Source organism: Cyanistes caeruleus, chromosome 14, assembly GCF_971803275.1.
Source record: "Cyanistes caeruleus chromosome 14, bCyaCae1.hap1.1, whole genome shotgun sequence".
Taxonomy (NCBI): domain Eukaryota; kingdom Metazoa; phylum Chordata; class Aves; order Passeriformes; family Paridae; genus Cyanistes; species Cyanistes caeruleus.
The window spans coordinates 608,559-749,936 of NC_141714.1; the positions used below are offsets into that span (position 1 = coordinate 608,559).

Genomic DNA, 141,378 nt, shown 5'->3' on the forward strand with positions numbered 1-141,378 from the left:
ACATCCATCTCTTCCTCTCCAGTATCCTCTCCGTCCACTTCCATGGCTTCTTCTCTATCAGTCTGTGTATCGACGTCCGTCTCCTCCTCTCGGTCTGTGCCAGCCTGCAGAGGTAGCAAAATTTCCCAGCCTGTCCCACAGAGCTCCAGCCCAGCCAGGCAGCTGCGGGGTGTCCGCCTCCGTGGAATAGTACCATACCTCTTTTGGAACAAATGCAGACATCCTGCAGGGATGGAGAGCAAAATCCAAGCGATGGGGAGCTTTGGGGACTGCTGGGGGAATCAGGGAGCAGGTGGCAACAAGGTGACAGGGGTAGGCTTGGAGCAGGGTGAATGAAGAGCCTGCTGGCACAAGGAGCCAAGGGTTGTGTTGTGGCCGTTGCTGGATGCTGGAAGTTCTAGCTGGAGCGTGCACTGTGACATCACCGCCAGGAGTTCAGGCCCAGGCTGAAGTGGACAACGGAGACCGTAGAATGAATGATGGAATCCCTGGGTGCTTGGGCTTGGAAGGGACCCTAAAGACCATCTTGTTCCAAGCGGAGCGATCTTCCCCTAGAACAGGTTGCTCAGAGCCCCGCTCCCAGCTGGCCTTGGATGTTGCCAAGGATGGAGCATCCCCAGCCTCTGTGCACAGCCTGGGCCAGTGCCCCAGCAGCCGGAGTGGAAAAGAGCAGCGTCATTAGATCCAACTTCAAGCTCACTCCTGCAGTTGAAAGGCTTCTCCTCTCTGTGCCCATCTTTCCTAGAGCTGCAGGGAGGCCTCGCCAGCCCCCTTCTCTTTCCAGGCTGAGCATCCCCAGCCCCACACGGACAGCAGTCCGATGCATGGCAGTCAAGGCTAAAGGGTAGCAAATGGCTACATCAGGAAGTGAGAGATGGAAGCTTTTGGAGATGGAAGCTTTACCTCTAAATGTAGAAAAGAAAGAAAAGTGGAGGGGGAAATGGTGGGACTCTGGATCTGTTCTAACTGGCGAGGATTTTCTTTTCTTCTTTTCTGTCGTGCTAACCCAAGTTTTGTTGTTTGAAAGGAGGTTTAGCAAAATATCCATCGTCTTCTCCATTGCTGAAACACTGAACAACACCTGGGCAGGCTGAGGATGCAGAGCAAAACCTGCAAATATCTACTGCTGATCGTGATCCTGGGGAATGCAGCTAAAGCCAGCCAAAAGCAATTTCTGGAAAGTCAAGCCTGCTTTACGTTTTCTGGAGTTTGCTTGTGCCAACTTCACCAGTCATTTCTAAAAAAGGAAAAGAAACTCCAAGCAAAACAGAGAAAAACACAAAGAAACCAACCCAAAGAAACCAATCAAACAAACAGATAAAACACCCCCAATCAAACCAAAGGCAATGAGAAGTTAGGACTAGTTGTAAGGATATCACAGCAGGCGAATGGCTGCTTCCTACTTGGATCACCATCCAAAGCCACCTAGAACAACTTCTCCAAAACATATCCAACAGGACAAATGGAAAAAGTGATCCATGGCAGCTCTGCATTGTGGTGAAGGATGAGCATGCAGTGGTACAGATTGCCCACCCTCCAGGCTGCTGTTTGCTCTGCTGAAAGACTCTTGCAGGACTGTGGCCCCTCTCCATGCAATGGAAATCATTGCCACAGCTCTCAGTTGAGGCACTGGCATTTCCAGAGCCAGATTCAGGCACAATCCTACTGCCTGCTGAGCATCTGGGAAAGGTGCTGAGCATCTTCAGGCCTAGAAGCACAAAAGAGCTCAGGCTCTCCCCGAACTGGGTTTTCAGGGCAGCTTTCCATATCTCTGCAAGATTTCTTCATCCCTCAACACGTCTGACTTTATTATGTCCAACGATGCATTTGGGTTTCTTCCGTCCTCTTGTGTGCCCGTGGGTAACCTTCCACGTGGATGAAGGAGATTGTGTACAGGACAATTGATTGCGGCATTGCCATTTGGCTTCACTGTCACTCAGTTGAACACGGTCCTTATCTAAGAAGGACTTCCAAGAAATGGGTAGGAGTTTTGGCTGTGAGAGGAGCAGAAAGCACATTTTCTACAGCAAATTGCTAGCTGATGCACTTTCCTCCCTGCCAAAATAGTGATTGCCATTCATCTTCCTGGGAAGAATGCAAAGACCCATTCAGAGATGCCAGGTTCAGCTGGCCTGTGGCTTTGTGTACCTCATTTCACATGTCCAGTTTCAAGGGCCACTAAAAGAGGCTCATGTTTGCCTTGCTACCCACAAGTGCTGTAGGTATTTCCAGGAGAAGAGGGAAAACATCGCTGTCCTGTGGTGTGGTAGAAATGCCACCACAACTGTGATTGTGTGAGCAAAGCCAGCCAGTGCTTTTTGGGGCAGCAGCAGCAGCTGAGAGTGTGGCAGAGCGGTTTTGATACTCTTTTTAGAGTCCTGCAAACATTGTTCCCGAAACAACCCACAGCTTTGCAAATGTGCCCGAAGAAAATGCAAAGAGAACTGGGGTGTGAAAATCAAAGACTGTTTATCTGTAGAAGAAAAGGAACAAGAATGAACTACACCACATATTTACACTGTAAGAATATTGGTAACAACAACAACAACAACAACAACAACAACAAACTATAGAACCTATTTACCTGAGAACAGCTCTAACAAAACTCTATGAAACGTATTTACAGACAACTTAAACAAACTCTAAAACCTCTATCCTGAACACAACAACTGTAAAACGTATGTACAGCAGGGTGGCATCTGTGTCTGTGATGTCCCTAAGTCCTGGAAGAAAAACAAGTAGCACGGTCAGTGCAGTCAGGCACGGAAGGGTGTTCCATGTGCTGCCGGGCTGGGACACTGGCCCAGTGGGACTCTGCTGCCAGAAGGGAGCCTGGCTGGGGGCTGTGGCCCAGGCACTGGAACAGGACTTGTGTGGCCCACAGCAAGCCCAGGCCAGGCCAGGGATAGCCAGCAGAATCCAGTGCATGGGCTAGCGTGTCCCTGAGCAAGAAGTGCCCAGCCCGGCCCCAGGCTGGCAGCAGGGGCCCCACTCTGCCTGTGGGGAGCACCTGCCTGTTCTGCTGCTGGCATCGGTCTTCATCCCAAGACCATGTCTTCCTCCTTGTCTTTTAGATCAATATCCATCTCTTCAATATAATCTTTCGTTTCCACCTCCATCTCTTCCTCTGTCTCGTACATATCCACATCCATCTCTTCCTCTCCAGTATCCTCTCCGTCCACTTCCATGGCTTCTTCTCTATCAGTCTGTGTATCGACGTCCGTCTCCTCCTCTCCGTCTGTGCCAGCCTGCAGAGGTAGCAAAATTTCCCAGCCTGTCCCACAGAGCTCCAGCCCAGCCAGGCAGCTGCGGGGTGTCCGCCTCCGTGGAATAGTACCATACCTCTTTTGGAACAAATGCAGACATCCTGCAGGGATGGAGAGCAAAATCCAAGCGATGGGGAGCTTTGGGGACTGCTGGGGGAATCAGGGAGCAGGTGGCAACAAGGTGACAGGGGTAGGCTTGGAGCAGGGTGAATGAAGAGCGTGCTGGCACAAGGAGCCAAGGGTTGTGTTGTGGCCGTTGCTGGATGCTGGAAGTTCTAGCTGGAGCGTGCACTGTGACATCACCGCCAGGAGTTCAGGCCCAGGCTGAAGTGGACAACGGAGACCGTAGAATGAATGATGGAATCCCTGGGTGCTTGGGCTTGGAAGGGACCCTAAAGACCATCTTGTTCCAAGCGGAGCGATCTTCGCCCAGAAGAGGTTGCTCAGAGCCCCGCTCCAGCTGGCCTTGGATGTTGCCAAGGATGGAGCATCCCCAGCCTCTGTGCACAGCCTGGGCCAGTGGCCCAGCAGCCGGAGTGGAAAAGAGCAGCTTCATTAGATCCAACTTCAAGCTCACTCCTGCAGTTGAAAGGCTTCTCCTCTCTGTGCCCATCTTTCCTAGAGCTGCAGGGAGGCCTCGCCAGCCCCCTTCTCTTTCCAGGCTGAGCATCCCCAGCCCCACACCGACAGCAGTCCGATGCATGGCAGTCAAGGCTAAAGGGTAGCAAATGGCTACATCAGGAAGTGAGAGATGGAAGCTTTTGGAGATGGAAGCTTTACCTCTAAATGTAGAAAAGAAAGAAAAGTGGAGGGGGAAATGGTGGGACTCTGGATCTGTTCTAACTGGCGAGGATTTTCTTTTCTTCTTTTCTGTCGTGCTAACCCAAGTTTTGTTGTTTGAAAGGAGGTTTAGCAAAATATCCATCGTCTTCTCCATTGCTGAAACACTGAACAACACCTGGGCAGGCTGAGGATGCAGAGCAAAACCTGCAAATATCTACTGCTGATCGTGATCCTGGGGAATGCAGCTAAAGCCAGCCAAAAGCAATTTCTGGAAAGTCAAGCCTGCTTTACGTTTTCTGGAGTTTGCTTGTGCCAACTTCACCAGTCATTTCTAAAAAAGGAAAAGAAACTCCAAGCAAAACAGAGAAAAACACAAAGAAACCAACCCAAAGAAACCAATCAAACAAACAGATAAAACACCCCCAATCAAACCAAAGGCAATGAGAAGTTAGGACTAGTTGTAAGGATATCACAGCAGGCGAATGGCTGCTTCCTACTTGGATCACCATCCAAAGCCACCTAGAACAACTTCTCCAAAACATATCCAACAGGACAAATGGAAAAAGTGATCCATGGCAGCTCTGCATTGTGGTGAAGGATGAGCATGCAGTGGTACAGATTGCCCACCCTCCAGGCTGCTGTTTGCTCTGCTGAAAGACTCTTGCAGGACTGTGGCCCCTCTCCATGCAATGGAAATCATTGCCACAGCTCTCAGTTGAGGCACTGGCATTTCCAGAGCCAGATTCAGGCACAATCCTACTGCCTGCTGAGCATCTGGGAAAGGTGCTGAGCATCTTCAGGCCTACAAGCACAAAAGAGCTCAGGCTCTCCCCGAACTGGGTTTTCAGGGCAGCTTTCCATATCTCTGCAAGATTTCTTCATCCCTCAACACGTCTGACTTTATTATGTCCAACGATGCATTTGGGTTTCTTCCGTCCTCTTGTGTGCCCGTGGGTAACCTTCCACGTGGATGAAGGAGATTGTGTACAGGACAATTGATTGCGGCATTGCCATTTGGCTTCACTGTCACTCAGTTGAACACGGTCCTTATCTAAGAAGGACTTCCAAGAAATGGGTAGGAGTTTTGGCTGTGAGAGGAGCAGAAAGCACATTTTCTACAGCAAATTGCTAGCTGATGCACTTTCCTCCCTGCCAAAATAGTGATTGCCATTCATCTTCCTGGGAAGAATGTAAAGACCCATTCAGAGATGCCAGGTTCAGCTGGCCTGTGGCTTTGTGTACCTCATTTCACATGTCCAGTTTCAAGGGCCACTAAAAGAGGCTCATGTTTGCCTTGCTACCCACAAGTGCTGTAGGTATTTCCAGGAGAAGAGGGAAAACATCGCTGTCCTGTGGTGTGGTAGAAATGCCACCACAACTGTGATTGTGTGAGCAAAGCCAGCCAGTGCTTTTTGGGGCAGCAGCAGCAGCTGAGAGTGTGGCAGAGCGGTTTTGATACTCTTTTTAGAGTCCTGCAAACATTGTTCCCGAAACAACCCACAGCTTTGCAAATGTGCCCGAAGAAAATGCAAAGAGAACTGGGGTGTGAAAATCAAAGACTGTTTATCTGTAGAAGAAAAGGAACAAGAATGAACTACACCACATATTTACACTGTAAGAATATTGGTAACAACAACAACAACAACAACAACAACAACAAACTATAGAACCTATTTACCTGAGAACAGCTCTAACAAAACTCTATGAAACGTATTTACAGACAACTTAAACAAACTCTAAAACCTCTATCCTGAACACAACAACTGTAAAACGTATGTACAGCAGGGTGGCATCTGTGTCTGTGATGTCCCTAAGTCCTGGAAGAAAAACAAGTAGCACGGTCAGTGCAGTCAGGCACGGAAGGGTGTTCCATGTGCTGCCGGGCTGGGACACTGGCCCAGTGGGACTCTGCTGCCAGAAGGGAGCCTGGCTGGGGGCTGTGGCCCAGGCACTGGAACAGGACTTGTGTGGCCCACAGCAAGCCCAGGCCAGGCCAGGGATGGCCAGCAGAATCCAGTGCATGGGCTAGCGTGTCCCTGAGCAAGAAGTGCCCAGCCCGGCCCCAGGCTGGCAGCAGGGGCCCCACTCTGCCTGTGGGGAGCACCTGCCTGTTCTGCTGCTGGCATCGGTCTTCATCCCAAGACCATGTCTTCCTCCTTGTCTTTTAGATCAATATCCATCTCTTCAATATAATCTTTCGTTTCCACCTCCATCTCTTCCTCTGTCTCGTACATATCCACATCCATCTCTTCCTCTCCAGTATCCTCTCCGTCCACTTCCATGGCTTCTTCTCTATCAGTCTGTGTATCGACGTCCGTCTCCTCCTCTCGGTCTGTGCCAGCCTGCAGAGGTAGCAAAATTTCCCAGCCTGTCCCACAGAGCTCCAGCCCAGCCAGGCAGCTGCGGGGTGTCCGCCTCCGTGGAATAGTACCATACCTCTTTTGGAACAAATGCAGACATCCTGCAGGGATGGAGAGCAAAATCCAAGCGATGGGGAGCTTTGGGGACTGCTGGGGGAATCAGGGAGCAGGTGGCAACAAGGTGACAGGGGTAGGCTTAGAGCAGGGTGAATGAAGAGCGTGCTGGCACAAGGAGCCAAGGGTTGTGTTGTGGCCGTTGCTGGATGCTGGAAGTTCTAGCTGGAGCGTGCACTGTGACATCACCGCCAGGAGTTCAGGCCCAGGCTGAAGTGGACAACGGAGACCGTAGAATGAATGATGGAATCCCTGGGTGCTTGGGCTTGGAAGGGACCCTAAAGACCATCTTGTTCCAAGCGGAGCGATCTTCCCCTAGAATAGGTTGCTCAGAGCCCCGCTCCCAGCTGGCCTTGGATGTTGCCAAGGATGGAGCATCCCCAGCCTCTGTGCACAGCCTGGGCCAGTGGCCCAGCAGCCGGAGTGGAAAAGAGCAGCTTCATTAGATCCAACTTCAAGCTCACTCCTGCAGTTGAAAGGCTTCTCCTCTCTGTGCCCATCTTTCCTAGAGCTGCAGGGAGGCCTCGCCAGCCCCCTTCTCTTTCTAGGCTGAGCATCCCCAGCCCCACACGGACAGCAGTCCGATGCGTGGCAGTCAAGGCTAAAGGGTAGCAAATGGCTACATCAGGAAGTGAGAGATGGAAGCTTTTGGAGATGGAAGCTTTACCTCTAAATGTAGAAAAGAAAGAGAAGTGGAGGGGGAAATGGTGGGACTCTGGATCTGTTCTAACTGGCGAGGATTTTCTTTTCTTCTTTTCTGTCGTGCTAACCCAAGTTTTGTTGTTTGAAAGGAGGTTTAGCAAAATATCCATCGTCTTCTCCATTGCTGAAACACTGAACAACACCTGGGCAGGCTGAGGATGCAGAGCAAAACCTGCAAATATCTACTGCTGATCGTGATCCTGGGGAATGCAGCTAAAGCCAGCCAAAAGCAATTTCTGGAAAGTCAAGCCTGCTTTACGTTTTCTGGAGTTTGCTTGTGCCAACTTCACCAGTCATTTCTAAAAAAGGAAAAGAAACTCCAAGCAAAACAGAGAAAAACACAAAGAAACCAACCCAAAGAAACCAATCAAACAAACAGATAAAACACCCCCAATCAAACCAAAGGCAATGAGAAGTTAGGACTAGTTGTAAGGATATCACAGCAGGCGAATGGCTACTTCCTACTTGGATCACCATCCAAAGCCACCTAGAACAACTTCTCCAAAACATATCCAACAGGAGAAATGGAAAAAGTGATCCATGGCAGCTCTGCATTGTGGTGAAGGATGAGCATGCAGTGGTACAGATTGCCCACCCTCCAGGCTGCTGTTTGCTCTGCTGAAAGACTCTTGCAGGACTGTGGCCCCTCTCCATGCAATGGAAATCATTGCCACAGCTCTCAGTTGAGGCACTGGCATTTCCAGAGCCAGATTCAGGCACAATCCTACTGCCTGCTGAGCCTCTGGGAAAGGTGCTGAGCATCTTCAGGCCTAGAAGCACAAAAGAGCTCAGGCTCTCCCCGAACTGGGTTTTCAGGGCAGCTTTCCATATCTCTGCAAGATTTCTTCATCCCTCAACACGTCTGACTTTATTATGTCCAACGATGCATTTGGGTTTCTTCCGTCCTCTTGTGTGCCCGTGGGTAACCTTCCACGTGGATGAAGGAGATTGTGTACAGGACAATTGATTGCGGCATTGCCATTTGGCTTCACTGTCACTCAGTTGAACACGGTCCTTATCTAAGAAGGACTTCCAAGAAATGGGTAGGAGTTTTGGCTGTGAGAGGAGCAGAAAGCACATTTTCTACAGCAAATTGCTAGCTGATGCACTTTCCTCCCTGCCAAAATAGTGATTGCCATTCATCTTCCTGGGAAGAATGTAAAGACCCATTCAGAGATGCCAGGTTCAGCTGGCCTGTGGCTTTGTGTACCTCATTTCACATGTCCAGTTTCAAGGGCCACTAAAAGAGGCTCATGTTTGCCTTGCTACCCACAAGTGCTGTAGGTATTTCCAGGAGAAGAGGGAAAACATCGCTGTCCTGTGGTGTGGTAGAAATGCCACCACAACTGTGATTGTGTGAGCAAAGCCAGCCAGTGCTTTTTGGGGCAGCAGCAGCAGCTGAGAGTGTGGCAGCGCGGTTTTGATACTCTTTTTAGAGTCCTGCAAACATTGTTCCCGAAACAACCCACAGCTTTGCAAATGTGCCCGAAGAAAATGCAAAGAGAACTGGGGTGTGAAAATCAAAGACTGTTTATCTGTAGAAGAAAAGGAACAAGAATGAACTACACCACATATTTACACTGTAAGAATATTGGTAACAACAACAATAACAACAACAACAACAACAACAAACTATAGAACCTATTTACCTGAGAACAGCTCTAACAAAACTCTATGAAACGTATTTACAGACAACTTAAACAAACTCTAAAACCTCTATCCTGAACACAACAACTGTAAAACGTATGTACAGCAGGGTGGCATCTGTGTCTGTGATGTCCCTAAGTCCTGGAAGAAAAACAAGTAGCACGGTCAGTGCAGTCAGGCACGGAAGGGTGTTCCATGTGCTGCCGGGCTGGGACACTGGCCCAGTGGGACTCTGCTGCCAGAAAAGAGCCTGGCTGGGGGCTGTGGCCCAGGCACTGGAACAGGACTTGTGTGGCCCACAGCAAGCCCAGGCCAGGCCAGGGATGGCCAGCAGAATCCAGTGCATGGGCTAGCGTGTCCCTGAGCAAGAAGTGCCCAGCCCGGCCCCAGGCTGGCAGCAGGGGCCCCACTCTGCCTGTGGGGAGCACCTGCCTGTTCTGCTGCTGGCATCGGTCTTCATCCCAAGACCATGTCTTCCTCCTTGTCTTTTAGATCAATATCCATCTCTTCAATAGAATCTTTCATTTCCACCTCCATCTCTTCCTCTGTCTCGTACATATCCACATCCATCTCTTCCTCTCCAGTATCCTCTCCGTCCACTTCCATGGCTTCTTCTCTATCAGTCTGTGTATCGACGTCCGTCTCCTCCTCTCCGTCTGTGCCAGCCTGCAGAGGAAGCAAAATTTCCCAGCCTGTCCCACAGAGCTCCAGCCCAGCCAGGCAGCTGCGGGGTGTCCGCCTCCGTGGAATAGTACCATACCTCTTTTGGAACAAATGCAGACATCCTGCAGGGATGGAGAGCAAAATCCAAGCGATGGGGAGCTTTGGGGACTGCTGGGGGAATCAGGGAGCAGGTGGCAACAAGGTGACAGGGGTAGGCTTGGAGCAGGGTGAATGAAGAGCCTGCTGGCACAAGGAGCCAAGGGTTGTGTTGTGGCCGTTGCTGGATGCTGGAAGTTCTAGCTGGAGCGTGCACTGTGACATCACCACCAGGAGTTCAGGCCCAGGCTGAAGTGGACAACGGAGACCGTAGAATGAATGATGGAATCCCTGGGGGCTTGGGCTTGGAAGGGACCCTAAAGACCATCTTGTTCCAAGCGGAGCGATCTTCCCCTAGAACAGGTTGCTCAGAGCCCCGCTCCCAGCTGGCCTTGGATGTTGCCAAGGATGGAGCATCCCCAGCCTCTGTGCACAGCCTGGGCCAGTGCCCCAGCAGCCGGAGTGGAAAAGAGCAGCGTCATTAGATCCAACTTCAAGCTCACTCCTGCAGTTGAAAGGCTTCTCCTCTCTGTGCCCATCTTTCCTAGAGCTGCAGGGAGGCCTCGCCAGCCCCCTTCTCTTTCCAGGCTGAGCATCCCCAGCCCCACACGGACAGCAGTCCGATGCGTGGCAGTCAAGGCTAAAGGGTAGCAAATGGCTACATCAGAAAGTGAGAGATGGAAGCTTTTGGAGATGGAAGCTTTACCTCTAAATGTAGAAAAGAAAGAAAAGTGGAGGGGGAAATGGTGGGACTCTGGATCTGTTCTGACTGGCGAGGATTTTCTTTTCTTCTTTTCTGTCGTGCTAACCCAAGTTTTGTTGTTTGAAAGGAGGTTTAGCAAAATATCCATCGTCTTCTCCACTGCTGAAACACTGAACAACACCTGGGCAGGCTGAGGATGCAGAGCAAAACCTGCAAATATCTACTGCTGATCGTGATCCTGGGGAATGCAGCTAAAGCCAGCCAAAAGCAATTTCTGGAAAGTCAAGCCTGCTTTACGTTTTCTGGAGTTTGGTTGTGCCAACTTCACCAGTCATTTCTAAAAAAGGAAAAGAAACTCCAAGCAAAAGAGAGAAAAACACAAAGAAACCAACCCAAAGAAACCAATCAAACAAACAGATAAAACACCCCAATCAAACCAAAGGCAATGAGAAGTTAGGACTAGTTGTAAGGATATCACAGCAGGCGAATGGCTGCTTCCTACTTGGATCACCATCCAAAGCCACCTAGAACAACTTCTCCAAAACATATCCAACAGGAGAAATGGAAAAAGTGATCCATGGCAGCTCTGCATTGTGGTGAATGATGAGCATGCAGTGGTACAGATTGCCCACCCTCCAGGCTGCTGTTTGCTCTGCTGAAAGACTCTTGCAGGACTGTGGCCCCTCTCCATGCAATGGAAATCATTGCCACAGCTCTCAGTTGAGGCACTGGCATTTCCAGAGCCAGATTCAGGCACAATCCTACTGCCTGCTGAGCATCTGGGAAAGGTGCTGAGCATCTTCAGGCCTAGAAGCACAAAAGAGCTCAGGCTCTCCCCGAACTGGGTTTTCAGGGCAGCTTTCCATATCTCTGCAAGATTTCTTCATCCCTCAACACGTCTGACTTTATTATGTCCAACGATGCATTTGGGTTTCTTCCGTCCTCTTGTGTGCCCGTGGGTAACCTTCCACGTGGATGAAGGAGATTGTGTACAGGACAATTGATTGCGGCATTGCCATTTGGCTTCACTGTCACTCAGTTGAACACGGTCCTTATCTAAGAAGGACTTCCAAGAAATGGGTAGGAGTTTTGGCTGTGAGAGGAGCAGAAAGCACATTTTCTACAGCAAATTGCTAGCTGATGCACTTTCCTCCCTGCCAAAATAGTGATTGCCATTCATCTTCCTGGGAAGAATGTAAAGACCCATTCAGAGATGCCAGGTTCAGCTGGCCTGTGGCTTTGTGTACCTCATTTCACATGTCCAGTTTCAAGGGCCACTAAAAGAGGCTCATGTTTGCCTTGCTACCCACAAGTGCTGTAGGTATTTCCAGGAGAAGAGGGAAAACATCGCTGTCCTGTGGTGTGGTAGAAATGCCACCACAACTGTGATTGTGTGAGCAAAGCCAGCCAGTGCTTTTTGGGGCAGCAGCAGCAGCTGAGAGTGTGGCAGCGCGGTTTTGATACTCTTTTTAGAGTCCTGCAAACATTGTTCCCGAAACAACCCACAGCTTTGCAAATGTGCCCGAAGAAAATGCAAAGAGAACTGGGGTGTGAAAATCAAAGACTGTTTATCTGTAGAAGAAAAGGAACAAGAATGAACTACACCACATATTTACACTGTAAGAATATTGGTAACAACAACAATAACAACAACAACAACAACAACAAACTATAGAACCTATTTACCTGAGAACAGCTCTAACAAAACTCTATGAAACGTATTTACAGACAACTTAAACAAACTCTAAAACCTCTATCCTGAACACAACAACTGTAAAACGTATGTACAGCAGGGTGGCATCTGTGTCTGTGATGTCCCTAAGTCCTGGAAGAAAAACAAGTAGCACGGTCAGTGCAGTCAGGCACGGAAGGGTGTTCCATGTGCTGCCGGGCTGGGACACTGGCCCAGTGGGACTCTGCTGCCAGAAGGGAGCCTGGCTGGGGGCTGTGGCCCAGGCACTGGAACAGGACTTGTGTGGCCCACAGCAAGCCCAGGCCAGGCCAGGGATGGCCAGCAGAATCCAGTGCATGGGCTAGCGTGTCCCTGAGCAAGAAGTGCCCAGCCCGGCCCCAGGCTGGCAGCAGGGGCCCCACTCTGCCTGTGGGGAGCACCTGCCTGTTCTGCTGCTGGCATCGGTCTTCATCCCAAGACCATGTCTTCCTCCTTGTCTTTTAGATCAATATCCATCTCTTCAATAGAATCTTTCATTTCCACCTCCATCTCTTCCTCTGTCTCGTACATATCCACATCCATCTCTTCCTCTCCAGTATCCTCTCCGTCCACTTCCATGGCTTCTTCTCTATCAGTCTGTGTATCGACGTCCGTCTCCTCCTCTCCGTCTGTGCCAGCCTGCAGAGGTAGCAAAATTTCCCAGCCTGTCCCACAGAGCTCCAGCCCAGCCAGGCAGCTGCGGGGTGTCCGCCTCCGTGGAATAGTACCATACCTCTTTTGGAACAAATGCAGACATCCTGCAGGGATGGAGAGCAAAATCCAAGCGATGGGGAGCTTTGGGGACTGCTGGGGGAATCAGGGAGCAGGTGGCAACAAGGTGACAGGGGTAGGCTTGGAGCAGGGTGAATGAAGAGCCTGCTGGCACAAGGAGCCAAGGGTTGTGTTGTGGCCGTTGCTGGATGCTGGAAGTTCTAGCTGGAGCGTGCACTGTGACATCACCACCAGGAGTTCAGGCCCAGGCTGAAGTGGACAACGGAGACCGTAGAATGAATGATGGAATCCCTGGGGGCTTGGGCTTGGAAGGGACCCTAAAGACCATCTTGTTCCAAGCGGAGCGATCTTCCCCTAGAACAGGTTGCTCAGAGCCCCGCTCCCAGCTGGCCTTGGATGTTGCCAAGGATGGAGCATCCCCAGCCTCTGTGCACAGCCTGGGCCAGTGCCCCAGCAGCCGGAGTGGAAAAGAGCAGCGTCATTAGATCCAACTTCAAGCTCACTCCTGCAGTTGAAAGGCTTCTCCTCTCTGTGCCCATCTTTCCTAGAGCTGCAGGGAGGCCTCGCCAGCCCCCTTCTCTTTCCAGGCTGAGCATCCCCAGCCCCACACGGACAGCAGTCCGATGCGTGGCAGTCAAGGCTAAAGGGTAGCAAATGGCTACATCAGGAAGTGAGAGATGGAAGCTTTTGGAGATGGAAGCTTTACCTCTAAATGTAGAAAAGAAAGAAAAGTGGAGGGGGAAATGGTGGGACTCTGGATCTGTTCTAACTGGCGAGGATTTTCTTTTCTTCTTTTCTGTCGTGCTAACCCAAGTTTTGTTGTTTGAAAGGAGGTTTAGCAAAATATCCATCGTCTTCTCCATTGCTGAAACACTGAACAACACCTGGGCAGGCTGAGGATGCAGAGCAAAACCTGCAAATATCTACTGCTGATCGTGATCCTGGGGAATGCAGCTAAAGCCAGCCAAAAGCAATTTCTGGAAAGTCAAGCCTGCTTTACGTTTTCTGGAGTTTGCTTGTGCCAACTTCACCAGTCATTTCTAAAAAAGGAAAAGAAACTCCAAGCAAAACAGAGAAAAACACAAAGAAACCAACCCAAAGAAACCAATCAAACAAACAGATAAAACACCCCCAATCAAACCAAAGGCAATGAGAAGTTAGGACTAGTTGTAAGGATATCACAGCAGGCGAATGGCTGCTTCCTACTTGGATCACCATCCAAAGCCACCTAGAACAACTTCTCCAAAACATATCCAACAGGAGAAATGGAAAAAGTGATCCATGGCAGCTCTGCATTGTGGTGAATGATGAGCATGCAGTGGTACAGATTGCCCACCCTCCAGGCTGCTGTTTGCTCTGCTGAAAGACTCTTGCAGGACTGTGGCCCCTCTCCATGCAATGGAAATCATTGCCACAGCTCTCAGTTGAGGCACTGGCATTTCCAGAGCCAGATTCAGGCACAATCCTACTGCCTGCTGAGCATCTGGGAAAGGTGCTGAGCATCTTCAGGCCTAGAAGCACAAAAGAGCTCAGGCTCACCCCGAACTGGGTTTTCAGGGCAGCTTTCCATATCTCTACAAGATTTCTTCATCCCTCAACACGTCTGACTTTATTATGTCCAACGATGCATTTGGGTTTCTTCCGTCCTCTTGTGTGCCCGTGGGTAACCTTCCACGTGGATGAAGGAGATTGTGTACAGGACAATTGATTGCGGCATTGCCATTTGGCTTCACTGTCACTCAGTTGAACACGGTCCTTATCTAAGAAGGACTTCCAAGAAATGGGTAGGAGTTTTGGCTGTGAGAGGAGCAGAAAGCACATTTTCTACAGCAAATTGCTAGCTGATGCACTTTCCTCCCTGCCAAAATAGTGATTGCCATTCATCTTCCTGGGAAGAATGCAAAGACCCATTCAGAGATGCCAGGTTCAGCTGGCCTGTGGCTTTGTGTGCCTCATTTCACAGGTCCAATTTCAAGGGCCACTAAAAGAGGCTCATGTTTGCCTTGCTACCCACAAGTGCTGTAGGTATTTCCAGGAGAAGAGGGAAAACATCGCTGTCCTGTGGTGTGGTAGAAATGCCACCACAACTGTGATTGTGTGAGCAAAGCCAGCCAGTGCTTTTTGGGGCAGCAGCAGCAGCTGAGAGTGTGGCAGAGCGGTTTTGATACTCTTTTTAGAGTCCTGCAAACATTGTTCCCGAAACAACCCACAGCTTTGCAAATGTGCCCGAAGAAAATGCAAAGAGAACTGGGGTGTGAAAATCAAAGACTGTTTATCTGTAGAAGAAAAGGAACAAGAATGAACTACACCACATATTTACACTGTAAGAATATTGGTAACAACAACAACAACAACAACAACAACAACAAACTATAGAACCTATTTACCTGAGAACAGCTCTAACAAAACTCTATGAAACGTATTTACAGACAACTTAAACAAACTCTAAAACCTCTATCCTGAACACAACAACTGTAAAACGTATGTTCAGCAGGGTGGCATCTGTGTCTGTGATGTCCCTAAGTCCTGGAAGAAAAACAAGTAGCACGGTCAGTGCAGTCAGGCACGGAAGGGTGTTCCATGTGCTGCCGGGCTGGGACACTGGCCCAGTGGGACTCTGCTGCCAGAAGGGAGCCTGGCTGGGGGCTGTGGCACAGGCACTGGAACAGGACTTGTGTGGCCCACAGCAAGCCCAGGCCAGGCCAGGGATGGCCAGCAGAATCCAGTGCATGGGCTAGCGTGTCCCTGAGCAAGAAGTGCCCAGCCCGGCCCCAGGCTGGCAGCAGGGGCCCCACTCTGCCTGTGGGGAGCACCTGCCTGTTCTGCTGCTGGCATCGGTCTTCATCCCAAGACCATGTCTTCCTCCTTGTCTTTTAGATCAATATCCATCTCTTCAATAGAATCTTTCGTTTCCACCTCCATCTCTTCCTCTGTCTCGTACATATCCACATCCATCTCTTCCTCTCCAGTATCCTCTCCGTCCACTTCCATGGCTTCTTCTCTATCAGTCTGTGTATCGACGTCCGTCTCCTCCTCTCGGTCTGTGCCAGCCTGCAGAGGTAGCAAAATTTCCCAGCCTGTCCCACAGAGCTCCAGCCCAGCCAGGCAGCTGCGGGGTGTCCGCCTCCGTGGAATAGTACCATACCTCTTTTGGAACAAATGCAGACATCCTGCAGGGATGGAGAGCAAAATCCAAGCGATGGGGAGCTTTGGGGACTGCTGGGGGAATCAGGGAGCAGGTGGCAACAAGGTGACAGGGGTAGGCTTGGAGCAGGGTGAATGAAGAGCCTGCTGGCACAAGGAGCCAAGGGTTGTGTTGTGGCCGTTGCTGGATGCTGGAAGTTCTAGCTGGAGCGTGCACTGTGACATCACCGCCAGGAGTTCAGGCCCAGGCTGAAGTGGACAACGGAGACCGTAGAATGAATGATGGAATCCCTGGGTGCTTGGGCTTGGAAGGGACCCTAAAGACCATCTTGTTCCAAGCGGAGCGATCTTCCCCTAGAATAGGTTGCTCAGAGCCCCGCTCCCAGCTGGCCTTGGATGTTGCCAAGGATGGAGCATCCCCAGCCTCTGTGCACAGCCTGGGCCAGTGGCCCAGCAGCCGGAGTGGAAAAGAGCAGCTTCATTAGATCCAACTTTAAGCTCACTCCTGCAGTTGAAAGGCTTCTCCTCTCTGTGCCCATCTTTCCTAGAGCTGCAGGGAGGCCTCGCCAGCCCCCTTCTCTTTCTAGGCTGAGCATCCCCAGCCCCACACGGACAGCAGTCCGATGCGTGGCAGTCAAGGCTAAAGGGTAGCAAATGGCTACATCAGGAAGTGAGAGATGGAAGCTTTTGGAGATGGAAGCTTTACCTCTAAATGTAGAAAAGAAAGAGAAGTGGAGGGGGAAATGGTGGGACTCTGGATCTGTTCTAACTGGCGAGGATTTTCTTTTCTTCTTTTCTGTCGTGCTAACCCAAGTTTTGTTGTTTGAAAGGAGGTTTAGCAAAATATCCATCGTCTTCTCCATTGCTGAAACACTGAACAACACCTGGGCAGGCTGAGGATGCAGAGCAAAACCTGCAAATATCTACTGCTGATCGTGATCCTGGGGAATGCAGCTAAAGCCAGCCAAAAGCAATTTCTGGAAAGTCAAGCCTGCTTTACGTTTTCTGGAGTTTGCTTGTGCCAACTTCACCAGTCATTTCTAAAAAAGGAAAAGAAACTCCAAGCAAAACAGAGAAAAACACAAAGAAACCAACCCAAAGAAACCAATCAAACAAACAGATAAAACACCCCCAATCAAACCAAAGGCAATGAGAAGTTAGGACTAGTTGTAAGGATATCACAGCAGGCGAATGGCTGCTTCCTACTTGGATCACCATCCAAAGCCACCTAGAACAACTTCTCCAAAACATATCCAACAGGAGAAATGGAAAAAGTGATCCATGGCAGCTCTGCATTGTGGTGAAGGATGAGCATGCAGTGGTACAGATTGCCCACCCTCCAGGCTGCTGTTTGCTCTGCTGAAAGACTCTTGCAGGACTGTGGCCCCTCTCCATGCAATGGAAATCATTGCCACAGCTCTCAGTTGAGGCACTGGCATTTCCAGAGCCAGATTCAGGCACAATCCTACTGCCTGCTGAGCCTCTGGGAAAGGTGCTGAGCATCTTCAGGCCTAGAAGCACAAAAGAGCTCAGGCTCTCCCCGAACTGGGTTTTCAGGGCAGCTTTCCATATCTCTGCAAGATTTCTTCATCCCTCAACACGTCTGACTTTATTATGTCCAACGATGCATTTGGGTTTCTTCCGTCCTCTTGTGTGCCCGTGGGTAACCTTCCACGTGGATGAAGGAGATTGTGTACAGGACAATTGATTGCGGCATTGCCATTTGGCTTCACTGTCACTCAGTTGAACACGGTCCTTATCTAAGAAGGACTTCCAAGAAATGGGTAGGAGTTTTGGCTGTGAGAGGAGCAGAAAGCACATTTTCTACAGCAAATTGCTAGCTGATGCACTTTCCTCCCTGCCAAAATAGTGATTGCCATTCATCTTCCTGGGAAGAATGTAAAGACCCATTCAGAGATGCCAGGTTCAGCTGGCCTGTGGCTTTGTGTACCTCATTTCACATGTCCAGTTTCAAGGGCCACTAAAAGAGGCTCATGTTTGCCTTGCTACCCACAAGTGCTGTAGGTATTTCCAGGAGAAGAGGGAAAACATCGCTGTCCTGTGGTGTGGTAGAAATGCCACCACAACTGTGATTGTGTGAGCAAAGCCAGCCAGTGCTTTTTGGGGCAGCAGCAGCAGCTGAGAGTGTGGCAGCGCGGTTTTGATACTCTTTTTAGAGTCCTGCAAACATTGTTCCCGAAACAACCCACAGCTTTGCAAATGTGCCCGAAGAAAATGCAAAGAGAACTGGGGTGTGAAAATCAAAGACTGTTTATCTGTAGAAGAAAAGGAACAAGAATGAACTACACCACATATTTACACTGTAAGAATATTGGTAACAACAACAATAACAACAACAACAACAACAACAAACTATAGAACCTATTTACCTGAGAACAGCTCTAACAAAACTCTATGAAACGTATTTACAGACAACTTAAACAAACTCTAAAACCTCTATCCTGAACACAACAACTGTAAAACGTATGTACAGCAGGGTGGCATCTGTGTCTGTGATGTCCCTAAGTCCTGGAAGAAAAACAAGTAGCACGGTCAGTGCAGTCAGGCACGGAAGGGTGTTCCATGTGCTGCCGGGCTGGGACACTGGCCCAGTGGGACTCTGCTGCCAGAAGGGAGCCTGGCTGGGGGCTGTGGCCCAGGCACTGGAACAGGACTTGTGTGGCCCACAGCAAGCCCAGGCCAGGCCAGGGATGGCCAGCAGAATCCAGTGCATGGGCTAGCGTGTCCCTGAGCAAGAAGTGCCCAGCCCGGCCCCAGGCTGGCAGCAGGGGCCCCACTCTGCCTGTGGGGAGCACCTGCCTGTTCTGCTGCTGGCATCGGTCTTCATCCCAAGACCATGTCTTCCTCCTTGTCTTTTAGATCAATATCCATCTCTTCAATAGAATCTTTCATTTCCACCTCCATCTCTTCCTCTGTCTCGTACATATCCACATCCATCTCTTCCTCTCCAGTATCCTCTCCGTCCACTTCCATGGCTTCTTCTCTATCAGTCTGTGTATCGACGTCCGTCTCCTCCTCTCCGTCTGTGCCAGCCTGCAGAGGAAGCAAAATTTCCCAGCCTGTCCCACAGAGCTCCAGCCCAGCCAGGCAGCTGCGGGGTGTCCGCCTCCGTGGAATAGTACCATACCTCTTTTGGAACAAATGCAGACATCCTGCAGGGATGGAGAGCAAAATCCAAGCGATGGGGAGCTTTGGGGACTGCTGGGGGAATCAGGGAGCAGGTGGCAACAAGGTGACAGGGGTAGGCTTGGAGCAGGGTGAATGAAGAGCGTGCTGGCACAAGGAGCCAAGGGTTGTGTTGTGGCCGTTGCTGGATGCTGGAAGTTCTAGCTGGAGCGTGCACTGTGACATCACCGCCAGGAGTTCAGGCCCAGGCTGAAGTGGACAACGGAGACCGTAGAATGAATGACGGAATCCCTGGGTGCTTGGGCTTGGAAGGGACCCTAAAGACCATCTTGTTCCAAGCGGAGCAATCTTCGCCCAGAATAGGTTGCTCAGAGCCCCGCTCCCAGCTGGCCTTGGATGTTGCCAAGGATGGAGCATCCCCAGCCTCTGTGCACAGCCCGGGCCAGTGGCCCAGCAGCCGGAGTGGAAAAGAGCAGCTTCATTAGATCCAACTTCAAGCTCACTCCTGCAGTTGAAAGGCTTCTCCTCTCTGTGCCCATCTTTCCTAGAGCTGCAGGGAGGCCTCGCCAGCCCCCTTCTCTTTCCAGGCTGAGCATCCCCAGCCCCACACGGACAGCAGTCCGATGCGTGGCAGTCAAGGCTAAAGGGTAGCAAATGGCTACATCAGGAAGTGAGAGATGGAAGCTTTTGGAGATGGAAGCTTTACCTCTAAATGTAGAAAAGAAAGAAAAGTGGAGGGGGAAATGGTGGGACTCTGGATCTGTTCTGACTGGCGAGGATTTTCTTTTCTTTTCTGTCGTGCTAACCCAAGTTTTGTTGTTTGAAAGGAGGTTTAGCAAAATATCCATCGTCTTCTCCACTGCTGAAACACTGAACAACACCTGGGCAGGCTGAGGATGCAGAGCAAAACCTGCAAATATCTACTGCTGATCGTGATCCTGGGGAATGCAGCTAAAGCCAGCCAAAAGCAATTTCTGGAAAGTCAAGCCTGCTTTACGTTTTCTGGAGTTTGGTTGTGCCAACTTCACCAGTCATTTCTAAAAAAGGAAAAGAAACTCCAAGCAAAAGAGAGAAAAACACAAAGAAACCAACCCAAAGAAACCAATCAAACAAACAGATAAAACACCCCAATCAAACCAAAGGCAATGAGAAGTTAGGACTAGTTGTAAGGATATCACAGCAGGCGAATGGCTGCTTCCTACTTGGATCACCATCCAAAGCCACCTAGAACAACTTCTCCAAAACATATCCAACAGGAGAAATGGAAAAAGTGATCCATGGCAGCTCTGCATTGTGGTGAATGATGAGCATGCAGTGGTACAGATTGCCCACCCTCCAGGCTGCTGTTTGCTCTGCTGAAAGACTCTTGCAGGACTGTGGCCCCTCTCCATGCAATGGAAATCATTGCCACAGCTCTCAGTTGAGGCACTGGCATTTCCAGAGCCAGATTCAGGCACAATCCTACTGCCTGCTGAGCATCTGGGAAAGGTGCTGAGCATCTTCAGGCCTAGAAGCACAAAAGAGCTCAGGCTCTCCCCGAACTGGGTTTTCAGGGCAGCTTTCCATATCTCTGCAAGATTTCTTCATCCCTCAACACGTCTGACTTTATTATGTCCAACGATGCATTTGGGTTTCTTCCGTCCTCTTGTGTGCCCGTGGGTAACCTTCCACGTGGATGAAGGAGATTGTGTACAGGACAATTGATTGCGGCATTGCCATTTGGCTTCACTGTCACTCAGTTGAACACGGTCCTTATCTAAGAAGGACTTCCAAGAAATGGGTAGGAGTTTTGGCTGTGAGAGGAGCAGAAAGCACATTTTCTACAGCAAATTGCTAGCTGATGCACTTTCCTCCCTGCCAAAATAGTGATTGCCATTCATCTTCCTGGGAAGAATGTAAAGACCCATTCAGAGATGCCAGGTTCAGCTGGCCTGTGGCTTTGTGTACCTCATTTCACATGTCCAGTTTCAAGGGCCACTAAAAGAGGCTCATGTTTGCCTTGCTACCCACAAGTGCTGTAGGTATTTCCAGGAGAAGAGGGAAAACATCGCTGTCCTGTGGTGTGGTAGAAATGCCACCACAACTGTGATTGTGTGAGCAAAGCCAGCCAGTGCTTTTTGGGGCAGCAGCAGCAGCTGAGAGTGTGGCAGCGCGGTTTTGATACTCTTTTTAGAGTCCTGCAAACATTGTTCCCGAAACAACCCACAGCTTTGCAAATGTGCCCGAAGAAAATGCAAAGAGAACTGGGGTGTGAAAATCAAAGACTGTTTATCTGTAGAAGAAAAGGAACAAGAATGAACTACACCACATATTTACACTGTAAGAATATTGGTAACAACAACAATAACAACAACAACAACAACAACAAACTATAGAACCTATTTACCTGAGAACAGCTCTAACAAAACTCTATGAAACGTATTTACAGACAACTTAAACAAACTCTAAAACCTCTATCCTGAACACAACAACTGTAAAACGTATGTACAGCAGGGTGGCATCTGTGTCTGTGATGTCCCTAAGTCCTGGAAGAAAAACAAGTAGCACGGTCAGTGCAGTCAGGCACGGAAGGGTGTTCCATGTGCTGCCGGGCTGGGACACTGGCCCAGTGGGACTCTGCTGCCAGAAGGGAGCCTGGCTGGGGGCTGTGGCCCAGGCACTGGAACAGGACTTGTGTGGCCCACAGCAAGCCCAGGCCAGGCCAGGGATGGCCAGCAGAATCCAGTGCATGGGCTAGCGTGTCCCTGAGCAAGAAGTGCCCAGCCCGGCCCCAGGCTGGCAGCAGGGGCCCCACTCTGCCTGTGGGGAGCACCTGCCTGTTCTGCTGCTGGCATCGGTCTTCATCCCAAGACCATGTCTTCCTCCTTGTCTTTTAGATCAATATCCATCTCTTCAATATAATCTTTCGTTTCCACCTCCATCTCTTCCTCTGTCTCGTACATATCCACATCCATCTCTTCCTCTCCAGTATCCTCTCCGTCCACTTCCATGGCTTCTTCTCTATCAGTCTGTGTATCGACGTCCGTCTCCTCCTCTCGGTCTGTGCCAGCCTGCAGAGGAAGCAAAATTTCCCAGCCTGTCCCACAGAGCTCCAGCCCAGCCAGGCAGCTGCGGGGTGTCCGCCTCCGTGGAATAGTACCATACCTCTTTTGGAACAAATGCAGACATCCTGCAGGGATGGAGAGCAAAATCCAAGCGATGGGGAGCTTTGGGGACTGCTGGGGGAATCAGGGAGCAGGTGGCAACAAGGTGACAGGGGTAGGCTTGGAGCAGGGTGAATGAAGAGCCTGCTGGCACAAGGAGCCAAGGGTTGTGTTGTGGCCGTTGCTGGATGCTGGAAGTTCTAGCTGGAGCGTGCACTGTGACATCACCGCCAGGAGTTCAGGCCCAGGCTGAAGTGGACAACGGAGACCGTAGAATGAATGATGGAATCCCTGGGTGCTTGGGCTTGGAAGGGACCCTAAAGACCATCTTGTTCCAAGCGGAGCGATCTTCCCCTAGAATAGGTTGCTCAGAGCCCCGCTCCCAGCTGGCCTTGGATGTTGCCAAGGATGGAGCATCCCCAGCCTCTGTGCACAGCCTGGGCCAATGGCCCAGCAGCCGGAGTGGAAAAGAGCAGCTTCATTAGATCCAACTTCAAGCTCACTCCTGCAGTTGAAAGGCTTCTCCTCTCTGTGCCCATCTTTCCTAGAGCTGCAGGGAGGCCTCGCCAGCCCCCTTCTCTTTCTAGGCTGAGCATCCCCAGCCCCACACGGACAGCAGTCCGATGCGTGGCAGTCAAGGCTAAAGGGTAGCAAATGGCTACATCAGGAAGTGAGAGATGGAAGCTTTTGGAGATGGAAGCTTTACCTCTAAATGTAGAAAAGAAAGAGAAGTGGAGGGGGAAATGGTGGGACTCTGGATCTGTTCTAACTGGCGAGGATTTTCTTTTCTTCTTTTCTGTCGTGCTAACCCAAGTTTTGTTGTTTGAAAGGAGGTTTAGCAAAATATCCATCGTCTTCTCCATTGCTGAAACACTGAACAACACCTGGGCAGGCTGAGGATGCAGAGCAAAACCTGCAAATATCTACTGCTGATCGTGATCCTGGGGAATGCAGCTAAAGCCAGCCAAAAGCAATTTCTGGAAAGTCAAGCCTGCTTTACGTTTTCTGGAGTTTGCTTGTGCCAACTTCACCAGTCATTTCTAAAAAAGGAAAAGAAACTCCAAGCAAAAGAGAGAAAAACACAAAGAAACCAACCCAAAGAAACCAATCAAACAAACAGATAAAACACCCCCAATCAAACCAAAGGCAATGAGAAGTTAGGACTAGTTGTAAGGATATCACAGCAGGCGAATGGCTACTTCCTACTTGGATCACCATCCAAAGCCACCTAGAACAACTTCTCCAAAACATATCCAACAGGAGAAATGGAAAAAGTGATCCATGGCAGCTCTGCATTGTGGTGAAGGATGAGCATGCAGTGGTACAGATTGCCCACCCTCCAGGCTGCTGTTTGCTCTGCTGAAAGACTCTTGCAGGACTGTGGCCCCTCTCCATGCAATGGAAATCATTGCCACAGCTCTCAGTTGAGGCACTGGCATTTCCAGAGCCAGATTCAGGCACAATCCTACTGCCTGCTGAGCATCTGGGAAAGGTGCTGAGCATCTTCAGGCCTAGAAGCACAAAAGAGCTCAGGCTCTCCCCGAACTGGGTTTTCAGGGCAGCTTTCCATATCTCTGCAAGATTTCTTCATCCCTCAACACGTCTGACTTTATTATGTCCAACGATGCATTTGGGTTTCTTCCGTCCTCTTGTGTGCCCGTGGGTAACCTTCCACGTGGATGAAGGAGATTGTGTACAGGACAATTGATTGCGGCATTGCCATTTGGCTTCACTGTCACTCAGTTGAACACGGTCCTTATCTAAGAAGGACTTCCAAGAAATGGGTAGGAGTTTTGGCTGTGAGAGGAGCAGAAAGCACATTTTCTACAGCAAATTGCTAGCTGATGCACTTTCCTCCCTGCCAAAATAGTGATTGCCATTCATCTTCCTGGGAAGAATGTAAAGACCCATTCAGAGATGCCAGGTTCAGCTGGCCTGTGGCTTTTCTCATGTCCAGTTTCAAGGGCCACTAAAAGAGGCTCATGTTTGCCTTGCTACCCACAAGTGCTGTAGGTATTTCCAGGAGAAGAGGGAAAACATCGCTGTCCTGTGGTGTGGTAGAAATGCCACCACAACTGTGATTGTGTGAGCAAAGCCAGCCAGTGCTTTTTGGGGCAGCAGCAGCAGCTGAGAGTGTGGCAGCGCGGTTTTGATACTCTTTTTAGAGTCCTGCAAACATTGTTCCCGAAACAACCCACAGCTTTGCAAATGTGCCCGAAGAAAATGCAAAGAGAACTGGGGTGTGAAAATCAAAGACTGTTTATCTGTAGAAGAAAAGGAACAAGAATGAACTACACCACATATTTACACTGTAAGAATATTGGTAACAACAACAATAACAACAACAACAACAACAACAAACTATAGAACCTATTTACCTGAGAACAGCTCTAACAAAACTCTATGAAACGTATTTACAGACAACTTAAACAAACTCTAAAACCTCTATCCTGAACACAACAACTGTAAAACGTATGTACAGCAGGGTGGCATCTGTGTCTGTGATGTCCCTAAGTCCTGGAAGAAAAACAAGTAGCACGGTCAGTGCAGTCAGGCACGGAAGGGTGTTCCATGTGCTGCCGGGCTGGGACACTGGCCCAGTGGGACTCTGCTGCCAGAAGGGAGCCTGGCTGGGGGCTGTGGCCCAGGCACTGGAACAGGACTTGTGTGGCCCACAGCAAGCCCAGGCCAGGCCAGGGATGGCCAGCAGAATCCAGTGCATGGGCTAGCGTGTCCCTGAGCAAGAAGTGCCCAGCCCGGCCCCAGGCTGGCAGCAGGGGCCCCACTCTGCCTGTGGGGAGCACCTGCCTGTTCTGCTGCTGGCATCGGTCTTCATCCCAAGACCATGTCTTCCTCCTTGTCTTTTAGATCAATATCCATCTCTTCAATATAATCTTTCGTTTCCACCTCCATCTCTTCCTCTGTCTCGTACATATCCACATCCATCTCTTCCTCTCCAGTATCCTCTCCGTCCACTTCCATGGCTTCTTCTCTATCAGTCTGTGTATCGACGTCCGTCTCCTCCTCTCCGTCTGTGCCAGCCTGCAGAGGAAGCAAAATTTCCCAGCCTGTCCCACAGAGCTCCAGCCCAGCCAGGCAGCTGCGGGGTGTCCGCCTCCGTGGAATAGTACCATACCTCTTTTGGAACAAATGCAGACATCCTGCAGGGATGGAGAGCAAAATCCAAGCGATGGGGAGCTTTGGGGACTGCTGGGGGAATCAGGGAGCAGGTGGCAACAAGGTGACAGGGGTAGGCTTGGAGCAGGGTGAATGAAGAGCCTGCTGGCACAAGGAGCCAAGGGTTGTGTTGTGGCCGTTGCTGGATGCTGGAAGTTCTAGCTGGAGCGTGCACTGTGACATCACCGCCAGGAGTTCAGGCCCAGGCTGAAGTGGACAACGGAGACCGTAGAATGAATGATGGAATCCCTGGGGGCTTGGGCTTGGAAGGGACCCTAAAGACCATCTTGTTCCAAGCGGAGCGATCTTCCCCTAGAACAGGTTGCTCAGAGCCCCGCTCCCAGCTGGCCTTGGATGTTGCCAAGGATGGAGCATCCCCAGCCTCTGTGCACAGCCTGGGCCAGTGGCCCAGCAGCCGGAGTGGAAAAGAGCAGCTTCATTAGATCCAACTTCAAGCTCACTCCTGCAGTTGAAAGGCTTCTCCTCTCTGTGCCCATCTTTCCTAGAGCTGCAGGGAGGCCTCGCCAGCCCCCTTCTCTTTCCAGGCTGAGCATCCCCAGCCCCACACGGACAGCAGTCCGATGCGTGGCAGTCAAGGCTAAAGGGTAGCAAATGGCTACATCAGGAAGTGAGAGATGGAAGCTTTTGGAGATGGAAGCTTTACCTCTAAATGTAGAAAAGAAAGAGAAGTGGAGGGGGAAATGGTGGGACTCTGGATCTGTTCTAACTGGCGAGGATTTTCTTTTCTTCTTTTCTGTCGTGCTAACCCAAGTTTTGTTGTTTGAAAGGAGGTTTAGCAAAATATCCATCGTCTTCTCCATTGCTGAAACACTGAACAACACCTGGGCAGGCTGAGGATGCAGAGCAAAACCTGCAAATATCTACTGCTGATCGTGATCCTGGGGAATGCAGCTAAAGCCAGCCAAAAGCAATTTCTGGAAAGTCAAGCCTGCTTTACGTTTTCTGGAGTTTGCTTGTGCCAACTTCACCAGTCATTTCTAAAAAAGGAAAAGAAACTCCAAGCAAAACAGAGAAAAACACAAAGAAACCAACCCAAAGAAACCAATCAAACAAACAGATAAAACACCCCCAATCAAACCAAAGGCAATGAGAAGTTAGGACTAGTTGTAAGGATATCACAGCAGGCGAATGGCTGCTTCCTACTTGGATCACCATCCAAAGCCACCTAGAACAACTTCTCCAAAACATATCCAACAGGAGAAATGGAAAAAGTGATCCATGGCAGCTCTGCATTGTGGTGAAGGATGAGCATGCAGTGGTACAGATTGCCCACCCTCCAGGCTGCTGTTTGCTCTGCTGAAAGACTCTTGCAGGACTGTGGCCCCTCTCCATGCAATGGAAATCATTGCCACAGCTCTCAGTTGAGGCACTGGCATTTCCAGAGCCAGATTCAGGCACAATCCTACTGCCTGCTGAGCATCTGGGAAAGGTGCTGAGCATCTTCAGGCCTACAAGCACAAAAGAGCTCAGGCTCTCCCCGAACTGGGTTTTCAGGGCAGCTTTCCATATCTCTGCAAGATTTCTTCATCCCTCAACACGTCTGACTTTATTATGTCCAACGATGCATTTGGGTTTCTTCCGTCCTCTTGTGTGCCCGTGGGTAACCTTCCACGTGGATGAAGGAGATTGTGTACAGGACAATTGATTGCGGCATTGCCATTTGGCTTCACTGTCACTCAGTTGAACACGGTCCTTATCTAAGAAGGACTTCCAAGAAATGGGTAGGAGTTTTGGCTGTGAGAGGAGCAGAAAGCACATTTTCTACAGCAAATTGCTAGCTGATGCACTTTCCTCCCTGCCAAAATAGTGATTGCCATTCATCTTCCTGGGAAGAATGCAAAGACCCATTCAGAGATGCCAGGTTCAGCTGGCCTGTGGCTTTGTGTGCCTCATTTCACATGTCCAATTTCAAGGGCCACTAAAAGAGGCTCATGTTTGCCTTGCTACCCACAAGTGCTGTAGGTATTTCCAGGAGAAGAGGGAAAACATCGCTGTCCTGTGGTGTGGTAGAAATGCCACCACAACTGTGATTGTGTGAGCAAAGCCAGCCAGTGCTTTTTGGGGCAGCAGCAGCAGCTGAGAGTGTGGCAGCGCGGTTTTGATACTCTTTTTAGAGTCCTGCAAACATTGTTCCCGAAACAACCCACAGCTTTGCAAATGTGCCCGAAGAAAATGCAAAGAGAACTGGGGTGTGAAAATCAAAGACTGTTTATCTGTAGAAGAAAAGGAACAAGAATGAACTACACCACATATTTACACTGTAAGAATATTGGTAACAACAACAACAACAACAACAACAACAACAACAACAACAAACTATAGAACCTATTTACCTGAGAACAGCTCTAACAAAACTCTATGAAACGTATTTACAGACAACTTAAACAAACTCTAAAACCTCTATCCTGAACACAACAACTGTAAAACGTATGTACAGCAGGGTGGCATCTGTGTCTGTGATGTCCCTAAGTCCTGGAAGAAAAACAAGTAGCACGGTCAGTGCAGTCAGGCACGGAAGGGTGTTCCATGTGCTGCCGGGCTGGGACACTGGCCCAGTGGGACTCTGCTGCCAGAAGGGAGCCTGGCTGGGGGCTGTGGCCCAGGCACTGGAACAGGACTTGTGTGGCCCACAGCAAGCCCAGGCCAGGCCAGGGATGGCCAGCAGAATCCAGTGCATGGGCTAGCGTGTCCCTGAGCAAGAAGTGCCCAGCCCGGCCCCAGGCTGGCAGCAGGGGCCCCACTCTGCCTGTGGGGAGCACCTGCCTGTTCTGCTGCTGGCATCGGTCTTCATCCCAAGACCATGTCTTCCTCCTTGTCTTTTAGATCAATATCCATCTCTTCAATAGAATCTTTCGTTTCCACCTCCATCTCTTCCTCTGTCTCGTACATATCCACATCCATCTCTTCCTCTCCGGTATCCTCTCCGTCCACTTCCATGGCTTCTTCTCTATCAGTCTGTGTATCGACGTCCGTCTCCTCCTCTCCGTCTGTGCCAGCCTGCAGAGGTAGCAAAATTTCCCAGCCTGTCCCACAGAGCTCCAGCCCAGCCAGGCAGCTGCGGGGTGTCCGCCTCCGTGGAATAGTACCATACCTCTTTTGGAACAAATGCAGACATCCTGCAGGGATGGAGAGCAAAATCCAAGCGATGGGGAGCTTTGGGGACTGCTGGGGGAATCAGGGAGCAGGTGGCAACAAGGTGACAGGGGTAGGCTTGGAGCAGGGTGAATGAAGAGCGTGCTGGCACAAGGAGCCAAGGGTTGTGTTGTGGCCGTTGCTGGATGCTGGAAGTTCTAGCTGGAGCGTGCACTGTGACATCACCGCCAGGAGTTCAGGCCCAGGCTGAAGTGGACAACGGAGACCGTAGAATGAATGATGGAATCCCTGGGGGCTTGGGCTTGGAAGGGACCCTAAAGACCATCTTGTTCCAAGCGGAGCGATCTTCCCCTAGAACAGGTTGCTCAGAGCCCCGCTCCCAGCTGGCCTTGGATGTTGCCAAGGATGGAGCATCCCCAGCCTCTGTGCACAGCCTGGGCCAGTGCCCCAGCAGCCGGAGTGGAAAAGAGCAGCGTCATTAGATCCAACTTCAAGCTCACTCCTGCAGTTGAAAGGCTTCTCCTCTCTGTGCCCATCTTTCCTAGAGCTGCAGGGAGGCCTCGCCAGCCCCCTTCTCTTTCCAGGCTGAGCATCCCCAGCCCCACACGGACAGCAGTCCGATGCGTGGCAGTCAAGGCTAAAGGGTAGCAAATGGCTACATCAGGAAGTGAGAGATGGAAGCTTTTGGAGATGGAAGCTTTACCTCTAAATGTAGAAAAGAAAGAAAAGTGGAGGGGGAAATGGTGGGACTCTGGATCTGTTCTAACTGGCGAGGATTTTCTTTTCTTCTTTTCTGTCGTGCTAACCCAAGTTTTGTTGTTTGAAAGGAGGTTTAGCAAAATATCCATCGTCTTCTCCATTGCTGAAACACTGAACAACACCTGGGCAGGCTGAGGATGCAGAGCAAAACCTGCAAATATCTACTGCTGATCGTGATCCTGGGGAATGCAGCTAAAGCCAGCCAAAAGCAATTTCTGGAAAGTCAAGCCTGCTTTACGTTTTCTGGAGTTTGCTTGTGCCAACTTCACCAGTCATTTCTAAAAAAGGAAAAGAAACTCCAAGCAAAACAGAGAAAAACACAAAGAAACCAACCCAAAGAAACCAATCAAACAAACAGATAAAACACCCCCAATCAAACCAAAGGCAATGAGAAGTTAGGACTAGTTGTAAGGATATCACAGCAGGCGAATGGCTGCTTCCTACTTGGATCACCATCCAAAGCCACCTAGAACAACTTCTCCAAAACATATCCAACAGGAGAAATGGAAAAAGTGATCCATGGCAGCTCTGCATTGTGGTGAATGATGAGCATGCAGTGGTACAGATTGCCCACCCTCCAGGCTGCTGTTTGCTCTGCTGAAAGACTCTTGCAGGACTGTGGCCCCTCTCCATGCAATGGAAATCATTGCCACAGCTCTCAGTTGAGGCACTGGCATTTCCAGAGCCAGATTCAGGCACAATCCTACTGCCTGCTGAGCATCTGGGAAAGGTGCTGAGCATCTTCAGGCCTAGAAGCACAAAAGAGCTCAGGCTCTCCCCGAACTGGGTTTTCAGGGCAGCTTTCCATATCTCTGCAAGATTTCTTCATCCCTCAACACGTCTGACTTTATTATGTCCAACGATGCATTTGGGTTTCTTCCGTCCTCTTGTGTGCCCGTGGGTAACCTTCCACGTGGATGAAGGAGATTGTGTACAGGACAATTGATTGCGGCATTGCCATTTGGCTTCACTGTCACTCAGTTAACACGGTCCTTATCTAAGAAGGACTTCCAAGAAATGGGTAGGAGTTTTGGCTGTGAGAGGAGCAGAAAGCACATTTTCTACAGCAAATTGCTAGCTGATGCACTTTCCTCCCTGCCAAAATAGTGATTGCCATTCATCTTCCTGGGAAGAATGCAAAGACCCATTCAGAGATGCCAGGTTCAGCTGGCCTGTGGCTTTGTGTGCCTCATTTCACATGTCCAATTTCAAGGGCCACTAAAAGAGGCTCATGTTTGCCTTGCTACCCACAAGTGCTGTAGGTATTTCCAGGAGAAGAGGGAAAACATCGCTGTCCTGTGGTGTGGTAGAAATGCCACCACAACTGTGATTGTGTGAGCAAAGCCAGCCAGTGCTTTTTGGGGCAGCAGCAGCAGCTGAGAGTGTGGCAGAGCGGTTTTGATACTCTTTTTAGAGTCCTGCAAACATTGTTCCCGAAACAACCCACAGCTTTGCAAATGTGCCCGAAGAAAATGCAAAGAGAACTGGGGTGTGAAAATCAAAGACTGTTTATCTGTAGAAGAAAAGGAACAAGAATGAACTACACCACATATTTACACTGTAAGAATATTGGTAACAACAACAACAACAACAACAACAACAACAACAACAAACTATAGAACCTATTTACCTGAGAACAGCTCTAACAAAACTCTATGAAACGTATTTACAGACAACTTAAACAAACTCTAAAACCTCTATCCTGAACACAACAACTGTAAAACGTATGTACAGCAGGGTGGCATCTGTGTCTGTGATGTCCCTAAGTCCTGGAAGAAAAACAAGTAGCACGGTCAGTGCAGTCAGGCACGGAAGGGTGTTCCATGTGCTGCCGGGCTGGGACACTGGCCCAGTGGGACTCTGCTGCCAGAAGGGAGCCTGGCTGGGGGCTGTGGCCCAGGCACTGGAACAGGACTTGTGTGGCCCACAGCAAGCCCAGGCCAGGCCAGGGATGGCCAGCAGAATCCAGTGCATGGGCTAGCGTGTCCCTGAGCAAGAAGTGCCCAGCCCGGCCCCAGGCTGGCAGCAGGGGCCCCACTCTGCCTGTGGGGAGCACCTGCCTGTTCTGCTGCTGGCATCGGTCTTCATCCCAAGACCATGTCTTCCTCCTTGTCTTTTAGATCAATACCCATCTCTTCAATATAATCTTTCGTTTCCACCTCCATCTCTTCCTCTGTCTCGTACATATCCACATCCATCTCTTCCTCTCCAGTATCCTCTCCGTCCACTTCCATGGCTTCTTCTCTATCAGTCTGTGTATCGACGTCCGTCTCCTCCTCTCCGTCTGTGCCAGCCTGCAGAGGTAGCAAAATTTCCCAGCCTGTCCCACAGAGCTCCAGCCCAGCCAGGCAGCTGCGGGGTGTCCGCCTCCGTGGAATAGTACCATACCTCTTTTGGAACAAATGCAGACATCCTGCAGGGATGGAGAGCAAAATCCAAGCGATGGGGAGCTTTGGGGACTGCTGGGGGAATCAGGGAGCAGGTGGCAACAAGGTGACAGGGGTAGGCTTGGAGCAGGGTGAATGAAGAGCGTGCTGGCACAAGGAGCCAAGGGTTGTGTTGTGGCCGTTGCTGGATGCTGGAAGTTCTAGCTGGAGCGTGCACTGTGACATCACCGCCAGGAGTTCAGGCCCAGGCTGAAGTGGACAACGGAGACCGTAGAATGAATGACGGAATCCCTGGGTGCTTGGGCTTGGAAGGGACCCTAAAGACCATCTTGTTCCAAGCGGAGCAATCTTCGCCCAGAATAGGTTGCTCAGAGCCCCGCTCCCAGCTGGCCTTGGATGTTGCCAAGGATGGAGCATCCCCAGCCTCTGTGCACAGCCCGGGCCAGTGGCCCAGCAGCCGGAGTGGAAAAGAGCAGCTTCATTAGATCCAACTTCAAGCTCACTCCTGCAGTTGAAAGGCTTCTCCTCTCTGTGCCCATCTTTCCTAGAGCTGCAGGGAGGCCTCGCCAGCCCCCTTCTCTTTCCAGGCTGAGCATCCCCAGCCCCACACGGACAGCAGTCCGATGCGTGGCAGTCAAGGCTAAAGGGTAGCAAATGGCTACATCAGGAAGTGAGAGATGGAAGCTTTTGGAGATGGAAGCTTTACCTCTAAATGTAGAAAAGAAAGAAAAGTGGAGGGGGAAATGGTGGGACTCTGGATCTGTTCTGACTGGCGAGGATTTTCTTTTCTTCTTTTCTGTCGTGCTAACCCAAGTTTTGTTGTTTGAAAGGAGGTTTAGCAAAATATCCATCGTCTTCTCCATTGCTGAAACACTGAACAACACCTGGGCAGGCTGAGGATGCAGAGCAAAACCTGCAAATATCTACTGCTGATCGTGATCCTGGGGAATGCAGCTAAAGCCAGCCAAAAGCAATTTCTGGAAAGTCAAGCCTGCTTTACGTTTTCTGGAGTTTGCTTGTGCCAACTTCACCAGTCATTTCTAAAAAAGGAAAAGAAACTCCAAGCAAAACAGAGAAAAACACAAAGAAACCAACCCAAAGAAACCAATCAAACAAACAGATAAAACACCCCAATCAAACCAAAGGCAATGAGAAGTTAGGACTAGTTGTAAGGATATCACAGCAGGCGAATGGCTGCTTCCTACTTGGATCACCATCCAAAGCCACCTAGAACAACTTCTCCAAAACATATCCAACAGGAGAAATGGAAAAAGTGATCCATGGCAGCTCTGCATTGTGGTGAAGGATGAGCATGCAGTGGTACAGATTGCCCACCCTCCAGGCTGCTGTTTGCTCTGCTGAAAGACTCTTGCAGGACTGTGGCCCCTCTCCATGCAATGGAAATCATTGCCACAGCTCTCAGTTGAGGCACTGGCATTTCCAGAGCCAGATTCAGGCACAATCCTACTGCCTGCTGAGCATCTGGGAAAGGTGCTGAGCATCTTCAGGCCTAGAAGCACAAAAGAGCTCAGGCTCTCCCCGAACTGGGTTTTCAGGGCAGCTTTCCATATCTCTGCAAGATTTCTTCATCCCTCAACACGTCTGACTTTATTATGTCCAACGATGCATTTGGGTTTCTTCCGTCCTCTTGTGTGCCCGTGGGTAACCTTCCACGTGGATGAAGGAGATTGTGTACAGGACAATTGATTGCGGCATTGCCATTTGGCTTCACTGTCACTCAGTTGAACACGGTCCTTATCTAAGAAGGACTTCCAAGAAATGGGTAGGAGTTTTGGCTGTGAGAGGAGCAGAAAGCACATTTTCTACAGCAAATTGCTAGCTGATGCACTTTCCTCCCTGCCAAAATAGTGATTGCCATTCATCTTCCTGGGAAGAATGTAAAGACCCATTCAGAGATGCCAGGTTCAGCTGGCCTGTGGCTTTGTGTACCTCATTTCACATGTCCAGTTTCAAGGGCCACTAAAAGAGGCTCATGTTTGCCTTGCTACCCACAAGTGCTGTAGGTATTTCCAGGAGAAGAGGGAAAACATCGCTGTCCTGTGGTGTGGTAGAAATGCCACCACAACTGTGATTGTGTGAGCAAAGCCAGCCAGTGCTTTTTGGGGCAGCAGCAGCAGCTGAGAGTGTGGCAGCGCGGTTTTGATACTCTTTTTAGAGTCCTGCAAACATTGTTCCCGAAACAACCCACAGCTTTGCAAATGTGCCCGAAGAAAATGCAAAGAGAACTGGGGTGTGAAAATCAAAGACTGTTTATCTGTAGAAGAAAAGGAACAAGAATGAACTACACCACATATTTACACTGTAAGAATATTGGTAACAACAACAACAACAACAACAACAACAACAACAACAACAACAAACTATAGAACCTATTTACCTGAGAACAGCTCTAACAAAACTCTATGAAACGTATTTACAGACAACTTAAACAAACTCTAAAACCTCTATCCTGAACACAACAACTGTAAAACGTATGTACAGCAGGGTGGCATCTGTGTCTGTGATGTCCCTAAGTCCTGGAAGAAAAACAAGTAGCACGGTCAGTGCAGTCAGGCACGGAAGGGTGTTCCATGTGCTGCCGGGCTGGGACACTGGCCCAGTGGGACTCTGCTGCCAGAAGGGAGCCTGGCTGGGGGCTGTGGCCCAGGCACTGGAACAGGACTTGTGTGGCCCACAGCAAGCCCAGGCCAGGCCAGGGATGGCCAGCAGAATCCAGTGCATGGGCTAGCGTGTCCCTGAGCAAGAAGTGCCCAGCCCGGCCCCAGGCTGGCAGCAGGGGCCCCACTCTGCCTGTGGGGAGCACCTGCCTGTTCTGCTGCTGGCATCGGTCTTCATCCCAAGACCATGTCTTCCTCCTTGTCTTTTAGATCAATACCCATCTATTCAATATAATCTTTCGTTTCCACCTCCATCTCTTCCTCTGTCTCGTACATATCCACATCCATCTCTTCCTCTCCAGTATCCTCTCCGTCCACTTCCATGGCTTCTTCTCTATCAGTCTGTGTATCGACGTCCATCTCCTCCTCTCGGTCTGTGCCAGCCTGCAGAGGTAGCAAAATTTCCCAGCCTGTCCCACAGAGCTCCAGCCCAGCCAGGCAGCTGCGGGGTGTCCGCCTCCGTGGAATAGTAGCATACCTCTTTTGGAACAAATGCAGACATCCTGCAGGGATGGAGAGCAAAATCCAAGCGATGGGGAGCTTTGGGGACTGCTGGGGGAATCAGGGAGCAGGTGGCAACAAGGTGACAGGGGTAGGCTTGGAGCAGGGTGAATGAAGAGCCTGCTGGCACAAGGAGCCAAGGGTTGTGTTGTGGCCGTTGCTGGATGCTGGAAGTTCTAGCTGGAGCGTGCACTGTGACATCACCGCCAGGAGTTCAGGCCCAGGCTGAAGTGGACAACGGAGACCGTAGAATGAATGACGGAATCCCTGGGTGCTTGGGCTTGGAAGGGACCCTAAAGACCATCTTGTTCCAAGCGGAGCAATCTTCGCCCAGAATAGGTTGCTCAGAGCCCCGCTCCCAGCTGGCCTTGGATGTTGCCAAGGATGGAGCATCCCCAGCCTCTGTGCACAGCCCGGGCCAGTGCCCCAGCAGCCGGAGTGGAAAAGAGCAGCTTCATTAGATCCAACTTCAAGCTCACTCCTGCAGTTGAAAGGCTTCTCCTCTCTGTGCCCATCTTTCCTAGAGCTGCAGGGAGGCCTCGCCAGCCCCCTTCTCTTTCCAGGCTGAGCATCCCCAGCCCCACACGGACAGCAGTCCGATGCGTGGCAGTCAAGGCTAAAGGGTAGCAAATGGCTACATCAGGAAGTGAGAGATGGAAGCTTTTGGAGATGGAAGCTTTACCTCTAAATGTAGAAAAGAAAGAAAAGTGGAGGGGGAAATGGTGGGACTCTGGATCTGTTCTAACTGGCGAGGATTTTCTTTTCTTCTTTTCTGTCGTGCTAACCCAAGTTTTGTTGTTTGAAAGGAGGTTTAGCAAAATATCCATCGTCTTCTCCACTGCTGAAACACTGAACAACACCTGGGCAGGCTGAGGATGCAGAGCAAAACCTGCAAATATCTACTGCTGATCGTGATCCTGGGGAATGCAGCTAAAGCCAGCCAAAAGCAATTTCTGGAAAGTCAAGCCTGCTTTACGTTTTCTGGAGATTGGTTGTGCCAACTTCACCAGTCATTTCTAAAAAAGGAAAAGAAACTCCAAGCAAAACAGAGAAAAACACAAAGAAACCAACCCAAAGAAACCAATCAAACAAACAGATAAAACACCCCCAATCAAACCAAAGGCAATGAGAAGTTAGGACTAGTTGTAACGATATCACAGCAGGCGAATGGCTGCTTCCTACTTGGATCACCATCCAAAGCCACCTAGAACAACTTCTCCAAAACATATCCAACAGGAGAAATGGAAAAAGTGATCCATGGCAGCTCTGCATTGTGGTGAATGATGAGCATGCAGTGGTACAGATTGCCCACCCTCCAGGCTGCTGTTTGCTCTGCTGAAAGACTCTTGCAGGACTGTGGCCCCTCTCCATGCAATGGAAATCATTGCCACAGCTCTCAGTTGAGGCACTGGCATTTCCAAAGCCAGATTCAGGCACAATCCTACTGCCTGCTGAGCATCTGGGAAAGGTGCTGAGCATCTTCAGGCCTAGAAGCACAAAAGAGCTCAGGCTCTCCCCGAACTGGGTTTTCAGGGCAGCTTTCTATATCTCTGCAAGATTTCTTCATCCCTCAACACGTCTGACTTTATTATGTCCAACGATGCATTTGGGTTTCTTCCGTCCTCTTGTGTGCCCGTGAGTAACCTTCCACGTGGATGAAGGAGATTGTGTACAGGACAATTGATTGCGGCATTGCCATTTGGCTTCACTGTCACTCAGTTGAACACGGTCCTTATCTAAGAAGGACTTCCAAGAAATGGGTAGGAGTTTTGGCTGTGAGAGGAGCAGAAAGCACATTTTCTACAGCAAATTGCTAGCTGATGCACTTTCCTCCCTGCCAAAATAGTGATTGCCATTCATCTTCCTGGGAAGAATGTAAAGACCCATTCAGAGATGCCAGGTTCAGCTGGCCTGTGGCTTTGTGTGCCTCATTTCACATGTCCAGTTTCAAGGGCCACTAAAAGAGGCTCATGTTTGCCTTGCTACCCACAAGTGCTGTAGGTATTTCCAGGAGAAGAGGGAAAACATCGCTGTCCTGTGGTGTGGTAGAAATGCCACCACAACTGTGATTGTGTGAGCAAAGCCAGCCAGTGCTTTTTGGGGCAGCAGCAGCAGCTGAGAGTGTGGCAGCGCGGTTTTGATACTCTTTTTAGAGTCCTGCAAACATTGTTCCCGAAACAACCCACAGCTTTGCAAATGTGCCCGAAGAAAATGCAAAGAGAACTGGGGTGTGAAAATCAAAGACTGTTTATCTGTAGAAGAAAAGGAACAAGAATGAACTACACAACATATTTACACTGTAAGAATATTGGTAACAACAACAACAACAACAACAACAACAACAACAACAACAAACTATAGAACCTATTTACCTGAGAACAGCTCTAACAAAACTCTATGAAACGTATTTACAGACAACTTAAACAAACTCTAAAACCTCTATCCTGAACAAAACAACTGTAAAACGTATGTACAGCAGGGTGGCATCTGTGTCTGTGATGTCCCTAAGTCCTGGAAGAAAAACAAGTAGCACGGTCAGTGCAGTCAGGCACGGAAGGGTGTTCCATGTGCTGCCGGGCTGGGACACTGGCCCAGTGGGACTTTGCTGCCAGAAGGGAGCCTGGCTGGGGGCTGTGGCCCAGGCACTGGAAAAGGGCTTGTGTGGCCCACAGCAAGCCCAGGCCACGCCAAGCCATTGGCAACCGGCCAACGTACCGTGTGTGTCTGAGGGATAGTGCCGGTCAGGGCGCGGGCTATGGAAAGCGCGAGCGCGGCGGGCAGGCGAATAAGAAACTTATTTAACAGGCATCTGGCGCGCGAGACTTTCAAACTGCAAGTGGATCGTAGCTGCCACACACACACTTGCTGAGTAGTCGCTAAGTTGTCGTGTGGAAGAAGTACGGCCACGAATTCCTTCTGCTACTCCCTACTGCTGTTGCTGCTCTCTGCGACAACAATGGCGCTTTCCCTTTTACTCCCAGAAACAGAGAAATGCCCTCCGCAGCACAGAAACCTGTCACACCATGAGTGGCATAGGGTGCTGCAAATCCGTGTTGCGTCAGTGGCAGGGGTAAGCTGCACAAACATGTGCTGTCCTGTCACACGTTCTCCTCGCTAGACACAGTGCAAAAGCTTTCCGTTTGCATTAAGGGCAAGAAAGGCAGAAGCCGCGACTCTGCAGTTCGGAGAAGGTGAGCGCAAGAGGCGAGCATCCTTCGGCAGAAGCCGCTTTTCAGGACTCTTGGCAACCGGCCAAAATACCATGTGTGTCTGTGGGAGGCTGCAGGTCAGAGCGCGGGCGGTGGAAAGCGCGAGTGGTGCAGGCAAGAGAATAAGAAACCTGTTTAACAGGCATCTGGCGCGCGAAACTTTCAGACTGCAAGTGGAAAGCAGCTGCCAGTCGCCCGCTTGCTAATTAGTCGCTAATTGTCTTGTGGAAGAGGTAAGATCACTACTTCCTTCTGCTGCTCCCTACTGCTGTTGCTGCTCTCTGCGACAACAATTCGCTTTCCGTTTTACTTACAGATGCAGAGAAATGCCCTGCGCAGCACAGAAAGCTGTCACACCATGGGTGGCATAGGGTGTTGCAAATCCGTGCTTGTGTAAGTGGCAGGGGTATACTGCACAAATATGTGCTGTCCTGTCACACGTTCTCCTCGCTAGAAACAGTGCAGAAGCTTTCCCCTTGCATTAAGAGCAAGAAAGGCAGAAGCCAGGACTCCGCAGATCGCAGAAGGTAACCGCAAGAGGCGAGCCTCCATCAGCAGAAGCTGCTTTCTGGAGTTCTTTGCAACCGGCCAAAATACATGTGTGTCTGAGACAGAATGCCGGTCACCGCGCGGGCGGTGGAAAGCACGAGTGCTGCGGGCAGGCGAATAAGGAAGGTGTTTAAAAGGCATCTGCTGTGCGAGACTTTCAGACTGCAAGTGGAAAGCAGCTGCCACTCGCACGTTTGCTGATTAGTAGCTAGTTGTCGTGTGGAAGAAGTAAGATCATTACTTCGTTCTGCTGCTCCCTACTGCTGTTGCTGCTCTATGCGACAATAGTTGCACTTTCCCTTTTACTCCCAGATGCAGAGAAATGTCCTGCGCAGCACAGAAACCAGTCACACCATTGGTGGCATAAGGTGCTGCAAATTCGTGCTTACATCAGTGGCAGGGGTATACTGCACAAACATGTGCTGTCCTGTCACACGTCCTCTTCGCCAGAATCTGTGCAAAAGCTTTCCGCTTGCATTAAGGGCAGGAAAGGCAGAAGCCGCGACTCAGCAGTTAGCAGAAGGTAACCGCAAGAGGCGAGCCTCCTTCGGCAGAAGCTGCTTTCCGGAGCTCTTGGCAACCAGCCAACGTACCATGTGTATCTGAGGGAGAGTGCCGGTCAGCGCGCGGGCTGTGGAAAGAGCGTGCGCGGCGGGCAGGCGAATAAAAAACATGTTTAACAGGCATCTGGCGCGCGAAACTTTTAGACTTCAAGTGGATCGTAGCTGCCACTCGCACGCTTGCTGAGTAGTCGCTACGTTGTCGTCTGGAAGAAGTACTGCCTCGGCTTCCTTCTGCTGCTCCTTACTGCTGTTGCTGCTCTCTGCGACAACAATTGCGCTTTCCCTTTTACTCCAAGAAACAGAGAAATATCCTGCGCAGCACAGAAACCAGTCACACTATGGGCGGCATAGGGTGCTGCAAATCCGTGTTGCGTCTGTGGCAGGGGTAAGCTGCACAAACATGTGCTGTCCTGTCACACCTTCTCTTTGCCAGAAGCTGTGCAAAAGCTTTCCGCTTGCATTAAGAGCAGGAAAGGCAGAAGCCGCGACTCCGCAGTACGGAGAAGGTGAGCGCAAGAGGCGAGCATCCTTCGGCAGAAGCCGCTTTTCAGGACTCTTGGCAACCGGCCAAAGTACCATGTGTGTCTGAGACAGAGTGCCGGTCAGCGCGCGGGCTGTGGAAAGCGCGAGTGCTGCGGGCAGGCGAATAAGGAAGGTGTTTAAAAGGCATCTGGTGCGCGAGACTTTCAGACTGCAAGTGGAATGCAGCTGCCACTCGCACGTTTGCTGATTAGTAGCTAGTTGTCGTGTGGAAGAAGTAAGATCACTACATCCTTCTGCTGCTCCCTACTGCTGTTGCTGCTCTCTGCGACAATAGTTGCACTTTCCCTTTTACTCCCAGATGCAGAGAAATGTCCTGCGCAGCACAGAAACCAGTCACACCATTGGTGGCATAAGGTGCTACAAATTCGTGCTTACATCAGTGGCAGGGGTATACTGCACAAACATGTGCTGTCCTGTCACACGTTCTCCTCGCTAGACACAGTGCAGAAGTTTTACTCTTGCATTAAGAGCAAGAAAGGCAGAAGCCGGGACTCCGCAGTTCGCAGAAGGTAACCGCAAGAGGCGAGCCTCCTTCGGCAGAAGCTGCTTTCCGGAGTTCTTGGCAACCGGCCAAAGTACCATGTGTGTCTGAGAGAGAGTGCCGGTCAGCGCGCGGGGGGTGGAAAGCGCGAGCGCTGCGGGCAGGCGAATAAGGAAGGTGTTTAAAAGGCATCTGGTGCGCGAGACTTTTAGACAGCAAGTGGATCGTAGCTGCCACTCGCACGCTTGCTGAGTAGTCGCTACGTTGTCGTCTGGAAGAAGTACTGCCTCGGCTTCCTTCTGCTTCTCCTTACTGCTGTTGCTGCTCTCTGCGACAACAATTGCGCTTTCCCTTTTACTCCCAGATGCAGAGAAATATCCTGCGCAGCACAGAAACCAGTCACACTATGGGTGGCATAGGGTGCTGCAAATCCGTGTTGCGTCTGTGGCAGGGGTAAGCTGCACAAACATGTGCTGTCCTGTCACACGTTCTCCTCGCCAAACTCTGTGCAAAAGCTTTCCGCTTGCATTAAGAGCAAGAAAGGCAGAAGCCGCGACTCCGCAGTACGGAGAAGGAGAGCGCAAGAGGCGAGCATCCTTCGGCAGAAGCCGCTTTTCAGGACTCTTGGCAACCGGCCAAAGTACCATGTGTGTCTGAGACAGAGTGCCGGTCAGCGCGCGGGCTGTGGAAAGCGCGAGTGCTGCGGGCAGGCGAATAAGGAAGGTGTTTAAAAGGCATCTGGTGCGCGAGACTTTCAGACTGCAAGTGGAAAGCAGCTGCCACTCGCACGCTTGCTGATTAGTAGCTAGTTGTCGTGTGGAAGAGGTAAGATCACTACATCCTTCTGCTGCTCCCTACTGCTGTTGCTGCTCTCTGCGACAATAGTTGCACTTTCCCTTTTACTCCCAGATGCAGAGAAATGTCCTGCGCAGCACAGAAACCTGTCACACTATGGGTGGCATAGGGTGCTGCAAATTCGTGCTTGCACCAGTGGCAGGGGTATACTGCACAAACATGTGCTGTCCTGTCACACGTTCTCCTCGCTAGACACAGTGCAGAAGTTTTACTCTTGCATTAAGAGCAAGAAAGGCAGAAGCCGGGACTCCGCAGTTCGCAGAAGGTAACCGCAAGAGGCGAGCCTCCTTCGGCAGAAGCTGCTTTCCGGAGTTCTTGGCAACCGGCCAAAGTACCATGTGTGTCTGAGAGAGAGTGCCGGTCAGCGCGCGGGGGGTGGAAAGCGCGAGCGCTGCGGGCAGGCGAATAAGGAAGGTGTTTAAAAGGCATCTGGTGCGCGAGACTTTTAGACAGCAAGTGGATCGTAGCTGCCACTCGCACGCTTGCTGAGTAGTCGCTACGTTGTCGTCTGGAAGAAGTACTGCCTCGGCTTCCTTCTGCTTCTCCTTACTGCTGTTGCTGCTCTCTGCGACAACAATTGCGCTTTCCCTTTTACTCCCAGATGCAGAGAAATATCCTGCGCAGCACAGAAACCAGTCACACTATGGGTGGCATAGGGTGCTGCAAATCCGTGTTGCGTCAGTGCCAGGGGTAAGCTGCACAAACATGTGCTGTCCTGTCACACGTTCTCCTCGCCAAACTGTGTGCAAAAGCTTTCCGCTTGCATTAAGAGCAGGAAAGGCAGAAGCCGGGACTCCGCAGTTCGGAGAAATTAACCAGAAAAGGCGAGCCTCCTTCGGCAGAAGCTGCTTTCCGGAGTTCTTGGCAACCGGCCAACTTCCCATGTGTGTCTGAGGGAGAGTGCCGGTCAGCGCGTGGGCTTTGGAAAGCGCGAGATTTGTGGGCAAGCGAATAAGAAAAATGTTTAACAGGCATCTGGCGCGCGAAACTTTCAGACTGCAAGTGGATCGTAGCTGCCACACGCACACTTACTGAGTAGTCGCTAAGTTGTCGTGTGGAAGAAGTACTGCCTCGACTTCCTTCTGCTGCTCCCTACTGCTGTTGCTGCTCTCTGCGATAACAATTGCGCTTTCCCTTTTACTCCCAGATGCAGAGAAATGCCCTGCGCAGCACAGAAAGCTGTCACACCATGAGTGGCATAGGGTGCTGCAAATCCGTGTTGCGTCAGTGGCAGGGGTAAGCTGCACAAACATGTGCTGTCCTGTCACACGTTCTTCTCTCCAGATGCACTGCAAAAGCTTTCCGCTTGCATTAAGAGCAAGAAAGGCAGAAGCCGCGAGTCCGCAGTACGGAGAAGGTGAGCGCAAGAGGCGAGCATCCTTCGGCAGAAGCCGCTTTTCAGGACTCTTGGCAACCGGCCAAAGTACCATGTGTGTCTGAGACAGAGTGCCGGTCAGCGCGCGGGCTGTGGAAAGCGCGAGTGCTGCGGGCAGGCGAATAAGGAAGGTGTTTAAAAGGCATCTGGTGCTCGAGACTTTCAGACTGCAAGTGGAAAGCAGCTGCCACTCGCACGCTTGCTGATTAGTAGCTAGTTGTCGTGTGGAAGAAGTAAGATCACTACATCCTTCTGCTGCTCCCTACTGCTGTTGCTGCTCTCTGCGACAATAGTTGCACTTTCCCTTTTACTCCCAGATGCAGAGAAATGTCCTGCGCAGCACAGAAACCTGTCACACTATGGGTGGCATAGGGTGCTGCAAATTCGTGCTTGCACCAGTGGCAGGGGTATACTGCACAAACATGTGCTGTCCTGTCACACGTTCTCCTCGCCAAACTCTGTGCAAAAGCTTTCCGCTTGCATTAAGGGCAGGAAAGGCAGAAGCCGCGACTCAGCAGTTAGCAGAAGGTAACCGCAAGAGGCGAGCCTCCTTCGGCAGAAGCTGCTTTCCGGAGCTCTTGGCAACCAGCCAACGTACCATGTGTATCTGAGGGAGAGTGCCGGTCAGCGCGCGGGCTGTGGAAAGAGCGAGCGCGGCGGGCAGGCGAATAAAAAACATGTTTAACAGGCATCTGGCGCGCGAAACTTTTAGACTTCAAGTGGATCGTAGCTGCCACTCGCACGCTTGCTGAGTAGTCGCTACGTTGTCGTCTGGAAGAAGTACTGCCTCGGCTTCCTTCTGCTGCTCCTTACTGCTGTTGCTGCTCTCTGCGACAACAATTGCGCTTTCCCTTTTACTCCAAGAAACAGAGAAATATCCTGCGCAGCACAGAAACCAGTCACACTATGGGCGGCATAGGGTGCTGCAAATCCGTGTTGCGTCTGTGGCAGGGGTAAGCTGCACAAACATGTGCTGTCCTGTCACACCTTCTCTTTGCCAGAAGCTGTGCAAAAGCTTTCCGCTTGCATTAAGAGCAGGAAAGGCAGAAGCCGCGACTCCGCAGTACGGAGAAGGTGAGCGCAAGAGGCGAGCATCCTTCGGCAGAAGCCGCTTTTCAGGACTCTTGGCAACCGGCCAAAGTACCATGTGTGTCTGAGACAGAGTGCCGGTCAGCGCGCGGGCTGTGGAAAGCGCGAGTGCTGCGGGCAGGCGAATAAGGAAGGTGTTTAAAAGGCATCTGGTGCGCGAGACTTTCAGACTGCAAGTGGAATGCAGCTGCCACTCGCACGCTTGCTGATTAGTAGCTAGTTGTCGTGTGGAAGAAGTAAGATCACTACATCCTTCTGCTGCTCCCTACTGCTGTTGCTGCTCTCTGCGACAATAGTTGCACTTTCCCTTTTACTCCCAGATGCAGAGAAATGTCCTGCGCAGCACAGAAACCAGTCACACCATTGGTGGCATAAGGTGCTGCAAATTCGTGCTTACATCAGTGGCAGGGGTATACTGCACAAACATGTGCTGTCCTGTCACACGTTCTCCTCGCTAGACACAGTGCAGAAGTTTTACTCTTGCATTAAGAGCAAGAAAGGCAGAAGCCGGGACTCCGCAGTTCGCAGAAGGTAACCGCAAGAGGCGAGCCTCCTTCGGCAGAAGCTGCTTTCTGGAGTTCTTGGCAACCGGCCAAAGTACCATGTGTGTCTGAGAGAGAGTGCCGGTCAGCGCGCGGGGGGTGGAAAGCGCGAGCGCTGCGGGCAGGCGAATAAGGAAGGTGTTTAAAAGGCATCTGGTGCGCGAGACTTTTAGACAGCAAGTGGATCGTAGCTGCCACTCGCACGCTTGCTGAGTAGTCGCTACGTTGTCGTCTGGAAGAAGTACTGCCTCGGCTTCCTTCTGCTTCTCCTTACTGCTGTTGCTGCTCTCTGCGACAACAATTGCGCTTTCCCTTTTACTCCCAGATGCAGAGAAATATCCTGCGCAGCACAGAAACCAGTCACACTATGGGTGGCATAGGGTGCTGCAAATCCGTGTTGCGTCAGTGCCAGGGGTAAGCTGCACAAACATGTGCTGTCCTGTCACACGTTCTCCTCGCCAAACTCTGTGCAAAAGCTTTCCGCTTGCATTAAGAGCAAGAAAGGCAGAAGCCGCGACTCCGCAGTACGGAGAAGGTGAGCGCAAGAGGCGAGCATCCTTCGGCAGAAGCCGCTTTTCAGGACTCTTGGCAACCGGCCAAAGTACCATGTGTGTCTGAGACAGAGTGCCGGTCAGCGCGCGGGCTGTGGAAAGCGCGAGTGCTGCGGGCAGGCGAATAAGGAAGGTGTTTAAAAGGCATCTGGTGCTCGAGACTTTCAGACTGCAAGTGGAAAGCAGCTGCCACTCGCACGCTTGCTGATTAGTAGCTAGTTGTCGTGTGGAAGAAGTAAGATCACTACATCCTTCTGCTGCTCCCTACTGCTGTTGCTGCTCTCTGCGACAATAGTTGCACTTTCCCTTTTACTCCCAGATGCAGAGAAATGTCCTGCGCAGCACAGAAACCTGTCACACTATGGGTGGCATAGGGTGCTGCAAATTCGTGCTTGCACCAGTGGCAGGGGTATACTGCACAAACATGTGCTGTCCTGTCACACGTTCTCCTCGCCAAACTCTGTGCAAAAGCTTTCCCCTTGCATTGAGAGCAAGAAAGGCAGAAGCCGGGGCTCCGCAGTTCGGAGAAAGTAACCGCAAGAGGCGAGCCTCCTTCGGCAGAAGCTGCTTTCCGGAGCTCTTGGCAACCGGCCAACGTACAATGTGTGTCTGAGGGAGAGTGCCGGTCAGCGCGCAGGCGGTGGAAAGCGCGAGCTCTGCCGTCAGACGAATAAGGAAGGTGATTAACAGGCATCTGGCACACGAAACTTTCAGACTGCAAGTGGAACGTAGTTGCCACTCGCACACTTGCTGAGTAGTCGCTAAGTTGTCGTGTGGAAGAAGTACTGCCTCGACTTCCTTCTGCTGCTCCCTACTGCTGTTGCTGCTCTCTGCGACAACAATTGCGCTTTCCCTTTTACTCCCAGATGCAGAGAAATGCCCTGCGCAGCACAGAAAGCTGTCACACCATGAGTGGCATAGGGTGCTGCAAATCCGTGTTGCGTCAGTGGCATGGGTAAGCTGCACAAACATGTGCTGTCCTGTCACACCTTCTCTTTGCCAGAAGCTGTGCAAAAGCTTTCCGCTTGCATTAAGGGCAGGAAAGGCAGAAGCCGCGACTCAGCAGTTCGCAGAAGGTAAACGCAAGAGGCGAGCATCCTTCGGCAGAAGCCGCTTTTCAGGACTCTTGGCAACCGGCCAAAGTACCATGTGTGTCTGTGGGACGGTGCCGGTCAGCGCGCGGGCGGTGGAAAGCGCGAGTGGTGCAGGCAAGCGAATAAGAAACATGTTTAACAGGCATCTGGCGCGCGCAACTTTCAGACTGCAAGTGGAATGCAACTGCCAGTCGCCCGCTTGCTAATTAGTCGCTAGTTGTCTTGTGGAAGAGTTAAGATCACTACTTCCTTCTGCTGCTCCCTACTGCTGTTGCTGCTCTCTGCGACAACAATTCGCTTTCCGTTTTACTTACAGATGCAGAGAAATGCCCTGCGCAGCACAGAAAGCTGTCACACCATGGGTGGCATAGGGTGTTGCAAATCCGTGCTTGTGTAAGTGGCAGGGGTAAGCTGCACAAACATGTGCTGTCCTGTCACACGTCCTCTTCGCCAGAAGCTGTGCAAAAGCTTTCCGCTTGCATTAAGGGCAGGAAAGGCAGAAGCCGCGACTCAGCAGTTCGCAGAAGGTAACCGCAAGAGGCGAGCCTCCTTCGGCTGAAACTGCTTTCCGGAGTTCTTGGCAACCGGCCATCGTACCATGTGTGTCTGTGGGACGGTGCCGGTCAGCGCGCGGGCGGTGGAAAGCGCGAGTGGTGCAGGCAAGCGAATAAGAAACATGTTTAACAGACATCTGGCGCGCGAAACTTTCAGACTGCAAGTGGAATGTAACTGCCAGTCGCCCGCTTGCTAATTAGTCGCTAGTTGTCTTGTGGAAGAGGTAAGATCACTACATCCTTCTGCTGCTCCCTACTGCTGTTGCTGCTCTCTGCGACAACAATTCGTTTTCCGTTTTTTTTACAGATGCAGAGAAATGCCCTGCGCAGCACAGAAAGCTGTCACACCATGGGTGGCATAGGGTGTTGCAAATCCGTGCTTGTGTAAGTGGCAGGGGTAAGCTGCACAAACATGTGCTGTCCTGTCACACGTTCTCCTCTCTAGACACAGTGCAGAAGCTTTACTCTTGCATTAAGAGCAAGAAAGGCAGAAGCCGGGACTCCGCAGTTCGCAGAAGGTAACCGCAAGAGGCGAGCCTCCTTCGGCAGAAGCTGCTTTCCGGAGTTCTTGGCAACCGGCCAAAGTACCATGTGTGTCTGAGACAGAGTGCCGGTCAGCGCGCGGGCTGTGGAAAGCGCGAGCGCTGCGGGCAGGCGAATAAGGAAGGTGTTTAAAAGGCATCTGGTGCGCGAGACTTTCAGACTGCAAGTGGAAAGCAGCTGCCACTCGCACGCTTGCTGATTAGTAGCTAGTTGTCGTGTGGAAGAAGTAAGATCACTACATCCTTCTGCTGCTCCCTACTGCTGTTGCTGCTCTCTGCGACAATAGTTGCACTTTCCCTTTTACTCCCAGATGCAGAGAAATGTCCTGCGCAGCACAGAAACCTGTCACACTATGGGTGGCATAGGGTGCTGCAAATCCGTGTTGCGTCAGTGGCAGGGGTAAGCTGCACAAACATGTGCTGTCCTGTCACACCTTCTCTTTGCCAGAAGCTGTGCAAAAGCTTTCCGCTTGCATTAAGGGCAGGAAAGGCAGAAGCCGCGACTCAGCAGTTCGGAGAAGGTAACCGCAAGAGGCGAGCCTCCTTCGGCAGAAGCCGCTTTTCAGGACTCTTGGCAACCGGCCAAAGTACCATGTGTGTCTGTGGGACGGTGCCGGTCAGCGCGCGGGCGGTGGAAAGCGCGAGTGGTGCAGGCAAGCGAATAAGAAACATGTTTAACAGGCATCTGGCGCGCGAAACTTTCAGACTGCAAGTGGAATGTAACTGCCAGTCGCCCGCTTGCTAATTAGTCGCTAGTTGTCTTGTGGAAGACTTAAGATCACTACTTCCTTCTGCTGCTCCTTACTGCTGTTGCTGCTCTCTGCGACAACAATTCGCTTTCCGTTTTTTTTACAGATGCAGAGAAATGCCCTGCGCAGCACAGAAAGCTGTCACACCATGGGTGGCATAGGGTGTTGCAAATCCGTGCTTGTGTAAGTGGCAGGGGTATACTGCACAAACATGTGCTGTCCTGTCACACGTTCTCCTCACCAGACGCAGTGCAAAAGCTTTCCGCTTGCATTAAGTGCAAGAAAGGCAGAAGCCGCCACTCCGCAGTTCGGAGAAGGTAACCGCAAGAGGCGAGTCTCCTTCGATCCCTGAGGTGCATCACTGGAATTGCTACAAGTTTTACTGACCACAATTTTAACCAAAATCTGTCTTAAATCATGTTATATCTCTTTAGATGGAGGAAGACAGACACGAACAAAAGAACCCACAAACAAAAAAAAAAAATCAAAGCCCCAAAACCACAAATCCTACACAGCCCAGTAATACATAGAAAGACACCTGATAATATCATTAGTAGCAGATATCTACAGCATCCTAAGTGTACTTAAGGAATCAAGATGAATTTTAAAAATATCATGAAATACAAGAATTGCTGGCATTCAAAATGTAACTCTAGCCTATGTAGCAAGTCACTAAAATGACGTGCAGTTGTAAATCATTAAGTGTGCAAAACTATAAAGTTTTGCATAAATTGCTGTATGTACCCCAGTTTGCTAAGCTTGGCAATATGACACAAAATGATGAAGTTAAGGATGTATCTTACCTACCTCATCTTTCCTTTTCCTTTCCCACCATCACCCACTGTCCTTTAAACTGTACATTTAAAAATTACACAAAGGCCTTTTCAGGAATTGTAGTTCAGAAAAATGTTTCAAGTATATTTATCTTTCAGTGTAAACTTGGGGACACGATGGTTCAATTTTCACAAGCTCTACATACTTACAGCTTCTCTTAATTCAATTTGATTTGCAATTATTTCAATCTGTTCAATACCTCTGGCAAAGGAGTATTTCCTATTACTCATTTTGCTCCTATTTACGGAGTGCTGAAATCCATGCTGTAACTTGTCCAGATTTAAATCTAAACATGACACAATTATAGAAAAACAGAGTAATACTTTATCTGATCACTTGGGCTCACAAAACCAAGTCCTACCATATCTGTTCATACAGACTCATTCTAGGCATTGTACACAGATCTTTAACACTTGAATTCAAGTTACTATAGTACAGCAGTTTCTCTTGCAGGAATTGTGCAGTACACTTAAAAGTATACAACGGGTCTCTTCTTTACTCTGTATTTTAGTGATCCGTATCGTATCTGAGGGGAAAAACAAAATTATAATGAAGTACTAAGTCACATGAAATGGAAATATAATTCAGCTCCCCACTAATCCTATTTAGCAAATGTCTTCCAATGTGCTTTGGACACCCGGTTTCACTAAGAGAATCTACCTATGACTGAATAAGATAAAGTTTCAACAGAATTGGGCAAGAAGAGTAAGTATCAATTGTTTTCCTGGAATGACCCAAAAACTTTTATGAGACTTCACAGAGATTTATACTGGAGTATCTTTAAATTTTGTAATGCATGCACTAGGATGCTAACTAGGATCTTCTCTTTGTAGATCACAAAGAGTCAGGCTGTTTGTCTATGGCAACTAAAAAATTCTGAATATTCTTTATCTATTAAACAGCAGATGTTTAAGTGTGCACAACACACAGATAATATTATTGTTATTCATACCCTTTTCAAGGCGAACACTTCCTGAAATTAGGCTTGGTGGTGCCAAAATTAGCATTTCAAATACAGAGTCTGTTTCGTCTCCTCTCCCTTGCTCCTTGCTTCATTAATTTTATACATATATTTCCCCTAAACACATCAAACTACAAAAGCTCCAAACTTAGATATTGTTGTCACATGCTTTCTTCCCCATTTAGCATTCTGGAACCCAGTTACTGTTGACAACTTCTCCAATATTAAAAATAAAAATAAATTTCTGCACTATGAATAATGCCAATATACACTGAAAGAACAAACTCAATTAACCAGGATTATACTTGCTTCTTTACAGCCTTTAATAGTTTTCACAGACTTCATACTCTGAGTTCTGTGAAGGCCTCTCTGAGCAAACATTTCATCCTCTGAATGTGTCCCCTCCATCTCTTCATCTGTTTTATCATCTCCAGGATTTTTTTCCAGTGGGGTTTTGTAACCTTTAGATAGAAAATATTTAAAAAATAGTAGCTGTAACTTTTTGACTTCCAAGAAAGCAGCGATTTTTATCTTGATTTATGCTTTTAGATGATGTGCTTATTTCAAAACAGAAACATCTCCTTTGCCACGAGTTTGGTACTTGTAATCCTGCCACTTGGTTCCACAGGTATGTAATGCAGTGCTTCTTCAGTTGTCAAGTCTGAAATCACAAGTTTGCTGACATCTTCTGCTTTACACTGAACTGCAAAAACTTGAGTGATCGTCTAAAGAAGTACCTAAGATTTTAGGACACAATTCACATGAGAAGGTGGTTACACTTATAATAAACCTTTAAAGTTCCCTCCCAATACAAACCACTTGATGACTTGCATTCATAGGATCTTTCTTCATACACTCATCCTCCTGCATTTTTAATACCAAAGCTTCTTTCATTTCGGTAACACACCAAAGTACTGTTAAGAGTTGTTAACATACTACAAAACCACGACCAAGATTATTACCTAAGACTCTCACTAGAGGGCACTAACTGCTTAAAAATACACTCCGAAAGCTCCTTGGGGTCCAACAGCCCCGAATCTCCACCACAGACCTATCGCAAAGCTACCAAATCCAGTCTGATTCCTTCCTCCACTGAACACTCCTTTTATCCCAGAATCTACTGGCTGTAACACTCAGGAACACCTTTTAGACTCTAAACCAAATTTTATCAATGACCTGTGTACATTTTATCTTAAGCCAATATTTTATTTAGGCTTATCTAATTTTTTTCATCAATTTTTTTCCCTAGAAATTAGAATCACATCATCCATTCCACAGCTACTTGAGACAAACATCCGGTCATTCTCTTCTGCCATTTTAGAGGCAACATGTCTCTGCTTCCAGTACAGTTTCAATTAATCTTTTTCAATACAGAAGATTTGAATCACATCTCTTTCTCTGTTTCAGAGTAGCAGTGTTTGCAGTGACATCAATACTTTTTTATCTGCATTTGTAATACCTGATGCATCGGCATCCCATCTGCCTTTTTCACAGCAAGAGCACTGCCAGCTCAGCATCATCCTACAATCCACATCCTACAACTAGGCCTTTTAAATCAATTTGCACAGAACTCCTGGCCCAGACAAAAAAAAAGATCCAGCTCAGCACAAAAGAATATTGCTACACAGTGTTCCTAAATCTATGTGTACTTTTGATCTTTTTTAAGTTCCTAATGCTGAAGAAAATTCAAAGAAAACATGAGAGGTGTATGCTAGATGAGACCAGGACCAGAAAAAATAAATTAAGTTTAACTAACTGTAAGAAAGTTTTTTGACATTTGAGATTGAATCTCACAATCGGTGATTATTTATATAGTATAAACTGAAGAATTTTTTTTAAAAAATTAGAGCATTTTTAAGCTATTTCAGATAGGTAAATAATGCTCTCTTACTGAGGAACAGATCCTGCACAACAGCTGCAGTGACATTATCTCTAGTGCAGCTCTTTGTGAATTCTTGGCTTTCTCTCCAGCCAGAGGCTTCAGTTCACACTGCCCTGCACAGGATACTTTCTGGAAACTCCAATTCAGATTAGGTCCCTTCAGCTGGTCACCTATTCCTTAGAATGGGCTAGCACACTATTCATGAAATTCCTTGGACCCCACAAATGCTATCCCTCCCCAAAATGGGGGGATGAGAAGGAATGACAGTCTTAAGTGAAAAGAAATAGCCCAGACCCACTTCTTTTGTGGGAAACAGCAGTTCCTATACATCACAGTCTTGCTATTTCAAAATTACGTAGTTAGCAGACCTTCAGCAAAACCTTCCTTCAAGCATCACAAGCTCAAGGGCAAAGTGATGATGACAATAACAGTATATGTAACATAATAATGAAATAATACTATCTTTCAACAAAACCATATATTGATCACTACACACCATCTTCTGAGTGTTAATAGACATCAGTCTATTATGACAACTTGATGCCTTTATTATTCGTATCACCATACACAATTTTACATTTTGATCTATTACTACAATGCTGTCTGTGCATTTGCAAGTTTCTTGTTCCTACCCTGTTTACTCCCCTGCCTAATCAAGACAGTGACTACCACAGTACAAGCAAGCATCCAGATCCCTGAAATAAAAGACAAGAAGCAGGCCAGGATCATGTTAATGGAAACCCAAAGTCAGGATCGAGAGCACAAAACTGCCAGGGAAATATATGAGCAATATCGAGAATTAAGAGATAAATATTCCCAAGAGCCAGAAGTTAATGGCTGATGCGGGCTAGAGCCCGATCAAAATATAAGAGGGGGGATATTGTTAAGAATAATATGTTACAGTTGCTGTTTGTAAACTCCTTACTTACCTTGTACCCCTGTCCCAGGTTTACTTACCTTGTACCCCTGTCGCAAATTGCTGTACCCCATATTTTTTTATTCCTTGTTCAGCCAGGCCCTGCCCCCTCTCCCAAGTTGCTGTACCCTGTGTTTCTTGTTCTGTGTTCAGCCGGGCACTGCCCCCACTGCTCCGAGACTCCCACATGGCAACATTGTATCCTTTTCCCGAGTTGCTGTACCGTCCTGAGGAGGAAGATGACATACGGACTTTTATGCAAACGAGAGAGACCAGAGACTTATGGGATGCACCCAGACTGGAAAAAACCCCAAAACAACGAGCCACGCAAAAGGGAAGGAATAGAACCAGCACCATCTAACAAGGAAGACCCAGAGGAGTCCCATGGCTTCTTTCCAGGGACCGACATAACCTCGAGGAGACTCGACAGGGATGACAGCCTAGACTACAAGGCCTAAAGAAGGAGTCTTCCTGGGGACTCCCGTGAGGGAGGAAGGCCCAGCTCCGCCCAACTGACAGAGCTGTACAGATTCTCCTCTTCTGCGGTGTCCAGTGGAAGCAGTGGTGGTGTGCGCAACCCCTCGGGCCCCCACCCCAGAGCTGTGCTGCTTAATAATGGCTGTTTTAAAAGGAGCTGGTCTCCTGGCCCATTTATCACAATCGTAATCCTGGGGAATGCAGCTAAAGCCAGCCAAAAGCAATTTCTGGAAAGTCAAGCCTGCTTTACGTTTTCTGGAGTTTGCTTGTGCCAACTTCACCAGTCATTTCTAAAAAAGGAAAAGAAACTCCAAGCAAAACAGAGAAAAACACAAAGAAACCAACCCAAAGAAACCAATCAAACAAACAGATAAAACACCCCCAATCAAACCAAAGGCAATGAGAAGTTAGGACTAGTTGTAAGGATATCACAGCAGGCGAATGGCTGCTTCCTACTTGGATCACCATCCAAAGCCACCTAGAACAACTTCTCCAAAACATATCCAACAGGAGAAATGGAAAAAGTGATCCATGGCAGCTCTGCATTGTGGTGAAGGATGAGCATGCAGTGGTCCAGATGCAGCACTGCCCACCCTCCAGGCTGCTGTTTGCTCTGCTGAAAGACTCTTGCAGGACTGTGGCCCCTCTCCATGCAATGGAAATCATTGCCACAGCTCTCAGTTGAGGCACTGGCATTTCCAGAGCCAGATTCAGGCACAATCCTACTGCCTGCTGAGCATCTGGGAAAGCTGCTGAGCATCTTCAGGCCTACAAGCACAAAAGAGCTCAGGCTCTCCCCGAACTGGGTTTTCAGGGCAGCTTTCCATATCTCTGCAAGATTTCTTCATCCCTCAACACGTCTGACTTTATTATGTCCAACGATGCATTTGGGTTTCTTCCTTCCTCTTGTGTGCCCGTGAGTAACCTTCCACGTGGATGAAGGAGATTGTGTACAGGACAATTGATTGCGGCATTGCCATTTGGCTTCACTGTCACTCAGTTGAACACGGTCCTTATCTAAGAAGGACTTCCAAGAAATGGGTAGGAGTTTTGGCTGTGAGAGGAGCAGAAAGCACATTTTCTACAGCAAATTGCTAGCTGATGCACTTTCCTCCCTGCCAAAATAGTGATTGCCATTCATCTTCCTGGGAAGAATGTAAAGACCCATTCAGAGATGCCAGGTTCAGCTGGCCTGTGGCTTTGTGTGCCTCATTTCACATGTCCAATTTCAAGGGCCACTAAGAGGCTCATGTTTGCCTTGCAACCCACAAGTGCTGTAGGTATTTCCAGGAGAAGAGGGAAAACATCGCTGTCCTGTGGTGTGGTAGAAATGCCACCACAACTGTGATTGTGTGAGCAAAGCCAGCCAGTGCTTTTTGGGGCAGCAGCAGCAGCTGAGAGTGTGGCAGAGCGGTTTTGATACTCTTTTTAGAGTCCTGCAAACATTGTTCCCGAAACAACCCACAACTTTGCAAACGTGCCCGAAGAAAATGCAAAGAGAACTGGGGTGTGAAAATCAAAGACTGTTTATCTGTAGAAGAAAAGGAACAAGAATGAACTACACCACATATTTACACTGTAAGAATATTGGTAACAACAACAACAACAATAAACTATAGAACCTATTTACCTGAGAACAGCTCTAACAAAGCTCTATGAAACGTATTTACAGGCAACTTAAACAAACTCTAAAACCTCTATCCTGAACACAACAACTGTAAAACGTATGTACAGCAGGGTGGCATCTGTGTCTGTGATGTCCCTAAGTCCTGGAAGAAAAACAAGTAGCACGGTCAGTGCAGTCAGGCACGGAAGGGTGTTCCATGTGCTGCCGGGCTGGGACACTGGCCCAGTGGGACTCTGCTGCCAGAAGGGAGCCTGGCTGGGGGCTGTGGCCCAGGCACTGGAACAGGGCTTGTGTGGCCCACAGCAAGCCCAGGCCAGGCCAGGGATGGCCAGCAGAATCCAGTGCATGGGCTAGCGTGTCCCTGAGCAGGGAGTGCCCAGCCCGGCCCCAGGCTGGCAGCAGGGGACCCACTCTGCCTGTGGGGAGCACCTGCCTGTTCTGCTGCTGGCATCGGTCTTCATCCCAAGACCATGTCTTCCTCCTTGTCTTTTAGATCAATATCCATCTCTTCAATATAATCTTTCGTTTCCACCTCCATCTCTTCCTCTGTCTCGTACATATCCACATCCATCTCTTGCTCTCCAGTATCCTCTCCGTCCACTTCCATGGCTTCTTCTCTATCAGTCTGTGTATCGACGTCCGTCTCCTCCTCTCCGTCTGTGCCAGCCTGCAGAGGTAGCAAAATTTCCCAGCCTGTCCCACAGAGCTCCAGCCCAGCCAGGCAGCTGCGGGGTGTCCGCCTCCGTGGAATAGTAGCATACCTCTTTTGGAACAAATGCAGACATCCTGCAGGGATGGAGAGCAAAATCCAAGCGATGGGGAGCTTTGGGGACTGCTGGGGGAATCAGGGAGCAGGTGGCAACAAGGTGACAGGGGTAGGCTTGGAGCAGGGTGAATGAAGAGCGTGCTGGCACAAGGAGCCAAGGGTTGTGTTGTGGCCGTTGCTGGATGCTGGAAGTTCTAGCTGGAGCGTGCACTGTGACATCACCGCCAGGAGTTCAGGCCCAGGCTGAAGTGGACAACGGAGACCGTAGAATGAATGACGGAATCCCTGTGTGCTTGGGCTTGGAAGGGACCCTAAAGACCATCTTGTTCCAAGCGGAGCGATCTTCGCCCAGAATAGGTTGCTCAGAGCCCCGCTCCCAGCTGGCCTTGGATGTTGCCAAGGATGGAGCATCCCCAGCCTCTGTGCACAGCCCGGGCCAGTGGCCCAGCAGCCGGAGTGGAAAAGAGCAGCTTCATTAGATCCAACTTCAAGCTCACTCCTGCAGTTGAAAGGCTTCTCCTGTCTGTGCCCATCTTTCCTAGAGCTGCAGGGAGGCCTCGCCAGCCCCCTTCTCTTTCCAGGCTGAGCATCCCCAGCCCCACACGGACAGCAGTCCGATGCGTGGCAGTCAAGGCTAAAGGGTAGCAAATGGCTACATCAGGAAGTGAGAGATGGAAGCTTTTGGAGATGGAAGCTTTACCTCTAAATGTAGAAAAGAAAGAGAAGTGGAGGGGGAAATGGTGGGACTCTGGCTCTGTTCTAACTGGCGAAGATTTTCTTTTCTTCTTTTCTGTCGTGCTAACCCAAGTTTTGTTGTTTGAAAGGAGGTTTAGCAAAATATCCATCGTCTTCTCCACTGCTGAAACACTGAACAACACCTGGGCAGGCTGAGGATGCAGAGCAAAACCTGCAAATATCTACTGCTGATCGTGATCCTGGGGAATGCAGCTAAAGCCAGCCAAAAGCAATTTCTGGAAAGTCAAGCCTGCTTTACGTTTTCTGGAGTTTGCTTGTGCCAACTTCACCAGTCATTTCTAAAAAAGGAAAAGAAACTCCAAGCAAAAGAGAGAAAAACACAAAGAAACCAACCCAAAGAAACCAATCAAACAAACAGATAAAACACCCCCAATCAAACCAAAGGCAATGAGAAGTTAGGACTAGTTGTAAGGATATCACAGCAGGCGAATGGCTGCTTCCTATTTGGATCACCATCCAAAGCCACCTAGAACAACTTCTCCAAAACATATCCAACAGGAGAAATGGAAAAAGTGATCCATGGCAGCTCTGCATTGTGGTGAAGGATGAGCATGCAGTGGTCCAGATGCAGCACTGCCCACCCTCCAGGCTGCTGTTTGCTCTGCTGAAAGACTCTTGCAGGACTGTGGCCCCTCTCCATGCAATGGAAATCATTGCCACAGCTCTCAGTTGAGGCACTGGCATTTCCAGAGCCAGATTCAGGCACAATCCTACTGCCTGCTGAGCATCTGGGAAAGCTGCTGAGCATCTTCAGGCCTAGAAGCACAAAAGAGCTCAGGCTCTCCCCGAACTGGGTTTTCAGGGCAGCTTTCCATATCTCTGCAAGATTTCTTCATCCCTCAACACGTCTGACTTTATTATGTCCAACGATGCATTTGGGTTTCTTCCGTCCTCTTGTGTGCCCGTGAGTAACCTTCCACGTGGATGAAGGAGATTGTGTACAGGACAATTGATTGCGGCATTGCCATTTGGCTTCACTGTCACTCAGTTGAACACGGTCCTTATCTAAGAAGGACTTCCAAGAAATGGGTAGGAGTTTTGGCTGTGAGAGGAGCAGAAAGCACATTTTCTACAGCAAATTGCTAGCTGATGCACTTTCCTCCCTGCCAAAATAGTGATTGCCATTCATCTTCCTGGGAAGAATGTAAAGACCCATTCAGAGATGCCAGGTTCAGCTGGCCTGTGGCTTTGTGTGCCTCATTTCACATGTCCAATTTCAAGGGCCACTAAAAGAGGCTCATGTTTGCCTTGCTACCCACAAGTGCTGTAGGTATTTCCAGGAGAAGAGGGAAAACATCGCTGTCCTGTGGTGTGGTAGAAATGCCACCACAACTGTGATTGTGTGAGCAAAGCCAGCCAGTGCTTTTTGGGGCAGCAGCAGCAGCTGAGAGTGTGGCAGAGCGGTTTTGATACTCTTTTTAGAGTCCTGCAAACATTGTTCCCGAAACAACCTACAGCTTTGCAAATGTGCCCGAAGAAAATGCAAAGAGAACTGGGGTGTGAAAATCAAAGACTGTTTATCTGTAGAAGAAAAGGAACAAGAATGAACTACACCACATATTTACACTGTAAGAATATTGGTAACAACAACAACAACAACAAACTATAGAACCTATTTACCTGAGAACAGCTCTAACAAAGCTCTATGAAACGTATTTACAGGCAACTTAAACAAACTCTAAAACTTCTATCCTGAACACAACAACTGTAAAACGTATGTACAGCAGGGTGGCATCTGTGTCTGTGATGTCCCTAAGTCCTGGAAGAAAAACAAGTAGCACGGTCAGTGCAGTCAGGCACGGAAGGGTGTTCCATGTGCTGCCGGGCTGGGACACTGGCCCAGTGGGACTCTGCTGCCAGAAGGGAGCCTGGCTGGGGGCTGTGGCCCAGGCACTGGAACAGGGCTTGTGTGGCCCACAGCAAGCCCAGGCCAGGCCAGGGATGGCCAGCAGAATCCAGTGCATGGCCTAGCGTGTCCCTGAGCAGGAAGTGCCCAGCCCGGCCCCAGGCTGGCAGCAGGGGCCCCACTCTGCCTGTGGGGAGCACCTGCCTGTTCTGCTGCTGGCATCGGTCTTCATCCCAAGACCATGTCTTCCTCCTTGTCTTTTAGATCAATATCCATCTCTTCAATATAATCTTTCGTTTCCACCTCCATCTCTTCCTCTGTCTCGTACATATCCACATCCATCTCTTCCTCTCCAGTATCCTCTCCGTCCACTTCCATGGCTTCTTCTCTATCAGTCTGTGTATCGACGTCCGTCTCCTCCTCTCCGTCTGTGCCAGCCTGCAGAGGTAGCAAAATTTCCCAGCCTGTCCCACAGAGCTCCAGCCCAGCCAGGCAGCTGCGGGGTGTCCGCCTCCGTGGAATAGTAGCATACCTCTTTTGGAACAAATGCAGACATCCTGCAGGGATGGAGAGCAAAATCCAAGCGATGGGGAGCTTTGGGGACTGCTGGGGGAATCAGGGAGCAGGTGGCAACAAGGTGACAGGGGTAGGCTTGGAGCAGGGTGAATGAAGAGCGTGCTGGCACAAGGAGCCAAGGGTTGTGTTGTGGCCGTTGCTGGATGCTGGAAGTTCTAGCTGGAGCGTGCACTGTGACATCACCGCCAGGAGTTCAGGCCCAGGCTGAAGTGGACAACGGAGACCGTAGAATGAATGACGGAATCCCTGGGTGCTTGGGCTTGGAAGGGACCCTAAAGACCATCTTGTTCCAAGCGGAGCAATCTTCGCCCAGAATAGGTTGCTCAGAGCCCCGCTCCCAGCTGGCCTTGGATGTTGCCAAGGATGGAGCATCCCCAGCCTCTGTGCACAGCCCGGGCCAGTGGCCCAGCAGCCGGAGTGGAAAAGAGCAGCTTCATTAGATCCAACTTCAAGCTCACTCCTGCAGTTGAAAGGCTTCTCCTGTCTGTGCCCATCTTTCCTAGAGCTGCAGGGAGGCCTCGCCAGCCCCCTTCTCTTTCCAGGCTGAGCATCCCCAGCCCCACACGGACAGCAGTCCGATGCGTGGCAGTCAAGGCTAAAGGGTAGCAAATGGCTACATCAGGAAGTGAGAGATGGAAGCTTTTGGAGATGGAAGCTTTACCTCTAAATGTAGAAAAGAAAGAGAAGTGGAGGGGGAAATGGTGGGACTCTGGCTCTGTTCTAACTGGCGAAGATTTTCTTTTCTTCTTTTCTGTCGTGCTAACCCAAGTTTTGTTGTTTGAAAGGAGGTTTAGCAAAATATCCATCGTCTTCTCCACTGCTGAAACACTGAACAACACCTGGGCAGGCTGAGGATGCAGAGCAAAACCTGCAAATATCTACTGCTGATCGTGATCCTGGGGAATGCAGCTAAAGCCAGCCAAAAGCAATTTCTGGAAAGTCAAGCCTGCTTTACGTTTTCTGGAGTTTGCTTGTGCCAACTTCACCAGTCATTTCTAAAAAAGGAAAAGAAACTCCAAGCAAAACAGAGAAAAACACAAAGAAACCAACCCAAAGAAACCAATCAAACAAACAGATAAAACACCCCCAATCAAACCAAAGGCAATGAGAAGTTAGGACTAGTTGTAAGGATATCACAGCAGGCGAATGGCTGCTTCCTACTTGGATCACCATCCAAAGCCACCTAGAACAACTTCTCCAAAACATATCCAACAGGAGAAATGGAAAAAGTGATCCATGGCAGCTCTGCATTGTGGTGAAGGATGAGCATGCAGTGGTCCAGATGCAGCACTGCCCACCCTCCAGGCTGCTGTTTGCTCTGCTGAAAGACTCTTGCAGGACTGTGGCCCCTCTCCATGCAATGGAAATCATTGCCACAGCTCTCAGTTGAGGCACTGGCATTCCCAGAGCCAGATTCAGGCACAATCCTACTGCCTGCTGAGCATCTGGGAAAGCTGCTGAGCATCTTCAGGCCTAGAAGCACAAAAGAGCTCAGGCTCTCCCCGAACTGGGTTTTCAGGGCAGCTTTCCATATCTCTGCAAGATTTCTTCATCCCTCAACACGTCTGACTTTATTATGTCCAACGATGCATTTGGGTTTCTTCCGTCCTCTTGTGTGCCCGTGAGTAACCTTCCACGTGGATGAAGGAGATTGTGTACAGGACAATTGATTGTGGCATTGCCATTTGGCTTCACTGTCACTCAGTTGAACACGGTCCTTATCTAAGAAGGACTTCCAAGAAATGGGTAGGAGTTTTGGCTGTGAGAGGAGCAGAAAGCACATTTTCTACAGCAAATTGCTAGCTGATGCACTTTCCTCCCTGCCAAAATAGTGATTGCCATTCATCTTCCTGGGAAGAATGTAAAGACCCATTCAGAGATGCCAGGTTCAGCTGGCCTGTGGCTTTGTGTGCCTCATTTCACATGTCCAATTTCAAGGGCCACTAAAAGAGGCTCATGTTTGCCTTGCTACCCACAAGTGCTGTAGGTATTTCCAGGAGAAGAGGGAAAACATCGCTGTCCTGTGGTGTGGTAGAAATGCCACCACAACTGTGATTGTGTGAGCAAAGCCAGCCAGTGCTTTTTGGGGCAGCAGCAGCAGCTGAGAGTGTGGCAGAGCGGTTTTGATACTCTTTTTAGAGTCCTGCAAACATTGTTCCCGAAACAACCTACAGCTTTGCAAATGTGCCCGAAGAAAATGCAAAGAGAACTGGGGTGTGAAAATCAAAGACTGTTTATCTGTAGAAGAAAAGGAACAAGAATGAACTACACCACATATTTACACTGTAAGAATATTGGTAACAACAACAACAACAAACTATAGAACCTATTTACCTGAGAACAGCTCTAACAAAGCTCTATGAAACGTATTTACAGGCAACTTAAACAAACTCTAAAACTTCTATCCTGAACACAACAACTGTAAAACGTATGTACAGCAGGGTGGCATCTGTGTCTGTGATGTCCCTAAGTCCTGGAAGAAAAACAAGTAGCACGGTCAGTGCAGTCAGGCACGGAAGGGTGTTCCATGTGCTGCCGGGCTGGGACACTGGCCCAGTGGGACTCTGCTGCCAGAAGGGAGCCTGGCTGGGGGCTGTGGCCCAGGCACTGGAACAGGGCTTGTGTGGCCCACAGCAAGCCCAGGCCAGGCCAGGGATGGCCAGCAGAATCCAGTGCATGGGCTAGCGTGTCCCTGAGCAGGAAGTGCCCAGCCCGGCCCCAGGCTGGCAGCAGGGGCCCCACTCTGCCTGTGGGGAGCACCTGCCTGTTCTGCTGCTGGCATCGGTCTTCATCCCAAGACCATGTCTTCCTCCTTGTCTTTTAGATCAATATCCATCTCTTCAATATAATCTTTCGTTTCCACCTCCATCTCTTCCTCTGTCTCGTACATATCCACATCCATCTCTTCCTCTCCAGTATCCTCTCCGTCCACTTCCATGGCTTCTTCTCTATCAGTCTGTGTATCGACGTCCGTCTCCTCCTCTCCGTCTGTGCCAGCCTGCAGAGGTAGCAAAATTTCCCAGCCTGTCCCACAGAGCTCCAGCCCAGCCAGGCAGCTGCGGGGTGTCCGCCTCCGTGGAATAGTAGCATACCTCTTTTGGAACAAATGCAGACATCCTGCAGGGATGGAGAGCAAAATCCAAGCGATGGGGAGCTTTGGGGACTGCTGGGGGAATCAGGGAGCAGGTGGCAACAAGGTGACAGGGGTAGGCTTGGAGCAGGGTGAATGAAGAGCGTGCTGGCACAAGGAGCCAAGGGTTGTGTTGTGGCCGTTGCTGGATGCTGGAAGTTCTAGCTGGAGCGTGCACTGTGACATCACCGCCAGGAGTTCAGGCCCAGGCTGAAGTGGACAACGGAGACCGTAGAATGAATGACGGAATCCCTGTGTGCTTGGGCTTGGAAGGGACCCTAAAGACCATCTTGTTCCAAGCGGAGCAATCTTCGCCCAGAATAGGTTGCTCAGAGCCCCGCTCCCAGCTGGCCTTGGATGTTGCCAAGGATGGAGCATCCCCAGCCTCTGTGCACAGCCCGGGCCAGTGGCCCAGCAGCCGGAGTGGAAAAGAGCAGCTTCATTAGATCCAACTTCAAGCTCACTCCTGCAGTTGAAAGGCTTCTCCTGTCTGTGCCCATCTTTCCTAGAGCTGCAGGGAGGCCTCGCCAGCCCCCTTCTCTTTCCAGGCTGAGCATCCCCAGCCCCACACGGACAGCAGTCCGATGCGTGGCAGTCAAGGCTAAAGGGTAGCAAATGGCTACATCAGGAAGTGAGAGATGGAAGCTTTTGGAGATGGAAGCTTTACCTCTAAATGTAGAAAAGAAAGAGAAGTGGAGGGGGAAATGGTGGGACTCTGGCTCTGTTCTAACTGGCGAAGATTTTCTTTTCTTCTTTTCTGTCGTGCTAACCCAAGTTTTGTTGTTTGAAAGGAGGTTTAGCAAAATATCCATCGTCTTCTCCACTGCTGAAACACTGAACAACACCTGGGCAGGCTGAGGATGCAGAGCAAAACCTGCAAATATCTACTGCTGATCGTGATCCTGGGGAATGCAGCTAAAGCCAGCCAAAAGCAATTTCTGGAAAGTCAAGCCTGCTTTACGTTTTCTGGAGTTTGCTTGTGCCAACTTCACCAGTCATTTCTAAAAAAGGAAAAGAAACTCCAAGCAAAACAGAGAAAAACACAAAGAAACCAACCCAAAGAAACCAATCAAACAAACAGATAAAACACCCCCAATCAAACCAAAGGCAATGAGAAGTTAGGATTAGTTGTAAGGATATCACAGCAGGCGAATGGCTGCTTCCTACTTGGATCACCATCCAAAGCCACCTAGAACAACTTCTCCAAAACATATCCAACAGGAGAAATGGAAAAAGTGATCCATGGCAGCTCTGCATTGTGGTGAAGGATGAGCATGCAGTGGTCCAGATGCAGCACTGCCCACCCTCCAGGCTGCTGTTTGCTCTGCTGAAAGACTCTTGCAGGACTGTGGCCCCTCTCCATGCAATGGAAATCATTGCCACAGCTCTCAGTTGAGGCACTGGCATTCCCAGAGCCAGATTCAGGCACAATCCTACTGCCTGCTGAGCATCTGGGAAAGCTGCTGAGCATCTTCAGGCCTAGAAGCACAAAAGAGCTCAGGCTCTCCCCGAACTGGGTTTTCAGGGCAGCTTTCCATATCTCTGCAAGATTTCTTCATCCCTCAACACATCTGACTTTATTATGTCCAACGATGCATTTGGGTTTCTTCCGTCCTCTTGTGTGCCCGTGAGTAACCTTCCACGTGGATGAAGGAGATTGTGTACAGGACAATTGATTGCGGCATTGCCATTTGGCTTCACTGTCACTCAGTTGAACACGGTCCTTATCTAAGAAGGACTTCCAAGAAATGGGTAGGAGTTTTGGCTGTGAGAGGAGCAGAAAGCACATTTTCTACAGCAAATTGCTAGCTGATGCACTTTCCTCCCTGCCAAAATAGTGATTGCCATTCATCTTCCTGGGAAGAATGTAAAGACCCATTCAGAGATGCCAGGTTCAGCTGGCCTGTGGCTTTGTGTGCCTCATTTCACATGTCCAATTTCAAGGGCCACTAAAAGAGGCTCATGTTTGCCTTGCTACCCACAAGTGCTGTAGGTATTTCCAGGAGAAGAGGGAAAACATCGCTGTCCTGTGGTGTGGTAGAAATGCCACCACAACTGTGATTGTGTGAGCAAAGCCAGCCAGTGCTTTTTGGGGCAGCAGCAGCAGCTGAGAGTGTGGCAGAGCGGTTTTGATACTCTTTTTAGAGTCCTGCAAACATTGTTCCCGAAACAAGCCACAGCTTTGCAAATGTGCCCGAAGAAAATGCAAAGAGAACTGGGGTGTGAAAATCAAAGACTGTTTATCTGTAGAAGAAAAGGAACAAGAATGAACTACACCACATATTTACACTGTAAGAATATTGGTAACAACAACAACAACAAACTATAGAACCTATTTACCTGAGAACAGCTCTAACAAAGCTCTATGAAACGTATTTACAGGCAACTTAAACAAACTCTAAAACTTCTATCCTGAACACAACAACTGTAAAACGTATGTACAGCAGGGTGGCATCTGTGTCTGTGATGTCCCTAAGTCCTGGAAGAAAAACAAGTAGCACGGTCAGTGCAGTCAGGCACGGAAGGGTGTTCCATGTGCTGCCGGGCTGGGACACTGGCCCAGTGGGACTCTGCTGCCAGAAGGGAGCCTGGCTGGGGGCTGTGGCCCAGGCACTGGAACAGGGCTTGTGTGGCCCACAGCAAGCCCAGGCCAGGCCAGGGATGGCCAGCAGAATCCAGTGCATGGGCTAGCGTGTCCCTGAGCAGGAAGTGCCCAGCCCGGCCCCAGGCTGGCAGCAGGGGCCCCACTCTGCCTGTGGGGAGCACCTGCCTGTTCTGCTGCTGGCATCGGTCTTCATCCCAAGACCATGTCTTCCTCCTTGTCTTTTAGATCAATATCCATCTCTTCAATATAATCTTTCGTTTCCACCTCCATCTCTTCCTCTGTCTCGTACATATCCACATCCATCTCTTCCTCTCCGGTATCCTCTCCGTCCACTTCCATGGCTTCTTCTCTATCAGTCTGTGTATCGACGTCCGTCTCCTCCTCTCCGTCTGTGCCAGCCTGCAGAGGTAGCAAAATTTCCCAGCCTGTCCCACAGAGCTCCAGCCCAGCCAGGCAGCTGCGGGGTGTCCGCCTCCGTGGAATAGTAGCATACCTCTTTTGGAACAAATGCAGACATCCTGCAGGGATGGAGAGCAAAATCCAAGCGATGGGGAGCTTTGGGGACTGCTGGGGGAATCAGGGAGCAGGTGGCAACAAGGTGACAGGGGTAGGCTTGGAGCAGGGTGAATGAAGAGCGTGCTGGCACAAGGAGCCAAGGGTTGTGTTGTGGCCGTTGCTGGATGCTGGAAGTTCTAGCTGGAGCGTGCACTGTGACATCACCGCCAGGAGTTCAGGCCCAGGCTGAAGTGGACAACGGAGACCGTAGAATGAATGACGGAATCCCTGGGTGCTTGGGCTTGGAAGGGACCCTAAAGACCATCTTGTTCCAAGCGGAGCGATCTTCGCCCAGAATAGGTTGCTCAGAGCCCCGCTCCCAGCTGGCCTTGGATGTTGCCAAGGATGGAGCATCCCCAGCCTCTGTGCACAGCCCGGGCCAGTGGCCCAGCAGCCGGAGTGGAAAAGAGCAGCTTCATTAGATCCAACTTCAAGCTCACTCCTGCAGTTGAAAGGCTTCTCCTGTCTGTGCCCATCTTTCCTAGAGCTGCAGGGAGGCCTCGCCAGCCCCCTTCTCTTTCCAGGCTGAGCATCCCCAGCCCCACACGGACAGCAGTCCGATGCGTGGCAGTCAAGGCTAAAGGGTAGCAAATGGCTACATCAGGAAGTGAGAGATGGAAGCTTTTGGAGATGGAAGCTTTACCTCTAAATGTAGAAAAGAAAGAGAAGTGGAGGGGGAAATGGTGGGACTCTGGCTCTGTTCTAACTGGCGAAGATTTTCTTTTCTTCTTTTCTGTCGTGCTAACCCAAGTTTTGTTGTTTGAAAGGAGGTTTAGCAAAATATCCATCGTCTTCTCCACTGCTGAAACACTGAACAACACCTGGGCAGGCTGAGGATGCAGAGCAAAACCTGCAAATATCTACTGCTGATGGTGATCCTGGGGAATGCAGCTAAAGCCAGCCAAAAGCAATTTCTGGAAAGTCAAGCCTGCTTTACGTTTTCTGGAGTTTGCTTGTGCCAACTTCACCAGTCATTTCTAAAAAAGGAAAAGAAACTCCAAGCAAAACAGAGAAAAACACAAAGAAACCAACCCAAAGAAACCAATCAAACAAACAGATAAAACACCCCCAATCAAACCAAAGGCAATGAGAAGTTAGGACTAGTTGTAAGGATATCACAGCAGGCGAATGGCTGCTTCCTACTTGGATCACCATCCAAAGCCACCTAGAACAACTTCTCCAAAACATATCCAACAGGAGAAATGGAAAAAGTGATCCATGGCAGCTCTGCATTGTGGTGAAGGATGAGCATGCAGTGGTCCAGATGCAGCACTGCCCACCCTCCAGGCTGCTGTTTGCTCTGCTGAAAGACTCTTGCAGGACTGTGGCCCCTCTCCATGCAATGGAAATCATTGCCACAGCTCTCAGTTGAGGCACTGGCATTCCCAGAGCCAGATTCAGGCACAATCCTACTGCCTGCTGAGCATCTGGGAAAGCTGCTGAGCATCTTCAGGCCTAGAAGCACAAAAGAGCTCAGGCTCTCCCCGAACTGGGTTTTCAGGGCAGCTTTCCATATCTCTGCAAGATTTCTTCATCCCTCAACACGTCTGACTTTATTATGTCCAACGATGCATTTGGGTTTCTTCCGTCCTCTTGTGTGCCCGTGAGTAACCTTCCACGTGGATGAAGGAGATTGTGTACAGGACAATTGATTGCGGCATTGCCATTTGGCTTCACTGTCACTCAGTTGAACACGGTCCTTATCTAAGAAGGACTTCCAAGAAATGGGTAGGAGTTTTGGCTGTGAGAGGAGCAGAAAGCACATTTTCTACAGCAAATTGCTAGCTGATGCACTTTCCTCCCTGCCAAAATAGTGATTGCCATTCATCTTCCTGGGAAGAATGTAAAGACCCATTCAGAGATGCCAGGTTCAGCTGGCCTGTGGCTTTGTGTGCCTCATTTCACATGTCCAATTTCAAGGGCCACTAAAAGAGGCTCATGTTTGCCTTGCTACCCACAAGTGCTGTAGGTATTTCCAGGAGAAGAGGGAAAACATCGCTGTCCTGTGGTGTGGTAGAAATGCCACCACAACTGTGATTGTGTGAGCAAAGCCAGCCAGTGCTTTTTGGGGCAGCAGCAGCAGCTGAGAGTGTGGCAGAGCGGTTTTGATACTCTTTTTAGAGTCCTGCAAACATTGTTCCCGAAACAACCTACAGCTTTGCAAATGTGCCCGAAGAAAATGCAAAGAGAACTGGGGTGTGAAAATCAAAGACTGTTTATCTGTAGAAGAAAAGGAACAAGAATGAACTACACCACATATTTACACTGTAAGAATATTGGTAACAACAACAACAACAACAAACTATAGAACCTATTTACCTGAGAACAGCTCTAACAAAGCTCTATGAAACGTATTTACAGGCAACTTAAACAAACTCTAAAACTTCTATCCTGAACACAACAACTGTAAAACGTATGTACAGCAGGGTGGCATCTGTGTCTGTGATGTCCCTAAGTCCTGGAAGAAAAACAAGTAGCACGGTCAGTGCAGTCAGGCACGGAAGGGTGTTCCATGTGCTGCCGGGATGGGACACTGGCCCAGTGGGACTCTGCTGCCAGAAGGGAGCCTGGCTGGGGGCTGTGGCCCAGGCACTGGAACAGGGCTTGTGTGGCCCACAGCAAGCCCAGGCCAGGCCAGGGATGGCCAGCAGAATCCAGTGCATGGGCTAGCGTGTCCCTGAGCAGGAAGTGCCCAGCCCGGCCCCAGGCTGGCAGCAGGGGCCCCACTCTGCCTGTGGGGAGCACCTGCCTGTTCTGCTGCTGGCATCGGTCTTCATCCCAAGACCATGTCTTCCTCCTTGTCTTTTAGATCAATATCCATCTCTTCAATATAATCTTTCGTTTCCACCTCCATCTCTTCCTCTGTCTCGTACATATCCACATCCATCTCTTCCTCTCCGGTATCCTCTCCGTCCACTTCCATGGCTTCTTCTCTATCAGTCTGTGTATCGACGTCCGTCTCCTCCTCTCCGTCTGTGCCAGCCTGCAGAGGTAGCAAAATTTCCCAGCCTGTCCCACAGAGCTCCAGCCCAGCCAGGCAGCTGCGGGGTGTCCGCCTCCGTGGAATAGTAGCATACCTCTTTTGGAACAAATGCAGACATCCTGCAGGGATGGAGAGCAAAATCCAAGCGATGGGGAGCTTTGGGGACTGCTGGGGGAATCAGGGAGCAGGTGGCAACAAGGTGACAGGGGTAGGCTTGGAGCAGGGTGAATGAAGAGCGTGCTGGCACAAGGAGCCAAGGGTTGTGTTGTGGCCGTTGCTGGATGCTGGAAGTTCTAGCTGGAGCGTGCACTGTGACATCACCGCCAGGAGTTCAGGCCCAGGCTGAAGTGGACAACGGAGACCGTAGAATGAATGACGGAATCCCTGGGTGCTTGGGCTTGGAAGGGACCCTAAAGACCATCTTGTTCCAAGCGGAGCGATCTTCGCCCAGAATAGGTTGCTCAGAGCCCCGCTCCCAGCTGGCCTTGGATGTTGCCAAGGATGGAGCATCCCCAGCCTCTGTGCACAGCCCGGGCCAGTGGCCCAGCAGCCGGAGTGGAAAAGAGCAGCTTCATTAGATCCAACTTCAAGCTCACTCCTGCAGTTGAAAGGCTTCTCCTGTCTGTGCCCATCTTTCCTAGAGCTGCAGGGAGGCCTCGCCAGCCCCCTTCTCTTTCCAGGCTGAGCATCCCCAGCCCCACACGGACAGCAGTCCGATGCGTGGCAGTCAAGGCTAAAGGGTAGCAAATGGCTACATCAGGAAGTGAGAGATGGAAGCTTTTGGAGATGGAAGCTTTACCTCTAAATGTAGAAAAGAAAGAGAAGTGGAGGGGGAAATGGTGGGACTCTGGCTCTGTTCTAACTGGCGAAGATTTTCTTTTCTTCTTTTCTGTCGTGCTAACCCAAGTTTTGTTGTTTGAAAGGAGGTTTAGCAAAATATCCATCGTCTTCTCCACTGCTGAAACACTGAACAACACCTGGGCAGGCTGAGGATGCAGAGCAAAACCTGCAAATATCTACTGCTGATGGTGATCCTGGGGAATGCAGCTAAAGCCAGCCAAAAGCAATTTCTGGAAAGTCAAGCCTGCTTTACGTTTTCTGGAGTTTGCTTGTGCCAACTTCACCAGTCATTTCTAAAAAAGGAAAAGAAACTCCAAGCAAAACAGAGAAAAACACAAAGAAACCAACCCAAAGAAACCAATCAAACAAACAGATAAAACACCCCCAATCAAACCAAAGGCAATGAGAAGTTAGGACTAGTTGTAAGGATATCACAGCAGGCGAATGGCTGCTTCCTACTTGGATCACCATCCAAAGCCACCTAGAACAACTTCTCCAAAACATATCCAACAGGAGAAATGGAAAAAGTGATCCATGGCAGCTCTGCATTGTGGTGAAGGATGAGCATGCAGTGGTCCAGATGCAGCACTGCCCACCCTCCAGGCTGCTGTTTGCTCTGCTGAAAGACTCTTGCAGGACTGTGGCCCCTCTCCATGCAATGGAAATCATTGCCACAGCTCTCAGTTGAGGCACTGGCATTCCCAGAGCCAGATTCAGGCACAATCCTACTGCCTGCTGAGCATCTGGGAAAGCTGCTGAGCATCTTCAGGCCTAGAAGCACAAAAGAGCTCAGGCTCTCCCCGAACTGGGTTTTCAGGGCAGCTTTCCATATCTCTGCAAGATTTCTTCATCCCTCAACACGTCTGACTTTATTATGTCCAACGATGCATTTGGGTTTCTTCCGTCCTCTTGTGTGCCCGTGAGTAACCTTCCACGTGGATGAAGGAGATTGTGTACAGGACAATTGATTGCGGCATTGCCATTTGGCTTCACTGTCACTCAGTTGAACACGGTCCTTATCTAAGAAGGACTTCCAAGAAATGGGTAGGAGTTTTGGCTGTGAGAGGAGCAGAAAGCACATTTTCTACAGCAAATTGCTAGCTGATGCACTTTCCTCCCTGCCAAAATAGTGATTGCCATTCATCTTCCTGGGAAGAATGTAAAGACCCATTCAGAGATGCCAGGTTCAGCTGGCCTGTGGCTTTGTGTGCCTCATTTCACATGTCCAATTTCAAGGGCCACTAAAAGAGGCTCATGTTTGCCTTGCTACCCACAAGTGCTGTAGGTATTTCCAGGAGAAGAGGGAAAACATCGCTGTCCTGTGGTGTGGTAGAAATGCCACCACAACTGTGATTGTGTGAGCAAAGCCAGCCAGTGCTTTTTGGGGCAGCAGCAGCAGCTGAGAGTGTGGCAGAGCGGTTTTGATACTCTTTTTAGAGTCCTGCAAACATTGTTCCCGAAACAACCTACAGCTTTGCAAATGTGCCCGAAGAAAATGCAAAGAGAACTGGGGTGTGAAAATCAAAGACTGTTTATCTGTAGAAGAAAAGGAACAAGAATGAACTACACCACATATTTACACTGTAAGAATATTGGTAACAACAACAACAACAACAAACTATAGAACCTATTTACCTGAGAACAGCTCTAACAAAGCTCTATGAAACGTATTTACAGGCAACTTAAACAAACTCTAAAACTTCTATCCTGAACACAACAACTGTAAAACGTATGTACAGCAGGGTGGCATCTGTGTCTGTGATGTCCCTAAGTCCTGGAAGAAAAACAAGTAGCACGGTCAGTGCAGTCAGGCACGGAAGGGTGTTCCATGTGCTGCCGGGCTGGGACACTGGCCCAATGGGACTCTGCTGCCAGAAGGGAGCCTGGCTGGGGGCTGTGGCCCAGGCACTGGAACAGGGCTTGTGTGGCCCACAGCAAGCCCAGGCCAGGCCAGGGATGGCCAGCAGAATCCAGTGCATGGGCTAGCGTGTCCCTGAGCAGGAAGTGCCCAGCCCGGCCCCAGGCTGGCAGCAGGGGCCCCACTCTGCCTGTGGGGAGCACCTGCCTGTTCTGCTGCTGGCATCGGTCTTCATCCCAAGACCATGTCTTCCTCCTTGTCTTTTAGATCAATATCCATCTCTTCAATATAATCTTTCGTTTCCACCTCCATCTCTTCCTCTGTCTCGTACATATCCACATCCATCTCTTCCTCTCCGGTATCCTCTCCGTCCACTTCCATGGCTTCTTCTCTATCAGTCTGTGTATCGACGTCCGTCTCCTCCTCTCCGTCTGTGCCAGCCTGCAGAGGTAGCAAAATTTCCCAGCCTGTCCCACAGAGCTCCAGCCCAGCCAGGCAGCTGCGGGGTGTCCGCCTCCGTGGAATAGTACCATACCTCTTTTGGAACAAATGCAGACATCCTGCAGGGATGGAGAGCAAAATCCAAGCGATGGGGAGCTTTGGGGACTGCTGGGGGAATCAGGGAGCAGGTGGCAACAAGGTGACAGGGGTAGGCTTGGAGCAGGGTGAATGAAGAGCGTGCTGGCACAAGGAGCCAAGGGTTGTGTTGTGGCCGTTGCTGGATGCTGGAAGTTCTAGCTGGAGCGTGCACTGTGACATCACCGCCAGGAGTTCAGGCCCAGGCTGAAGTGGACAACGGAGACCGTAGAATGAATGACGGAATCCCTGGGTGCTTGGGCTTGGAAGGGACCCTAAAGACCATCTTGTTCCAAGCGGAGCGATCTTCGCCCAGAATAGGTTGCTCAGAGCCCCGCTCCCAGCTGGCCTTGGATGTTGCCAAGGATGGAGCATCCCCAGCCTCTGTGCACAGCCCGGGCCAGTGGCCCAGCAGCCGGAGTGGAAAAGAGCAGCTTCATTAGATCCAACTTCAAGCTCACTCCTGCAGTTGAAAGGCTTCTCCTGTCTGTGCCCATCTTTCCTAGAGCTGCAGGGAGGCCTCGCCAGCCCCCTTCTCTTTCCAGGCTGAGCATCCCCAGCCCCACACGGACAGCAGTCCGATGCGTGGCAGTCAAGGCTAAAGGGTAGCAAATGGCTACATCAGGAGGTGAGAGATGGAAGCTTTTGGAGATGGAAGCTTTACCTCTAAATGTAGAAAAGAAAGAGAAGTGGAGGGGGAAATGGTGGGACTCTGGCTCTGTTCTAACTGGCGAAGATTTTCTTTTCTTCTTTTCTGTCGTGCTAACCCAAGTTTTGTTGTTTGAAAGGAGGTTTAGCAAAATATCCATCGTCTTCTCCACTGCTGAAACACTGAACAACACCTGGGCAGGCTGAGGATGCAGAGCAAAACCTGCAAATATCTACTGCTGATGGTGATCCTGGGGAATGCAGCTAAAGCCAGCCAAAAGCAATTTCTGGAAAGTCAAGCCTGCTTTACGTTTTCTGGAGTTTGCTTGTGCCAACTTCACCAGTCATTTCTAAAAAAGGAAAAGAAACTCCAAGCAAAACAGAGAAAAACACAAAGAAACCAACCCAAAGAAACCAATCAAACAAACAGATAAAACACCCCCAATCAAACCAAAGGCAATGAGAAGTTAGGACTAGTTGTAAGGATATCACAGCAGGCGAATGGCTGCTTCCTACTTGGATCACCATCCAAAGCCACCTAGAACAACTTCTCCAAAACATATCCAACAGGAGAAATGGAAAAAGTGATCCATGGCAGCTCTGCATTGTGGTGAAGGATGAGCATGCAGTGGTCCAGATGCAGCACTGCCCACCCTCCAGGCTGCTGTTTGCTCTGCTGAAAGACTCTTGCAGGACTGTGGCCCCTCTCCATGCAATGGAAATCATTGCCACAGCTCTCAGTTGAGGCACTGGCATTCCCAGAGCCAGATTCAGGCACAATCCTACTGCCTGCTGAGCATCTGGGAAAGCTGCTGAGCATCTTCAGGCCTAGAAGCACAAAAGAGCTCAGGCTCTCCCCGAACTGGGTTTTCAGGGCAGCTTTCCATATCTCTGCAAGATTTCTTCATCCCTCAACACGTCTGACTTTATTATGTCCAACGATGCATTTGGGTTTCTTCCGTCCTCTTGTGTGCCCGTGAGTAACCTTCCACGTGGATGAAGGAGATTGTGTACAGGACAATTGATTGCGGCATTGCCATTTGGCTTCACTGTCACTCAGTTGAACACGGTCCTTATCTAAGAAGGACTTCCAAGAAATGGGTAGGAGTTTTGGCTGTGAGAGGAGCAGAAAGCACATTTTCTACAGCAAATTGCTAGCTGATGCACTTTCCTCCCTGCCAAAATAGTGATTGCCATTCATCTTCCTGGGAAGAATGTAAAGACCCATTCAGAGATGCCAGGTTCAGCTGGCCTGTGGCTTTGTGTGCCTCATTTCACATGTCCAATTTCAAGGGCCACTAAAAGAGGCTCATGTTTGCCTTGCTACCCACAAGTGCTGTAGGTATTTCCAGGAGAAGAGGGAAAACATCGCTGTCCTGTGGTGTGGTAGAAATGCCACCACAACTGTGATTGTGTGAGCAAAGCCAGCCAGTGCTTTTTGGGGCAGCAGCAGCAGCTGAGAGTGTGGCAGAGCGGTTTTGATACTCTTTTTAGAGTCCTGCAAACATTGTTCCCGAAACAACCTACAGCTTTGCAAATGTGCCCGAAGAAAATGCAAAGAGAACTGGGGTGTGAAAATCAAAGACTGTTTATCTGTAGAAGAAAAGGAACAAGAATGAACTACACCACATATTTACACTGTAAGAATATTGGTAACAACAACAACAACAACAAACTATAGAACCTATTTACCTGAGAACAGCTCTAACAAAGCTCTATGAAACGTATTTACAGGCAACTTAAACAAACTCTAAAACTTCTATCCTGAACACAACAACTGTAAAACGTATGTACAGCAGGGTGGCATCTGTGTCTGTGATGTCCCTAAGTCCTGGAAGAAAAACAAGTAGCACGGTCAGTGCAGTCAGGCACGGAAGGGTGTTCCATGTGCTGCCGGGCTGGGACACTGGCCCAGTGGGACTCTGCTGCCAGAAGGGAGCCTGGCTGGGGGCTGTGGCCCAGGCACTGGAACAGGGCTTGTGTGGCCCACAGCAAGCCCAGGCCAGGCCAGGGATGGCCAGCAGAATCCAGTGCATGGGCTAGCGTGTCCCTGAGCAGGAAGTGCCCAGCCCGGCCCCAGGCTGGCAGCAGGGGCCCCACTCTGCCTGTGGGGAGCACCTGCCTGTTCTGCTGCTGGCATCGGTCTTCATCCCAAGACCATGTCTTCCTCCTTGTCTTTTAGATCAATATCCATCTCTTCAATATAATCTTTCGTTTCCACCTCCATCTCTTCCTCTGTCTCGTACATATCCACATCCATCTCTTCCTCTCCGGTATCCTCTCCGTCCACTTCCATGGCTTCTTCTCTATCAGTCTGTGTATCGACGTCCGTCTCCTCCTCTCCGTCTGTGCCAGCCTGCAGAGGTAGCAAAATTTCCCAGCCTGTCCCACAGAGCTCCAGCCCAGCCAGGCAGCTGCAGGGTGTCCGCCTCCGTGGAATAGTAGCATACCTCTTTTGGAACAAATGCAGACATCCTGCAGGGATGGAGAGCAAAATCCAAGCGATGGGGAGCTTTGGGGACTGCTGGGGGAATCAGGGAGCAGGTGGCAACAAGGTGACAGGGGTAGGCTTGGAGCAGGGTGAATGAAGAGCGTGCTGGCACAAGGAGCCAAGGGTTGTGTTGTGGCCGTTGCTGGATGCTGGAAGTTCTAGCTGGAGCGTGCACTGTGACATCACCGCCAGGAGTTCAGGCCCAGGCTGAAGTGGACAACGGAGACCGTAGAATGAATGACGGAATCCCTGGGTGCTTGGGCTTGGAAGGGACCCTAAAGACCATCTTGTTCCAAGCGGAGCGATCTTCGCCCAGAATAGGTTGCTCAGAGCCCCGCTCCCAGCTGGCCTTGGATGTTGCCAAGGATGGAGCATCCCCAGCCTCTGTGCACAGCCCGGGCCAGTGGCCCAGCAGCCGGAGTGGAAAAGAGCAGCTTCATTAGATCCAACTTCAAGCTCACTCCTGCAGTTGAAAGGCTTCTCCTGTCTGTGCCCATCTTTCCTAGAGCTGCAGGGAGGCCTCGCCAGCCCCCTTCTCTTTCCAGGCTGAGCATCCCCAGCCCCACACGGACAGCAGTCCGATGCGTGGCAGTCAAGGCTAAAGGGTAGCAAATGGCTACATCAGGAGGTGAGAGATGGAAGCTTTTGGAGATGGAAGCTTTACCTCTAAATGTAGAAAAGAAAGAGAAGTGGAGGGGGAAATGGTGGGACTCTGGCTCTGTTCTAACTGGCGAAGATTTTCTTTTCTTCTTTTCTGTCGTGCTAACCCAAGTTTTGTTGTTTGAAAGGAGGTTTAGCAAAATATCCATCGTCTTCTCCACTGCTGAAACACTGAACAACACCTGGGCAGGCTGAGGATGCAGAGCAAAACCTGCAAATATCTACTGCTGATCGTGATCCTGGGGAATGCAGCTAAAGCCAGCCAAAAGCAATTTCTGGAAAGTCAAGCCTGCTTTACGTTTTCTGGAGTTTGGTTGTGCCAACTTCACCAGTCATTTCTAAAAAAGGAAAAGAAACTCCAAGCAAAACAGAGAAAAACACAAAGAAACCAACCCAAAGAAACCAATCAAACAAACAGATAAAACACCCCCAATCAAACCAAAGGCAATGAGAAGTTAGGACTAGTTGTAAGGATATCACAGCAGGCGAATGGCTGCTTCCTACTTGGATCACCATCCAAAGCCACCTAGAACAACTTCTCCAAAACATATCCAACAGCAGAAATGGAAAAAGTGATCCATGGCAGCTCTGCATTGTGGTGAAGGATGAGCATGCAGTGGTCCAGATGCAGCACTGCCCACCCTCCAGGCTGCTGTTTGCTCTGCTGAAAGACTCTTGCAGGACTGTGGCCCCTCTCCATGCAATGGAAATCATTGCCACAGCTCTCAGTTGAGGCACTGGCATTTCCAGAGCCAGATTCAGGCACAATCCTACTGCCTGCTGAGCATCTGGGAAAGCTGCTGAGCATCTTCAGGCCTACAAGCACAAAAGAGCTCAGGCTCTCCCCGAACTGGGTTTTCAGGGCAGCTTTCCATATCTCTGCAAGATTTCTTCATCCCTCAACACGTCTGACTTTATTATGTCCAACGATGCATTTGGGTTTCTTCCGTCCTCTTGTGTGCCCGTGAGTAACCTTCCACGTGGATGAAGGAGATTGTGTACAGGACAATTGATTGTGGCATTGCCATTTGGCTTCACTGTCACTCAGTTGAACACGGTCCTTATCTAAGAAGGACTTCCAAGAAATGGGTAGGAGTTTTGGCTGTGAGAGGAGCAGAAAGCACATTTTCTACAGCAAATTGCTAGCTGATGCACTTTCCTCCCTGCCAAAATAGTGATTGCCATTCATCTTCCTGGGAAGAATGTAAAGACCCATTCAGAGATGCCAGGTTCAGCTGGCCTGTGGCTTTGTGTGCCTCATTTCACATGTCCAATTTCAAGGGCCACTAAAAGAGGCTCATGTTTGCCTTGCTACCCACAAGTGCTGTAGGTATTTCCAGGAGAAGAGGGAAAACATCGCTGTCCTGTGGTGTGGTAGAAATGCCACCACAACTGTGATTGTGTGAGCAAAGCCAGCCAGTGCTTTTTGGGGCAGCAGCAGCAGCTGAGAGTGTGGCAGAGCGGTTTTGATACTCTTTTTAGAGTCCTGCAAACATTGTTCCCGAAACAACCTACAGCTTTGCAAATGTGCCCGAAGAAAATGCAAAGAGAACTGGGGTGTGAAAATCAAAGACTGTTTATCTGTAGAAGAAAAGGAACAAGAATGAACTACACCACATATTTACACTGTAAGAATATTGGTAACAACAACAACAACAAACTATAGAACCTATTTACCTGAGAACAGCTCTAACAAAGCTCTATGAAACGTATTTACAGGCAACTTAAACAAACTCTAAAACTTCTATCCTGAACACAACAACTGTAAAACGTATGTACAGCAGGGTGGCATCTGTGTCTGTGATGTCCCTAAGTCCTGGAAGAAAAACAAGTAGCACGGTCAGTGCAGTCAGGCACGGAAGGGTGTTCCATGTGCTGCCGGGCTGGGACACTGGCCCAGTGGGACTCTGCTGCCAGAAGGGAGCCTGGCTGGGGGCTGTGGCCCAGGCACTGGAACAGGGCTTGTGTGGCCCACAGCAAGCCCAGGCCAGGCCAGGGATGGCCAGCAGAATCCAGTGCATGGCCTAGCGTGTCCCTGAGCAGGAAGTGCCCAGCCCGGCCCCAGGCTGGCAGCAGGGGCCCCACTCTGCCTGTGGGGAGCACCTGCCTGTTCTGCTGCTGGCATCGGTCTTCATCCCAAGACCATGTCTTCCTCCTTGTCTTTTAGATCAATATCCATCTCTTCAATATAATCTTTCGTTTCCACCTCCATCTCTTCCTCTGTCTCGTACATATCCACATCCATCTCTTCCTCTCCGGTATCCTCTCCGTCCACTTCCATGGCTTCTTCTCTATCAGTCTGTGTATCGACGTCCGTCTCCTCCTCTCCGTCTGTGCCAGCCTGCAGAGGTAGCAAAATTTCCCAGCCTGTCCCACAGAGCTCCAGCCCAGCCAGGCAGCTGCGGGGTGTCCGCCTCCGTGGAATAGTAGCATACCTCTTTTGGAACAAATGCAGACATCCTGCAGGGATGGAGAGCAAAATCCAAGCGATGGGGAGCTTTGGGGACTGCTGGGGGAATCAGGGAGCAGGTGGCAACAAGGTGACAGGGGTAGGCTTGGAGCAGGGTGAATGAAGAGCGTGCTGGCACAAGGAGCCAAGGGTTGTGTTGTGGCCGTTGCTGGATGCTGGAAGTTCTAGCTGGAGCGTGCACTGTGACATCACCGCCAGGAGTTCAGGCCCAGGCTGAAGTGGACAACGGAGACCGTAGAATGAATGACGGAATCCCTGGGTGCTTGGGCTTGGAAGGGACCCTAAAGACCATCTTGTTCCAAGCGGAGCGATCTTCGCCCAGAATAGGTTGCTCAGAGCCCCGCTCCCAGCTGGCCTTGGATGTTGCCAAGGATGGAGCATCCCCAGCCTCTGTGCACAGCCCGGGCCAGTGGCCCAGCAGCCGGAGTGGAAAAGAGCAGCTTCATTAGATCCAACTTCAAGCTCACTCCTGCAGTTGAAAGGCTTCTCCTGTCTGTGCCCATCTTTCCTAGAGCTGCAGGGAGGCCTCGCCAGCCCCCTTCTCTTTCCAGGCTGAGCATCCCCAGCCCCACACGGACAGCAGTCCGATGCGTGGCAGTCAAGGCTAAAGGGTAGCAAATGGCTACATCAGGAGGTGAGAGATGGAAGCTTTTGGAGATGGAAGCTTTACCTCTAAATGTAGAAAAGAAAGAGAAGTGGAGGGGGAAATGGTGGGACTCTGGCTCTGTTCTAACTGGCGAAGATTTTCTTTTCTTCTTTTCTGTCGTGCTAACCCAAGTTTTGTTGTTTGAAAGGAGGTTTAGCAAAATATCCATCGTCTTCTCCACTGCTGAAACACTGAACAACACCTGGGCAGGCTGAGGATGCAGAGCAAAACCTGCAAATATCTACTGCTGATCGTGATCCTGGGGAATGCAGCTAAAGCCAGCCAAAAGCAATTTCTGGAAAGTCAAGCCTGCTTTACGTTTTCTGGAGTTTGGTTGTGCCAACTTCACCAGTCATTTCTAAAAAAGGAAAAGAAACTCCAAGCAAAAGAGAGAAAAACACAAAGAAACCAACCCAAAGAAACCAATCAAACAAACAGATAAAACACCCCCAATCAAACCAAAGGCAATGAGAAGTTAGGACTAGTTGTAAGGATATCACAGCAGGCGAATGGCTGCTTCCTACTTGGATCACCATCCAAAGCCACCTAGAACAACTTCTCCAAAACATATCCAACAGCAGAAATGGAAAAAGTGATCCATGGCAGCTCTGCATTGTGGTGAAGGATGAGCATGCAGTGGTCCAGATGCAGCACTGCCCACCCTCCAGGCTGCTGTTTGCTCTGCTGAAAGACTCTTGCAGGACTGTGGCCCCTCTCCATGCAATGGAAATCATTGCCACAGCTCTCAGTTGAGGCACTGGCATTTCCAGAGCCAGATTCAGGCACAATCCTACTGCCTGCTGAGCATCTGGGAAAGCTGCTGAGCATCTTCAGGCCTACAAGCACAAAAGAGCTCAGGCTCTCCCCGAACTGGGTTTTCAGGGCAGCTTTCCATATCTCTGCAAGATTTCTTCATCCCTCAACACGTCTGACTTTATTATGTCCAACGATGCATTTGGGTTTCTTCCGTCCTCTTGTGTGCCCGTGAGTAACCTTCCACGTGGATGAAGGAGATTGTGTACAGGACAATTGATTGTGGCATTGCCATTTGGCTTCACTGTCACTCAGTTGAACACGGTCCTTATCTAAGAAGGACTTCCAAGAAATGGGTAGGAGTTTTGGCTGTGAGAGGAGCAGAAAGCACATTTTCTACAGCAAATTGCTAGCTGATGCACTTTCCTCCCTGCCAAAATAGTGATTGCCATTCATCTTCCTGGGAAGAATGTAAAGACCCATTCAGAGATGCCAGGTTCAGCTGGCCTGTGGCTTTGTGTGCCTCATTTCACATGTCCAATTTCAAGGGCCACTAAAAGAGGCTCATGTTTGCCTTGCTACCCACAAGTGCTGTAGGTATTTCCAGGAGAAGAGGGAAAACATCGCTGTCCTGTGGTGTGGTAGAAATGCCACCACAACTGTGATTGTGTGAGCAAAGCCAGCCAGTGCTTTTTGGGGCAGCAGCAGCAGCTGAGAGTGTGGCAGAGCGGTTTTGATACTCTTTTTAGAGTCCTGCAAACATTGTTCCCGAAACAACCTACAGCTTTGCAAATGTGCCCGAAGAAAATGCAAAGAGAACTGGGGTGTGAAAATCAAAGACTGTTTATCTGTAGAAGAAAAGGAACAAGAATGAACTACACCACATATTTACACTGTAAGAATATTGGTAACAACAACAACAACAAACTATAGAACCTATTTACCTGAGAACAGCTCTAACAAAGCTCTATGAAACGTATTTACAGGCAACTTAAACAAACTCTAAAACTTCTATCCTGAACACAACAACTGTAAAACGTATGTACAGCAGGGTGGCATCTGTGTCTGTGATGTCCCTAAGTCCTGGAAGAAAAACAAGTAGCACGGTCAGTGCAGTCAGGCACGGAAGGGTGTTCCATGTGCTGCCGGGCTGGGACACTGGCCCAGTGGGACTCTGCTGCCAGAAGGGAGCCTGGCTGGGGGCTGTGGCCCAGGCACTGGAACAGGGCTTGTGTGGCCCACAGCAAGCCCAGGCCAGGCCAGGGATGGCCAGCAGAATCCAGTGCATGGGCTAGCGTGTCCCTGAGCAGGAAGTGCCCAGCCCGGCCCCAGGCTGGCAGCAGGGGCCCCACTCTGCCTGTGGGGAGCACCTGCCTGTTCTGCTGCTGGCATCGGTCTTCATCCCAAGACCATGTCTTCCTCCTTGTCTTTTAGATCAATATCCATCTCTTCAATATAATCTTTCGTTTCCACCTCCATCTCTTCCTCTGTCTCGTACATATCCACATCCATCTCTTCCTCTCCAGTATCCTCTCCGTCCACTTCCATGGCTTCTTCTCTATCAGTCTGTGTATCGACGTCCGTCTCCTCCTCTCCGTCTGTGCCAGCCTGCAGAGGTAGCAAAATTTCCCAGCCTGTCCCACAGAGCTCCAGCCCAGCCAGGCAGCTGCGGGGTGTCCGCCTCCGTGGAATAGTAGCATACCTCTTTTGGAACAAATGCAGACATCCTGCAGGGATGGAGAGCAAAATCCAAGCGATGGGGAGCTTTGGGGACTGCTGGGGGAATCAGGGAGCAGGTGGCAACAAGGTGACAGGGGTAGGCTTGGAGCAGGGTGAATGAAGAGCGTGCTGGCACAAGGAGCCAAGGGTTGTGTTGTGGCCGTTGCTGGATGCTGGAAGTTCTAGCTGGAGCGTGCACTGTGACATCACCGCCAGGAGTTCAGGCCCAGGCTGAAGTGGACAACGGAGACCGTAGAATGAATGACGGAATCCCTGTGTGCTTGGGCTTGGAAGGGACCCTAAAGACCATCTTGTTCCAAGCGGAGCAATCTTCGCCCAGAATAGGTTGCTCAGAGCCCCGCTCCCAGCTGGCCTTGGATGTTGCCAAGGATGGAGCATCCCCAGCCTCTGTGCACAGCCCGGGCCAGTGGCCCAGCAGCCGGAGTGGAAAAGAGCAGCTTCATTAGATCCAACTTCAAGCTCACTCCTGCAGTTGAAAGGCTTCTCCTGTCTGTGCCCATCTTTCCTAGAGCTGCAGGGAGGCCTCGCCAGCCCCCTTCTCTTTCCAGGCTGAGCATCCCCAGCCCCACACGGACAGCAGTCCGATGCGTGGCAGTCAAGGCTAAAGGGTAGCAAATGGCTACATCAGGAAGTGAGAGATGGAAGCTTTTGGAGATGGAAGCTTTACCTCTAAATGTAGAAAAGAAAGAGAAGTGGAGGGGGAAATGGTGGGACTCTGGCTCTGTTCTAACTGGCGAAGATTTTCTTTTCTTCTTTTCTGTCGTGCTAACCCAAGTTTTGTTGTTTGAAAGGAGGTTTAGCAAAATATCCATCGTCTTCTCCACTGCTGAAACACTGAACAACACCTGGGCAGGCTGAGGATGCAGAGCAAAACCTGCAAATATCTACTGCTGATGGTGATCCTGGGGAATGCAGCTAAAGCCAGCCAAAAGCAATTTCTGGAAAGTCAAGCCTGCTTTACGTTTTCTGGAGTTTGCTTGTGCCAACTTCACCAGTCATTTCTAAAAAAGGAAAAGAAACTCCAAGCAAAACAGAGAAAAACACAAAGAAACCAACCCAAAGAAACCAATCAAACAAACAGATAAAACACCCCCAATCAAACCAAAGGCAATGAGAAGTTAGGATTAGTTGTAAGGATATCACAGCAGGCGAATGGCTGCTTCCTACTTGGATCACCATCCAAAGCCACCTAGAACAACTTCTCCAAAACATATCCAACAGGAGAAATGGAAAAAGTGATCCATGGCAGCTCTGCATTGTGGTGAAGGATGAGCATGCAGTGGTCCAGATGCAGCACTGCCCACCCTCCAGGCTGCTGTTTGCTCTGCTGAAAGACTCTTGCAGGACTGTGGCCCCTCTCCATGCAATGGAAATCATTGCCACAGCTCTCAGTTGAGGCACTGGCATTCCCAGAGCCAGATTCAGGCACAATCCTACTGCCTGCTGAGCATCTGGGAAAGCTGCTGAGCATCTTCAGGCCTAGAAGCACAAAAGAGCTCAGGCTCTCCCCGAACTGGGTTTTCAGGGCAGCTTTCCATATCTCTGCAAGATTTCTTCATCCCTCAACACATCTGACTTTATTATGTCCAACGATGCATTTGGGTTTCTTCCGTCCTCTTGTGTGCCCGTGAGTAACCTTCCACGTGGATGAAGGAGATTGTGTACAGGACAATTGATTGCGGCATTGCCATTTGGCTTCACTGTCACTCAGTTGAACACGGTCCTTATCTAAGAAGGACTTCCAAGAAATGGGTAGGAGTTTTGGCTGTGAGAGGAGCAGAAAGCACATTTTCTACAGCAAATTGCTAGCTGATGCACTTTCCTCCCTGCCAAAATAGTGATTGCCATTCATCTTCCTGGGAAGAATGTAAAGACCCATTCAGAGATGCCAGGTTCAGCTGGCCTGTGGCTTTGTGTGCCTCATTTCACATGTCCAATTTCAAGGGCCACTAAAAGAGGCTCATGTTTGCCTTGCTACCCACAAGTGCTGTAGGTATTTCCAGGAGAAGAGGGAAAACATCGCTGTCCTGTGGTGTGGTAGAAATGCCACCACAACTGTGATTGTGTGAGCAAAGCCAGCCAGTGCTTTTTGGGGCAGCAGCAGCAGCTGAGAGTGTGGCAGAGCGGTTTTGATACTCTTTTTAGAGTCCTGCAAACATTGTTCCCGAAACAAGCCACAGCTTTGCAAATGTGCCCGAAGAAAATGCAAAGAGAACTGGGGTGTGAAAATCAAAGACTGTTTATCTGTAGAAGAAAAGGAACAAGAATGAACTACACCACATATTTACACTGTAAGAATATTGGTAACAACAACAACAACAAACTATAGAACCTATTTACCTGAGAACAGCTCTAACAAAGCTCTATGAAACGTATTTACAGGCAACTTAAACAAACTCTAAAACTTCTATCCTGAACACAACAACTGTAAAACGTATGTACAGCAGGGTGGCATCTGTGTCTGTGATGTCCCTAAGTCCTGGAAGAAAAACAAGTAGCACGGTCAGTGCAGTCAGGCACGGAAGGGTGTTCCATGTGCTGCCGGGCTGGGACACTGGCCCAGTGGGACTCTGCTGCCAGAAGGGAGCCTGGCTGGGGGCTGTGGCCCAGGCACTGGAACAGGGCTTGTGTGGCCCACAGCAAGCCCAGGCCAGGCCAGGGATGGCCAGCAGAATCCAGTGCATGGGCTAGCGTGTCCCTGAGCAGGAAGTGCCCAGCCCGGCCCCAGGCTGGCAGCAGGGGCCCCACTCTGCCTGTGGGGAGCACCTGCCTGTTCTGCTGCTGGCATCGGTCTTCATCCCAAGACCATGTCTTCCTCCTTGTCTTTTAGATCAATATCCATCTCTTCAATATAATCTTTCGTTTCCACCTCCATCTCTTCCTCTGTCTCGTACATATCCACATCCATCTCTTCCTCTCCGGTATCCTCTCCGTCCACTTCCATGGCTTCTTCTCTATCAGTCTGTGTATCGACGTCCGTCTCCTCCTCTCCGTCTGTGCCAGCCTGCAGAGGTAGCAAAATTTCCCAGCCTGTCCCACAGAGCTCCAGCCCAGCCAGGCAGCTGCGGGGTGTCCGCCTCCGTGGAATAGTAGCATACCTCTTTTGGAACAAATGCAGACATCCTGCAGGGATGGAGAGCAAAATCCAAGCGATGGGGAGCTTTGGGGACTGCTGGGGGAATCAGGGAGCAGGTGGCAACAAGGTGACAGGGGTAGGCTTGGAGCAGGGTGAATGAAGAGCGTGCTGGCACAAGGAGCCAAGGGTTGTGTTGTGGCCGTTGCTGGATGCTGGAAGTTCTAGCTGGAGCGTGCACTGTGACATCACCGCCAGGAGTTCAGGCCCAGGCTGAAGTGGACAACGGAGACCGTAGAATGAATGACGGAATCCCTGTGTGCTTGGGCTTGGAAGGGACCCTAAAGACCATCTTGTTCCAAGCGGAGCGATCTTCGCCCAGAATAGGTTGCTCAGAGCCCCGCTCCCAGCTGGCCTTGGATGTTGCCAAGGATGGAGCATCCCCAGCCTCTGTGCACAGCCCGGGCCAGTGGCCCAGCAGCCGGAGTGGAAAAGAGCAGCTTCATTAGATCCAACTTCAAGCTCACTCCTGCAGTTGAAAGGCTTCTCCTCCCTGTGCCCATCTTTCCTAGAGCTGCAGGGAGGCCTCGCCAGCCCCCTTCTCTTTCCAGGCTGAGCATCCCCAGCCCCACACGGACAGCAGTCCGATGCGTGGCAGTCAAGGCTAAAGGGTAGCAAATGGCTACATCAGGAAGTGAGAGATGGAAGCTTTTGGAGATGGAAGCTTTACCTCTAAATGTAGAAAAGAAAGAGAAGTGGAGGGGGAAATGGTGGGACTCTGGCTCTGTTCTAACTGGCGAAGATTTTCTTTTCTTCTTTTCTGTCGTGCTAACCCAAGTTTTGTTGTTTGAAAGGAGGTTTAGCAAAATATCCATCGTCTTCTCCACTGCTGAAACACTGAACAACACCTGGGCAGGCTGAGGATGCAGAGCAAAACCTGCAAATATCTACTGCTGATGGTGATCCTGGGGAATGCAGCTAAAGCCAGCCAAAAGCAATTTCTGGAAAGTCAAGCCTGCTTTACGTTTTCTGGAGTTTGCTTGTGCCAACTTCACCAGTCATTTCTAAAAAAGGAAAAGAAACTCCAAGCAAAACAGAGAAAAACACAAAGAAACCAACCCAAAGAAACCAATCAAACAAACAGATAAAACACCCCCAATCAAACCAAAGGCAATGAGAAGTTAGGACTAGTTGTAAGGATATCACAGCAGGCGAATGGCTGCTTCCTACTTGGATCACCATCCAAAGCCACCTAGAACAACTTCTCCAAAACATATCCAACAGGAGAAATGGAAAAAGTGATCCATGGCAGCTCTGCATTGTGGTGAAGGATGAGCATGCAGTGGTCCAGATGCAGCACTGCCCACCCTCCAGGCTGCTGTTTGCTCTGCTGAAAGACTCTTGCAGGACTGTGGCCCCTCTCCATGCAATGGAAATCATTGCCACAGCTCTCAGTTGAGGCACTGGCATTCCCAGAGCCAGATTCAGGCACAATCCTACTGCCTGCTGAGCATCTGGGAAAGCTGCTGAGCATCTTCAGGCCTAGAAGCACAAAAGAGCTCAGGCTCTCCCCGAACTGGGTTTTCAGGGCAGCTTTCCATATCTCTGCAAGATTTCTTCATCCCTCAACACGTCTGACTTTATTATGTCCAACGATGCATTTGGGTTTCTTCCGTCCTCTTGTGTGCCCGTGAGTAACCTTCCACGTGGATGAAGGAGATTGTGTACAGGACAATTGATTGCGGCATTGCCATTTGGCTTCACTGTCACTCAGTTGAACACGGTCCTTATCTAAGAAGGACTTCCAAGAAATGGGTAGGAGTTTTGGCTGTGAGAGGAGCAGAAAGCACATTTTCTACAGCAAATTGCTAGCTGATGCACTTTCCTCCCTGCCAAAATAGTGATTGCCATTCATCTTCCTGGGAAGAATGTAAAGACCCATTCAGAGATGCCAGGTTCAGCTGGCCTGTGGCTTTGTGTGCCTCATTTCACATGTCCAATTTCAAGGGCCACTAAAAGAGGCTCATGTTTGCCTTGCTACCCACAAGTGCTGTAGGTATTTCCAGGAGAAGAGGGAAAACATCGCTGTCCTGTGGTGTGGTAGAAATGCCACCACAACTGTGATTGTGTGAGCAAAGCCAGCCAGTGCTTTTTGGGGCAGCAGCAGCAGCTGAGAGTGTGGCAGAGCGGTTTTGATACTCTTTTTAGAGTCCTGCAAACATTGTTCCCGAAACAACCTACAGCTTTGCAAATGTGCCCGAAGAAAATGCAAAGAGAACTGGGGTGTGAAAATCAAAGACTGTTTATCTGTAGAAGAAAAGGAACAAGAATGAACTACACCACATATTTACACTGTAAGAATATTGGTAACAACAACAACAACAACAAACTATAGAACCTATTTACCTGAGAACAGCTCTAACAAAGCTCTATGAAACGTATTTACAGGCAACTTAAACAAACTCTAAAACTTCTATCCTGAACACAACAACTGTAAAACGTATGTACAGCAGGGTGGCATCTGTGTCTGTGATGTCCCTAAGTCCTGGAAGAAAAACAAGTAGCACGGTCAGTGCAGTCAGGCACGGAAGGGTGTTCCATGTGCTGCCGGGATGGGACACTGGCCCAGTGGGACTCTGCTGCCAGAAGGGAGCCTGGCTGGGGGCTGTGGCCCAGGCACTGGAACAGGGCTTGTGTGGCCCACAGCAAGCCCAGGCCAGGCCAGGGATGGCCAGCAGAATCCAGTGCATGGGCTAGCGTGTCCCTGAGCAGGAAGTGCCCAGCCCGGCCCCAGGCTGGCAGCAGGGGCCCCACTCTGCCTGTGGGGAGCACCTGCCTGTTCTGCTGCTGGCATCGGTCTTCATCCCAAGACCATGTCTTCCTCCTTGTCTTTTAGATCAATATCCATCTCTTCAATATAATCTTTCGTTTCCACCTCCATCTCTTCCTCTGTCTCGTACATATCCACATCCATCTCTTCCTCTCCGGTATCCTCTCCGTCCACTTCCATGGCTTCTTCTCTATCAGTCTGTGTATCGACGTCCGTCTCCTCCTCTCCGTCTGTGCCAGCCTGCAGAGGTAGCAAAATTTCCCAGCCTGTCCCACAGAGCTCCAGCCCAGCCAGGCAGCTGCGGGGTGTCCGCCTCCGTGGAATAGTAGCATACCTCTTTTGGAACAAATGCAGACATCCTGCAGGGATGGAGAGCAAAATCCAAGCGATGGGGAGCTTTGGGGACTGCTGGGGGAATCAGGGAGCAGGTGGCAACAAGGTGACAGGGGTAGGCTTGGAGCAGGGTGAATGAAGAGCGTGCTGGCACAAGGAGCCAAGGGTTGTGTTGTGGCCGTTGCTGGATGCTGGAAGTTCTAGCTGGAGCGTGCACTGTGACATCACCGCCAGGAGTTCAGGCCCAGGCTGAAGTGGACAACGGAGACCGTAGAATGAATGACGGAATCCCTGGGTGCTTGGGCTTGGAAGGGACCCTAAAGACCATCTTGTTCCAAGCGGAGCGATCTTCGCCCAGAATAGGTTGCTCAGAGCCCCGCTCCCAGCTGGCCTTGGATGTTGCCAAGGATGGAGCATCCCCAGCCTCTGTGCACAGCCCGGGCCAGTGGCCCAGCAGCCGGAGTGGAAAAGAGCAGCTTCATTAGATCCAACTTCAAGCTCACTCCTGCAGTTGAAAGGCTTCTCCTGTCTGTGCCCATCTTTCCTAGAGCTGCAGGGAGGCCTCGCCAGCCCCCTTCTCTTTCCAGGCTGAGCATCCCCAGCCCCACACGGACAGCAGTCCGATGCGTGGCAGTCAAGGCTAAAGGGTAGCAAATGGCTACATCAGGAAGTGAGAGATGGAAGCTTTTGGAGATGGAAGCTTTACCTCTAAATGTAGAAAAGAAAGAGAAGTGGAGGGGGAAATGGTGGGACTCTGGCTCTGTTCTAACTGGCGAAGATTTTCTTTTCTTCTTTTCTGTCGTGCTAACCCAAGTTTTGTTGTTTGAAAGGAGGTTTAGCAAAATATCCATCGTCTTCTCCACTGCTGAAACACTGAACAACACCTGGGCAGGCTGAGGATGCAGAGCAAAACCTGCAAATATCTACTGCTGATGGTGATCCTGGGGAATGCAGCTAAAGCCAGCCAAAAGCAATTTCTGGAAAGTCAAGCCTGCTTTACGTTTTCTGGAGTTTGCTTGTGCCAACTTCACCAGTCATTTCTAAAAAAGGAAAAGAAACTCCAAGCAAAACAGAGAAAAACACAAAGAAACCAACCCAAAGAAACCAATCAAACAAACAGATAAAACACCCCCAATCAAACCAAAGGCAATGAGAAGTTAGGACTAGTTGTAAGGATATCACAGCAGGCGAATGGCTGCTTCCTACTTGGATCACCATCCAAAGCCACCTAGAACAACTTCTCCAAAACATATCCAACAGGAGAAATGGAAAAAGTGATCCATGGCAGCTCTGCATTGTGGTGAAGGATGAGCATGCAGTGGTCCAGATGCAGCACTGCCCACCCTCCAGGCTGCTGTTTGCTCTGCTGAAAGACTCTTGCAGGACTGTGGCCCCTCTCCATGCAATGGAAATCATTGCCACAGCTCTCAGTTGAGGCACTGGCATTCCCAGAGCCAGATTCAGGCACAATCCTACTGCCTGCTGAGCATCTGGGAAAGCTGCTGAGCATCTTCAGGCCTAGAAGCACAAAAGAGCTCAGGCTCTCCCCGAACTGGGTTTTCAGGGCAGCTTTCCATATCTCTGCAAGATTTCTTCATCCCTCAACACGTCTGACTTTATTATGTCCAACGATGCATTTGGGTTTCTTCCGTCCTCTTGTGTGCCCGTGAGTAACCTTCCACGTGGATGAAGGAGATTGTGTACAGGACAATTGATTGCGGCATTGCCATTTGGCTTCACTGTCACTCAGTTGAACACGGTCCTTATCTAAGAAGGACTTCCAAGAAATGGGTAGGAGTTTTGGCTGTGAGAGGAGCAGAAAGCACATTTTCTACAGCAAATTGCTAGCTGATGCACTTTCCTCCCTGCCAAAATAGTGATTGCCATTCATCTTCCTGGGAAGAATGTAAAGACCCATTCAGAGATGCCAGGTTCAGCTGGCCTGTGGCTTTGTGTGCCTCATTTCACATGTCCAATTTCAAGGGCCACTAAAAGAGGCTCATGTTTGCCTTGCTACCCACAAGTGCTGTAGGTATTTCCAGGAGAAGAGGGAAAACATCGCTGTCCTGTGGTGTGGTAGAAATGCCACCACAACTGTGATTGTGTGAGCAAAGCCAGCCAGTGCTTTTTGGGGCAGCAGCAGCAGCTGAGAGTGTGGCAGAGCGGTTTTGATACTCTTTTTAGAGTCCTGCAAACATTGTTCCCGAAACAACCTACAGCTTTGCAAATGTGCCCGAAGAAAATGCAAAGAGAACTGGGGTGTGAAAATCAAAGACTGTTTATCTGTAGAAGAAAAGGAACAAGAATGAACTACACCACATATTTACACTGTAAGAATATTGGTAACAACAACAACAACAACAAACTATAGAACCTATTTACCTGAGAACAGCTCTAACAAAGCTCTATGAAACGTATTTACAGGCAACTTAAACAAACTCTAAAACTTCTATCCTGAACACAACAACTGTAAAACGTATGTACAGCAGGGTGGCATCTGTGTCTGTGATGTCCCTAAGTCCTGGAAGAAAAACAAGTAGCACGGTCAGTGCAGTCAGGCACGGAAGGGTGTTCCATGTGCTGCCGGGATGGGACACTGGCCCAGTGGGACTCTGCTGCCAGAAGGGAGCCTGGCTGGGGGCTGTGGCCCAGGCACTGGAACAGGGCTTGTGTGGCCCACAGCAAGCCCAGGCCAGGCCAGGGATGGCCAGCAGAATCCAGTGCATGGGCTAGCGTGTCCCTGAGCAGGAAGTGCCCAGCCCGGCCCCAGGCTGGCAGCAGGGGCCCCACTCTGCCTGTGGGGAGCACCTGCCTGTTCTGCTGCTGGCATCGGTCTTCATCCCAAGACCATGTCTTCCTCCTTGTCTTTTAGATCAATATCCATCTCTTCAATATAATCTTTCATTTCCACCTCCATCTCTTCCTCTGTCTCGTACATATCCACATCCATCTCTTCCTCTCCGGTATCCTCTCCGTCCACTTCCATGGCTTCTTCTCTATCAGTCTGTGTATCGACGTCCGTCTCCTCCTCTCCGTCTGTGCCAGCCTGCAGAGGTAGCAAAATTTCCCAGCCTGTCCCACAGAGCTCCAGCCCAGCCAGGCAGCTGCGGGGTGTCCGCCTCCGTGGAATAGTAGCATACCTCTTTTGGAACAAATGCAGACATCCTGCAGGGATGGAGAGCAAAATCCAAGCGATGGGGAGCTTTGGGGACTGCTGGGGGAATCAGGGAGCAGGTGGCAACAAGGTGACAGGGGTAGGCTTGGAGCAGGGTGAATGAAGAGCGTGCTGGCACAAGGAGCCAAGGGTTGTGTTGTGGCCGTTGCTGGATGCTGGAAGTTCTAGCTGGAGCGTGCACTGTGACATCACCGCCAGGAGTTCAGGCCCAGGCTGAAGTGGACAACGGAGACCGTAGAATGAATGACGGAATCCCTGGGTGCTTGGGCTTGGAAGGGACCCTAAAGACCATCTTGTTCCAAGCGGAGCGATCTTCGCCCAGAATAGGTTGCTCAGAGCCCCGCTCCCAGCTGGCCTTGGATGTTGCCAAGGATGGAGCATCCCCAGCCTCTGTGCACAGCCCGGGCCAGTGGCCCAGCAGCCGGAGTGGAAAAGAGCAGCTTCATTAGATCCAACTTCAAGCTCACTCCTGCAGTTGAAAGGCTTCTCCTGTCTGTGCCCATCTTTCCTAGAGCTGCAGGGAGGCCTCGCCAGCCCCCTTCTCTTTCCAGGCTGAGCATCCCCAGCCCCACACGGACAGCAGTCCGATGCGTGGCAGTCAAGGCTAAAGGGTAGCAAATGGCTACATCAGGAAGTGAGAGATGGAAGCTTTTGGAGATGGAAGCTTTACCTCTAAATGTAGAAAAGAAAGAGAAGTGGAGGGGGAAATGGTGGGACTCTGGCTCTGTTCTAACTGGCGAAGATTTTCTTTTCTTCTTTTCTGTCGTGCTAACCCAAGTTTTGTTGTTTGAAAGGAGGTTTAGCAAAATATCCATCGTCTTCTCCACTGCTGAAACACTGAACAACACCTGGGCAGGCTGAGGATGCAGAGCAAAACCTGCAAATATCTACTGCTGATGGTGATCCTGGGGAATGCAGCTAAAGCCAGCCAAAAGCAATTTCTGGAAAGTCAAGCCTGCTTTACGTTTTCTGGAGTTTGCTTGTGCCAACTTCACCAGTCATTTCTAAAAAAGGAAAAGAAACTCCAAGCAAAACAGAGAAAAACACAAAGAAACCAACCCAAAGAAACCAATCAAACAAACAGATAAAACACCCCCAATCAAACCAAAGGCAATGAGAAGTTAGGACTAGTTGTAAGGATATCACAGCAGGCGAATGGCTGCTTCCTACTTGGATCACCATCCAAAGCCACCTAGAACAACTTCTCCAAAACATATCCAACAGGAGAAATGGAAAAAGTGATCCATGGCAGCTCTGCATTGTGGTGAAGGATGAGCATGCAGTGGTCCAGATGCAGCACTGCCCACCCTCCAGGCTGCTGTTTGCTCTGCTGAAAGACTCTTGCAGGACTGTGGCCCCTCTCCATGCAATGGAAATCATTGCCACAGCTCTCAGTTGAGGCACTGGCATTTCCAGAGCCAGATTCAGGCACAATCCTACTGCCTGCTGAGCATCTGGGAAAGCTGCTGAGCATCTTCAGGCCTACAAGCACAAAAGAGCTCAGGCTCTCCCCGAACTGGGTTTTCAGGGCAGCTTTCCATATCTCTGCAAGATTTCTTCATCCCTCAACACGTCTGACTTTATTATGTCCAACGATGCATTTGGGTTTCTTCCGTCCTCTTGTGTGCCCGTGAGTAACCTTCCACGTGGATGAAGGAGATTGTGTACAGGACAATTGATTGCGGCATTGCCATTTGGCTTCACTGTCACTCAGTTGAACACGGTCCTTATCTAAGAAGGACTTCCAAGAAATGGGTAGGAGTTTTGGCTGTGAGAGGAGCAGAAAGCACATTTTCTACAGCAAATTGCTAGCTGATGCACTTTCCTCCCTGCCAAAATAGTGATTGCCATTCATCTTCCTGGGAAGAATGTAAAGACCCATTCAGAGATGCCAGGTTCAGCTGGCCTGTGGCTTTGTGTGCCTCATTTCACATGTCCAATTTCAAGGGCCACTAAAAGAGGCTCATGTTTGCCTTGCTACCCACAAGTGCTGTAGGTATTTCCAGGAGAAGAGGGAAAACATCGCTGTCCTGTGGTGTGGTAGAAATGCCACCACAACTGTGATTGTGTGAGCAAAGCCAGCCAGTGCTTTTTGGGGCAGCAGCAGCAGCTGAGAGTGTGGCAGAGCGGTTTTGATACTCTTTTTAGAGTCCTGCAAACATTGTTCCCGAAACAACCTACAGCTTTGCAAATGTGCCCGAAGAAAATGCAAAGAGAACTGGGGTGTGAAAATCAAAGACTGTTTATCTGTAGAAGAAAAGGAACAAGAATGAACTACACCACATATTTACACTGTAAGAATATTGGTAACAACAACAACAACAACAAACTATAGAACCTATTTACCTGAGAACAGCTCTAACAAAGCTCTATGAAACGTATTTACAGGCAACTTAAACAAACTCTAAAACTTCTATCCTGAACACAACAACTGTAAAACGTATGTACAGCAGGGTGGCATCTGTGTCTGTGATGTCCCTAAGTCCTGGAAGAAAAACAAGTAGCACGGTCAGTGCAGTCAGGCACGGAAGGGTGTTCCATGTGCTGCCGGGATGGGACACTGGCCCAGTGGGACTCTGCTGCCAGAAGGGAGCCTGGCTGGGGGCTGTGGCCCAGGCACTGGAACAGGGCTTGTGTGGCCCACAGCAAGCCCAGGCCAGGCCAGGGATGGCCAGCAGAATCCAGTGCATGGGCTAGCGTGTCCCTGAGCAGGAAGTGCCCAGCCCGGCCCCAGGCTGGCAGCAGGGGCCCCACTCTGCCTGTGGGGAGCACCTGCCTGTTCTGCTGCTGGCATCGGTCTTCATCCCAAGACCATGTCTTCCTCCTTGTCTTTTAGATCAATATCCATCTCTTCAATATAATCTTTCGTTTCCACCTCCATCTCTTCCTCTGTCTCGTACATATCCACATCCATCTCTTCCTCTCCGGTATCCTCTCCGTCCACTTCCATGGCTTCTTCTCTATCAGTCTGTGTATCGACGTCCGTCTCCTCCTCTCCGTCTGTGCCAGCCTGCAGAGGTAGCAAAATTTCCCAGCCTGTCCCACAGAGCTCCAGCCCAGCCAGGCAGCTGCGGGGTGTCCGCCTCCGTGGAATAGTAGCATACCTCTTTTGGAACAAATGCAGACATCCTGCAGGGATGGAGAGCAAAATCCAAGCGATGGGGAGCTTTGGGGACTGCTGGGGGAATCAGGGAGCAGGTGGCAACAAGGTGACAGGGGTAGGCTTGGAGCAGGGTGAATGAAGAGCGTGCTGGCACAAGGAGCCAAGGGTTGTGTTGTGGCCGTTGCTGGATGCTGGAAGTTCTAGCTGGAGCGTGCACTGTGACATCACCGCCAGGAGTTCAGGCCCAGGCTGAAGTGGACAACGGAGACCGTAGAATGAATGACGGAATCCCTGGGTGCTTGGGCTTGGAAGGGACCCTAAAGACCATCTTGTTCCAAGCGGAGCGATCTTCGCCCAGAATAGGTTGCTCAGAGCCCCGCTCCCAGCTGGCCTTGGATGTTGCCAAGGATGGAGCATCCCCAGCCTCTGTGCACAGCCCGGGCCAGTGGCCCAGCAGCCGGAGTGGAAAAGAGCAGCTTCATTAGATCCAACTTCAAGCTCACTCCTGCAGTTGAAAGGCTTCTCCTGTCTGTGCCCATCTTTCCTAGAGCTGCAGGGAGGCCTCGCCAGCCCCCTTCTCTTTCCAGGCTGAGCATCCCCAGCCCCACACGGACAGCAGTCCGATGCGTGGCAGTCAAGGCTAAAGGGTAGCAAATGGCTACATCAGGAAGTGAGAGATGGAAGCTTTTGGAGATGGAAGCTTTACCTCTAAATGTAGAAAAGAAAGAGAAGTGGAGGGGGAAATGGTGGGACTCTGGCTCTGTTCTAACTGGCGAAGATTTTCTTTTCTTCTTTTCTGTCGTGCTAACCCAAGTTTTGTTGTTTGAAAGGAGGTTTAGCAAAATATCCATCGTCTTCTCCACTGCTGAAACACTGAACAACACCTGGGCAGGCTGAGGATGCAGAGCAAAACCTGCAAATATCTACTGCTGATGGTGATCCTGGGGAATGCAGCTAAAGCCAGCCAAAAGCAATTTCTGGAAAGTCAAGCCTGCTTTACGTTTTCTGGAGTTTGCTTGTGCCAACTTCACCAGTCATTTCTAAAAAAGGAAAAGAAACTCCAAGCAAAACAGAGAAAAACACAAAGAAACCAACCCAAAGAAACCAATCAAACAAACAGATAAAACACCCCCAATCAAACCAAAGGCAATGAGAAGTTAGGACTAGTTGTAAGGATATCACAGCAGGCGAATGGCTGCTTCCTACTTGGATCACCATCCAAAGCCACCTAGAACAACTTCTCCAAAACATATCCAACAGGAGAAATGGAAAAAGTGATCCATGGCAGCTCTGCATTGTGGTGAAGGATGAGCATGCAGTGGTCCAGATGCAGCACTGCCCACCCTCCAGGCTGCTGTTTGCTCTGCTGAAAGACTCTTGCAGGACTGTGGCCCCTCTCCATGCAATGGAAATCATTGCCACAGCTCTCAGTTGAGGCACTGGCATTCCCAGAGCCAGATTCAGGCACAATCCTACTGCCTGCTGAGCATCTGGGAAAGCTGCTGAGCATCTTCAGGCCTAGAAGCACAAAAGAGCTCAGGCTCTCCCCGAACTGGGTTTTCAGGGCAGCTTTCCATATCTCTGCAAGATTTCTTCATCCCTCAACACGTCTGACTTTATTATGTCCAACGATGCATTTGGGTTTCTTCCGTCCTCTTGTGTGCCCGTGAGTAACCTTCCACGTGGATGAAGGAGATTGTGTACAGGACAATTGATTGCGGCATTGCCATTTGGCTTCACTGTCACTCAGTTGAACACGGTCCTTATCTAAGAAGGACTTCCAAGAAATGGGTAGGAGTTTTGGCTGTGAGAGGAGCAGAAAGCACATTTTCTACAGCAAATTGCTAGCTGATGCACTTTCCTCCCTGCCAAAATAGTGATTGCCATTCATCTTCCTGGGAAGAATGTAAAGACCCATTCAGAGATGCCAGGTTCAGCTGGCCTGTGGCTTTGTGTGCCTCATTTCACATGTCCAATTTCAAGGGCCACTAAAAGAGGCTCATGTTTGCCTTGCTACCCACAAGTGCTGTAGGTATTTCCAGGAGAAGAGGGAAAACATCGCTGTCCTGTGGTGTGGTAGAAATGCCACCACAACTGTGATTGTGTGAGCAAAGCCAGCCAGTGCTTTTTGGGGCAGCAGCAGCAGCTGAGAGTGTGGCAGAGCGGTTTTGATACTCTTTTTAGAGTCCTGCAAACATTGTTCCCGAAACAACCTACAGCTTTGCAAATGTGCCCGAAGAAAATGCAAAGAGAACTGGGGTGTGAAAATCAAAGACTGTTTATCTGTAGAAGAAAAGGAACAAGAATGAACTACACCACATATTTACACTGTAAGAATATTGGTAACAACAACAACAACAACAAACTATAGAACCTATTTACCTGAGAACAGCTCTAACAAAGCTCTATGAAACGTATTTACAGGCAACTTAAACAAACTCTAAAACTTCTATCCTGAACACAACAACTGTAAAACGTATGTACAGCAGGGTGGCATCTGTGTCTGTGATGTCCCTAAGTCCTGGAAGAAAAACAAGTAGCACGGTCAGTGCAGTCAGGCACGGAAGGGTGTTCCATGTGCTGCCGGGCTGGGACACTGGCCCAGTGGGACTCTGCTGCCAGAAGGGAGCCTGGCTGGGGGCTGTGGCCCAGGCACTGGAACAGGGCTTGTGTGGCCCACAGCAAGCCCAGGCCAGGCCAGGGATGGCCAGCAGAATCCAGTGCATGGGCTAGCGTGTCCCTGAGCAGGAAGTGCCCAGCCCGGCCCCAGGCTGGCAGCAGGGGCCCCACTCTGCCTGTGGGGAGCACCTGCCTGTTCTGCTGCTGGCATCGGTCTTCATCCCAAGACCATGTCTTCCTCCTTGTCTTTTAGATCAATATCCATCTCTTCAATATAATCTTTCGTTTCCACCTCCATCTCTTCCTCTGTCTCGTACATATCCACATCCATCTCTTCCTCTCCGGTATCCTCTCCGTCCACTTCCATGGCTTCTTCTCTATCAGTCTGTGTATCGACGTCCGTCTCCTCCTCTCCGTCTGTGCCAGCCTGCAGAGGTAGCAAAATTTCCCAGCCTGTCCCACAGAGCTCCAGCCCAGCCAGGCAGCTGCAGGGTGTCCGCCTCCGTGGAATAGTAGCATACCTCTTTTGGAACAAATGCAGACATCCTGCAGGGATGGAGAGCAAAATCCAAGCGATGGGGAGCTTTGGGGACTGCTGGGGGAATCAGGGAGCAGGTGGCAACAAGGTGACAGGGGTAGGCTTGGAGCAGGGTGAATGAAGAGCGTGCTGGCACAAGGAGCCAAGGGTTGTGTTGTGGCCGTTGCTGGATGCTGGAAGTTCTAGCTGGAGCGTGCACTGTGACATCACCGCCAGGAGTTCAGGCCCAGGCTGAAGTGGACAACGGAGACCGTAGAATGAATGACGGAATCCCTGGGTGCTTGGGCTTGGAAGGGACCCTAAAGACCATCTTGTTCCAAGCGGAGCGATCTTCGCCCAGAATAGGTTGCTCAGAGCCCCGCTCCCAGCTGGCCTTGGATGTTGCCAAGGATGGAGCATCCCCAGCCTCTGTGCACAGCCCGGGCCAGTGGCCCAGCAGCCGGAGTGGAAAAGAGCAGCTTCATTAGATCCAACTTCAAGCTCACTCCTGCAGTTGAAAGGCTTCTCCTGTCTGTGCCCATCTTTCCTAGAGCTGCAGGGAGGCCTCGCCAGCCCCCTTCTCTTTCCAGGCTGAGCATCCCCAGCCCCACACGGACAGCAGTCCGATGCGTGGCAGTCAAGGCTAAAGGGTAGCAAATGGCTACATCAGGAGGTGAGAGATGGAAGCTTTTGGAGATGGAAGCTTTACCTCTAAATGTAGAAAAGAAAGAGAAGTGGAGGGGGAAATGGTGGGACTCTGGCTCTGTTCTAACTGGCGAAGATTTTCTTTTCTTCTTTTCTGTCGTGCTAACCCAAGTTTTGTTGTTTGAAAGGAGGTTTAGCAAAATATCCATCGTCTTCTCCACTGCTGAAACACTGAACAACACCTGGGCAGGCTGAGGATGCAGAGCAAAACCTGCAAATATCTACTGCTGATCGTGATCCTGGGGAATGCAGCTAAAGCCAGCCAAAAGCAATTTCTGGAAAGTCAAGCCTGCTTTACGTTTTCTGGAGTTTGGTTGTGCCAACTTCACCAGTCATTTCTAAAAAAGGAAAAGAAACTCCAAGCAAAACAGAGAAAAACACAAAGAAACCAACCCAAAGAAACCAATCAAACAAACAGATAAAACACCCCCAATCAAACCAAAGGCAATGAGAAGTTAGGACTAGTTGTAAGGATATCACAGCAGGCGAATGGCTGCTTCCTACTTGGATCACCATCCAAAGCCACCTAGAACAACTTCTCCAAAACATATCCAACAGCAGAAATGGAAAAAGTGATCCATGGCAGCTCTGCATTGTGGTGAAGGATGAGCATGCAGTGGTCCAGATGCAGCACTGCCCACCCTCCAGGCTGCTGTTTGCTCTGCTGAAAGACTCTTGCAGGACTGTGGCCCCTCTCCATGCAATGGAAATCATTGCCACAGCTCTCAGTTGAGGCACTGGCATTTCCAGAGCCAGATTCAGGCACAATCCTACTGCCTGCTGAGCATCTGGGAAAGCTGCTGAGCATCTTCAGGCCTACAAGCACAAAAGAGCTCAGGCTCTCCCCGAACTGGGTTTTCAGGGCAGCTTTCCATATCTCTGCAAGATTTCTTCATCCCTCAACACGTCTGACTTTATTATGTCCAACGATGCATTTGGGTTTCTTCCGTCCTCTTGTGTGCCCGTGAGTAACCTTCCACGTGGATGAAGGAGATTGTGTACAGGACAATTGATTGTGGCATTGCCATTTGGCTTCACTGTCACTCAGTTGAACACGGTCCTTATCTAAGAAGGACTTCCAAGAAATGGGTAGGAGTTTTGGCTGTGAGAGGAGCAGAAAGCACATTTTCTACAGCAAATTGCTAGCTGATGCACTTTCCTCCCTGCCAAAATAGTGATTGCCATTCATCTTCCTGGGAAGAATGTAAAGACCCATTCAGAGATGCCAGGTTCAGCTGGCCTGTGGCTTTGTGTGCCTCATTTCACATGTCCAATTTCAAGGGCCACTAAAAGAGGCTCATGTTTGCCTTGCTACCCACAAGTGCTGTAGGTATTTCCAGGAGAAGAGGGAAAACATCGCTGTCCTGTGGTGTGGTAGAAATGCCACCACAACTGTGATTGTGTGAGCAAAGCCAGCCAGTGCTTTTTGGGGCAGCAGCAGCAGCTGAGAGTGTGGCAGAGCGGTTTTGATACTCTTTTTAGAGTCCTGCAAACATTGTTCCCGAAACAACCTACAGCTTTGCAAATGTGCCCGAAGAAAATGCAAAGAGAACTGGGGTGTGAAAATCAAAGACTGTTTATCTGTAGAAGAAAAGGAACAAGAATGAACTACACCACATATTTACACTGTAAGAATATTGGTAACAACAACAACAACAAACTATAGAACCTATTTACCTGAGAACAGCTCTAACAAAGCTCTATGAAACGTATTTACAGGCAACTTAAACAAACTCTAAAACTTCTATCCTGAACACAACAACTGTAAAACGTATGTACAGCAGGGTGGCATCTGTGTCTGTGATGTCCCTAAGTCCTGGAAGAAAAACAAGTAGCACGGTCAGTGCAGTCAGGCACGGAAGGGTGTTCCATGTGCTGCCGGGCTGGGACACTGGCCCAGTGGGACTCTGCTGCCAGAAGGGAGCCTGGCTGGGGGCTGTGGCCCAGGCACTGGAACAGGGCTTGTGTGGCCCACAGCAAGCCCAGGCCAGGCCAGGGATGGCCAGCAGAATCCAGTGCATGGCCTAGCGTGTCCCTGAGCAGGAAGTGCCCAGCCCGGCCCCAGGCTGGCAGCAGGGGCCCCACTCTGCCTGTGGGGAGCACCTGCCTGTTCTGCTGCTGGCATCGGTCTTCATCCCAAGACCATGTCTTCCTCCTTGTCTTTTAGATCAATATCCATCTCTTCAATATAATCTTTCGTTTCCACCTCCATCTCTTCCTCTGTCTCGTACATATCCACATCCATCTCTTCCTCTCCGGTATCCTCTCCGTCCACTTCCATGGCTTCTTCTCTATCAGTCTGTGTATCGACGTCCGTCTCCTCCTCTCCGTCTGTGCCAGCCTGCAGAGGTAGCAAAATTTCCCAGCCTGTCCCACAGAGCTCCAGCCCAGCCAGGCAGCTGCGGGGTGTCCGCCTCCGTGGAATAGTAGCATACCTCTTTTGGAACAAATGCAGACATCCTGCAGGGATGGAGAGCAAAATCCAAGCGATGGGGAGCTTTGGGGACTGCTGGGGGAATCAGGGAGCAGGTGGCAACAAGGTGACAGGGGTAGGCTTGGAGCAGGGTGAATGAAGAGCGTGCTGGCACAAGGAGCCAAGGGTTGTGTTGTGGCCGTTGCTGGATGCTGGAAGTTCTAGCTGGAGCGTGCACTGTGACATCACCGCCAGGAGTTCAGGCCCAGGCTGAAGTGGACAACGGAGACCGTAGAATGAATGACGGAATCCCTGGGTGCTTGGGCTTGGAAGGGACCCTAAAGACCATCTTGTTCCAAGCGGAGCGATCTTCGCCCAGAATAGGTTGCTCAGAGCCCCGCTCCCAGCTGGCCTTGGATGTTGCCAAGGATGGAGCATCCCCAGCCTCTGTGCACAGCCCGGGCCAGTGGCCCAGCAGCCGGAGTGGAAAAGAGCAGCTTCATTAGATCCAACTTCAAGCTCACTCCTGCAGTTGAAAGGCTTCTCCTCCCTGTGCCCATCTTTCCTAGAGCTGCAGGGAGGCCTCGCCAGCCCCCTTCTCTTTCCAGGCTGAGCATCCCCAGCCCCACACGGACAGCAGTCCGATGCGTGGCAGTCAAGGCTAAAGGGTAGCAAATGGCTACATCAGGAGGTGAGAGATGGAAGCTTTTGGAGATGGAAGCTTTACCTCTAAATGTAGAAAAGAAAGAGAAGTGGAGGGGGAAATGGTGGGACTCTGGCTCTGTTCTAACTGGCGAAGATTTTCTTTTCTTCTTTTCTGTCGTGCTAACCCAAGTTTTGTTGTTTGAAAGGAGGTTTAGCAAAATATCCATCGTCTTCTCCACTGCTGAAACACTGAACAACACCTGGGCAGGCTGAGGATGCAGAGCAAAACCTGCAAATATCTACTGCTGATGGTGATCCTGGGGAATGCAGCTAAAGCCAGCCAAAAGCAATTTCTGGAAAGTCAAGCCTGCTTTACGTTTTCTGGAGTTTGGTTGTGCCAACTTCACCAGTCATTTCTAAAAAAGGAAAAGAAACTCCAAGCAAAACAGAGAAAAACACAAAGAAACCAACCCAAAGAAACCAATCAAACAAACAGATAAAACACCCCCAATCAAACCAAAGGCAATGAGAAGTTAGGACTAGTTGTAAGGATATCACAGCAGGCGAATGGCTGCTTCCTACTTGGATCACCATCCAAAGCCACCTAGAACAACTTCTCCAAAACATATCCAACAGCAGAAATGGAAAAAGTGATCCATGGCAGCTCTGCATTGTGGTGAAGGATGAGCATGCAGTGGTCCAGATGCAGCACTGCCCACCCTCCAGGCTGCTGTTTGCTCTGCTGAAAGACTCTTGCAGGACTGTGGCCCCTCTCCATGCAATGGAAATCATTGCCACAGCTCTCAGTTGAGGCACTGGCATTTCCAGAGCCAGATTCAGGCACAATCCTACTGCCTGCTGAGCATCTGGGAAAGCTGCTGAGCATCTTCAGGCCTACAAGCACAAAAGAGCTCAGGCTCTCCCCGAACTGGGTTTTCAGGGCAGCTTTCCATATCTCTGCAAGATTTCTTCATCCCTCAACACGTCTGACTTTATTATGTCCAACGATGCATTTGGGTTTCTTCCGTCCTCTTGTGTGCCCGTGAGTAACCTTCCACGTGGATGAAGGAGATTGTGTACAGGACAATTGATTGCGGCATTGCCATTTGGCTTCACTGTCACACAGTTGAACACGGTCCTTATCTAAGAAGGACTTCCAAGAAATGGGTCGGAGTTTTGGCTGTGAGAGGAGCAGAAAGCACATTTTCTACAGCAAATTGCTAGCTGATGCACTTTCCTCCCTGCCAAAATAGTGATTGCCATTCATCTTCCTGGGAAGAATGTAAAGACCCATTCAGAGATGCCAGGTTCAGCTGGCCTGTGGCTTTGTGTGCCTCATTTCACATGTCCAGTTTCAAGGGCCACTAAAAGAGGCTCATGTTTGCCTTGCTACCCACAAGTGCTGTAGGTATTTCCAGGAGAAGAGGGAAAACATCGCTGTCCTGTGGTGTGGTAGAAATGCCACCACAACTGTGATTGTGTGAGCAAAGCCAGCCAGTGCTTTTTGGGGCAGCAGCAGCAGCTGAGAGTGTGGCAGAGCGGTTTTGATACTCTTTTTAGAGTCCTGCAAACATTGTTCCCGAAACAACCTACAGCTTTGCAAATGTGCCCGAAGAAAATGCAAAGAGAACTGGGGTGTGAAAATCAAAGACTGTTTATCTGTAGAAGAAAAGGAACAAGAATGAACTACACCACATATTTACACTGTAAGAATATTGGTAACAACAACAACAACAACAACAACAACAACAAACTATAGAACCTATTTACCTGAGAACAGCTCTAACAAAGCTCTATGAAACGTATTTACAGGCAACTTAAACAAACTCTAAAACTTCTATCCTGAACACAACAACTGTAAAACGTATGTACAGCAGGGTGGCATCTGTGTCTGTGATGTCCCTAAGTCCTGGAAGAAAAACAAGTAGCACGGTCAGTGCAGTCAGGCACGGAAGGGTGTTCCATGTGCTGCCGGGCTGGGACACTGGCCCAGTGGGACTCTGCTGCCAGAAGGGAGCCTGGCTGGGGGCTGTGGCCCAGGCACTGGAACAGGGCTTGTGTGGCCCACAGCAAGCCCAGGCCAGGCCAGGGATGGCCAGCAGAATCCAGTGCATGGGCTAGCGTGTCCCTGAGCAGGAAGTGCCCAGCCCGGCCCCAGGCTGGCAGCAGGGGCCCCACTCTGCCTGTGGGGAGCACCTGCCTGTTCTGCTGCTGGCATCGGTCTTCATCCCAAGACCATGTCTTCCTCCTTGTCTTTTAGATCAATATCCATCTCTTCAATATAATCTTTCGTTTCCACCTCCATCTCTTCCTCTGTCTCGTACATATCCACATCCATCTCTTCCTCTCCGGTATCCTCTCCGTCCACTTCCATGGCTTCTTCTCTATCAGTCTGTGTATCGACGTCCGTCTCCTCCTCTCCGTCTGTGCCAGCCTGCAGAGGTAGCAAAATTTCCCAGCCTGTCCCACAGAGCTCCAGCCCAGCCAGGCAGCTGCAGGGTGTCCGCCTCCGTGGAATAGTAGCATACCTCTTTTGGAACAAATGCAGACATCCTGCAGGGATGGAGAGCAAAATCCAAGCGATGGGGAGCTTTGGGGACTGCTGGGGGAATCAGGGAGCAGGTGGCAACAAGGTGACAGGGGTAGGCTTGGAGCAGGGTGAATGAAGAGCGTGCTGGCACAAGGAGCCAAGGGTTGTGTTGTGGCCGTTGCTGGATGCTGGAAGTTCTAGCTGGAGCGTGCACTGTGACATCACCGCCAGGAGTTCAGGCCCAGGCTGAAGTGGACAACGGAGACCGTAGAATGAATGACGGAATCCCTGGGTGCTTGGGCTTGGAAGGGACCCTAAAGACCATCTTGTTCCAAGCGGAGCGATCTTCGCCCAGAATAGGTTGCTCAGAGCCCCGCTCCCAGCTGGCCTTGGATGTTGCCAAGGATGGAGCATCCCCAGCCTCTGTGCACAGCCCGGGCCAGTGGCCCAGCAGCCGGAGTGGAAAAGAGCAGCTTCATTAGATCCAACTTCAAGCTCACTCCTGCAGTTGAAAGGCTTCTCCTGTCTGTGCCCATCTTTCCTAGAGCTGCAGGGAGGCCTCGCCAGCCCCCTTCTCTTTCCAGGCTGAGCATCCCCAGCCCCACACGGACAGCAGTCCGATGCGTGGCAGTCAAGGCTAAAGGGTAGCAAATGGCTACATCAGGAGGTGAGAGATGGAAGCTTTTGGAGATGGAAGCTTTACCTCTAAATGTAGAAAAGAAAGAGAAGTGGAGGGGGAAATGGTGGGACTCTGGCTCTGTTCTAACTGGCGAAGATTTTCTTTTCTTCTTTTCTGTCGTGCTAACCCAAGTTTTGTTGTTTGAAAGGAGGTTTAGCAAAATATCCATCGTCTTCTCCACTGCTGAAACACTGAACAACACCTGGGCAGGCTGAGGATGCAGAGCAAAACCTGCAAATATCTACTGCTGATCGTGATCCTGGGGAATGCAGCTAAAGCCAGCCAAAAGCAATTTCTGGAAAGTCAAGCCTGCTTTACGTTTTCTGGAGTTTGGTTGTGCCAACTTCACCAGTCATTTCTAAAAAAGGAAAAGAAACTCCAAGCAAAACAGAGAAAAACACAAAGAAACCAACCCAAAGAAACCAATCAAACAAACAGATAAAACACCCCCAATCAAACCAAAGGCAATGAGAAGTTAGGACTAGTTGTAAGGATATCACAGCAGGCGAATGGCTGCTTCCTACTTGGATCACCATCCAAAGCCACCTAGAACAACTTCTCCAAAACATATCCAACAGCAGAAATGGAAAAAGTGATCCATGGCAGCTCTGCATTGTGGTGAAGGATGAGCATGCAGTGGTCCAGATGCAGCACTGCCCACCCTCCAGGCTGCTGTTTGCTCTGCTGAAAGACTCTTGCAGGACTGTGGCCCCTCTCCATGCAATGGAAATCATTGCCACAGCTCTCAGTTGAGGCACTGGCATTTCCAGAGCCAGATTCAGGCACAATCCTACTGCCTGCTGAGCATCTGGGAAAGCTGCTGAGCATCTTCAGGCCTACAAGCACAAAAGAGCTCAGGCTCTCCCCGAACTGGGTTTTCAGGGCAGCTTTCCATATCTCTGCAAGATTTCTTCATCCCTCAACACGTCTGACTTTATTATGTCCAACGATGCATTTGGGTTTCTTCCGTCCTCTTGTGTGCCCGTGAGTAACCTTCCACGTGGATGAAGGAGATTGTGTACAGGACAATTGATTGTGGCATTGCCATTTGGCTTCACTGTCACTCAGTTGAACACGGTCCTTATCTAAGAAGGACTTCCAAGAAATGGGTAGGAGTTTTGGCTGTGAGAGGAGCAGAAAGCACATTTTCTACAGCAAATTGCTAGCTGATGCACTTTCCTCCCTGCCAAAATAGTGATTGCCATTCATCTTCCTGGGAAGAATGTAAAGACCCATTCAGAGATGCCAGGTTCAGCTGGCCTGTGGCTTTGTGTGCCTCATTTCACATGTCCAATTTCAAGGGCCACTAAAAGAGGCTCATGTTTGCCTTGCTACCCACAAGTGCTGTAGGTATTTCCAGGAGAAGAGGGAAAACATCGCTGTCCTGTGGTGTGGTAGAAATGCCACCACAACTGTGATTGTGTGAGCAAAGCCAGCCAGTGCTTTTTGGGGCAGCAGCAGCAGCTGAGAGTGTGGCAGAGCGGTTTTGATACTCTTTTTAGAGTCCTGCAAACATTGTTCCCGAAACAACCTACAGCTTTGCAAATGTGCCCGAAGAAAATGCAAAGAGAACTGGGGTGTGAAAATCAAAGACTGTTTATCTGTAGAAGAAAAGGAACAAGAATGAACTACACCACATATTTACACTGTAAGAATATTGGTAACAACAACAACAACAAACTATAGAACCTATTTACCTGAGAACAGCTCTAACAAAGCTCTATGAAACGTATTTACAGGCAACTTAAACAAACTCTAAAACTTCTATCCTGAACACAACAACTGTAAAACGTATGTACAGCAGGGTGGCATCTGTGTCTGTGATGTCCCTAAGTCCTGGAAGAAAAACAAGTAGCACGGTCAGTGCAGTCAGGCACGGAAGGGTGTTCCATGTGCTGCCGGGCTGGGACACTGGCCCAGTGGGACTCTGCTGCCAGAAGGGAGCCTGGCTGGGGGCTGTGGCCCAGGCACTGGAACAGGGCTTGTGTGGCCCACAGCAAGCCCAGGCCAGGCCAGGGATGGCCAGCAGAATCCAGTGCATGGGCTAGCGTGTCCCTGAGCAGGAAGTGCCCAGCCCGGCCCCAGGCTGGCAGCAGGGGCCCCACTCTGCCTGTGGGGAGCACCTGCCTGTTCTGCTGCTGGCATCGGTCTTCATCCCAAGACCATGTCTTCCTCCTTGTCTTTTAGATCAATATCCATCTCTTCAATATAATCTTTCGTTTCCACCTCCATCTCTTCCTCTGTCTCGTACATATCCACATCCATCTCTTCCTCTCCGGTATCCTCTCCGTCCACTTCCATGGCTTCTTCTCTATCAGTCTGTGTATCGACGTCCGTCTCCTCCTCTCCGTCTGTGCCAGCCTGCAGAGGTAGCAAAATTTCCCACCCTGTCCCACAGAGCTCCAGCCCAGCCAGGCAGCTGCGGGGTGTCCGCCTCCGTGGAATAGTAGCATACCTCTTTTGGAACAAATGCAGACATCCTGCAGGGATGGAGAGCAAAATCCAAGCGATGGGGAGCTTTGGGGACTGCTGGGGGAATCAGGGAGCAGGTGGCAACAAGGTGACAGGGGTAGGCTTGGAGCAGGGTGAATGAAGAGCGTGCTGGCACTAGGAGCCAAGGGTTGTGTTGTGGCCGTTGCTGGATGCTGGAAGTTCTAGCTGGAGCGTGCACTGTGACATCACCGCCAGGAGTTCAGGCCCAGGCTGAAGTGGACAACGGAGACCGTAGAATGAATGATGGAATCCCTGGGTGCTTGGGCTTGGAAGGGACCCTAAAGACCATCTTGTTCCAAGCGGAGCGATCTTCGCCCAGAATAGGTTGCTCAGAGCCCCGCTCCCAGCTGGCCTTGGATGTTGCCAAGGATGGAGCATCCCCAGCCTCTGTGCACAGCCCGGGCCAGTGGCCCAGCAGCCGGAGTGGAAAAGAGCAGCTTCATTAGATCCAACTTCAAGCTCACTCCTGCAGTTGAAAGGCTTCTCCTCCCTGTGCCCATCTTTCCTAGAGCTGCAGGGAGGCCTCGCCAGCCCCCTTCTCTTTCCAGGCTGAGCATCCCCAGCCCCACACGGACAGCAGTCCGATGCGTGGCAGTCAAGGCTAAAGGGTAGCAAATGGCTACATCAGGAAGTGAGAGATGGAAGCTTTTGGAGATGGAAGCTTTACCTCTAAATGTAGAAAAGAAAGAGAAGTGGAGGGGGAAATGGTGGGACTCTGGCTCTGTTCTAACTGGCGAAGATTTTCTTTTCTTCTTTTCTGTCGTGCTAACCCAAGTTTTGTTGTTTGAAAGGAGGTTTAGCAAAATATCCATCGTCTTCTCCACTGCTGAAACACTGAACAACACCTGGGCAGGCTGAGGATGCAGAGCAAAACCTGCAAATATCTACTGCTGATCGTGATCCTGGGGAATGCAGCTAAAGCCAGCCAAAAGCAATTTCTGGAAAGTCAAGCCTGCTTTACGTTTTCTGGAGTTTGCTTGTGCCAACTTCACCAGTCATTTCTAAAAAAGGAAAAGAAACTCCAAGCAAAACAGAGAAAAACACAAAGAAACCAACCCAAAGAAACCAATCAAACAAACAGATAAAACACCCCCAATCAAACCAAAGGCAATGAGAAGTTAGGACTAGTTGTAAGGATATCACAGCAGGCGAATGGCTGCTTCCTACTTGGATCACCATCCAAAGCCACCTAGAACAACTTCTCCAAAACATATCCAACAGGAGAAATGGAAAAAGTGATCCATGGCAGCTCTGCATTGTGGTGAAGGATGAGCATGCAGTGGTCCAGATGCAGCACTGCCCACCCTCCAGGCTGCTGTTTGCTCTGCTGAAAGACTCTTGCAGGACTGTGGCCCCTCTCCATGCAATGGAAATCATTGCCACAGCTCTCAGTTGAGGCACTGGCATTTCCAGAGCCAGATTCAGGCACAATCCTACTGCCTGCTGAGCATCTGGGAAAGCTGCTGAGCATCTTCAGGCCTACAAGCACAAAAGAGCTCAGGCTCTCCCCGAACTGGGTTTTCAGGGCAGCTTTCCATATCTCTGCAAGATTTCTTCATCCCTCAACACGTCTGACTTTATTATGTCCAACGATGCATTTGGGTTTCTTCCGTCCTCTTGTGTGCCCGTGAGTAACCTTCCACGTGGATGAAGGAGATTGTGTACAGGACAATTGATTGCGGCATTGCCATTTGGCTTCACTGTCACACAGTTGAACACGGTCCTTATCTAAGAAGGACTTCCAAGAAATGGGTCGGAGTTTTGGCTGTGAGAGGAGCAGAAAGCACATTTTCTACAGCAAATTGCTAGCTGATGCACTTTCCTCCCTGCCAAAATAGTGATTGCCATTCATCTTCCTGGGAAGAATGTAAAGACCCATTCAGAGATGCCAGGTTCAGCTGGCCTGTGGCTTTGTGTGCCTCATTTCACATGTCCAGTTTCAAGGGCCACTAAAAGAGGCTCATGTTTGCCTTGCTACCCACAAGTGCTGTAGGTATTTCCAGGAGAAGAGGGAAAACATCGCTGTCCTGTGGTGTGGTAGAAATGCCACCACAACTGTGATTGTGTGAGCAAAGCCAGCCAGTGCTTTTTGGGGCAGCAGCAGCAGCTGAGAGTGTGGCAGAGCGGTTTTGATACTCTTTTTAGAGTCCTGCAAACATTGTTCCCGAAACAACCCACAGCTTTGCAAATGTGCCCGAAGAAAATGCAAAGAGAACTGGGGTGTGAAAATCAAAGACTGTTTATCTGTAGAAGAAAAGGAACAAGAATGAACTACACCACATATTTACACTGTAAGAATATTGGTAACAACAACAACAACAACAACAACAACAACAAACTATAGAACCTATTTACTTGAGAACAGCTCTAACAAAACTCTATGAAACGTATTTACAGACAACTTAAACAAACTCTAAAACCTCTATCCTGAACACAACAACTGTAAAACGTATGTACAGCAGGGTGGCATCTGTGTCTGTGATGTCCCTAAGTCCTGGAAGAAAAACAAGTAGCACGGTCAGTGCAGTCAGGCACGGAAGGGTGTTCCATGTGCTGCCGGGCTGGGACACTGGCCCAGTGGGACTCTGCTGCCAGAAGGGAGCCTGGCTGGGGGCTGTGGCCCAGGCACTGAAACAGGACTTGTGTGGCCCACAGCAAGCCCAGGCCAGGCCAGGGATGGCCAGCAGAATCCAGTGCATGGGCTAGCGTGTCCCTGAGCAAGAAGTGCCCAGCCCGGCCCCAGGCTGGCAGCAGGGGCCCCACTCTGCCTGTGGGGAGCACCTGCCTGTTCTGCTGCTGGCATCGGTCTTCATCCCAAGACCATGTCTTCCTCCTTGTCTTTTAGATCAATACCCATCTCTTCAATATAATCTTTCGTTTCCACCTCCATCTCTTCCTCTGTCTCGTACATATCCACATCCATCTCTTCCTCTCCAGTATCCTCTCCGTCCACTTCCATGGCTTCTTCTCTATCAGTCTGTGTATCGACGTCCGTCTCCTCTTCTCGGTCTGTGCCAGCCTGCAGAGGTAGCAAAATTTCCCACCCTGTCCCTCAGAGCTCCAGCCCAGCCAGGCAGCTGCGGGGTGTCTGCCTCCGTGGAATAGTAGCATACCTCTTTTGGAACAAATGCAGACATCCTGCAGGGATGGAGAGCAAAATCCAAGCGATGGGGAGCTTTGGGGACTGCTGGGGGAATCAGGGAGCAGGTGGCAACAAGGTGACAGGGGTAGGCGTGGAGCAGGGTGAATGAAGAGCGTGCTGGCACAAGGAGCCAAGGGTTGTGTTGTGGCCGTTGCTGGATGCTGGAAGTTCTAGCTGGAGCGTGCACTGTGACATCACCGCCAGGAGTTCAGGCCCAGGCTGAAGTGGACAACGGAGACCGTAGAATGAATGACGGAATCCCTGGGTGCTTGGGCTTGGAAGGGACCCTAAAGACCATCTTGTTCCAAGCGGAGCAATCTTCGCCCAGAATAGGTTGCTCAGAGCCCCGCTCCCAGCTGGCCTTGGATGTTGCCAAGGATGGAGCATCCCCAGCCTCTGTGCACAGCCCGGGCCAGTGGCCCAGCAGCCGGAGTGGAAAAGAGCAGCTTCATTAGATCCAACTTCAAGCTCACTCCTGCAGTTGAAAGGCTTCTCCTCCCTGTGCCCATCTTTCCTAGAGCTGCAGGGAGGCCTCGCCAGCCCCCTTCTCTTTCCAGGCTGAGCATCCCCAGCCCCACACGGACAGCAGTCCGATGCGTGGCAGTCAAGGCTAAAGGGTAGCAAATGGCTACATCAGGAAGTGAGAGATGGAAGCTTTTGGAGATGGAAGCTTTACCTCTAAATGTAGAAAAGAAAGAGAAGTGGAGGGGGAAATGGTGGGACTCTGGCTCTGTTCTAACTGGCGAAGATTTTCTTTTCTTCTTTTCTGTCGTGCTAACCCAAGTTTTGTTGTTTGAAAGGAGGTTTAGCAAAATATCCATCGTCTTCTCCACTGCTGAAACACTGAACAACACCTGGGCAGGCTGAGGATGCAGAGCAAAACCTGCAAATATCTACTGCTGATCGTGATCCTGGGGAATGCAGCTAAAGCCAGCCAAAAGCAATTTCTGGAAAGTCAAGCCTGCTTTACGTTTTCTGGAGTTTGGTTGTGCCAACTTCACCAGTCATTTCTAAAAAAGGAAAAGAAACTCCAAGCAAAACAGAGAAAAACACAAAGAAACCAACCCAAAGAAACCAATCAAACAAACAGATAAAACACCCCCAATCAAACCAAAGGCAATGAGAAGTTAGGACTAGTTGTAAGGATATCACAGCAGGCGAATGGCTGCTTCCTACTTGGATCACCATCCAAAGCCACCTAGAACAACTTCTCCAAAACATATCCAACAGCAGAAATGGAAAAAGTGATCCATGGCAGCTCTGCATTGTGGTGAAGGATGAGCATGCAGTGGTCCAGATGCAGCACTGCCCACCCTCCAGGCTGCTGTTTGCTCTGCTGAAAGACTCTTGCAGGACTGTGGCCCCTCTCCATGCAATGGAAATCATTGCCACAGCTCTCAGTTGAGGCACTGGCATTTCCAGAGCCAGATTCAGGCACAATCCTACTGCCTGCTGAGCATCTGGGAAAGCTGCTGAGCATCTTCAGGCCTACAAGCACAAAAGAGCTCAGGCTCTCCCCGAACTGGGTTTTCAGGGCAGCTTTCCATATCTCTGCAAGATTTCTTCATCCCTCAACACGTCTGACTTTATTATGTCCAACGATGCATTTGGGTTTCTTCCGTCCTCTTGTGTGCCCGTGAGTAACCTTCCACGTGGATGAAGGAGATTGTGTACAGGACAATTGATTGTGGCATTGCCATTTGGCTTCACTGTCACTCAGTTGAACACGGTCCTTATCTAAGAAGGACTTCCAAGAAATGGGTAGGAGTTTTGGCTGTGAGAGGAGCAGAAAGCACATTTTCTACAGCAAATTGCTAGCTGATGCACTTTCCTCCCTGCCAAAATAGTGATTGCCATTCATCTTCCTGGGAAGAATGTAAAGACCCATTCAGAGATGCCAGGTTCAGCTGGCCTGTGGCTTTGTGTGCCTCATTTCACATGTCCAATTTCAAGGGCCACTAAAAGAGGCTCATGTTTGCCTTGCTACCCACAAGTGCTGTAGGTATTTCCAGGAGAAGAGGGAAAACATCGCTGTCCTGTGGTGTGGTAGAAATGCCACCACAACTGTGATTGTGTGAGCAAAGCCAGCCAGTGCTTTTTGGGGCAGCAGCAGCAGCTGAGAGTGTGGCAGAGCGGTTTTGATACTCTTTTTAGAGTCCTGCAAACATTGTTCCCGAAACAACCTACAGCTTTGCAAATGTGCCCGAAGAAAATGCAAAGAGAACTGGGGTGTGAAAATCAAAGACTGTTTATCTGTAGAAGAAAAGGAACAAGAATGAACTACACCACATATTTACACTGTAAGAATATTGGTAACAACAACAACAACAAACTATAGAACCTATTTACCTGAGAACAGCTCTAACAAAGCTCTATGAAACGTATTTACAGGCAACTTAAACAAACTCTAAAACTTCTATCCTGAACACAACAACTGTAAAACGTATGTACAGCAGGGTGGCATCTGTGTCTGTGATGTCCCTAAGTCCTGGAAGAAAAACAAGTAGCACGGTCAGTGCAGTCAGGCACGGAAGGGTGTTCCATGTGCTGCCGGGCTGGGACACTGGCCCAGTGGGACTCTGCTGCCAGAAGGGAGCCTGGCTGGGGGCTGTGGCCCAGGCACTGGAACAGGGCTTGTGTGGCCCACAGCAAGCCCAGGCCAGGCCAGGGATGGCCAGCAGAATCCAGTGCATGGCCTAGCGTGTCCCTGAGCAGGAAGTGCCCAGCCCGGCCCCAGGCTGGCAGCAGGGGCCCCACTCTGCCTGTGGGGAGCACCTGCCTGTTCTGCTGCTGGCATCGGTCTTCATCCCAAGACCATGTCTTCCTCCTTGTCTTTTAGATCAATATCCATCTCTTCAATATAATCTTTCGTTTCCACCTCCATCTCTTCCTCTGTCTCGTACATATCCACATCCATCTCTTCCTCTCCGGTATCCTCTCCGTCCACTTCCATGGCTTCTTCTCTATCAGTCTGTGTATCGACGTCCGTCTCCTCCTCTCCGTCTGTGCCAGCCTGCAGAGGTAGCAAAATTTCCCAGCCTGTCCCACAGAGCTCCAGCCCAGCCAGGCAGCTGCGGGGTGTCCGCCTCCGTGGAATAGTAGCATACCTCTTTTGGAACAAATGCAGACATCCTGCAGGGATGGAGAGCAAAATCCAAGCGATGGGGAGCTTTGGGGACTGCTGGGGGAATCAGGGAGCAGGTGGCAACAAGGTGACAGGGGTAGGCTTGGAGCAGGGTGAATGAAGAGCGTGCTGGCACAAGGAGCCAAGGGTTGTGTTGTGGCCGTTGCTGGATGCTGGAAGTTCTAGCTGGAGCGTGCACTGTGACATCACCGCCAGGAGTTCAGGCCCAGGCTGAAGTGGACAACGGAGACCGTAGAATGAATGACGGAATCCCTGGGTGCTTGGGCTTGGAAGGGACCCTAAAGACCATCTTGTTCCAAGCGGAGCGATCTTCGCCCAGAATAGGTTGCTCAGAGCCCCGCTCCCAGCTGGCCTTGGATGTTGCCAAGGATGGAGCATCCCCAGCCTCTGTGCACAGCCCGGGCCAGTGGCCCAGCAGCCGGAGTGGAAAAGAGCAGCTTCATTAGATCCAACTTCAAGCTCACTCCTGCAGTTGAAAGGCTTCTCCTGTCTGTGCCCATCTTTCCTAGAGCTGCAGGGAGGCCTCGCCAGCCCCCTTCTCTTTCCAGGCTGAGCATCCCCAGCCCCACACGGACAGCAGTCCGATGCGTGGCAGTCAAGGCTAAAGGGTAGCAAATGGCTACATCAGGAGGTGAGAGATGGAAGCTTTTGGAGATGGAAGCTTTACCTCTAAATGTAGAAAAGAAAGAGAAGTGGAGGGGGAAATGGTGGGACTCTGGCTCTGTTCTAACTGGCGAAGATTTTCTTTTCTTCTTTTCTGTCGTGCTAACCCAAGTTTTGTTGTTTGAAAGGAGGTTTAGCAAAATATCCATCGTCTTCTCCACTGCTGAAACACTGAACAACACCTGGGCAGGCTGAGGATGCAGAGCAAAACCTGCAAATATCTACTGCTGATCGTGATCCTGGGGAATGCAGCTAAAGCCAGCCAAAAGCAATTTCTGGAAAGTCAAGCCTGCTTTACGTTTTCTGGAGTTTGGTTGTGCCAACTTCACCAGTCATTTCTAAAAAAGGAAAAGAAACTCCAAGCAAAACAGAGAAAAACACAAAGAAACCAACCCAAAGAAACCAATCAAACAAACAGATAAAACACCCCCAATCAAACCAAAGGCAATGAGAAGTTAGGACTAGTTGTAAGGATATCACAGCAGGCGAATGGCTGCTTCCTACTTGGATCACCATCCAAAGCCACCTAGAACAACTTCTCCAAAACATATCCAACAGCAGAAATGGAAAAAGTGATCCATGGCAGCTCTGCATTGTGGTGAAGGATGAGCATGCAGTGGTCCAGATGCAGCACTGCCCACCCTCCAGGCTGCTGTTTGCTCTGCTGAAAGACTCTTGCAGGACTGTGGCCCCTCTCCATGCAATGGAAATCATTGCCACAGCTCTCAGTTGAGGCACTGGCATTTCCAGAGCCAGATTCAGGCACAATCCTACTGCCTGCTGAGCATCTGGGAAAGCTGCTGAGCATCTTCAGGCCTACAAGCACAAAAGAGCTCAGGCTCTCCCCGAACTGGGTTTTCAGGGCAGCTTTCCATATCTCTGCAAGATTTCTTCATCCCTCAACACGTCTGACTTTATTATGTCCAACGATGCATTTGGGTTTCTTCCGTCCTCTTGTGTGCCCGTGAGTAACCTTCCACGTGGATGAAGGAGATTGTGTACAGGACAATTGATTGTGGCATTGCCATTTGGCTTCACTGTCACTCAGTTGAACACGGTCCTTATCTAAGAAGGACTTCCAAGAAATGGGTAGGAGTTTTGGCTGTGAGAGGAGCAGAAAGCACATTTTCTACAGCAAATTGCTAGCTGATGCACTTTCCTCCCTGCCAAAATAGTGATTGCCATTCATCTTCCTGGGAAGAATGTAAAGACCCATTCAGAGATGCCAGGTTCAGCTGGCCTGTGGCTTTGTGTGCCTCATTTCACATGTCCAATTTCAAGGGCCACTAAAAGAGGCTCATGTTTGCCTTGCTACCCACAAGTGCTGTAGGTATTTCCAGGAGAAGAGGGAAAACATCGCTGTCCTGTGGTGTGGTAGAAATGCCACCACAACTGTGATTGTGTGAGCAAAGCCAGCCAGTGCTTTTTGGGGCAGCAGCAGCAGCTGAGAGTGTGGCAGAGCGGTTTTGATACTCTTTTTAGAGTCCTGCAAACATTGTTCCCGAAACAACCTACAGCTTTGCAAATGTGCCCGAAGAAAATGCAAAGAGAACTGGGGTGTGAAAATCAAAGACTGTTTATCTGTAGAAGAAAAGGAACAAGAATGAACTACACCACATATTTACACTGTAAGAATATTGGTAACAACAACAACAACAAACTATAGAACCTATTTACCTGAGAACAGCTCTAACAAAGCTCTATGAAACGTATTTACAGGCAACTTAAACAAACTCTAAAACTTCTATCCTGAACACAACAACTGTAAAACGTATGTACAGCAGGGTGGCATCTGTGTCTGTGATGTCCCTAAGTCCTGGAAGAAAAACAAGTAGCACGGTCAGTGCAGTCAGGCACGGAAGGGTGTTCCATGTGCTGCCGGGCTGGGACACTGGCCCAGTGGGACTCTGCTGCCAGAAGGGAGCCTGGCTGGGGGCTGTGGCCCAGGCACTGGAACAGGGCTTGTGTGGCCCACAGCAAGCCCAGGCCAGGCCAGGGATGGCCAGCAGAATCCAGTGCATGGGCTAGCGTGTCCCTGAGCAGGAAGTGCCCAGCCCGGCCCCAGGCTGGCAGCAGGGGCCCCACTCTGCCTGTGGGGAGCACCTGCCTGTTCTGCTGCTGGCATCGGTCTTCATCCCAAGACCATGTCTTCCTCCTTGTCTTTTAGATCAATATCCATCTCTTCAATATAATCTTTCGTTTCCACCTCCATCTCTTCCTCTGTCTCGTACATATCCACATCCATCTCTTCCTCTCCGGTATCCTCTCCGTCCACTTCCATGGCTTCTTCTCTATCAGTCTGTGTATCGACGTCCGTCTCCTCCTCTCCGTCTGTGCCAGCCTGCAGAGGTAGCAAAATTTCCCAGCCTGTCCCACAGAGCTCCAGCCCAGCCAGGCAGCTGCGGGGTGTCCGCCTCCGTGGAATAGTAGCATACCTCTTTTGGAACAAATGCAGACATCCTGCAGGGATGGAGAGCAAAATCCAAGCGATGGGGAGCTTTGGGGACTGCTGGGGGAATCAGGGAGCAGGTGGCAACAAGGTGACAGGGGTAGGCTTGGAGCAGGGTGAATGAAGAGCGTGCTGGCACTAGGAGCCAAGGGTTGTGTTGTGGCCGTTGCTGGATGCTGGAAGTTCTAGCTGGAGCGTGCACTGTGACATCACCGCCAGGAGTTCAGGCCCAGGCTGAAGTGGACAACGGAGACCGTAGAATGAATGATGGAATCCCTGGGTGCTTGGGCTTGGAAGGGACCCTAAAGACCATCTTGTTCCAAGCGGAGCGATCTTCGCCCAGAATAGGTTGCTCAGAGCCCCGCTCCCAGCTGGCCTTGGATGTTGCCAAGGATGGAGCATCCCCAGCCTCTGTGCACAGCCCGGGCCAGTGGCCCAGCAGCCGGAGTGGAAAAGAGCAGCTTCATTAGATCCAACTTCAAGCTCACTCCTGCAGTTGAAAGGCTTCTCCTCCCTGTGCCCATCTTTCCTAGAGCTGCAGGGAGGCCTCGCCAGCCCCCTTCTCTTTCCAGGCTGAGCATCCCCAGCCCCACACGGACAGCAGTCCGATGCGTGGCAGTCAAGGCTAAAGGGTAGCAAATGGCTACATCAGGAAGTGAGAGATGGAAGCTTTTGGAGATGGAAGCTTTACCTCTAAATGTAGAAAAGAAAGAGAAGTGGAGGGGGAAATGGTGGGACTCTGGCTCTGTTCTAACTGGCGAAGATTTTCTTTTCTTCTTTTCTGTCGTGCTAACCCAAGTTTTGTTGTTTGAAAGGAGGTTTAGCAAAATATCCATCGTCTTCTCCACTGCTGAAACACTGAACAACACCTGGGCAGGCTGAGGATGCAGAGCAAAACCTGCAAATATCTACTGCTGATCGTGATCCTGGGGAATGCAGCTAAAGCCAGCCAAAAGCAATTTCTGGAAAGTCAAGCCTGCTTTACGTTTTCTGGAGTTTGGTTGTGCCAACTTCACCAGTCATTTCTAAAAAAGGAAAAGAAACTCCAAGCAAAACAGAGAAAAACACAAAGAAACCAACCCAAAGAAACCAATCAAACAAACAGATAAAACACCCCCAATCAAACCAAAGGCAATGAGAAGTTAGGACTAGTTGTAAGGATATCACAGCAGGCGAATGGCTGCTTCCTACTTGGATCACCATCCAAAGCCACCTAGAACAACTTCTCCAAAACATATCCAACAGGAGAAATGGAAAAAGTGATCCATGGCAGCTCTGCATTGTGGTGAAGGATGAGCATGCAGTGGTCCAGATGCAGCACTGCCCACCCTCCAGGCTGCTGTTTGCTCTGCTGAAAGACTCTTGCAGGACTGTGGCCCCTCTCCATGCAATGGAAATCATTGCCACAGCTCTCAGTTGAGGCACTGGCATTTCCAGAGCCAGATTCAGGCACAATCCTACTGCCTGCTGAGCATCTGGGAAAGCTGCTGAGCATCTTCAGGCCTACAAGCACAAAAGAGCTCAGGCTCTCCCCGAACTGGGTTTTCAGGGCAGCTTTCCATATCTCTGCAAGATTTCTTCATCCCTCAACACGTCTGACTTTATTATGTCCAACGATGCATTTGGGTTTCTTCCGTCCTCTTGTGTGCCCGTGAGTAACCTTCCACGTGGATGAAGGAGATTGTGTACAGGACAATTGATTGCGGCATTGCCATTTGGCTTCACTGTCACACAGTTGAACACGGTCCTTATCTAAGAAGGACTTCCAAGAAATGGGTCGGAGTTTTGGCTGTGAGAGGAGCAGAAAGCACATTTTCTACAGCAAATTGCTAGCTGATGCACTTTCCTCCCTGCCAAAATAGTGATTGCCATTCATCTTCCTGGGAAGAATGTAAAGACCCATTCAGAGATGCCAGGTTCAGCTGGCCTGTGGCTTTGTGTGCCTCATTTCACATGTCCAGTTTCAAGGGCCACTAAAAGAGGCTCATGTTTGCCTTGCTACCCACAAGTGCTGTAGGTATTTCCAGGAGAAGAGGGAAAACATCGCTGTCCTGTGGTGTGGTAGAAATGCCACCACAACTGTGATTGTGTGAGCAAAGCCAGCCAGTGCTTTTTGGGGCAGCAGCAGCAGCTGAGAGTGTGGCAGAGCGGTTTTGATACTCTTTTTAGAGTCCTGCAAACATTGTTCCCGAAACAACCCACAGCTTTGCAAATGTGCCCGAAGAAAATGCAAAGAGAACTGGGGTGTGAAAATCAAAGACTGTTTATCTGTAGAAGAAAAGGAACAAGAATGAACTACACCACATATTTACACTGTAAGAATATTGGTAACAACAACAACAACAACAACAACAACAACAAACTATAGAACCTATTTACTTGAGAACAGCTCTAACAAAACTCTATGAAACGTATTTACAGACAACTTAAACAAACTCTAAAACCTCTATCCTGAACACAACAACTGTAAAACGTATGTACAGCAGGGTGGCATCTGTGTCTGTGATGTCCCTAAGTCCTGGAAGAAAAACAAGTAGCACGGTCAGTGCAGTCAGGCACGGAAGGGTGTTCCATGTGCTGCCGGGCTGGGACACTGGCCCAGTGGGACTCTGCTGCCAGAAGGGAGCCTGGCTGGGGGCTGTGGCCCAGGCACTGAAACAGGACTTGTGTGGCCCACAGCAAGCCCAGGCCAGGCCAGGGATGGCCAGCAGAATCCAGTGCATGGGCTAGCGTGTCCCTGAGCAAGAAGTGCCCAGCCCGGCCCCAGGCTGGCAGCAGGGGCCCCACTCTGCCTGTGGGGAGCACCTGCCTGTTCTGCTGCTGGCATCGGTCTTCATCCCAAGACCATGTCTTCCTCCTTGTCTTTTAGATCAATACCCATCTCTTCAATATAATCTTTCGTTTCCACCTCCATCTCTTCCTCTGTCTCGTACATATCCACATCCATCTCTTCCTCTCCAGTATCCTCTCCGTCCACTTCCATGGCTTCTTCTCTATCAGTCTGTGTATCGACGTCCGTCTCCTCTTCTCGGTCTGTGCCAGCCTGCAGAGGTAGCAAAATTTCCCACCCTGTCCCTCAGAGCTCCAGCCCAGCCAGGCAGCTGCGGGGTGTCTGCCTCCGTGGAATAGTACCATACCTCTTTTGGAACAAATGCAGACATCCTGCAGGGATGGAGAGCAAAATCCAAGCGATGGGGAGCTTTGGGGACTGCTGGGGGAATCAGGGAGCAGGTGGCAACAAGGTGACAGGGGTAGGCGTGGAGCAGGGTGAATGAAGAGCGTGCTGGCACAAGGAGCCAAGGGTTGTGTTGTGGCCGTTGCTGGATGCTGGAAGTTCTAGCTGGAGCGTGCACTGTGACATCACCGCCAGGAGTTCAGGCCCAGGCTGAAGTGGACAACGGAGACCGTAGAATGAATGACGGAATCCCTGGGTGCTTGGGCTTGGAAGGGACCCTAAAGACCATCTTGTTCCAAGCGGAGCAATCTTCGCCCAGAATAGGTTGCTCAGAGCCCCGCTCCCAGCTGGCCTTGGATGTTGCCAAGGATGGAGCATCCCCAGCCTCTGTGCACAGCCCGGGCCAGTGGCCCAGCAGCCGGAGTGGAAAAGAGCAGCTTCATTAGATCCAACTTCAAGCTCACTCCTGCAGTTGAAAGGCTTCTCCTCCCTGTGCCCATCTTTCCTAGAGCTGCAGGGAGGCCTCGCCAGCCCCCTTCTCTTTCCAGGCTGAGCATCCCCAGCCCCACACGGACAGCAGTCCGATGCGTGGCAGTCAAGGCTAAAGGGTAGCAAATGGCTACATCAGGAAGTGAGAGATGGAAGCTTTTGGAGATGGAAGCTTTACCTCTAAATGTAGAAAAGAAAGAGAAGTGGAGGGGGAAATGGTGGGACTCTGGCTCTGTTCTAACTGGCGAAGATTTTCTTTTCTTCTTTTCTGTCGTGCTAACCCAAGTTTTGTTGTTTGAAAGGAGGTTTAGCAAAATATCCATCGTCTTCTCCATTGCTGAAACACTGAACAACATCTGGGCAGGCTGAGGATGCAGAGCAAAACCTGCAAATATCTACTGCTGATCGTGATCCTGGGGAATGCAGCTAAAGCCAGCCAAAAGCAATTTCTGGAAAGTCAAGCCTGCTTTACGTTTTCTGGAGTTTGCTTGTGCCAACTTCACCAGTCATTTCTAAAAAAGGAAAAGAAACTCCAAGCAAAACAGAGAAAAACACAAAGAAACCAACCCAAAGAAACCAATCAAACAAACAGATAAAACACCCCCAATCAAACCAAAGGCAATGAGAAGTTAGGACTAGTTGTAAGGATATCACAGCAGGCGAATGGCTGCTTCCTACTTGGATCACCATCCAAAGCCACCTAGAACAACTTCTCCAAAACATATCCAACAGGAGAAATGGAAAAAGTGATCCATGGCAGCTCTGCATTGTGGTGAAGGATGAGCATGCAGTGGTCCAGATGCAGCACTGCCCACCCTCCAGGCTGCTGTTTGCTCTGCTGAAAGACTCTTGCAGGACTGTGGCCCCTCTCCATGCAATGGAAATCATTGCCACAGCTCTCAGTTGAGGCACTGGCATTTCCAGAGCCAGATTCAGGCACAATCCTACTGCCTGCTGAGCATCTGGGAAAGCTGCTGAGCATCTTCAGGCCTAGAAGCACAAAAGAGCTCAGGCTCTCCCCGAACTGGGTTTTCAGGGCAGCTTTCCATATCTCTGCAAGATTTCTTCATCCCTCAACACGTCTGACTTTATTATATCCAACGATGCATTTGGGTTTCTTCCGTCCTCTTGTGTGCCCGTGAGTAACCTTCCACGTGGATGAAGGAGATTGTGTACAGGACAATTGATTGCGGCATTGCCATTTGGCTTCACTGTCACACAGTTGAACACGGTCCTTATCTAAGAAGGACTTCCAAGAAATGGGTAGGAGTTTTGGCTGTGAGAGGAGCAGAAAGCACATTTTCTACAGCAAATTGCTAGCTGATGCACTTTCCTCCCTGCCAAAATAGTGATTGCCATTCATCTTCCTGGGAAGAATGTAAAGACCCATTCAGAGATGCCAGGTTCAGCTGGCCTGTGGCTTTGTGTGCCTCATTTCACATGTCCAATTTCAAGGGCCACTAAAAGAGGCTCATGTTTGCCTTGCTACCCACAAGTGCTGTAGGTATTTCCAGGAGAAGAGGGAAAACATCGCTGTCCTGTGGTGTGGTAGAAATGCCACCACAACTGTGATTGTGTGAGCAAAGCCAGCCAGTGCTTTTTGGGGCAGCAGCAGCAGCTGAGAGTGTGGCAGAGCGGTTTTGATACTCTTTTTAGAGTCCTGCAAACATTGTTCCCGAAACAACCCACAGCTTTGCAAATGTGCCCGAAGAAAATGCAAAGAGAACTGGGGTGTGAAAATCAAAGACTGTTTATCTGTAGAAGAAAAGGAACAAGAATGAACTACACCACATATTTACACTGTAAGAATATTGGTAACAACAACAACAACAACAACAACAAACTATAGAACCTATTTACTTGAGAACAGCTCTAACAAAACTCTATGAAACGTATTTACAGACAACTTAAACAAACTCTAAAACCTCTATCCTGAACACAACAACTGTAAAACGTATGTACAGCAGGGTGGCATCTGTGTCTGTGATGTCCCTAAGTCCTGGAAGAAAAACAAGTAGCACGGTCAGTGCAGTCAGGCACGGAAGGGTGTTCCATGTGCTGCCGGGCTGGGACACTGGCCCAGTGGGACTCTGCTGCCAGAAGGGAGCCTGGCTGGGGGCTGTGGCCCAGGCACTGGAACAGGACTTGTGTGGCCCACAGCAAGCCCAGGCCAGGCCAGGGATGGCCAGCAGAATCCAGTGCATGGGCTAGCGTGTCCCTGAGCAAGAAGTGCCCAGCCCGGCCCCAGGCTGGCAGCAGGGGCCCCACTCTGCCTGTGGGGAGCACCTGCCTGTTCTGCTGCTGGCATCGGTCTTCATCCCAAGACCATGTCTTCCTCCTTGTCTTTTAGATCAATACCCATCTCTTCAATATAATCTTTCGTTTCCACCTCCATCTCTTCCTCTGTCTCGTACATATCCACATCCATCTCTTCCTCTCCAGTATCCTCTCCGTCCACTTCCATGGCTTCTTCTCTATCAGTCTGTGTATCGACGTCCGTCTCCTCCTCTCCGTCTGTGCCAGCCTGCAGAGGTAGCAAAATTTCCCAGCCTGTCCCACAGAGCTCCAGCCCAGCCAGGCAGCTGCGGGGTGTCCGCCTCCGTGGAATAGTAGCATACCTCTTTTGGAACAAATGCAGACATCCTGCAGGGATGGAGAGCAAAATCCAAGCGATGGGGAGCTTTGGGGACTGCTGGGGGAATCAGGGAGCAGGTGGCAACAAGGTGACAGGGGTAGGCTTGGAGCAGGGTGAATGAAGAGCGTGCTGGCACAAGGAGCCAAGGGTTGTGTTGTGGCCGTTGCTGGATGCTGGAAGTTCTAGCTGGAGCGTGCACTGTGACATCACCGCCAGGAGTTCAGGCCCAGGCTGAAGTGGACAACGGAGACCGTAGAATGAATGACGGAATCCCTGGGTGCTTGGGCTTGGAAGGGACCCTAAAGACCATCTTGTTCCAAGCGGAGCAATCTTCGCCCAGAATAGGTTGCTCAGAGCCCCGCTCCCAGCTGGCCTTGGATGTTGCCAAGGATGGAGCATCCCCAGCCTCTGTGCACAGCCCGGGCCAGTGGCCCAGCAGCCAGAGTGGAAAAGAGCAGCTTCATCAGATCCAACTTCAAGCTCACTCCTGCAGTTGAAAGGCTTCTCCTCTCTGTGCCCATCTTTCCTAGAGCTGCAGGGAGGCCTCGCCAGCCCCCTTCTCTTTCCAGGCTGAGCATCCCCAGCCCCACACGGACAGCAGTCCGATGCGTGGCAGTCAAGGCTAAAGGGTAGCAAATGGCTACATCAGGAAGTGAGAGATGGAAGCTTTTGGAGATGGAAGCTTTACCTCTAAATGTAGAAAAGAAAGAGAAGTGGAGGGGGAAATGGTGGGACTCTGGCTCTGTTCTAACTGGCGAAGATTTTCTTTTCTTCTTTTCTGTCGTGCTAACCCAAGTTTTGTTGTTTGAAAGGAGGTTTAGCAAAATATCCATCGTCTTCTCCATTGCTGAAACACTGAACAACATCTGGGCAGGCTGAGGATGCAGAGCAAAACCTGCAAATATCTACTGCTGATCGTGATCCTGGGGAATGCAGCTAAAGCCAGCCAAAAGCAATTTCTGGAAAGTCAAGCCTGCTTTACGTTTTCTGGAGTTTGCTTGTGCCAACTTCACCAGTCATTTCTAAAAAAGGAAAAGAAACTCCAAGCAAAACAGAGAAAAACACAAAGAAACCAACCCAAAGAAACCAATCAAACAAACAGATAAAACACCCCCAATCAAACCAAAGGCAATGAGAAGTTAGGACTAGTTGTAAGGATATCACAGCAGGCGAATGGCTGCTTCCTACTTGGATCACCATCCAAAGCCACCTAGAACAACTTCTCCAAAACATATCCAACAGGAGAAATGGAAAAAGTGATCCATGGCAGCTCTGCATTGTGGTGAAGGATGAGCATGCAGTGGTCCAGATGCAGCACTGCCCACCCTCCAGGCTGCTGTTTGCTCTGCTGAAAGACTCTTGCAGGACTGTGGCCCCTCTCCATGCAATGGAAATCATTGCCACAGCTCTCAGTTGAGGCACTGGCATTTCCAGAGCCAGATTCAGGCACAATCCTACTGCCTGCTGAGCATCTGGGAAAACTGCTGAGCATCTTCAGGCCTACAAGCACAAAAGAGCTCAGGCTCTCCCCGAACTGGGTTTTCAGGGCAGCTTTCCATATCTCTGCAAGATTTCTTCATCCCTCAACACGTCTGACTTTATTATGTCCAACGATGCATTTGGGTTTCTTCCGTCCTCTTGTGTGCCCGTGAGTAACCTTCCACGTGGATGAAGGAGATTGTGTACAGGACAATTGATTGTGGCATTGCCATTTGGCTTCACTGTCACTCAGTTGAACACGGTCCTTATCTAAGAAGGACTTCCAAGAAATGGGTAGGAGTTTTGGCTGTGAGAGGAGCAGAAAGCACATTTTCTACAGCAAATTGCTAGCTGATGCACTTTCCTCCCTGCCAAAATAGTGATTGCCATTCATCTTCCTGGGAAGAATGTAAAGACCCATTCAGAGATGCCAGGTTCAGCTGGCCTGTGGCTTTGTGTACCTCATTTCACATGTCCAGTTTCAAGGGCCACTAAAAGAGGCTCATGTTTGCCTTGCTACCCACAAGTGCTGTAGGTATTTCCAGGAGAAGAGGGAAAACATCGCTGTCCTGTGGTGTGGTAGAAATGCCACCACAACTGTGATTGTGTGAGCAAAGCCAGCCAGTGCTTTTTGGGGCAGCAGCAGCAGCTGAGATTGTGGCAGAGCGGTTTTGATACTCTTTTTAGAGTCCTGCAAACATTGTTCCCGAAACAACCCACAGCTTTGCAAATGTGCCCGAAGAAAATGCAAAGAGAACTGGGGTGTGAAAATCAAAGACTGTTTATCTGTAGAAGAAAAGGAACAAGAATGAACTACACCACATATTTACACTGTAAGAATATTGGTAACAACAACAACAACAACAACAACAACAAACTATAGAACCTATTTACCTGAGAACAGCTCTAACAAAACTCTATGAAACGTATTTACAGACAACTTAAACAAACTCTAAAACCTCTATCCTGAACACAACAACTGTAAAACGTATGTACAGCAGGGTGGCATCTGTGTCTGTGATGTCCCTAAGTCCTGGAAGAAAAACAAGTAGCACGGTCAGTGCAGTCAGGCACGGAAGGGTGTTCCATGTGCTGCCGGGCTGGGACACTGGCCCAGTGGGACTCTGCTGCCAGAAGGGAGCCTGGCTGGGGGCTGTGGCCCAGGCACTGAAACAGGACTTGTGTGGCCCACAGCAAGCCCAGGCCAGGCCAGGGATGGCCAGCAGAATCCAGTGCATGGGCTAGCGTGTCCCTGAGCAAGAAGTGCCCAGCCCGGCCCCAGGCTGGCAGCAGGGGCCCCACTCTGCCTGTGGGGAGCACCTGCCTGTTCTGCTGCTGGCATCGGTCTTCATCCCAAGACCATGTCTTCCTCCTTGTCTTTTAGATCAATACCCATCTCTTCAATATAATCTTTCGTTTCCACCTCCATCTCTTCCTCTGTCTCGTACATATCCACATCCATCTCTTCCTCTCCAGTATCCTCTCCGTCCACTTCCATGGCTTCTTCTCTATCAGTCTGTGTATCGACGTCCGTCTCCTCTTCTCGGTCTGTGCCAGCCTGCAGAGGTAGCAAAATTTCCCACCCTGTCCCTCAGAGCTCCAGCCCAGCCAGGCAGCTGCGGGGTGTCTGCCTCCGTGGAATAGTAGCATACCTCTTTTGGAACAAATGCAGACATCCTGCAGGGATGGAGAGCAAAATCCAAGCGATGGGGAGCTTTGGGGACTGCTGGGGGAATCAGGGAGCAGGTGGCAACAAGGTGACAGGGGTAGGCTTGGAGCAGGGTGAATGAAGAGCGTGCTGGCACAAGGAGCCAAGGGTTGTGTTGTGGCCGTTGCTGGATGCTGGAAGTTCTAGCTGGAGCGTGCACTGTGACATCACCGCCAGGAGTTCAGGCCCAGGCTGAAGTGGACAACGGAGACCGTAGAATGAATGACGGAATCCCTGGGTGCTTGGGCTTGGAAGGGACCCTAAAGACCATCTTGTTCCAAGCGGAGCAATCTTCGCCCAGAATAGGTTGCTCAGAGCCCCGCTCCCAGCTGGCCTTGGATGTTGCCAAGGATGGAGCATCCCCAGCCTCTGTGCACAGCCCGGGCCAGTGGCCCAGCAGCCAGAGTGGAAAAGAGCAGCTTCATCAGATCCAACTTCAAGCTCACTCCTGCAGTTGAAAGGCTTCTCCTCTCTGTGCCCATCTTTCCTAGAGCTGCAGGGAGGCCTCGCCAGCCCCCTTCTCTTTCCAGGCTGAGCATCCCCAGCCCCACACGGACAGCAGTCCGATGCGTGGCAGTCAAGGCTAAAGGGTAGCAAATGGCTACATCAGGAAGTGAGAGATGGAAGCTTTTGGAGATGGAAGCTTTACCTCTAAATGTAGAAAAGAAAGAGAAGTGGAGGGGGAAATGGTGGGACTCTGGATCTGTTCTAACTGGCGAGGATTTTCTTTTCTTCTTTTCTGTCGTGCTAACCCAAGTTTTGTTGTTTGAAAGGAGGTTTAGCAAAATATCCATCGTCTTCTCCATTGCTGAAACACTGAACAACACCTGGGCAGGCTGAGGATGCAGAGCAAAACCTGCAAATATCTACTGCTGATCGTGATCCTGGGGAATGCAGCTAAAGCCAGCCAAAAGCAATTTCTGGAAAGTCAAGCCTGCTTTACGTTTTCTGGAGTTTGGTTGTGCCAACTTCACCAGTCATTTCTAAAAAAGGAAAAGAAACTCCAAGCAAAACAGAGAAAAACACAAAGAAACCAACCCAAAGAAACCAATCAAACAAACAGATAAAACACCCCCAATCAAACCAAAGGCAATGAGAAGTTAGGACTAGTTGTAAGGATATCACAGCAGGCGAATGGCTGCTTCCTACTTGGATCACCATCCAAAGCCACCTAGAACAACTTCTCCAAAACATATCCAACAGGAGAAATGGAAAAAGTGATCCATGGCAGCTCTGCATTGTGGTGAAGGATGAGCATGCAGTGGTCCAGATGCAGCACTGCCCACCCTCCAGGCTGCTGTTTGCTCTGCTGAAAGACTCTTGCAGGACTGTGGCCCCTCTCCATGCAATGGAAATCATTGCCACAGCTCTCAGTTGAGGCACTGGCATTTCCAGAGCCAGATTCAGGCACAATCCTACTGCCTGCTGAGCATCTGGGAAAGCTGCTGAGCATCTTCAGGCCTACAAGCACAAAAGAGCTCAGGCTCTCCCCGAACTGGGTTTTCAGGGCAGCTTTCCATATCTCTGCAAGATTTCTTCATCCCTCAACACGTCTGACTTTATTATGTCCAACGATGCATTTGGGTTTCTTCCGTCCTCTTGTGTGCCCGTGAGTAACCTTCCACGTGGATGAAGGAGATTGTGTACAGGACAATTGATTGCGGCATTGCCATTTGGCTTCACTGTCACTCAGTTGAACACGGTCCTTATCTAAGAAGGACTTCCAAGAAATGGGTAGGAGTTTTGGCTGTGAGAGGAGCAGAAAGCACATTTTCTACAGCAAATTGCTAGCGGATGCACTTTCCTCCCTGCCAAAATAGTGATTGCCATTCATCTTCCTGGGAAGAATGTAAAGACCCATTCAGAGATGCCAGGTTCAGCTGGCCTGTGGGTAAGCTGCACAAACATGTGCTGTCCTGTCACACATTCTCCTCGCCAGACGCAGTGCAAAACCTTTCGGCTTGCATTAAGAGGAAGAAAGGCAGAAGCCATGGCTCCGGAGCTCAGAGAAGGTAACCGCAAGAGGCGAGCCTCCTTCGGCCGAAGCTGCTTTCCCGAGCTCTTGGCAACCGGCCAACTTCCCATGTGTGTCAGAGGGAGAGTGCCGGTCAGCGCGCGGGAGGGAGAAAGCACGAACGCTGCGGGCAGGCGAATAAGGAAGGTGTTGGACAGGCATCTGGCACGCGAAACTTTCAAACTGCAAATGGAACGTAGCTGGCGCTCGCACGCTTGCTGATAAGTCGCCAGTTGTCGTGTGGAAGAAGTACGGCCACGACTTCCTTCTGCTGCTCCCTACTGCTGTTGCTGCTCTCTGCGACATCAATTGCGCTTTCCCTTGGACTCCCAGATGCAGAGAAAAGCTCTGCGCAGCACAGAAAGCTGTCACCCCATGGCTGGAATAGGGTGCTGCAAATCCGTGCTTGTGTCAGTGGCAGGGGTAAGCTGCACAAACATGTGCTCTCCTGTCACACCTTCTCTTCGCCAGACGCAGTGCAAAAGCTTTCCGCTTGCATTAAGTGCAAGAAAGGCAGAAGCCGCCACTCCGCAGTTCGGAGAAGGTAACTGCAAGAGGCAAACCTCCTTCGGCAGAAGCTGCTTTCCGGAGCTCTTGGCAACCGGCCAACTTCCCATGTGTGTCAGAGGGAGAGTGCCGGTCAGCGCGCGGGCGGTGGAAAGTACGAACGCTGCGGGCAGGCGAATAAGGAAGGTGTTGAACAGGCATCTGGCACGCGAAACTTTCAAACTGCAAATGGAACGTAGCTGGCGCTCGCACGCTTGCTGATTAGTATCTAGTTGTCGTGTGGAAGAAATACGGCCACGACTTCCTTCTGCTGCTCCCTACTGCTGTTGCTGCTCTCTGCGACATCAATTGCACTTTCCCTTGGACTCCCAGATGCAGAGAAAAGCTCTGCGCAGCACAGAAAGCTGTCACCCCATGGCTGGAATAGGATGCTGCAAATCCGTGCTTGTGTCAGTGGCAGGGGTAAGCTGCACAAACATGTGCTCTCCTGTCACACGTTCTCCTCGCCAGACGCAGTGCAAAAGCTTTCCGCTTGCATTAAGAGCAAGAAAGGAAGGAGCCGCGATTCCGTAGTTCGGAGAAGGTAACCGCAAGAGGCGAGCCTCCTTCGGCAGAAGCTGCTTTCCGGAGCTCTTGGCAACCGGCCAACTTCCCATGTCTGTCAGAGGGAGAGTGCCGGTCAGCGCGCGGGCGGTGGAAAGCACGAACGCTGCGGGCAGGCGAATAAGGAAGGTGTTGAACAGGAATCTGGCACGCGAAACTTTCAAACTGCAAAGGGAACGTATATACCAATCACACGCTTGCTGATTAGTATCTAGTTGTCGTGTGGAAGAAATACGGCCACGACTTCCTTCTGCTGCTCCCTACTGCTGTTGCTGCTCTCTGCGACATCAATTGCGCTTTCCCTTGGACTCCCAGATGCAGAGAAAAGCTCTGCGCAGCACAGAAAGCTGTCACCCCATGGCTGGAATAGGGTGCTGCAAATCCGTGCTTGTGTCAGTGGCAGGGGTAAGCTGCACAAACATGTGCTCTCCTGTCACACGTTCTCCTCGCCAGACGCAGTGCAAAAGCTTTCCGCTTGCATTAAGTGCAAGAAAGGCAGAAGCCGCCACTCCGCAGTTCGGAGAAGGTAACTGCAAGAGGCAAGCCTCCTTCGGCAGAAGCTGCTTTCCGGAGCTCTTGGCAACCGGCCAACTTCCCATGTGTGTCAGAGGGAGAGTGCCGGTCAGCGCGCGGGCGGTGGAAAGTACGAACGCTGCGGGCAGGCGAATAAGGAAGGTGTTGAACAGGCATCTGGCACGCGAAACTTTCAAACTGCAAATGGAACGTAGCTGGCGCTCGCACGCTTGCTGATTAGTATCTAGTTGTCGTGTGGAAGAAATACGGCCACGACTTCCTTCTGCTGCTCCCTACTGCTGTTGCTGCTCTCTGCGACATCAATTGCGCTTTCCCTTGGACTCCCAGATGCAGAGAAAAGCTCTGCGCAGCACAGAAAGCTGTCACCCCATGGCTGGAATAGGGTGCTGCAAATCCGTGCTTGTGTCAGTGGCAGGGGTAAGCTGCACAAACATGTTCTCTCCTGTCACACGTTCTCCTCGCCAGACGCAGTGCAAAAGCTTTCCGCTTGCATTAAGAGCAAGAAAGGAAGGAGCCGCAATTCCGCAGTTCGGAGAAGGTAACCGCAAGAGGCGAGCCTCCTTCGGCAGAAGCTGCTTTCTGGAGCTCTTGGCAACCGGCCAACTTCCCATGTGTGTCAGAGGGAGAGTGCCGGTCAGCGCGCGGGTGGTGGAAAGCACGAACGCTGCGGGCAGGCGAATAAGGAAGGTGTTGAACAGGCATCTGGCGCGCGAAACTTTCAAACTGCAAATGGAACGTAGCTGGCGCTCGCACGCTTGTTGATTAGTCGCTAGTTGTCGTGTGGAAGAAGTACGGCCACGACTACCTTCTGCTGCTCCCTACTGCTGTTGCTGCTCTTTGCGACATCAATTTCGCTTTCCCTTGGACTCCCAGATGCAGAGAAAAGCCCTGCGCAGCACAGAAAGCTGTCACACCATGGGTGGCATAGGGTGCTGCAAATTCGTGCTTACATTAGTGGCTGGGGTATACTGCACAAACATGTGCTGTTCTGTCACTCGTTCTCCTCGCCAAACGCAGTGCAAACGCTTTCCGCTTGCATTAAGAGCAAGAAAGGCAGAAGCCGCCACTCCTCAGTTCGGAGAAGGTAACCACAAGAGGCGAGCCTCCTTCGGCAGAAGCTGCTTTCCGGAGCTCTTCGCAACCGGCCAACTTCCCATGTGTGTCAGAGGGAGAGTGCCGGTCAGCGCGCGGGAGCGAGAAAGCACGAACGCTGCGGGCAGGCGAATAAGTAAGGTGTTGAACAAGCATCTGGCACGCGAAACTTTCAGACTGCAAAGGGAACGTATATACCAATCACACGCTTGCTGATTAGTCGCCAGTTGTCGTGTGGAAGAAGTACGACCACGACTTCCTTCTGCTGCTCCCTACTGCTGTTGCTGCTCTCTGCGACATCAATTGCGCTTTCCCTTGGACTCCCAGATGCAGAGAAAAGCTCTGCGCAGCACAGAAAGCTGTCACCCCATGGCTGGAATAGGGTGCTGCAAATCCGTGCTTGTGTCAGTGGCAGGGGTAAGCTGCACAAACATGTGCTCTCCTGTCACACGTTCTCCTCACCAGACGCAGTGCAAAAGCTTTCCGCTTGCATTAAGTGCAAGAAAGGCAGAAGCCGCCACTCCGCAGTTCGGAGAAGGTAACCGCAAGAGGCGAGCCTCCTTCGGCAGAAGCTGCTTTCTGGAGCTCTTGGCAACCGGCCAACTTCCCATGTGTGTCAGAGGGAGAGTGCCGGTCAGCGCGCGGGCGGTGGAAAGCACGAACGCTGCGGGCAGGCGAATAAGGAAGGTGTTGAACAGGCATCTGGCACGCGAAACTTTCAAACTGCAAATGGAACGTAGCTGGCGCTCGCACGCTTGCTGATTAGTATCTAGTTGTCTTGTGGAAGAAGTACGGCCACGACTTCCTTCTGCTGCTCCATACCGCTATTGCTGCTCTCTGCGACACAAATGCGCTTTCCCTTGGACTCCCAGATGCAGAGAAAAGCTCTGCGCAGCACAGAAAGCTGTCACACCATGGCTGGAATAGGGTGCTGCAAATCCGTGCTTGTGTCAGTGGCAGGGGTAAGCTGCACAAACATGTGCTCTCCTGTCACACGTTCTCCTCACCAGACGCAGTGCAAAAGCTTTCCGCTTGCATTAAGAGCAAGAAAGGAAGGAGCCGCGATTCCGCACTTCGGAGAAGGTAACCGCAAGAGGCGAGCCTCCTTCGGCAGAAGCTGCTTTCCGGAGCTCTTGGCAACCGGCCAACTTCCCATGTGTGTCAGAGGGAGAGTGCCGGTCAGCGCGCGGGCGGTGGAAAGCACGAACGCTGCGGGCAGGCGAATAAGGAAGGTGTTGAACAGGCATCTGGCGCGCGAAACTTTCAAACTGCAAATGGAACGTAGCTGGCGCTCGCACGCTTGTTGATTAGTCGCTAGTGGTCGTGTGGAAGAAGTACGGCCACGACTTCCTTCTGCTGCTCCCTACTGCTGTTGCTGCTCTTTGCGACATCAATTTCGCTTTCCCTTGGACTCCCAGATGCAGAGAAAAGCCCTGCGCAGCACAGAAAGCTGTCACACCATGGGTGGCATAGGGTGCTGCAAATTCGTGCTTACATCAGTGGCTGGGGTATACTGCACAAACATGTGCTGTTCTGTCACTCGTTCTCCTCGCCAAACGCAGTGCAAACGCTTTCCGCTTGCATTAAGAGCAAGAAAGGCAGAAGCCGCCACTCCTCAGTTCGGAGAAGGTAACCACAAGAGGCGAGCCTCCTTCGGCAGAAGCTGCTTTCCGGAGCTCTTCGCAACCGGCCAACTTCCCATGTGTGTCAGAGGGAGAGTGCCGGTCAGCGCGCGGGAGCGAGAAAGCACAAACGCTGCGGGCAGGCGAATAAGGAAGGTGTTGAACAAGCATCTGGCACGCGAAACTTTCAGACTGCAAAGGGAACGTATATACCAATCACACGCTTGCTGATTAGTCGCCAGTTGTCGTGTGGAAGAAGTACGACCACGACTTCCTTCTGCTGCTCCCTACTGCTGTTGCTGCTCTCTGCGACATCAATTGCGCTTTCCCTTTTACTCCCAGATGCAGAGAAAAGCTCTGCGCAGCACAGAAAGCTGTCACCCCATGGCTGGAATAGGATGCTGCAAATCCGTGCTTGTGTCAGTGGCAGGGGTAAGCTGCACAAACATGTGCTCTCCTGTCACACGTTCTCCTCACCAGACGCAGTGCAAAAGCTTTCCGCTTGCATTAAGTGCAAGAAAGGCAGAAGCCGCCACTCCGCAGTTCGGAGAAGGTAACCGCAAGAGGCGAGCCTCCTTCGGCAGAAGCTGCTTTCCGGAGCTCTTGGCAACCGGCCAACTTCCCATGTGTGTCAGAGGGAGAGTGCCGGTCAGCGCGCGGGCGGTGGAAAGTACGAACGCTGCGGGCAGGCGAATAAGGAAGGTGTTGAACAGGCATCTGGCACGCGAAACTTTCAAACTGCAAATGGAACGTAGCTGGCGCTCGCACGCTTGCTGATTAGTATCTAGTTGTCTTGTGGAAGAAGTACGGCCACGACTTCCTTCTGCTGCTCCATACCGCTATTGCTGCTCTCTGCGACACAAATGCGCTTTCCCTTGGACTCCCAGATGCAGAGAAAAGCTCTGCGCAGCACAGAAAGCTGTCACCCCATGGCTGGAATAGGATGCTGCAAATCCGTGCTTGTGTCAGTGGCAGGGGTAAGCTGCACATACATGTGCTCTCCTGTCACACGTTCTCCTCGCCAGACGCAGTGCAAAAGCTTTCCGCTTGCATTAAGTGCAAGAAAGGCAGAAGCCGCCACTCCTCAGTTCGGAGAAGGTAACCGCAAGAGGCGAGCCTCCTTCGGCAGAAGCTGCTTTCCGGAGCTCTAGGCAACCGGCCAACTTCCCATGTGTGTCAGAGGGAGAGTGCCGGTCAGCGCGCGGGCGGTGGAAAGCACGAACGCTGCGGGCAGGCGAATAAGGAAGGTGTTGAACAGGCATCTGGCACGCGAAACTTTCAAACTGCAAATGGAACGTAGCTGGCGCTCGCACGCTTGCTGATAAGTCGCCAGTTGTCGTGTGGAAGAAGTACGGCCACGACTTCCTTCTGCTGCTCCCTACTGCTGTTGCTGCTCTCTGCGACATCAATTGCGCTTTCCCTTGGACTCCCAGATGCAGAGAAAAGCTCTGCGCAGCACAGAAAGCTGTCACCCCATGGCTGGAATAGGGTGCTGCAAATCCGTGCTTGTGTCAGTGGCAGGGGTAAGCTGCACAAACATGTGCTCTCCTGTCACACGTTCTCCTCGCCAGATGCAGTGCAAAAGCTTTCCGCTTGCATTAAGAGCAAGAAAGGAAGGAGCCGCGATTCCGCAGTTCGGAGAAGGTAACCGCAAGAGGCGAGCCTCCTTCGGCAGAAGCTGCTTTCCGGAGCTCTTGGCAACCGGCCAACTTCCCATGTGTTTCAGAGGGAGAGTGCCGGTCAGCGCGCGGGCGGTGGAAAGCACGAACGCTGCAGGCAGGCGAATAAGGAAGGTGTTGAACAAGCATCTGGCAAGCAAAACTTTCAGACTGCAAATGGAACGTAGCTGGCGCTCGCACGCTTGTTGATTAGTCGCTAGTTGTCGTGTGGAAGAAGTACGGCCACGACTTCCTTCTGCTGCTCCTTACTGCTGTTGCTGCTCTTTGCGATATCAATTTCGCTTTCCCTTGGACTCCCAGATGCAGAGAAAAGCCCTGCGCAGCACAGAAAGCTGTCACACCATGGGTGGCATAGGGTGCTGCAAATTCGTGCTTACATCAGTGGCAGGGGTATACTGCACAAACATGTGCTGTCCTGTCACTCGTTCTCCTCGCCAAACTCTGTGCAAACGCTTTCCGCTTGCATTGAGAGCAAGAAAGGCAGAAGCCGCCACTCCTCAGTTCGGAGAAGGTAACCGCAAGAGGCGAGCCTCCTTCGGCAGAAGCTGCTTTTCAGAGCTCAGTGTTTCCAACACACAGATACTACAGTGGCAATCCCATGATCAGTCCCTCTCCCAGCCCCACAGTGAATTCAGCACCAACCCTACAGTGGCTATCAAAGACGCAGGCAAAATCCCGGCACTGCCAGCATTTCAGCTCCCATGTTCCAGTCCCATTATTTTGCCCCTACCCATCTTGTTCTATTTCCAGTCACAGGACCCAGCTCCAACATCCATATCACAGGCCTACAATGATTTCAGCACAGAGATCCTACAGTGGCAATCGCATTACCAGTCCCTCTCCCAGCCCAACAGTACTTTCTTCTCTAGCCCTGGAGAACACTTCCCAGCCCCAGTGATTTCAGCTCTTGGCCCACAAGCTTTATTTCACTGCAAGCTCTCTTCTTCCAGCTCCTGATGAGTGTTTCTCCAACGCTGCTGGCTGCAACGTCCCCAGGTTCAAAGACCAGGATCTTCCTCCTGTCTCCAGCTCGGCCACATTTCAGCTCCCACCCTAGGGCCTAGAAGCCCACCCTACAGTCAATGTCCCAGCCCCACAATGAATTCAGGAGCAGCTTTACAGTGGCTATCAAAGACGCAGGCAAAATCCCTAACCCATTTCAGCTCCCATGTTACGGTCCCATTATTTTGCCCCTACCCAACTTGTCGTAATTCCAGTCACAGGACTCAGTCCCATCATCCATATCACAGGCCTACAGTGATTCCAGCCCACAGATCCTACAGTGGCAATCCCATGATCAGTCCCTATCCCAGCCCCACGGTGAATTCAGCACCAGCCCTACAGTGGCTATCAAAGACGCAGGCAAAATCCCTAACCCTAACCCATTTCAGCTCCCATGTTCCAGTCCCATTATTTTGGCCCTACCCATCTTGTTCTATTTCCAGTCACAGGACCCAGTCCCGACATTCATATCACAGGCCTACAGTGATTCCAACACACAGATTCTACAGTGGCAATCGCATTATCAGTCCCTCTCCCAACGCCACAGTACTTTCTGCTCTAGCCCTGGAGAGCCCTTCCCAGCCCCAGTGATTTCAGCTCTTGGCCCACAAGCTTTATTTCTCTGCAAGCTCTCTTCTTCCACCTCCAGATGCGTGTTTCATCAATGCTCCTGCCTGAAATTTCTCCAAGTTCAAGGCGCAGGATCTTCCTCCTGTCTCCAGCTCTGCAACATTTCAGCTCCCACCCTAGGGTCTGGAAGCCCACACCACAGTCAAGGTCCCAACCCCACAGTGAATTCAGCACCAGCCCTACAGTGGCTATCAAAGACGCAGGCAAAATCCCTAACCCATTTCAGCTCCCATGTTCCGGTCCCATTATTTTGCCCCTACCCATCTTGTTCTAATTCCAGTCACAGGACCCAGCCCCAACATCCATATCACAGGCCTACAGTGATTCCAGCACACAGATCCTACAGTGGCAATCCCATGATCAGTCCCTCTCCCAGCCCCACAGTGAATTCAGCACCAGCCTTACAGTGGCTATCAAAGACGCAGGCAAAATCCCGAACCCATTTCAGCTCCCATGTTCCAGTCCCATTATTTTGGCCCTACCCATCTTGTTCTAATTCCAGTCACAGGACCCAGCCCCAACATCCATATCACAGGCCTACAGTGATTCCAGCACACAGATTTTACAGTGGCAATCCCATGATCAGTCCCTATCCCAGCCCCACAGTGAATTCAGCACCAGCCTTACAGTGGCTATCAAAGACGCAGGCAAAATCCCTAACCCTAACCCATTTCAGCTCCCATGTTCCAGTCCCATTATTTTGCCCCTACACATCTTGTTCTATTTCTCGTCACAGGACCCAGTCCCAACATCTATATCACAGGCCTACAGTGATTCCAGCACACAGATCCTACAGTGGCAATCGCATTGCCAGTCCCTCTCCCAGCCCCACAGTACTTTCTTCTCTAGCCCTGGAGAACCTTTCCCAGCCCCAGTGATTTCACCTCTTGGCCCACAAGCTTTATTTCCCTGCAAGCTCTCTTCTTCCAGCTCCTGATGCTTGTTTCTCCAACGCTGCTGGCTGCAACGTCCCCAGGTTCAAGGCACAGGATCTTCCTCCTGTCTCCAGCTCTGCAACATTTCAGCTCCCACCCTTGGGCCTAGAAGCCCACCCCACAGTCAATGTCCCAGCCCCTCAGTGAATTCAGCAGCGGTCCTACAGTGGCTATCAAAGACGCAGGCAAAATCCCGGCACTGCCAGCATTTCAGCTCCCATGTTACGGTCCCATTATTTTGCCCCTACGCATCTTCTTCTATTTCCAATGATAGCACCCAGCCCCAACATCCATATCACAGGCCTACAGTGATTTCAGCACACAGATCCTACAGTGGCAATCGCATTACCAGTCCCTCTCCCAGCCCCACAGTACTTTCTTCTCTAGCCCTGGAGAACCCTTCCCAGCCCCAGTGATTTCACCTCTTGGCCCACAAGCTTTATTTCACTGCAAGTCCTCTTTTTAAAGCTCCTGATGAGTGTTTCTCCAACGGTGCTGGCTGCAACGTCCCCAGGTTCAAGGCGCAGGATCTTCCTCCTGTCTCCAGCTCGGCAACATTTCATCTCCCACCCTAGGGCCTAGAAGCCCACCCCACAGTCAAGGTCCCAGCCCCACAGTGATTTCAGCAGCAGCCCTACAGTGGCTATCAAAAACGCAGGCAAAATCAATAACCCATTTCAGCCCCCATGTTCCAGTCCCATTATTTTGCCCCTGCCCATAATGTTCACTATCCAGTCACAGGACCCAGCCCCAACATCCATATCACAGGCCTACAGTGATTCCAGCCCACAGATCCTACAGTGGCAATCTGTCATGGGGTAGCTTTACCTTTAAGACAGCTTGGAGGGCGAGGAAGTTGAAGCTGCTGGTGGCTGATGGGAGTTTTTCCTCCTGACCAATTATCGGTCATTTTCAAGAATTGACAGCAGATCTGACCATTAAAAAGTGAATTCAACTTGTAAACACCCCCTTAAGAAGTACAGACAGAATTCTCTTGCTCTTTTTGGTTTCCGGCTTCGGACAAGGTAGCAGGCTCTGTCTCGGCCTCCCCCCCCCCCTCTCCAGGCCTACAAGGCCGTGGGGTGGAGGGGGGGGGAGGGAGAAGAGAAGCAGCGCTGGCCAGCCGAGCTTGGTTTTCAGTTTTTGCTGCTAGACTGAAACTTAACACCATGAACTCTTGCAGTTTTCCTAAAGCTTTTAATTCTTTTACTACCTGGATAAACATACAGATTACTCCTTTTCTCAGAAAGACAGAGAGAGAGACAATCAACATAGAGAAGACATCATAGAACCACCAAAAACAGTGAAGAAAAGAGTCAAGTTTAAATAAGAAAGAGAGAATAAGGAGATGCTTTACAGCTGAAATATCTTTCTGTTAAAGCTATGGAGATGGACAATAATAGTATAAAAGACTCCTTTAATTCATGATAAGAGTATTAGGAGGAAGGAGATATTCAAAGTGTAACTTTTGAGCAGAAGAGAGAGAGAGAGAGTACTTGTGATACTGTGAGTTGCTGGAATTGAGTTGAGTGAAGATTTTGAAGCTTTGGAGGCAAAGAGAAAACTGTTTTCCAGGAAGGCTCACAGAGATAAATGAAGAAGACTTCTGCCTTTGAATAACTTATCCTTAAAAATAAGATTCCTAAACTCTGTGACCCATACACACCTTGGAGATGTGAAATGGGAGGAGAAGATCTAATGACAGATTTCCGGGCAGCTGGCATTAGAGAAATAGAAAACTATGATGAAAAATAGTTTTCTCGTGAGAAACTCCGTAAGCTAACAGAAAGAAACTTCTGTTTCTCTACAAAGACTGATGAAAGACTGTAGCAAGAATTAAGACTGTTTTTAACCACCAAAGTCCTAAAGTTATTTGTCTCTATGTTGTCATGTGTACAGAGAAATAGTTAAGATGTAGAAGATAAGGGGGTTTTCTGAAAGTTTATTCTGGTATTCTCATTCTTGTAGTTTGTTAATAAACTGTCTTTATTCCTTTTAAGTCTTAAGCCTGTTTTGCTCTTGTTTTAATCCATATCTCACAACAAAAAATAAGTAGTTTTTTAGTTACTGGTTTAAAACCACGACACAATCCCATTAGCAGTCCCTATCCCAGCCCCACAGTGAATTCAGCACCAGCCCTACAGTGGCTATCAAAGACGCAGGCAAAATCCCTAACCCTAACCCATTTCAGCTCCCATGTTCCAGTCCCATTATTTTGCCCCTACCCATCTTGTTCTATTTCCAGTCACAGCACCCAGTCCCAACATCCATATCACAGGCCTACAGTAATTCCTGCACACAGATCCTACAGTTGCAATCCCATGATCAGTCCCTATCCCAGGCCCACATTGATTTCAGCTCTAGCCCTGGAGAGCCCTTCCCAACCCCAGTGATTTCAGCTCTTGGCCCACAAGCTTTATTTCACTGCAAGCTCTCTTCTTCCAGCTCCAGATGCGTGTTTCTCCAACGCTGCTGGCTGCAACGTCCCCAGGTTCAAGGCGCAGGATCTTCCTCCTGTCTCCAGCTCTGCAACATTTCAGCTCCCACCCTTGGGCTTTTAAGCCCACACCACAGTCAATGTCCCAGCCCCACAGTGATTTCAGCACCAGCCCTACAGTGGCTATCAAAGACGCAGGCAAAATCCCAGCACTGCCAGAATTTCAGCTCCCATGTTACGGTCCTATCATTTTGCCCCTACCCAACTTGTCCTAATTCCAGTCACAGGACCCAGTCCCAAAATCCGTATCACAGGCCTACAGTGATTCCAGCCCACAGATCCTACAGTGGCAATCACATTAGCAGTCCCTATCCCAGCCCCACAGTGAATTCAGCACCAGCCCTACAGTGGCTATCAAAGACGCAGGCAAAATCCCTAACCATAACCCATTTCAGCTCCCATGTTCCAGTCCCATTATTTTGCCCCTACACATCTTGTTCTATTTCCAGTCACAGCACCCAGCCCCAACATCTATATCACAGGCCTACAGTGATTCCAGCACACAGATCCTACAGTGGCAATCCCATGATCAGTCCCTATCCCAGCCCCACAGTGAATTCAGCACCAGCCTTACAGTGGCTATCAAAGACGCAGGCAAAATCCCTAACCCTAACCCATTTCAGCTCCCATGTTCCAGTCCCATTATTTTGCCCCTACACATCTTGTTCTATTTCCAATCACAGGACCCAGTCCCGACATTCATATCACAGGCCTACAGTAATTCCTGCACACAGATCCTACAGTGACAATCCCATAATCAGTCCCTATCCCAGCCCCATAGTGATTTCAGCTCTAGCCCTGGAGAGCCCTTCCCAGCCCCAGTGATTTCAGCTCTTGGCCCACAAGCTTTATTTCACTGCAAGCTCTCTTCTTCCAGCTCCAGATGAGTGTTTCTCCAACGCTGCTGGCTGCAACGTCCCCAGGTTCAAGGCGCAGGATCTTCCTCCTGTCTCCAGCTCTGCAACATTTCAGCTCCCACCCTAGGGCCTAGAAGCCCACACCACAGTCAATGTCCCAGCCCCACAGTGATTTCAGCACCAGCCCTACAGTGGCTATCAAAGACGCAGGCAAAATCCCAGCACTGCCAGAATTTCAGCTCCCATGTTACGGTCCTATCATTTTGGCCCTACCCATAATGTTCTATTTCTAGTCACAGGACCCAGTCCCAAAATCCGTATCACAGGCCTACAGTGATTCCAGTCCACAGATCCTACAGTGGCAATCCCATGATCAGTCCCTCTCCCAACCCCACAGTGAATTCAGCACCAGCCCTACAGTGGCTATCAAAGACGCAGGCAAAATCCCTAACCCTAACCCATTTCAGCTCCCATGTTCCAGTCCCATTATTTTGGCCCTACCCAACTTGTTCTAATTCCAATCACAGCACCCAGCCCCAACATCTATATCACAGGCCTACAGTGATTCCAGCACACAGATCCTACAGTGGCAATCGCATTATCAGTCCCTCTCCCAGCGCCACAGTACTTTCTGCTCTAGCCCTGGAGAGCCCTTCCCAGCCCCAGTGATTTCAGCTCTTGGCCCACAAGCTTTATTTCACTGCAAGCTCTCTTCTTCCAGCTCCAGATGCGTGTTTCATCAATGGTCCTGCCTGAAACTTCTCCAGGTCCAAGGCGCAGCATCTTCCTCCTGTCTCCAGCTCTGCAACATTTCAGCTCCCACCCTTGGGCCTAGAAGCCCACCCCACAGTCAATGTCCCAGCCCCTCAGTGAATTCAGCAGCGGTCCTACAGTGGCTATCAAAGACGCAGGCAAAATCCCGGCACTGCCAGCATTTCAGCTCCCATGTTACGGTCCCATTATTTTGCCCCTACACATCTTCTTCTATTTCCAATGATAGCACCCAGCCCCAACATCCATATCACAGGCCTACAGTGATTTCAGCACACAGATCCTACAGTGGCAATCGCATTACCAGTCCCTCTCCCAGCCCCACAGTACTTTCTTCTCTAGCCCTGGAGAACCCTTCCCAGCCCGAGTGATTTCACCTCTTGGCCCACAAGCTTTATTTCACTGCAAGCTCTCTTTTTACAGCTCCTGATGAGTGTTTCTCCAACGGTGCTGGCTGCAACGTCCCCAGGTTCAAGGCGCAGGATCTTCCTCCTGTCTCCAGCTCGGCAACATTTCATCTCCCACCCTAGGGCCTAGAAGCCCACCCCACAGTCAAGGTCCCAGCCCCACAGTGATTTCAGCAGCAGCCCTACAGTGGCTATCAAAGACGCAGGCAAAATCAATAACCCATTTCAGCTCCCATGTTCCAGTCCCATTATTTTGCCCCTACCCATCTTGTTCTATTTCCAATCACAGCACCCAGTCCCAACATCCATATCACAGGCCTACAGTAATTCCTGCACACAGATCCTACAGTTGCAATCCCATGATCAGTCCCTATCCCAGGCCCACAGTGATTTCAGCTCTAGCCCTGGAGAGCCCTTCCCAACCCCAGTGATTTCAGCTCTTGGCCCACAAGCTTTATTTCACTGCAAGCTCTCTTCTTCCAGCTCCAGATGCGTGTTTCTCCAACGCTGCTGGCTGCAACGTCCCCAGGTTCAAGGCGCAGGATCTTCCTCCTGTCTCCAGCTCTGCAACATTTCAGCTCCCACCCTTGGGCTTTTAAGCCCACACCACAGTCAATGTCCCAGCCCCACAGTGATTTCAGCACCAGCCCTACAGTGGCTATCAAAGACGCAGGCAAAATCCCAGCACTGCCAGAATTTCAGCTCCCATGTTACGGTCCTATCATTTTGCCCCTACCCAACTTGTCCTAATTCCAGTCACAGGACCCAGTCCCAAAATCCGTATCACAGGCCTACAGTGATTCCAGCCCACAGATCCTACAGTGGCAATCACATTAGCAGTCCCTATCCCAGCCCCACAGTGAATTCAGCACCAGCCCTACAGTGGCTATCAAAGACGCAGGCAAAATCCCTAACCATAACCCATTTCAGCTCCCATGTTCCAGTCCCATTATTTTGCCCCTACACATCTTGTTCTATTTCCAGTCACAGCACCCAGCCCCAACATCTATATCACAGGCCTACAGTGATTCCAGCACACAGATCCTACAGTGGCAATCCCATGATCAGTCCCTATTCCAGCCCCACAGTGAATTCAGCACCAGCCTTACAGTGGCTATCAAAGACGCAGGCAAAATCCCTAACCCTAACCCATTTCAGCTCCCATGTTCCAGTCCCATTATTTTGCCCCTACACATCTTGTTCTATTTCCAATCACAGGACCCAGTCCCGACATTCATATCACAGGCCTACAGTAATTCCTGCACACAGATCCTACAGTGACAATCCCATAATCAGTCCCTATCCCAGCCCCATAGTGATTTCAGCTCTAGCCCTGGAGAGCCCTTCCCAGCCCCAGTGATTTCAGCTCTTGGCCCACAAGCTTTATTTCACTGCAAGCTCTCTTCTTCCAGCTCCAGATGAGTGTTTCTCCAACGCTGCTGGCTGCAACGTCCCCAGGTTCAAGGCGCAGGATCTTCCTCCTGTCTCCAGCTCTGCAACATTTCAGCTCCCACCCTAGGGCCTAGAAGCCCACACCACAGTCAATGTCCCAGCCCCACAGTGATTTCAGCACCAGCCCTACAGTGGCTATCAAAGACGCAGGCAAAATCCCAGCACTGCCAGAATTTCAGCTCCCATGTTACGGTCCTATCATTTTGGCCCTACCCATAATGTTCTATTTCTAGTCACAGGACCCAGTCCCAAAATCCGTATCACAGGCCTACAGTGATTCCAGTCCACAGATCCTACAGTGGCAATCCCATGATCAGTCCCTCTCCCAACCCCACAGTGAATTCAGCACCAGCCCTACAGTGGCTATCAAAGACGCAGGCAAAATCCCTAACCCTAACCCATTTCAGCTCCCATGTTCCAGTCCCATTATTTTGGCCCTACCCAACTTGTTCTAATTCCAATCACAGCACCCAGCCCCAACATCTATATCACAGGCCTACAGTGATTCCAGCACACAGATCCTACAGTGGCAATCGCATTATCAGTCCCTCTCCCAGCGCCACAGTACTTTCTGCTCTAGCCCTGGAGAGCTCTTCCCAGCCCCAGTGATTTCACCTCTTGGCCCACAAGCTTTATTTCACTGCAAGCTCTCTTCTT

At 50.3% G+C, this 141,378-nt stretch overlaps 5 long non-coding RNA genes across 5 annotated transcripts in view; all 5 read right to left on the reverse strand.

Annotated features, from left to right (window-relative positions):
• The window catches only part of LOC147650478 (uncharacterized), a 7,437-nt gene extending 635 nt beyond the window's left edge, over positions 1–6,802 (reverse strand). The window contains exons 1-6 of the long non-coding RNA XR_015276230.1: positions 6,486–6,802; positions 6,158–6,391; positions 3,343–5,866; positions 3,015–3,248; positions 199–2,723; positions 1–104 (exon numbers count right to left, since the gene is read on the reverse strand). The exon at positions 1–104 is cut by the window's left edge and continues 130 nt beyond it. This is a non-coding gene — a long non-coding RNA (uncharacterized LOC147650478). The remainder of the gene's footprint in view (positions 105–198; positions 2,724–3,014; positions 3,249–3,342; positions 5,867–6,157; positions 6,392–6,485) is intronic.
• A 461-nt stretch (positions 6,803–7,263) lies between these two features.
• On the reverse strand, positions 7,264–13,483 carry LOC147650479 (uncharacterized). Its single transcript, XR_015276237.1, has 5 exons — positions 12,779–13,483; positions 12,451–12,684; positions 9,633–12,159; positions 9,305–9,538; positions 7,264–9,013 (listed from the first exon to the last, which is right to left on the reverse strand). It is a non-coding gene; the product is annotated as an uncharacterized LOC147650479 (long non-coding RNA).
• Positions 13,484–58,120: 44,637 nt separating this feature from the next.
• LOC147650480 (uncharacterized) lies at positions 58,121–72,004 on the reverse strand. Its single transcript, XR_015276229.1, has 7 exons — positions 70,671–72,004; positions 70,343–70,576; positions 67,532–70,051; positions 67,204–67,437; positions 64,393–66,912; positions 64,065–64,298; positions 58,121–60,637 (listed from the first exon to the last, which is right to left on the reverse strand). It is a non-coding gene; the product is annotated as an uncharacterized LOC147650480 (long non-coding RNA).
• A 927-nt stretch (positions 72,005–72,931) lies between these two features.
• On the reverse strand, positions 72,932–75,928 carry LOC147650481 (uncharacterized). Its single transcript, XR_015276240.1, has 3 exons — positions 73,810–75,928; positions 73,482–73,715; positions 72,932–73,190 (listed from the first exon to the last, which is right to left on the reverse strand). It is a non-coding gene; the product is annotated as an uncharacterized LOC147650481 (long non-coding RNA).
• Positions 75,929–82,342: 6,414 nt separating this feature from the next.
• LOC147650482 (uncharacterized) lies at positions 82,343–119,290 on the reverse strand. Its single transcript, XR_015276227.1, has 32 exons — positions 117,771–119,290; positions 117,443–117,676; positions 114,620–117,151; positions 114,292–114,525; positions 113,862–114,000; positions 111,484–112,522; positions 111,156–111,389; positions 110,726–110,864; positions 105,197–106,235; positions 104,869–105,102; positions 104,439–104,577; positions 102,061–104,342; positions 101,733–101,966; positions 101,303–101,441; positions 98,910–99,948; positions 98,582–98,815; positions 98,152–98,290; positions 95,774–98,055; positions 95,446–95,679; positions 95,016–95,154; positions 92,635–93,673; positions 92,307–92,540; positions 91,877–92,015; positions 89,496–91,777; positions 89,168–89,401; positions 88,738–88,876; positions 86,357–87,395; positions 86,029–86,262; positions 85,599–85,737; positions 83,218–84,256; positions 82,890–83,123; positions 82,343–82,598 (listed from the first exon to the last, which is right to left on the reverse strand). It is a non-coding gene; the product is annotated as an uncharacterized LOC147650482 (long non-coding RNA).
• Between the last annotated feature and the right edge of the window lie 22,088 nt (positions 119,291–141,378).